We start from the raw sequence: 142,856 nt of genomic DNA on the forward strand, positions 1-142,856 counted from the left end.
CTAGGAAATAATGAAAACATGATGTGCAGTTCTAAGATAGCTCTTGGTAACACAGATGTTAAAACATGCATCTTAGGATTTTTGTGCATTCCTTTCCTTTTTTGAGGTAGACCCTGTGCGCGCTCTCTCTTTTTTTTTTTTTTTCGACTACGAAATCTCAGTACTTAAAAAAAGCAAGGCACACATAGTTTGAATATTTTTTCTGGAGATCACTTAGAGAGCCCTGCTTTCTGCCCTGAGACAAGCTGCCCATGTGAGTCACACATTTTTATCTTCAGGCTGGCTGAACATCTGCAAATCTGTTTAGTGATGTAGAGAAGTCGACTCAAGTGGAGTCATTGAGATCCCAGAGCATGGTCATTTCTAGAAAGGGTTTGGGTTTTTATCCCTGGTACCGTGCCGTGTGGAAAGAGTCCTCCTTGCATATGACTGCCCCTTAAAGTAGACCAGTGTTCTTGAGAATGTCACCATCTGAAACCTGGCATGCAGGGAAGTAAAAAGGAGGAAAGATTTCCTCACTGAGGGATTGACCCTTGGACCCAAATGAAGAAACTCAAACGCATGCACAGAACTACCTCCCCAGAGGAAGGCTAGTCCCTTTTCCTCCCCTCCCTTTCATCATGAACATAGTAGAAAGCAGCGAATTCTTATCAAATTTGATGAAGAACGCCGCCACATTTGAACTGAAATATGACTTTTCCTGCGAGCTCTACCGGATGTCCACGTTCTCCACCTTCCCGGCCGGTGTGCCTGTCTCGGAAAGGAGCCTGGCTCGCGCGGGCTTTTATTACACCGGTGCAATGGACAAGGTCAGATGCTTCTGCTGTGGCCTGATGCTAGATAATTGGAAACAAGGAGACAAACCTGTGGAAAAGCATCGGAAGCTGTACCCCAGCTGCAGCTTTATCCAGAATCTAAATTCCTCTCTCGTCCCTGGGGCCTCTGTTCATCCAACTTCTCCTTCGGAGCCCGAGTCCACACATTCCCTGCTCCCAAGTTGGGAAAACAGTGGCTATTTCAGTGACTCTTATTCAAGCTTTCCATCAAACCCGGTGAACTCCAGACCAAATCAGGACCTCTGCCCCCCAGGAATGGAGCCTTCCCCCTGTGCAATGGACACCGAGAAAGCCCGGCTGCTGACATTCGGGACGTGGCCCTTGTCCTTTCTGTCGCCTGAGGATCTGGCCAAAGCGGGCTTCTATTACATCGGGCCTGGAGACCGGGTGGCCTGCTTCGCCTGTGGTGTCAAACTGAGCAATTGGGAACCCAAGGATGACGCCATGTCAGAGCACCTGAGGCACTTCCCCAACTGCCCGTTTCTAAAAAAGCAGCTTCACGCCGCGGCACCCTATACAGTTTCCAACCTGAGCCTGCAAACCCATGCAGCCCGCCTCCGGACCTTCTGCCACTGGCCAGCCAGCATCCCTGTCTGTCCCGAGCAGCTCGCCAGCGCAGGTTTTTATTACGTGGGTAAGAAACATGATCCTGGGGCTGGAGTGATAGCACAGCGGGTAGGGCGTTTGCCTTGCACGCGGCCGACCGGGGTTCAATTCCCAGCATCCCATACAATTCCCAAGCGCGGCCAGGAGTAATTCCTGAGTGCATGAACCAGGAGTAACCCCTATGCATCGCTGGGTGTGACCCAAAAAAGAAAAAAAAAAAGAAACATGATTCGAGAAAATAGAAGGAAATGATCAGTGTGGTTCTATCATTATATCGGGCAAGTTCGATGTATTCTAAGTTCTGGTCCCCCATGAATTGTAGGTCGCAGTGATGATGTCAAATGCTTTTGCTGTGACGGTGGGCTGAGGTGCTGGGAGTCTGGAGATGACCCCTGGGTGGAACATGCCAAGTGGTTTCCCAGGTAATCGCTTTGAAATTCTCTTTGCAAATATCCATGGTGGCCCGCACCTGGGTTACGCTGACATTCCCCCCCCCCCCCCCCCGCCTAGACCCACAGGGGACCCTGAGAGCCCAGAGCACCATCTGAAGCCCCCGCTGTGTGTTTTTCTTATATCTAAGCACCTGTAACCAAGTGGTGGCCAAAGATTAGTGACAGGAACCTGGAATGAAGCAGAGCAGTTTTGACGATGGCAATCCGTCACCGCCCCTCGTGAGGGCAGGGCACTGGAGACACAGCATGTGAGGAAACTGCTCTCTGGGGTCTGTCTGCTGACCCTGAGCACTTCCTATATTCTTTGTTGCAAATCCACATTTTTGGGGTGGTCTATAATTAAAAAGCCCATTTGGTGTTTAGTACCACCCCCTCGGCTGGTGTCCATTTCCCTTCACTGCATCTCTGGACTCCAGCCCAGCCACCCCCCACCCCACTGCCCTTCATAAGTTTATTTCTGGAAACCAAGTTCTCAGGTTCTCTTTGATCATATGAATGCCTATTATTCAATAATAATAATTGGGGTTGGAGAGCTAGTTAAAGTGCTTGCCTTGCATGTGGCAGACCCCAGCTCAATCCCTGGCACCACATAGGCTCCCCCAAATGCCACCAGGAGTGACCCTGAGTGCAGAGCCAAAAGTGAGCCCCAAGCACCGATGGATATGACCCCCAAACAAAAATATATGCTCAGATATTGTTATAGTAAAAAAAATTGAGGAAAAATGTAAATAGAAATCTCACCACATAAATTAGATAAGCACAGTTAATAGATTACTGAATATAATGTACATTCATAGATCAACATACAGCTTTACATGCATTACATCATATTTGTACCATCCTGGGACTTTTTTAGTCACCATTATGTTTTGGACATATTTCTCTTTAATCAGTACTTAATATTAATTGGTCTCCCTTCCCCAGGTGCTCGTGCTTAAAATAGTAAATGAAACCAAGATCCAGAGAGTTACTGGATTACAGCAGGAGGCGGCGTATCATGAATGAGTCATAAATACGTAGCTGGGAAGTGCTAGCAGGGGTGTAATTGCCATACATGCATGTGAGGCCAGAGCCTTCCTCCACTGCTGCCTTTCCGGCCCTAACAAAGCATTTTCTAGGGGTGTCATTTTGTGACCACATACAGAGTGGTAAATTGGCTTTGGTGTCTTCATTCTATACTTGTGTGGCCATCAGTCTATCATCTAGGAGTTTCTAAGTAATGAATATTGGCTTGTTAATTCTTATTCCTCTTTATGTATTTTTGGCTTTATATGTACAAAGGTTCCCAGAGAGAGAGAGGGAGGGAGAGAGTAGAAGCTGGTTATCTTGCATGTGACCATGTGAGTTTGATTCCTAGTGCCCAATATGGTCCCCCATATGGGGATCTCAGAATAGTTGAGGGGAGCAGCCCAGAGCTGTGCTGGAGACCCTCTCTGCTCCCTGCTCACTCTGCACACCCAGTGCAGCCCTCCTCTGAGGTCCTCATCTCTGCTCGGCAGGGCTTCTCCCCATACCCCACACGCTCAAGCGTCAGGTGGCACACTCACTGGTGGTGTCTACGGTCCTCACCGGGCACCTAAGTGGTCCCCCCAAGTCCGACTGTGTTTGCACTCCAGGTGTGAGTACTTGGTACGGATTAAAGGACAAGAGTTCATCGGCCGGGTCCAAGCCAATTACCCTCACCTGCTTGAACAGGTAGGCCTGGTTCTTTGGTTGATTCAAATCAATCGTTAACACTAGAATTATTTTTTATAATCATGGAGAATAAATGTTTTGAGAAGTTGCTTTAAGAGTTTTTTATTTTTATTATGAGTGGCTTTAAAATTTTTTTTAATCTAACAATTTAGAAAGTTGTATTGGTTTGTCTTTTGTTTTGTGGGCTTACTCCTGGCTTTGCACTTGGGTCTTGCTCCTGGCAGGCTACAGTGCATCATTAGGGGTGCCAGGGGCTGAACCCGGGCTGACCGCATGCAAGGCAAGTACCCTATCCGCTGTTCTATTGCCCTGGCCCAGGAGTAGTGTTATTTGGATAACATAGACTGCGAGGCTGGGGAGTTGGTTCCGCAGACTGGAGCATGGGCTTTGCCCAAGGAGACCTGGGTTTGGTCCCTGGCACTGCAGGGTGCTCCCGAGCACCAAGCCAGGAGCAGCCCTAGCACCTGTCAGTGTGGTTCAGAGTCACAGATGTCTTGAATAAGATTTAAAATAGATTTTAAATTTTACTCAACAGAAAAAAATTTGAGCAGGGTAGTAATATAATAGTTTGATGGGTTTTATTTTCTTCTGGGGGGATTGTAGAAATTTATTCTAGAACTCTGGAATGTGTGCATATGTGCATAGTGAGTAAGTGCCTGCTGCTGAGAATATCACTGATCTCAAGTATAAATTTTTCTTCAAAAGTTTTGGGAAGGATGGTGGAGAGGTGCAGGGGTCAGGGATCGTGCCTGGGAAGAGGGAGCCCAGGGGCCAGTGCAGGGATCAGGAGGCATGCCTAAGGAGAGGGGGCAGGGGTCAATGCAGGGGTCATTACAAGGGTGAGGGGCTGTGCTCAGCAAAGGTCCAGCCTGAATTCTAGTCCCTGATGTGGCTGATTCAGGCCTGGAGATCCCTGAATATCTGGGTGTCCCTCAGGTCCCAGCACCCTTGGGTGACTCAGGTAGCCCTGACTCTGCAGAGCTGGGACATCCCTATGCCCTCAGACCCTCACATTGGCCACTTTCCTGATTGACCAAGAACCGCCAGCGAGCCTATGCACCCCACTTTGGCCCCAGCCTTCTGAGCTCTGTGTGGGAGGCTCCCGCCCCCCCACAACCCTCAGTATTTGAGAAATGGAATTTTATTGCTTGTCCTTATCTTCCCAGAAAAGCAACTAAGAATTTAGACAATAATTTGAGAGTTGTCACTTCTTAGTCATAGTTAATGGGCCCACCTGATTCCAGAGGGTGACTTGGGAAGTGGTGGGGAAGGAAGGAAAAAGAAAAAACTCAAAATCAAGATAAGGTTAGGTAAGACTTTGGGGAAGATGTCCCTGCCTTATGCGAGAGGATACACATGCTGTATGTTAGCAGATACATTTGGTACCAAATGTGTGAGCGTGTGGGCACTCTCCCAGTGGCCCTGAGTATTGCTGTTAAATGGCAGCAAAACATCCATGTGACTCTGACCTCTTGATACCAGCTGGTGCCTCCTAGCTGAGGCTAGTTCACACGAATTACATCGTGGGCTCCATGTGTTAAAACAGTTTGCTAGTGAGAAAGTCAGTTTTCAATACATTTAATAAATTGGGTGTCGACTATTTATTGCACCAGACAGGGTTAAAATTATATTGTAATCTATACACCTTTTTATTCTGTAGCTGTTATCTACTTCAGAAAATCCAGAAGATGAAATTGCAGAGTCTCCAAGTATGTATGATGATAATAACTCCTGCATTTAATTGGGACCATTTGATACTGTTAATGTTGAATGTTGATAATAATAATAATGTATACTTGTATTTTAAGTTATGACTTTTAGTGCATTTTCAAATACAATGAGTTGCATTTCTCAAACATCAGTGCACATTGTAATTGCCTGTGGAACTTTTAAAAACATTCTAGGGATTTCTATTTTGGGGCAGGAGGCCAGAAGGGTTTGGACCACATCTGACTGTGCTCAGGGCTTATTATTCCTGGCTCTGCGCTCAGGGATCACTCCTGGAGGTACTCAGGGGAGCTTATAGGGTACCGGGGATCAAACCCAGGCTGGCAGTGTGTAGGGTGAGTAAGTGCCCTACTTATTGTAAAAACAGTCCTTTGGGTTTTGAGTCTGCCAGTGAGCACGTAAAAGCAGGGTGTGAGTGTGACAGGTGAGCCAAAGTGAGTTGAGTGAGTTCCTGTGTACTGATACGATGCTGTGTTCTTATCTGAGAGCTGTGGAGTTATTGGGGGGATAAAGGGGAGTCTGACAGAGTTTATAAAAGTTGTCTAGAATGAACATCACAAAACTGACATAGTGTAGGGATAGAGGTGAGTGGTGGCAGGGGCCTCTCACACTATATGACAGACACGCTTGCTTCAGAAAGCTCATTTGTTCAGTCATCATGAGCAAAGCGTGTCTCCGTCTGGCAGCACATCCCTGTGGTCCTGTTTCCCTCTCTGGCTCCCAACCAAGCCAGATCATGCAGCCTTTGTGTTGAAATTCAGTAGTCTGTATTCTCAGTACCTGCATAAACATGATTTTTTTCTTTTTGGGTCACATCCGGCAATGCTCAAGGGTTACTCCTGACTTTGCACTCACGAATTACTCCTGGCAGTGCTTGAGAGACCATATGGGATGCTGGGAATTGAACCCAGGTTAACCATGTGCAAGGCAGACACACTACCTGCTGTACTATTGTCCAAGTCCTGCATAAGCATAATTTTAAGTGTGCTGAACATGTGTATCATTATTTTTTAAAACTTAGTAAATAGCTGTGCCCCTTGTTTTGGGGTATGTTATATCTTTGATTCCACGATGACTTCCAGTTTATAAAAACATACTGTCTGCTGTAATGTGTGTGTTGTATGGTTTCTTCCATATAGTCCTTCACTTTGGACCTGGAGATACGCCGTCGGAAGATGCAGTCATGATGAACACTCCTGTGGTCAAGGCGGCCTTAGAAATGGGCTTCAGTAGGAGGCTGGTCAGACAGACAGTGCAGAGTCAGATCCTCACATCTGGAGAGAACTATAAGACAGTTAGTGATCTCGTGGTAGATTTACTTAATGCACAAGATGAAATAAGGGAAGAGGAGAAAGAAAGAGCAACTGAAGAAAAAGAATCAGGTGCATCTATTTATTACTGTAATAACTATTTCTGCACAGACTTGGCATTCATGTATGCCAGCTCCTGAAAATATAGTCAGTTCAATCAGAACGCTTTTGGGGGTGGGGACTGGGGGCACACCAGTGATGCTCAGGGGTTACTCCTGACTCTGCACTCAGGAATCACTCCTGATGGTGTTCAGGAAACCATATGGGATGCCAGGGATCAAACTTAGGTCGGGTGTGTTCAAGGCAAATGCCCTTCCCATTGTAATAACACTTCAGCACCCCCAACCGCAAAGCTCTTTATGTTAAACATTCTAAATTAGAATCCTGAAAACTTTCTCATTTTGGTGAAGGTGTAAAAAGGAAGTTATGGGCAGCATTTTTTTCTTTTTGGGTCACACCTGGCGATGCACAGGGGTTACTCCTGGTTCTGCACTCAGGAATCACCCCTGGCGGTGCTCAGGGGATCATATGGGATGCTGGGAATCGAACCCGGGTCGACTGCGTGCAAGGCAAATGCCCTACCTGCTGTGCTATCACTCCAGTCCCGGGCAGCATTTTTTAAAATTATTTCTTTGTTTTCTTTTTATTAAAGATGATCTTTTATTAATCCGGAAGAATAGAATGGCACTTTTTCAGCATCTGACTTGCGTACTTCCGATCCTGGACAGTCTGCTGACTGCTAGAGCAATTACTGAACAAGAGCGTGATGTTATTAAGCAGAAAACACAGACCTCTTTACAGGCCAGAGAGCTGATTGACACTATTTTAGTGAAAGGAAATTCTGCAGCTGCTGTATTCAAAAGCGCGCTACAAGAAACGGACCTCACCTTATACAGGCATTTATTTGGTGAGTGCTGAATATTTTTTTTCTTTTTGGGTCACACCCGGTGATGCTCAGGGGTTACTCCTGGCTCTGCACTCAGGAATTACTCCTGGCGGTGTTCAGGGGACCATATGGGATGCTGGGAATCAAACCTGGGTCGGCCGTGTGCAAGGCAAACACCCTACCCACTGTGCTATTGCTCCAGCCCCAGTGCTGAATATTTTTTGAGGGGAACTTTTTAGGTCAGTTAGAAATAAGTTATTAATAGTTTGTGGTCACAGCTCAGAGAACAGCTTCTGGCGTCACATGTGAGACTCTGGGTTGAGCCCCTGGTACACAAAAATGCTGTCATAACTGACCATAATCCAGCCTCATTTATGCTATTGACTACATAAAGAAGATGAAAGACTTCTGTTATTTAGATGTCTGTCATAGTAGTTGTTTAGAGTATCTGGCCAGAGGATAAATTGTTAGACTAAAAGCATGTATTCTGAAAGGAAACTAATTTGTTACTGTAATGCCTTTCTCCCTAGTTCAACGGGACATGAAGTATATTCCCACAGAAGGTGTTTCAGGTAAAATTGTATTAATAATTTAAACCAGTGGATAACACTATTATTATTTTCTTGACTTTTGCTGAAGAAGCAACATATCGCATTCTTTATTAATGGGTTCCTTTTTTATTTACTTTTTTGGTTAGTGGGGTCATTTGACACACACCTGATAGTGCTTGCGGGCTGCCCCCAGCTCTGTGCTCATTTTGGTTTGCTTCTTGGAGGGCCTTATGGTGCCAGTTATAGAACCAGGGTCAGCCCTGAGTGACAGGCTCCTTAATCCCTGTGCCCTCTCTGGCCCAGCACATTGCCTTTAAAGAAAGAAAAAAGAACTTTTATTTATTTTTTTTAGATCTGCCAATGGAAGAACAACTGAGGCGACTTCAGGAGGAGCGCACATGCAAAGTGTGTATGGACAAAGAGGTGTCCATAGTGTTCATCCCCTGTGGCCACCTCGTCGTCTGTAAGGACTGTGCCCCTGCCCTAAGAAAGTGTCCTATTTGTAGAGGAATCATCAAAGGGACAGTTCGTACATTTCTTTCGTGAAGTTTTGCCCAAAACAAAAAATGAATGGATTAAATGTGCCATGATTTTAAGTTTCATGCCGATGTTTTCAGATTTTTCCATTCATTTACAATTTAGAAAACTTTATGTAACTCTGTACTGAAAAAATATGAACACATCTATTTTTGGTACTAAGAGGATAATAGACTTCTGTTTTTATCAACAGGAAGTAGGGATAGCGCTATGAGCCCTCTTTAAAGCCCTGAGCGCTATGACACTGTAAGTGAAGAGCCAAGGGTTCTGGGTGGATCTCTAAGAATGTTAATGTTTTGGAGTTGTTTTAACAGTCAGCCATTCAATGAAGTCTATGCTTTCACTGTATTTAGTGTGGACCAAGCTATTTTTTGAGCTACATTTTAGGGACATGGTGAGGGTAAAGAGTTCTCTGAGGATGGTTTGGCCCCTGAGCACTGCTTGGTGTAAATCTGGTGACCTCCAAATTCCCTGATAACTGCTTGGAGGCCTCAGTACTCTTCCCTCATAAAACTTCTGTGAGAATCATTTTGGTTTTTTGGAGGGGGGCATTGAGCCACTGCTTGGCTCTGTGCTCAGAGGTCACTCCTGGCCCTATGCTCAGGGGTCACTCTTGGTCATGCTCAGGGACATGTGGTGCTGTGGATTGAAATGGGGTTGACCACTTAGAAGGTAACTGCCTTATACACTGTACTCTCTGCCAGGCCCTGAGGACCATGCCAATAAAGCAATCCAAATACACTGTTGCTCTTAACCTTCACTGCTGTGATATTGGGTATTTTGACCACTATCACTTGGGCTCTTGGATTTAATAAAGTGCAGGGCAGACTCCTTCCCGGACGAACTTCTTCCTGCTTCTGTGAGCACAGGGCACACCATGCCTGTCTTGGCTCTGGAGGATTTGAGGAGCTATCTGAAAGGAAGTCAAGAATCCTCTCAGTCAGCGTTTGCATTCCTGTGTCTATTGACTCACTCAGCAGGTCTCAGGCCAGTTCTTGACTCTGGGAAAGGCCCCAGCTTGAGTTTCACCACTTTGGTATTATTTCTGGGACGGAGCAACCCTGCAATCACCAGCTTATTCTGGTAAATCCATCTCTTCTGTTCTGTCCTGCGAATGAGGCAAACTCTCTGCATTATTTCTGGGTACACAACATGCTCAACTCACACTTCTCTTAGTTTCCTTTATAGATATTAGAGTTTCACAGCCAGAAATCCAGCTTTCAGGGATAGTAATATGGGGAAAAGCAAAGACCGATGATCTAAACCAGTTCTGTCTGTATCGTGCCAATGAGAAAGATTTGGCAGAAGCCAGGGAAAAGAGCATCTGTCTCTTTATTCCGTTGTTAGAAGACTATTTGTTTGGGATGTAACCAGTCTTACTTTGTTAAATGGTTCTGCTGACTATCCATAGTGTAAGCTGAGATTCTAAGCTGAAATAATTATAATATTGCTTAGATGACATAACTATAGAAGAAATAGTTGTAAGTACCCTTATTGTAGCATCTATTTTTCATCTGGTTCTAATGGTTCTACATATAGTACTTGGTCATCTCCATTGTAAAAACTTTTTTCAGGGAGGGCACCAGGTAATGCTTAGGGGTTACTTCTGGCACAGTACTCAGGAATTACTCCTGATGGCACTCAGAGCATCATGTGAGTGCTGAGGATTCAACCCCCAGGTTGGCTTTGAGCAAGACAAGTGCCCCTCCCACTGTCTTATCACCCGGCTCCATCCATTGTGAAAATCTTGCTCATTTTTCATTCTAGTAATAATAGTTGACAACCAAAAATTTATTCAAATATCTGTTCTTTTCCTAAGGACTACATTAAAATTTTTGTTTTGGAAAAATTAAGTCACTACAGATAACAATGGCAGCACTACCTGTTTGACCATACATTGGCTGCTTTACAGGCATTCATTTATTCTCTCCATTCTCACCCCTCTCCAGTCTGTTCTTCATTCATTTCCCAGAGTTGGTTCCATCACATAAACCTCAATATTTAGGAGTTACAGGAAAAGTATAGTGGGTAAAGGTGCTTGCCTTGCTTGTAGCTTGATTCTTGGTGTTGCATATGGTCCCCTGAGCCCCACCAAGAGTGAATCCTGAGCACCTTCCGGTGTGGCCCTCAAACTGAAAAATCAGCCCTCAAAATATAACATTACATATAATTTTTACAGTGGCCTTAATTTCCACACTTAAACCCTGTGAAAGTTCATCCACTCTTATCTCCTTAGATTATCATTAACCATGAACTTTCTTCTGGTCACACAATGTGATTCAGCCATCTTCACCTCCTCGTGATGTCTGACACATCCCAGGGGACTGTGAAGATGATCACTCTGTCTACTAGTATCAGCGGATCAGTCTGACTGGCTGTTTCCGAGAAGAGGCCCTACTCCCTCCACTCTGGTTTTGAAGAGTTAATTATGGGAGGTCTGGTTTCCAGAGTGTAGACTGTGCAAATAATTGGTTCCTATTGTTGTTAACAATTGTATTAACAACAATTGTGCCTGCCCCTCATTTGATTTGGAGGAGTAGTACAATTTTAATTCTCGTTTTCTTCCCCTTTGCCAGCTACTGTGGCTGGCTTCAGCTTCTAAATATTTCAAACTCTTTCCCCTCATGGTTTTTGACTTGAATATCTCTTCATTCACCCTTGTCAAATTACTACTGTTCTTTAGGACTTAGAAGTCTCCCTTAGTCTTCCTAAGGGAGACTTCCTCTGACTGCTTCTTTTAAATGATACCTCTTAGAACTTCTATGAGATTTCCCTGACCTTTATAATACTGCCCACAAGTTCTCTTATACAGTTCCTTAGTGTCCCATCCTATTGTAAAACTTCCCCTGAGAATAAAAACCATGTATTCTGTTCAGTAGAATGTTTAGTATGTACCACAGAGCCTGGCTTGAGCATGTCCTTATTGGATAAATGAATGAATTTCTGTGAGGGGGTTGGGATATGAGAAGTATTTCTTTCCCCTTAGTTATCACTATTGATAAAGCACTAAGGCAAGATCATTGACACAGAATCATAGCTAGATTTTGGACTCTTTTAGATGACAAAAGGAATTTCTGTAAAGATCAACCTAGTTAGTGGTCAGGGATCACACCTGGTGGAGCTCAGGAGCCCGTAGGGGATGACAGGGGTTGAAACCAGGTTGGCCTCATGCAAGGCAAGCACACTACCTGCTATACTATTGCTTCAGCCAAGAGCAACCCAGTTAAAAGAAGGCTTAAGTAGATGTTTGGACTTGATGCAAACATTTCACTTTACTAAAGCGATTTAAAAATGATATGGGTATAGGGATGGGGTGTGGTGGTAGGTCACGTGCTTTGCAAACCTGAGGCCCTGGGCTTGGCCTCTAGTATGGGTGTACTCCTCTTCACCCCGCTATCCCCCCCCACACACACAAACTAGGCAATAGAATGTTACGACACACACACACACATACACACACAAACTGGGTAATATAATGTTACTAAGAGTGATAATAGACTGGCATTAATAGAACTGGCATGTACTAGTTGCACACATGACCTTATCTGAGAATTGCTGGAGTTTAAGAAAGGCAGCAGAGTACAGAGATTAAAAGTGCAGGCTTTGGAACCTGGGCCACACAGGCTGGGCTCCCTGCCATGGTCCTCTGAGCATTGTGCCGGGAGTATCCTCTGAACAATTTCCCCCAAGCAAAACCTCACAAAAAATGATGACTTCTGCTCAAATCCCATAGGAGTAACCTTAGGGAAGTGATTTAGCATCTCTGTGCCTGTGTGTATCTGCGTGTGGTCTGGGGACTAGGGGCATATCATAGAACTGTTGTTTTTGCTGCTCTTAGAGTAATGGTGGTGGGATTCAGCTGATACCAGTGAGCCCTGTATCTAGTCAGGTCAAAGTACAATCCACAGTCGACTAAGCACAATGCTGCCATACTGTGTCACAGGACCATATCCTATTGGGCATAATTAACTTTTGTGTGTTATCTGGCACTGTAGACCATCAAACCTGTGGCCCACAAATGCAAGACACCAAGCCACTTCCCCAGACCATAGTTAACTATTTTACAAGTGAAAAAAAGAATCATAACAATATTTTAATGATCAAAACAGGGCAGGGAGGGAGAATAAGGATTTTTCAGTCTAAAAGGAGTTATAGATGTGTTTATATGTTATATATATGATATAACATTTATATTTTATATATATGATATGTTATATATAGATATAATATATATAGATATGTTATACCACACGCAGATACACACACAGAGATGCTAAATCATTTCCCTAAGGTTACTCATATGGGATTTGAGCAGAAGTTGTCATTTTTTGTGAGATTTTGCTTGGGGGACATTGTTCAGGGGATACCCCCGGCACAGTGCTCAACATTCAATGAGGTTAAATAAAATTTTGAATTCCTGGATTTGTGCTTGAAGGACTCATGATTCATTTTATGAAAGAAATGACACAATATTAGTGGTCTCTGTCCATGGTTAGATGAACAATACAGTTCAATGGCAGCACCACTAACATTCAGATTATGATTTTTAAATACTCTCATCTGGGGCCTGAGAGAAAGTACAGGCAGTTACTTTCCCCTTAACCCCAGTTCAAGCACTGTTTACTCCTGAACACAGAGCCAGAAATAGTCCCTGAGCACTGGTGTGGCCCCAACAATAACTGAAAAATACGGTCTCCCATACACTTCGAAAAAAATGGCTCATCATGGGTAATGGTGTGAGAAATGTATGAAATCAATAAAAAACTTAGACATGTCAAAAGCACCCTGGAACCACTGTAATTTCCTTTTATCCTAAAATGATTTGAACACCCATAACTACTGTAGCACTGTCCTCCTGTTTTTTATCGATTTGCTGGAGCGGGCCCAGTAACGTCTCCATTGTGACACTTGTTGCTGTGTTTGGCAGATCGAATACATCACGGGGAGCTTGCCAGGCTTTGCTGTGTGGGCGAGGTACTTTCAGTAGCTCGCCGGCTCTCTGAGAGGGGCGTAGGAATCAAACCCGGGTCGGACAGGCCGACTGCGTGCAAGGCAAATACCCTAGCGTTGTGCTATTGCTCCAGCGCACCCATAACTACAATAATTGCAATGTGTCACAGCCTAAAATATGTCTAAATTCCTAGGCTCATGACAGCTATCAGCATGATAGTACATTTTTAGGGTTTGCAGGGGAGCAGTTAGGGCCATACCCAGTGGTGTTCAGGGATCACTCCTGGAGATACTGGGGGCCATATGCAGTGAGAGGAATTGAACTGGGGTCAGCTGCATGCAAAACCAAATACATTAACCCCCAGAGTTACCTGGTCGACAATGCTTTCAACTTACTTTTCCCCTCAAAATTGTTCTGGGTTCTATAAAAGAATCACTAGCAGAAATCTTCCCTGGAAATATGAGATATGAAATGAATGGGTAGCTAAATAATTCAAACACTAAACTGCAAAGTTGCAGAAGAGTAAAAGTTATTAAGTAGTATTTATTATACCTGGATGCTGTCTTATACCTCTTTTAAAAAAATACTTAAGGGGAGCCAGTGATAGCACAGCAGGTCAGGCGTTTGCCTTGCATGCTGCCCTTCTGGTGGATCTCCAGCACCCCATTTGATCCCCTAAGCACCGCCAGAAGTGATCCCAGAGCATAGAGTCAGGAGTAAACCCTGAGCACTGCCTGATGTGGCCCAAAATTAAAACAGAATGTGGGTTTAATTAAAAATTACTTAAGGTTTTGAGTTTTTGACACTTTTTTAAATTGTTCTAGTCCCTATTTTTATTTTTAAGCAATTTTTATTGCTCTATTTTATTAATTTTTTAGTTACAAAGCTTTCACATTTGATATTCAGCCATACAATGATCCATCACCCATTCCCTCCACCTTTTTGACACTTGAGTTTTTGACACTTGAATTTTCCCCTAAACTGAAGTGAATTCACTATCTTTTTGAAAGCAAGAAAAAGAAAGAGGAATAATCTTGACTTAAGAATGAACAATTACTTGCTATATATACTTTCGCATATATAAGAAGGAGTCTGTAACTTTCCGAGAAGTAGTGACTTGAACTAAACACTAGTAACCCAAATCGCACGTCCTTATTTGGAAGTGCTTAGTCATAGGGAGCCCTGACATTTCTTTTCTCTGCATCACGAGCGATTACAAATTCTTTCGTTTTGCGGATGAACTCGGGGCAGAAGCCCTCGGATGAAGGACTGCGGGTAGAAGTGATGGTGACGGGAAGTGGGAACCGGTTCAAGGCCTTGGAATTCCCCTGGCTGCCTCAAAGAGGCGGCTGGTTATCTGGAAGCTTTTGCAATGCTTGGCCCCTGGAGTTCCCCCGGTCAGAATCAAGGATCCGATTGCGTTCGCAGTCGGTGCCCGCTGCAGGCTGCAGCCGGCACCCCGGGCTTTGGTTCTTTTCCTGACCCCAGGGTGAAGAGGCCGGGGGTGGTGAAAAAAAACTCGGTGCGTGTGTGTGTGTGTGTGTGTGTGTGTGTGCGTGTGTGTGTGTGTGTGCAGACTGGTGTGTGTATAGACTGGTGTGTGTGGGGTGTGTGTGTGCGTAGACTGGTGTGTGTGTAGACTGGTATGTGTTTGTACAGATTGGTGTGTGTGGGCGTGTGTGTGTAAGCTAGTGAGTGTAGACTGGTGTGTGCGCGTGTGTGGCTCGTAGTTTCCCCGGCTTCCGCGAGGGGGCGCCCGCGGACAGCAGCCGACCCCGCCTCGGCCCCCACCTCCCCGTGACGTGCGGGCGCGCTGACGTCATCGCGCTGTGGGCGGGGCCGGGGCGCGTCGGGTTGTTGCTCGGGCGGCGTCGCGGCTGCTCCCGGGAGCCTGAGGAGGCGTCGGCTCCGCGGCTCCCGCGTCGGCCGTGAGGTGAGCGAGCGGAGCGGCGTCGGCGCGGGACGGGGCCGGCCTCGAGCAGCGTCTGCGGGGCGGGGCCGGCTCGGGCGCCGCCGTCGCCGGGTGCGTGCTCGCTGCGTGCGACGGCGTCGCTGCCCCGGCGGCCCCTGACGCCGCCTTCCTCTCTGACGCGTCTCCGCCCTTCCGGGCCTGCGGGGTCGCCTCAGCTGAGGGGGCGCGGCGGGCGCGGGGCTCCTCGGCTGAGGGGCGCCGAGAGGCCAAGCTGAGTGACCGCTCCCGCGTCCCCCTCGGAGCCCCGCGAGGCCGGCGGGGGGCGTGGGCGGGTTCCGCTGCCCGGCCGAGGGGGGCGGAGACAGTTGGGAGCTGAGGGCCGAGCGGGCGCTCCGGAGGCGGTGTGAAGACCTGAGGCGGTTGAGGAACTCCTGGCTGAGGCGTGCTCGCCATCTCCCCTGCCCCTGGAGGAGCAGGTCCCAGTGGGCGCCGTCCCCAGAGGTCTGTAGGCGTCACCCAAGAGCACATCAAAGGCTTGATAGAGGTATTTTGAAGTCGCGAATTTGGGAATCTTACGGACCTTTGACAGAAAAAGAGTCAGAATTAACGTTTTGTGTCAGCTCTTTTTTCAAGCCATTGAGTCTGTTTAATACGGTATTAGAAACTGAAGCAGCCAGTTACATAAGAGCGATGATAGAACCTGAAAGTGTACTTGGTATTTTAGGAGAGAGATTTAGCCCATCCGAGTAAGCTTCCGTACAAATGCAGTGAATTTGACCGAGTAGGAGGAGCCTGCCCCTTTTGTTTGTTTTATTGATACACAGTTTAATGTGGGTGAAAACCCTTCAGATTCATTGCCAAGTACAGCCACTCATGCACAAAACTACCTCCCAAAGACTTGTTCTAGGTCTTTCGTATAAAAAAATTAAGAATAAAATGGAAGATAGCACAATCTTATCAAATTGGACAGATGACAGCAAACAAAAAATGAAATATGACTTTTCCTGTGAGCTCTATCGCATGTCCACGTACTCCACCTTCCCGCCCGGCGTGCCTGTCTCGGAAAGGAGCCTGGCTCGCGCGGGCTTTTATTACACCGGTGTGATTGACAAGGTCAAATGCTTCTGCTGTGGCCTGATGCTGGACAACTGGAAACAAGGAGACAATCCTGTGGAAAAGCATAAGAAGTTGTACCCCAGCTGCAGCTTTATTCAGAATCTGGTTTCTGATGCTAATCTGGAATCCACCTCTAAGAGTGTTCCTTCTCCAGCGAGAAGTGGTTTCACACATTCCTTGTGTCCTGCTTCGGAGCCTGGTGACTCATTGACTGATTCTTTTTCCAACCTTTCATTCAACCCTGTTCATTCAAGAGCAGGTGAGGACTTCTCCCCAACGAGGACTAATCCCTACAGTTTTGCGATGAGTACCGAAGAAGCAAGATTTCTTACTTATCGCTTGTGGCCATTAACTTTTCTATCACCTTCAGAATTGGCAAGAGCTGGATTTTATTATATAGGACCTGGAGATAGAGTTGCCTGCTTTGCCTGTGGTGGAACACTCAGTAACTGGGAGCCGAAGGATGATGCTATGTCAGAGCACCGGAGACATTTTCCAGACTGTCCATTTTTGGAAAATTCTCTAGAAACGCTGAGGTTTAGCATTTCAAATCTGAGCATGCAGACATGTGCAGCTCGGCTGAGGACGTTTATGTGCTGGCCATCGAGTGTTCCCGTTCATCCAGAGCAGCTTGCAAGTGCTGGTTTCTACTGTGTGGGTAAGAGACACCCATGTGTGTGTGGCTGTACATTTTCCAGAGTTCATTTTAACTTACATGTGTGTACTTATTTTCTATCTTGTTTTTTTCTTTCAGGTCGCAATGATGATGTCAAATGCTTTTGTTGTGATGGTGGCTTAAGGTGTTGGGAATCTGGAGATGATCCGTGGGTGGAGCATGCCAAGTGGTTTCCCAGGTAATTATTTTGAAAGCCATTCTGCCTCAGCTCTGCCTGAGAAGTGGTACTGGGCTGGGGGAGTGGCTCTGTGGTAGAGCTCTCTCCTTGCATGTGTGAGTCCCTGGGTTCCATCCCTGGCCCTTCAGCATCAACATCAAAGGGGAAGAAAAGACAATGCTTGCATAACTCAGTTTATATTTTAATATAGCAGTTCCACATTCATACTGTGTTGAGGGGATCAGGTACACTTGGGGCTTCTGAGCTGTCTCCCCGGCCTGCCTTATGCTTCATGACTATATAGTTATTACTGTTTTGTTACCTTTCAATTTTCTTCTCCAGTACTGGGGATTGAACCCAGTTTTCACATGTAAGGCATGTTGCTCTGCCACTGAACCACATCCTTCCATACCCCTTTTTCTTTTTAATAAGACCTAGGGATTACAAAGACATGTGAAATGTAATAGAACAAGAATTAGAGGCAAGAAAGGCAAAGGAAAACAAGGGGAGTGACATAAAATGTATCTAGGAATAAGATAATTATAAAAGTATGTAATAAAATCTGGTAAAAATTAAATTGTTTTACACAAATTTATCTTGTGATATGCCAATTTTAGGCACAAAGTCTCTTAACACACTTTTTTTTTGACTAGTCTGAAACGAATTTAGAGACAGTGTTGTTACTGGGAATAGAATTTTGAATTCTGCCTTTGAGCCTCTTTACTCATAAGTAAAATGAGGGGTTCACTTAATCACGTAAGTGAAGCACTTAATCCCGTTATTCATCGATTTACTCGAGCGGGTGCCAGTAACGTCTCCATTCATCCCGGTTGCGTGCTAGTGTAGCCCAATGGTATCTGTTCATTCTAGGAACATGCAGAGCCTCAAACCGATCATTCAGGGTCTTGACGAAGAAGTCTGACCATCTTGTAGGTGGGCGTCCACGTGATCTTTTGACGTCCCGTGGAATGCAGTCAGTAATGGCTCTAGTCCAGTGGTTGTCTGTAAACCTCATTATGTGTCCAGCCCATCTGATTTTTGATGTCTTGGCAAATGAGACAGCGTCCCTGATTCTTGAGCGTTGATGAAGATCAGAACTCCGGATTCTATCTCTCATTTGAGTGAATCGTGATATTCCAAACATAGCTCTTTCGATTCCTCTTTGAGAGACCCGAATAGCATTCTCATCCTGTTTTCATAGGGCCCAGGTCTCTGAGGCATATGTTAATGCAGGAAGAACAGTGGAATCGAAGAGATGAGGGGTTAGTCTTTGTAATTTATTTGCTAAGTTTTGCATAGGGGTTGGGGCATACCTGGCTGTGCTCAAGGCTTACTCCTGGCTTTTTACTCAGAGATCACTCCTAGAAATGCTCAGGGGACCATATGCGTTGCCTGGGATTGAACCCAGGTCACCCACGTCCAAGGTAGGTGTCTTACTGGCTGTATTTTTTTTTTTTGGCTCCAGACTTTTGTTTACTTAATGTAGGAAAAATGATGGGCCTGAAGCATTGATGACAGGTACTTTGTCTTAACCCTGGCCCCTATTGTTGAAATTTTAAATGACTTAATTATATTTGGCTCTAATTACATGCATATAATTGAAATTTAATATTTTGCTGAAGAGAATAGAAGAATGCCACTTTCCATTTGCAGCCTTTGGGTTGTTAGATTTTGCCCTTTATTAAACAAAGCAAAACATAATCTTGGCTTATTTCAGGTTGTCTTTTGTCTCAGCTAAAGGGAAGAGGCTGGGGACAGCTTTTTGACAATATGCTGAAATAAATTTGAATTTTGTGTAATCAGTATCAGTAAATGAATAAATTATCACTGTGAGCACAGTTAATCTATTTGTTCAACAAATATTAGGTTGCTCACTAGTTTATTTATTTATTTTTGGCTTTATCAGTCACACCCCACGTTGCCTAGGGGTTACGCCTGGCTCATGCACTCAGGAATTACCCCTGGTGGTGCTCAGGGAACCATATGGGATGGCAGGAATCGAACCCGGGTTGCCACATGCAAGGCAAATGCCCTACCCACTGTGCTATCGCTCCAGCCCCATGCTCACTGGATATTTTTATAATAGGCATATACCAGTAGATAAATAAGTCATGAAATCTGTACTCTCCTAGTTTATCGGAGAAGGAGATGATGGGAGGCAAAGTTCATTATACTGTTTGGTTTGTTACCCATTTTTTGTGGTGTGCAGGTGCTCTCGGGTGCTCAGGAGGCCTGGGGCCCCTTTCCGTGATTCTTAGCAAGTGCTGAATATTAGCTACCCCAGCAATGCTCAGGATCTTCCAGGGCTTCATCCTTTAGTGCCCAGAGACCTCAGGGTACACCTGGCAGTGCTGGGGGGGGGGGGACCCCGGGTTGCTGGGAGTTGAGCCAGCAGTTGAATGCATGCATCTTAACCCCTGTGCTGTCTCTCTGTCCTGTACTTTACTTAAATCGTTATGAACATATGTCTCAAGAAAATTAAAGATTAAGAACAATAACTGAGTTGCCTAGATAAGAAATTTGAGTCTTTTACAGTTTATTTTCATTTATCAGTTGAAAGACATTTGGATTGTTTCCAGTATCCTGTATCACTGGTAATTGTATTAATGAAGGTAAATACAAGACATCCAAATGCATCAGTATATAGTTTGTATTGTCTTGTGAGAATTTTGCTTCTGTTAAATATATGTGTTCACTAGGTTGTGGTGTAAAAAATTTATAATGTGGACTACAAAAAGTTTGGAAACCACTTTTCTTTATATTTTATTTTCCTTATTTACTATAAAGCAGATTTCTTTTATGGTTTAGGTGTGAGTTCTTGATACGCATGAAAGGGCAGGAGTTTGTTGATGACGTTCAAGCTAGATATCCTCATCTTCTTGAACAGGTAAATCCATTTTATATTTGGAAATAGTGAATGCTCTGAAGTTACACAGTTTTATTGGAAGTGATCATTGACATCTGCTATGCTTTTTGGCTACATATTAATACAAAGGTTGTTGTAATTTTTATTTTTGTGACTACCTTGGTTAAGGCTTTTTCAACATTTTTGAAACAATTAACTAAACCTGAAGCTGTACTAATGTATGGTGGGGTTAGAGGAGAACCTTTAGGGTCCAGTCCATCTAGCCCATCCATGTTTTCAGAAAAACAGAAAATGTGAACTTGTCAGTAATTTGAAGCCCCTTGGTAGTAATGCAACTCAAGTAACACTTTCTGAATAGAATCAGAAATCATTAATACTGTTTCATACTCTCCTGAAGCTGACACAGTAACTTGAATTCTAATTTGGAAGTACGTGATATTTAGGCACATCTTAATGACTACTACAGCAGAACAAAGTAAAGTAGGTAGCTTCTCTCATTTTGCTAAGTGATTGTGTGTTACGTGAACACATGAACGTTGGTCTGTTGAGGATTTTCGAGGTTTCTGATCTCACACTCCTATTTTGTAGCTGTTGTCCACTTCAGACACTGCTGGAGAGGAAACTGCTGATCCACCAAGTATGTATGAAAACATTTCAAATATGAATGAAATTATTATGAGAATGTAAAGAATGAAAGTAGATAGGTTCTTGAAAGTGTTGATATTCCAACAAGGGAGATAAGAAACTTGCCAGAGAAAATGATAGCAGTTAGCTCAAAGAATACCAAACAAGAAATGCAATTTATGATCCTTCCAAAAAGGAAGGTGTTGATGAAGATGTCCAATCTCACACTTGCTGGTAGAAATGTAAATTGGGCATTTGTCATGGAGAGTTTAAGATTCCTCAAAAAAATGAAAATCAGGGCTGGAGAGACAATACAGAGGAGTGTGTATGTGCATGTGTGCGTGTGCACGTGCACGTGCACACATGTACATGTATGTAAATATGTATATGTACTTCTGTATATTAATTTGGGGGGGGGATGGTTTGGGCCAGCAGTGTGACATTTATAGATGTTTATAGTTATAGTTTATAATTGGGGTGACAGTGTGGATGTTCACAATCAAACCTAGGCACCCACATGCAGAGCATATGCTCCACCCCTTTGAGCTGTCTCCCTCGTACTGGTTTTGCTGTTCTTCACTTGGTTAAGGCTTGCCTTGAGGCCCAACAGTAAGGTCTGTTCTGATGAATTTCACAAAGGCATGTGTTTGACAAAGGCCTGTATCCTATTGCTAGTGAGACTGTTTGTCTGTTTGTATGTCTGTTGGGTTAGTTGGTTGTCTGTAGTAGTATTTAGCAGCTTTGTTTCCTGATATAAAGTCTGGTGATTCATCCAGGGGTATTGAAGGCCCTCTTCTTGTATTGGTCATGACTGCTTCCTTTATTCCTGGTAATAATTGCTTTGCCAGTGTTTGGTGCATATCAATTAATTGATTATCTTAATGAATCCCGTTACCACCAAATATTCACCTTCCTTGTTTCATATGACCTTCTTTGTCTTATATGAAGCTGTTTTATGTGCTCTACATGTAGACATGCCTTGTTAGTCTTGGTTACCATTTGCAATGATTTCCTTGTCCTATTTATTTCATTATCTGTAAAGCTAAAGTGAATCCCATAGTAGCATGTATATATTAAACTCTTCAGTAATTTTGTCTGAAGAATTTTGTCTGTTTACATTAATTGATAGATAAGAACTTTATTGTAATTTTTATTTACTTGGGATGGGGAATCCACTAATACTCAATTCAAAATTAGGGGCTGGTGGGCTGGAGCGATAGCACAGCGGGTAGGGCGTTTGCCTTGCACGCAGCCAACATGGCCGATACAGGTTAGATTCCCAGCATCTCATATGGTCCCCCGAACACCGCCAGGAGTGATTTCTGAGTGCATGAGCCAGGAGTAACCCCTGAGCATTGCTGGGTGTGACCCAAAAAGCAAAAATAAAAAAATAAATAAAAATTTAAAAAATTAGGGGCTGGAGCGATAGCACAGCTGGTAGGGCGTTTGCCTTGCACATGGCCGACTCCGGTTCGATCCCCGGCATCCCATATGGTCCCCCGAGCACTGCCAGGAATAATTCCTGAGTGCAGAGTCAGGAGTAACCCCTGAGCATCACTGGGTATGACCCAAAAAGCAAAAATAAATAAATTAACATGAAATAGATAAATCACACAAGTATACTATATAGTAAGAGTGAGGACAGGAGAATTAAGCAAAATTTAAGGGAAAAACCTGAATTGGCCTGTAAAAGTATAAATGTGTTTAATCATAAAAAGTGAAATTTGGTATATTTATAGTAGAATTGTATTGTTATATATATTCATAGTATATATGTTTATTTTTTATTTTGTTTTATTTTTTTGCTTTTTGGATCACACCCAACAATGCTCAGGGGTTACTCCTGGCTCTGCACTCAGGAATTACTCCTGGCGGTGCTTGGGGGACCATATGGGATGCTGGGAATCGAACCCGGGTCAGATGCGTGCAAGGCAAACGCCTTACCCGCTGTGCTATTGCTCCGGCCCCATAGTATATATGTTTAGAGTAGTATATTTACCATAGGCTTTAGAGTAGAAAAATATTAAAATTGTAATAAAATTTCTTTGCATGTAAAAAATATCACCTGAATAGGCATATTGGACATTCAGTATAACTGAAACATTGATTCATTATTGAAAAGTGAAAAATATTCTTAGCAAGCCAGGAATAAACAGATCTTCCTTAATCTATAGAGGGCTAACATAAGTGCCATGAATTTGTGGAGAAGTTTGTTTGGTCTTTGTTTGTTTTTGTTTTGAGATCACATCAGCAGTGCTCAGGGCTTACTTTTGGCTCTACACTCAGGTATCACTCCTGGCAGTTTTGGGGATCATATGGGGCCCTAGGGATAGAACTTACATTGGCCACAATGGCTGTGAATTCTCTATCTATTGCCTTTCCATGAAGTTCTGTATTGTTCCTTCAGATCTGAATGATGACCTTTCTGGATAGAACATTCTTGGTGGAGTGTTTATTTCAATGAGGTTTTTATTTTACAATGGGAGGACAGTGCAGTGCAGTGCTACTTCGTCCCACCATTCTCTTGTGGCTCATAGAGTCTCATTTGATAGATTTGCTATGAATCTTCTGGGCTTCCCTATGTATTTAAGTTCCTTTTATTATTTTTTTCCCCATACCCCTTCCTCTGAAAGTTCCTGTTTTTGATCTTGCTTTTAGTATTGTCTGTCTTTTGTCATTCTGATTATAATGTGTCTTGATTTATTTTTTCTATATGGGTCTACTTTTGCCATGCCCTTTAGACCTCTTTGAGTCCTGTTGTGTGTGGCGGCAATTGAAGTATGGAGTTGCTACCGGGGCTTTTGTTTGGATGGGTGGTGGGCTCCCTCTCCCCCCTCCAGGATGCCCTGGATATGCCTGGTGTAGGGGTCTGGAGGCCTCTCTCTCTGCCTAAGGGCCTCTTGGATCTCTGTGCCTGCACTCCTCAAATTGGGGAAATTCTTATCTGTGATCTCTTCAACTTCGTCCTCTTCATCAATTACCCTCCGGTTTTACAAAAACTCTGCTGATTATTATATTGTTCCTCTTAAACTTATCCCATGGTGTGTTAAATTTTTTCAGACTTTTTTCCACCTTTTGTTCTTTCCTAGAGGCTTCCTGTATCCCTTGTTGGAGTTCCTCTAGCTTTATTTCACCTGCTGTTACTCTGCCGCTCAGGCCTTCTGTTGAGTTTTTTGGTATCATCTATCATACTCTTCATTTCTGTTGCTTCTGATTGTAGTTTTCTCACATCCACTCTCATGCTTGTATTTTGCTGCCTACCTGTGCCATCATTTCTTCAAACTCATGAAACACCTTCAGTGTGGTATCACTAAAGTTATTCTCTGGGAGTTTACAAAGCTAATCTGTAATGATAGAGCCTTCATATTATTTTTACTCATTGAGCTTGGTAGCTTCTGTGTGTTTTCCTATTGTGTTGCTGTGTTCCTGCTGTGCTGAAGATGAATCTTTGTACTTACCTACCCTGGGGTCTCTGAGCTGTTCTTTCCCTTTACTGCATGGAAAGTTGGAGGAATAAGCAGAGGGTCTGCCATATGGAGGTAGGTGAATGTAGAGATTCATTTGATTCTTAATTGAATTCAGACTTTTTTGGAGCTAGAGTAATCAGGTCACATAGTTTATCTCTCAGCAGAATATACACATCATGAAGGTAAAGATTGTGTCATAGTTGTCATTTTTCCTCATAGTTGCATTTTTATGGAATCTAACATAGGTCTGTGTCTTTTCAATAGTTCTTCACTTTGGACCTGGAGAGACGCCGTCGGAAGATGCTGTCATGATGAACACACCTGTGGTCAAGGCAGCCTTAGAAATGGGCTTCAGTAGGAGGCTGGTCAGACAGACAGTGCAGAGTCAGATCCTCACAGCTGGAGAGAACTACAAGACAGTTAGTGATCTTGTGTCAGCACTTCTTAATGCTGAAGATGAAAACAGAATCGAGGAGAAGGAAAGACAAGCTGAAGAAATGGCTTCAGGTATTTTTGACTTAGTGTGCTAAGTGAACTTGTTAGTGGGCTAAAACATCTCTCAGCTCTCTTCCCTGACAGCTATTGTGTGTTTTCTGTATGTCTGTCATAAGACTCCCTGATGTCTGCTAATAAGAGGATGAAATGTTTCAGTATGAAATTGAATTTTCTTTCTCATACACGGTCACGGTCCTCCCGTTGTTCATCGATTTGCTCGAGTGGGCCCAGTAATGTCTCCATCACGAGACTTGTTGTTGCTGTGTTTGGCATATCAAATACGTCACAGGTAGCTTGCCAGGCTCTGCCGTGCAGGCGAGATACTCTCAGTAGCTTTGCTGGGCTCTCCGAGAGGGGCGGAGGAATCGAAGTCGGGTCGGCCATGTTGGCCGCTTGTAAGGCAAACACCCTACTGCTGTTCTATCGCTCCAGCCCTTCTTTCTCATATGTAATTTAAATTGTTTTGAATAAGCAAAATTGAGGACCAGAGTAATAGTACAGCAAGTAGCATGTTTGCTTTGCATGTGACTGACTTGGGTTTCGTCTCCAGCATCTCCTATAATGCACCGACCACTGCTGGGAGTGATTCCTGTGTGCAGAGCTAGGCATAGAGCACCTCCAGGTGGGCCCAAAAAACAAAAAGCAAAATTGAAAGTTTGAGGGAGATATCTATGTATGCTTTAAAATAAAATTCTCCAGATACTTTATTTTGTTTTTTGGGCCACATGCAGCAGTGCTTAGGGGCTATTACTGATTCTGCTCAGGAGCAACCTTTGGCAGTGCTTAGGATACTATGTGGAGTGGCAGAAATTGAACTGGGATCAGCCAAAGCAGTCACATACCTGGAAAATGCTTGACCTTCTTTACTTTCTCTCCAGTCCAATATTATTCTTAATATGGTGTTTTACATTAATTCTGGCTGAGTGATTACTTATGTAAAAATATAGAACTGATGCTGAAACCCTTGTACTTGATGAGATGCCCTGCCCAGCCCAAGGGTCAAAGGGAACTGAGAGTGTTGTTTGTCCAGACTGCTGTGTCTCAGACTCTCAAAACAAGTCTTTCGTGCCATTACTTCAAGAAATATTGAGCATGAACACCCATGGCTCTTGCTCTCTGGAGGTGCTTATAAACCAGTTTGTAAACCAGTTGTGTTGACACTATTGAGCTGGCGCTGAAGAGCTGGAGAGAGTTGCAGGTGCAGAGTTGACAATGTGGGAATGGGGGCATTTAGACTAGAGGGCACTTTCTTATCTAAGTGTAGAGGAATGGTCTAGGAAATCATTTGTGGCCACATAGCAGCTTGTTTAAAGTCTGACTTCTATACGGAGAAGGATTTTTATTTTAATCCTGCCTTTACAGTTATTTAAACAGAACTCAGGTTTTACCTGAAATGAGGGCATAGTGTGCAAATTACATTAAGTTGCTGTCATAGTTAAATGAGATATTGAAAATGAAAGTTTAGCACAATTCCTGGCACATCAGCATTTTTTTGGTTGAGTAAATTGGTTTGGGAAGTGGAGGTGCTTAGTGAGAGGAAGGGTCTGGGAGAAATGAGAAAGTTCTAAGGATTGTTAGATACAGTGAAATGCAGATGAGATGAAATCATCTCTAAATCCAGTTTGAGAAGTACAAAAATGATCTAGAATTAGGAATTTGAAATTTTATCTGATAAAAGTCAGATGAGAGTGGAAGAGGTTAGGGTACTGGTAACGAAAAAGAGACTGGAAGAAAAAAAAAAAGACTAGAAGGGAATGAGCAGAATTGGGCTGCACTCAGAACTTATTAATGCACCACTGCATGCGGAACTTGGGATATGCTTAGTGGTCAGCACTTGCTCTGAGTGCACACAGCCTTAGTCTAGCTCGAGTGCCAACAGAAAAGAAAAAACTTATATCAGTGAAATAAAATGTATGTGGTGCTGGGGATCGAATTCAGGTCAGCCCCATGCAACACTTTATTTCTGGATCTGAGATGAATTTTGGGGGTTGGGTGCTTCCCCGGTGATGGTGGGGCTCATTGAGGCCACACTCAGTGAGATCGTCTCTCGAGCCCTGTGTGTGGCAGCCTGCGTTGCAGTTCGTTGAGCTTTCCCTGACCCTGGGAATGAGTTACTAGGTTAGAAAGATAAATTGTGGTTAGAGAGAAGAATTGTCATAGTTTTGAAATGAATTGACATTTTTCACTTCTAGAAGTCAGATTTCTCTTTTTGTGACTTAAGTCTTATTAAACTTTTAAATATAGGAATTTTTTTTTGGTTTTGGGCCACACCCAGCAGGTGCTCAGGGCTTATTCCCAGCTGGCTCTGGGGACTGAATGTGTTGCTGGGGATTGAACAGGGCTTGGCCCCTTGCAAGACAAGTGCTCTACTCACTGTATTCTCTCTCCAGCCCTTCATTTTTTATTTTAAAGGCAACTAACTTTAAAGGTTAGAACATCAAAGTAAGGTATGTTTTTTGAAAACCATCTCAAGTATTGATACCCATGTTTTATAAATGTAGGAGGTTTAATTAAGGGTTTTGTGATTAAAAGAGAAAGCAACTGTTTCTAAAGAAGGCAGACTTGATTCAGTTTTCTAAACTGCAACTGAGATATTTAGAAAACAGCCATGGCAGCCACCATTGAGGGGTAGGGTGCTCAGGGTTTCTGAGGGAGCATGACTGTCAGGGCCTAGGCCTCCTGAGGTGTGTGTCTGTCCTGACTTAGGATTCTGGCACTGTTATGCCCATCCGTGGACCCTATGAGGGCACCCCGGTGCTGCTCAGCAGGGCCCTGAATCTGCAGCTTAGGCTTCCTGTAACCTTGAATATGTCATTCATCTTTTTGGTCTTTCACCTGTGGATGAGGAGCTATCAGCCTGCCCTGGTATCAACAGGGTCCTTGTATCTAATGACAGTTTGTGTGAAAGCGCTTAGAATAGTGAAGTGACAGACAGGAGAGAGCTCAAAGGCTGGAGTGGACCCAGTACTCTGAGCTCTGTCCTCGGCGTCTTTGAGCACCACTGGATGTGGCCTGGAGCCATTTATGGCCTTGAGGTCCCCGGGCACCCCTGGGTCCAAGCAGCACTTCATTGTGGGGCCCAGCATTAGATGAGTAGCCCTCTGAGTATCCTGGAAAGGACCCCTTACTCCCTACCCCTGTGTTGCTGGGGAGCCCCCTTCCAACTCCTCAAAAAAAAAGAAGTAAAGTGGTATTATTAGCAAATGATAGTGGTACTCAGGGAAAGTTCAGGGGTGGACAGTGATCACTGACCTCTAAAGTTCTCTGTCTACACTCTGCAGCAGGTAGGGGTTCAAACACTTGTCAATAAAAACTTTAAAAAGTGACCCAAAACTGTGTGTTCTATAATATCTAGAAATGCTCCCAAAAAAAGATGTTAAAGTGCAAATAAGTAATTTTGTTTTCAAATTAAAGTGCAAATAAGTAAATATTCCTGTTTATTTGGTGCTCAAATTGTAGATTGGTACTGACCATTCTGAGTAATGTTGGAGCTGCTTAATGGATAATCTTTCTCTTTCTTGTTTCCTAATGAAGACGATTTATCACTGATTCGGAGGAATAGAATGGCACTCTTTCAGCAGTTGACATGTGTGCTGCCTATCCTGGATAATCTTTTGAAGGCTAATGTCATTAATAAACAGGAACATGATATTATTAAACAAAAAACACAGGTGCCTTTACAAGCAAGAGAACTGATTGATACAGTATTAGTTAAAGGAAATGCTGCAGCCAACATCTTCAAAAACTGCCTGAAAGAAATTGATTCTACTATATATAAGAACTTATTTGGTGAGTTTGATAAAATTATTATAGAAAGTTTTGGGATTTAGTTCCTCATATGTTTGACAAACAAGTGGACTTAACAAACTTTAGTCTGGTTCTGTATTTGGGAGAGTAATGTTTTTGTGTTTTTCTTTCCTCAGTGGAAAAGAATATGAAGTATATTCCAACAGAAGATGTTTCAGGTTAGGCAAAATTGAAAACTAACCGGAACCTTATTTTTTTTTTTTTGTAAGTGGAAGAGAAATGGAATTTCACTAAAGGTTGTTTTTGTTTTTTTCAATACTATTAGGTCTGTCCTTGGAAGAGCAATTAAGGAGGTTGCAAGAAGAAAGAACTTGTAAAGTGTGTATGGACAAAGAGGTTTCTATTGTATTCATTCCTTGTGGTCATCTGGTAGTATGCCAGGAGTGTGCACCTTCTCTACGAAAATGCCCTATTTGCAGGGGCATAATTAAAGGAACTGTTCGTACATTTCTCTCATAAGGGAAAAATGGGCTATGCATTAGTTTATTATAAAGGGTTAAAAAATATTTAACAGACCATCTGAAATATAAAAAGAAATATTGAATCTTTTATTGGTAACATTTGTGTTCCTGATTTGGTATTAGTGATCTTGTTTTTTGTTTTTTTTTTAAAGCACTAATGCCATATTTATTCTTCATCTCTTTCTGTGAAGGGGAAGAGTTAGTTTGTTGAGCTGTATTAGTGTATCTGTTTAAGCTTAGACATTAAAGGGTTGTCACGAATTGGCTCAGGCTGGAGTGTGGGTCTGGCCTGCACGGGTTCCATCCTGGTTCCATCTCTGGCACCACATACTTAAAAACCAAACTAGTAGATGAAAGGCACAGTCCCAGTTCTTCTGTGTCATTTCAAGAGGGAACTAGATGGTGCCAGAGATCAGTCCCAGAACCTCATGATACATGAATGTTCAACCACTGGGCAACATACATCTGTGGCCTGATTTGGTGTTCTTTTGGAGGCTTAGGGTACTGCATTATAGTGAAATTTAAAGGAACAGGAAACCAGTAACTCTGTGGTTTATTAAAGTTATAGTGCCAAGTTGTCTTTGGAATTTTTTAGTTGTGTCATAAAATTAAAATTTTTCTCTTACTAGCAAATAAGATTTCCCCTAATTTGTGAGACATCTTAATAAAGATTTTTGAAAAAGATTACATCATTTAAATTTTTCTTTTAATTTAAAAGTAATTTCGATATGTGTTCATAGACTGGATTGGGCTGGACCAGTATATGTCTTCGATATGTGTTCATATGTGTTCATAGGCTGGACCAGTATAGCAGGAAAGGCACTTGAGGCCCTCTTCGGCCCCCCTTTCCAAATAGGAAGGTTAACTGACATACTTCATATACATCACACATTACATTGTAAGTGCTTAAATGCTGCCTATTAAGAACTTGAATTGATACACCCTGGTTTTTAATAGTAATGCTATTTATGAAAATTCTTTCAGATGACTGTAATTTGTGTATCTTTGATATAAACAGCATGTAAATTTGAATCCTATATAAATTCAAATGCCAACTTTTACACTGTAGGTATATTTATGTACACTATAAATATAAATGTGAATTAAAATCATTAGTCATTTTTAACAAGTGAAATTAGATCAATCTACATTGGGATTTTTAAGAAATGTCTCTGCGGCATGGGTGCTGGTGGGATGAGGAGGTGGGATATACGCCAGTAGTTAGTAGCAGCTTTTCAGGCCCAGTCAGACCTGACTTTTCCAGGTATGTGGGGGAGACTTCTGAAGACAGGTAAGGAAGTCTACTGGTGATTTTTTTTTCTTGTTAAGCTCTAGCTCCTGTGTAAGAACACTGTCCGTGGAGCATATGTGGAAAGTGTGAATTCTCCTGTCTCTTGTCTGCCTTGTTTCTGAGTGTCCCCCAAGGTCAGCTGCAGAGGGAGGTCTCCCAGCCTGGACAAGGGCTGCTGGTACAGAAGAGATACGTGGAAAGTCTCCCTCTGAAGTTCTGGTTTCCCCTTAAAAAGAGCAGCTCCGTTTAAGAGTCAGTCCAGCAGTTAAGGCACTTGTCTTGTACAAGGACAATCCAGGTGTTTATGCACCCCCCGCCCCCCATACACACACACACACACACACACACACACACACACACACACACACACACATCACCTCCAGGATTATTCCTGAGGAGAACCGGGTTTGGCCTCAAAACAAAATATTCTTTTGATTGTTGTATTTTTCTTAAAATTTTAGATTTTTCATTGTCGTCCATCCCCCTTCCCCAGTGCTATTTGCAAGGCTGCGGGAAATCCCATATGTTCTTATTTTCCTAAGTGTTTAAAGGATATTAAATATTGTGAAATAATTTTTTTCATCAGATTACTGCATGTTTCACACCTTTGTTCTTGTAACTTACTATGGCTATTGATTTTGTTACCTTGCATTCTTGAGATAAATCTGGCTCTGGTATGTAATCCTCTTCATATATTATTAGACTCAGTTTGCCAATATCTTGTTGAAGACTTGACTATTTCTCAGGGATATGGTTTATAATACCTTTATGGTGTTTTGGTATCACGTGATGCTAGTGTCAGAATGTTTTCAGTGATTTGATTTACATCCTTGGTTCAAGAGCATTTGAAGTATCCAAAAGTCTACTTTCTAATCTCACAGCAAAAACCTTTTGCCTCATGCCCTACTCTGAAGCAGCAGAAGTGACAGCAGCTCGGCAGGGTTGACATAGAAGAGGGTACCATTTAACTGGTAGGATCTTAGGGTGTTAGTAAGAAAAACAGCAAGGCCAGCAGTGAGAAATGTGCCCACCCGGAAGCAGAGCATTTCTTGTAGAGAGGAAAGGATGAGTGTGTAAGTACGTAACGTGAGATAGGGATGCAGCAGGAATGGGCAGGAGGACTTAACCTCAGATCTCCAACTAATTTTCTTCTTCGTTGTCAGCTATTTATATTGGAGAGGCCTGTCAAATTATATTATTCTCTCCACTACAAACTGATTCTACAGAAAAGTGGACGTCTGTTCTTTATCCAGTGCCCTTTATCTATTTTCATGGCAGTGTGCATTTTTGACAGTATGGAGGTTCCCAGTGTGCAGTGAAAGGCTGTGTGTTGCCCCGGTGTGCAGTAAAAGACTGTGTGTTAACCTTAGACCCCCACAATTTTTTAAAACTCTATGTTTAGGGGATGTGGTTGATTACTGTACAGTCCTGTCCATAGTGGTTGAAAGGATAAAGAAGTCATATTTCTTAAGATGCAGTTTTCAAAGGATTATGGCTTTTTTTTTTGAAAGACAATTTAAAAAAATTTATTTATTTTTGCTTCTTGTGTCATCCGGCAGTGCACAAGGCTTACTCCTGGCTCTGCACTCAGGAATCACTCCTGGCGGTGCTCAGGGGACCATATGGGATGCTGGGAATCGAACCCGGGACAGCCGCATGCAAGGCAAATGTGCTACCTGCTGTGCTATCGCTCCAGCCCAAGACCGTTTTTTAAAAACACGCCTAGGGAACCCTGAAGTGTTGGGGTTTAAATCCAGGCCTTCTGCATGCACTCTTACCTGTTGAGATAGTTGTCTATAGTAACTGCTAAAGACATCGATACTTTATGGGAAAAAACAAGTTGGTTTTTTTAAAAAATAGGTAAGATTTGGGTAGATAGGTACTTCACAAAAGCCTAGCCCAGTAGCAAGCGTTGGTGTGACAGTGACTTGAATTCAAGTTATGCTGGTAGGAAGTGAGCCTGGACAGAACCATTCAGCTTTAGTGCAATAATGCCCGTACACAGAACCTTTCCCTGCTTGGCTGTTTTCATAGGAGATCTGGATTGTTTTTACTGCTTTTGTAAGACTGGAATCTTGATAGAAATTTTACTTGTCTAGATTCCTTTTGGTACTGTTGACATCCTCTTCCACTGCTCGAAATCCTCCTGCTTTTGATTTCTTTCAGTGTGTGATTTTCAGCATAGATATCTTTTACTCTTTGCGAAAACCTTTTCCTGAGTATATTGTTTGGGTACTGCTGGCTTTGCTCTGTAGACAGCTCTACCTGTTGGATTCTGCTGCTGTCCTGGCTCTACAAAGCACAAACCAGTAGAGTGGCCAGAGCTGCTCATAGGACCACTCACCCATTCTTACAGCAGGAAGCTCCTCCCTTGTAGCAATGCACCACAGATTCCCTGGCCATAGGGCAAAGCTGGAAGTCCCACAAAGTACCACCTCAGACTTGGTTGCCTTCGGTCATCCCTTCCCTAAGGACTATGCTGGCCATCTTGGAAATGTGACACTTCAAAAAAAATAAGATTAAGACAAATTTAGAACAGTTTTTTGGCCAGATGATGTTTTAGGCCCATTCCCACAGAATGACAGCAACTAGCAGCAGACACTCATCTCAGGTGGTGGATTTGAGGTGTCTTCCTAAGGTCTACTCCTGCATCCACCCACAGCAGGGCTCACAAATGGGTATTTCTAACGCTTGCAGGGGACACTGCTTGTCCAGGCCTCACACACAAGGGAAGTTGGGCTTTTTCTGTTGAAAGAAAACCATAGAGCAGACTCTTAGCTGGTGAAAAAATTTTATTCTAAAAATAGATCTCAGTAACAATATCAAAAGCTGATCATTATAATGCAAAAAAAAGTAGGAACTTAATTTTATCTGTTTTTGAACTATGGATTATTCAAAGAAATTATCAAGTCATAGATTTTTTTTCCCTATTTCAACATCCATCTGGATTGTTTCTATCCTCAAATAAATTCTCAAGTAACTTAGTAAAACAAGCACATACTTGGAAGACATCTGCCGAAAAGAAATAAAGACTTGTATCTCACTGTTTACCTCAATTTTTGCAAAAAATACAAAAATTGCTGCAATGAATTTGTAGGTAAATACTATAACTAAGATATTTCAAACCCAAAGTATAGTAAGCTTTAAAGGCAAATGTTACTTTGAAAATGGTTTTATGTGTCTTAAAAGTATTCAAGAAAACTTTAGCTTGTCTACTAAGTTCTGAAATACCAGGAATGTAGCAGACAGATTTAAAAGGCCCTTTACTAAAAAAATACATCTTGCAAAGAATTAAAACACTGGCTGAAAGACCAGTTAGGTAAATTGTATATTACTAATGTGGCTCTTTAAGCCCACATCTCTTCCCAAGTAATTCAAATACAGTGCATCTGTGAACTAACTAGACCTAATGCACAGTGAGTGCATTCTATAAATTCTCTATAAATTCTCAATATATGGCATTCTACAAACCAAAAGGCTGGTCACAAAAGTTATGTGTTAAATGTGTTCATTAGGACACCTTTGGTCATTTTGGTGCAGTTTACTTTGACCAAGATAGACATATTTACCTTCAGTACTTGACCCTGAGTTTTGAGTATAAACTAAAAATACTTCAAAATATGTTGGCTTATATGGTGTTCTGCAATACTGTGCTTTCTCTCCACCATACCTGAAAGGGTCTCCTCAGTGGAATAGTCAAGAACACACTGCTGTTTAGTAGAGATGCTGTCTTGGAGTGAAATTACAGTGCACGAAAAATGTAGCCCCATAATCCCTGCCTTGAGACACTGCATTAGACATTTCTAGATAATGAAAGCAGCTCCACATAACAGAAATAATGTACTAAATAACAGCTACATATGAAATAAAGCAATTTCCAGTGGTGACAATATTCTTACAGCAGCATATAATCCAGTTCTTAATCTAGATACTATGTTAAACATTGCAATTTACTGACACTTCAAAAGAAAATACCAACCTCCATTGAAAACTCAAAATTCTTAAGAGTACATTTGTCTAAAGACTTTCTGTCAGGACTAAAATCCAGGCATGATAACAGGTTATATTTAATCGATGTTAGATGCGTACAATTTCTAAACCAAGCACTAAGCCTCATAAACAATATATTGATACTTTTAAGGAAGAATTAAAATTATGTGTACGACCTTGTTTACTCATGAAATTTCTGCTGTGACAAGCTCCTTATTTATGTTTAGCTGGCATTATCTTCCAGTTTCAGATCCAATGCCACAAAGAAATGGGACAGGCCTAATGTTAGTAAAAGTGAATATAACCTTTGAGCTAACCTTTCACAAAAATCCCCAAACCCTTGACCTGTATCAGGAGGACTCCTTACATGTTTATATACTATATCGTACGTTAATCTGCCTGGCTTGTGTGTGTAGTGTGTGTGTGTGTGTGTGTGTGTGTGTGTGTATGGTTTTTTTTAAGAACTGAGCATTACTTTAAACCACATTAATAGATAGGGCTGCATCACTCTTCTTCCCATTGGTCCACATTTATTTAGATGATGGCTTCATGTTCATCGCTGAAACAGAAAAGTCACAATCACCTTAAAAAAAACACCTGTTAGTCAAATGATGGTCTAGGTCATTTCTGGTAGGCAGGTTACTTCTCTGACCAGTTTTCTCTACCCCCCTATGTATGCAGTGGGCTGATTTATAAACAAGCAGTGACAATTGTCTTGAGCACTGTACACTCTGCATCCCTTTTACAGGAGCATGGGCAGCACCGTGAAGAAACAGGAAAAGAATATTTCAAAGTGTGCATTAATTACTTAGTGGAGATTTTACCTCCGAAAGTCTGTAAGAGGTAAACAGCTTTTCACCCTGATGAAATTGGGGGGAATGACAGTATCAGGAAATTTGTCATAGAGAGCAAAGGAGTAGCTGAGTGAGACCAGATAGTTGGGTCAACTGTTTGGGAATATCACAGATCTGAGTTACTCATCCCTGTCCTGGACACTAACTTGGGTCATTACACTGTCCACCCCCCTGTCATGAAGCTTAGATAAGAAACAATGGCCAAACTCACATGGTGCTATAGCGAATGCCTCTTCTTGAATAATACATTTTGCATCCAGCATAAAAGATTGTTAATACTCCCATTGTTAATACAATACCGCCAACAAAACTGCCAATGTCAAACTTGGATCCTTTCTTTTCTTTGGAATTAATAGTTGCTGTGACTGGAAGAAAACAGAGGCTTTCAGTGATTAAAAAAAACAACACTGAATATTAAAGCTTGCTCTCAAAAAAGAAAAAAAAGCCTTGCTCTCATGGCTAATAGCTCTGTCTGGGAAATAAATATATATATTGCATGCACATATATTTGTAAATATGAATCCTTAATACCATACAGGAATGAGCGCTGTAATCTTTGAAGTAGGTCCAGTGTTGTGAGCAAATTTCAGTTTCTAACTGAAACTTCCCTTTTTGAGTAAACTGCTTTGGTTTTGTGTTACATACGCTTTGGCTTATTTTCAGTACATTAAAACACCAAAGGGGCTGGAGGGATAGTACAGTGGGTAAGGTGCTTGCCTTACATATGGCTGACCCAGGTTTGATCCCCAGCACCTCTGGGTATGCCCCTTCTCCACACAAACCCCGAAATCACGAAGCCTATGTTCGAGTAACTGATCACTAGTTTTTAAACAAAACTCCAGCCATGGTTAACTTAGGATCTTTAGCGCCAAGATAATACGATCTGTGATTACTTAATAGATTACTATCTATTACCATTAGTATCTTTTTTTGGGGGGACAGGGAGTGAATCCAGGTCAGCCATGTGCAAGGCAAGCGCCATAACCCCTATACTATCTCTCCAGCCCTCATTAAAAAATATCTTTATGGTACAAATGAATTAAAACCCAGATTTACTATGATAACTGGTTTAGAAATCATGTGGCTGGGAGTCTCCCAATTTCTTTGTACTTCATTCTAGAACATGGATGACAAGTTTTCAGATCATTCAATAAAATCCCATTAGGATAAATTGCTCTCAGTTATTTCACATAACCAATAATAATTGGGGATATTTGTTTGGTTTTTGGGTCATACTCGATTGTGCTCAGGGGATCGAACCCCAGTTGGCTGCATGCAAGGTGAGTACCTTACCAGCTGTGTTAGCCAGTCCCAGGAATGAATTGTTTACCTAGAAACGCACATTTTTTACATGGTCAGATAACTCTTTCTGATCTCTACAACTAAGTTTTCCAATAGGTGATCACTGTCTACATCTCTGTGTTTCTGCAGAATAGGACTATCACCCGGACAAAATAAAAAAAAGGTCACTGTGAATACATACTTGTCACCGATGAAGTGTCTGTGCTGCTGTGAGCTGTGGAAGTTGACATCTGGGATGTGGTCTTCAAACTCATCGTTTGGGGTGTTGACTTTGTGGTCGTTGGTTTAACTGCTGGTACTGTAGACGTTGTTCCAGTTTTCAAGGTGGTGACATTGACAGTCACGGTGCTTGAGACTGGAGGGGCTGTTGGTTTTGTTCTGGGTTTCGAGGTGGTGGTGGTGGTGGTGGTGGTGGTGGTGGTGGTGGTGGTGGTGCTGGAGACTGTGGTTGTTGGCTTGGTAGTGGTGGTAGTCTGTGGAAGATTCACTGCAGGGGTGTTAGGAAACTTCGAAAGTGGAATAACAGATGGTCTCGTACAAGACCAATCGACAGCAGCATGAAAGAAATACGAAGACTTTGCATTTGGACAGTGCAGTGCCTCACTAGTAAAATACTCTAGCAATCGCCAACACTACTTTTATATTGAGTTTCTATTTTCTATTCCTGTTCCAAAGAACAAAATTCTTGTCTAGTCTGCAAAATTTTCAGTGTGAATAGTTGCAAACAAGATTCTCTTGGGGTGGGGGCTGCTCCTGGCTCTGCTTAGATGATCATGAGGTGACAAGGATCAGCCCTGCCACCCAAAGGTGCTCCACCCTTGGAGGTGGAGCCTTTCTGGCCTTTTTGGTTTCGGGTGTTCAGGAGCCGTCTGGTATCAGGTAGCTGCACGTGCGTCACAGTCCTCGGCATATGGGGCTGAGTGTGGCTCTTGTTCTGCCTTCAAGTCCTGCACTTGCCACAGCTCACTGGGTAACACACAGTAGGACCAAACTGAACACTGGCCAAATGAACACAACAAGGCGCTACCAGAGGCACAGAGCAGAGTTATTCCCAACTCCATTGCAGGTCTCAGGAGTGTGGAAGCTCTCAGACTAACTGCTGTCAGGACTCGGACTTCTCACCCTGGCAAAGGGCATCGTTCCAACAGCACATGCACCCACCTCACGGCACTGTCCCAAATGCTTTACATTGGATAATGCACAGAACCCTCGCGTGACCCTAGGAAATAACACCATGGGGAAACAGGCTGAATCTTTAGATCCTAAGTCCTTCCCCTTCTCATATTTTAAGGGGGAAAAGGTTAATGAAAACTGAGATAGGTCAACAGGGGACCTTTCAAAAAGTTAGGATGGCGAAAGGTAATTTTTATTTGGGGGCTACAGGGGATGGAACCTGGAAGACAAGACAAGCCCCCTACCCACTGTACTAATTTCTCCATCCCAGGAAAATTTATTTTTTATCGTGGAGTCCACCCAGGGTGTCTGCACCCCGCCCCTTGGTCCACCCTCAGAGGGAACTTATTGCATTGCAACACTTTCTGTCTGTCTGCTTTAGGGTTGCACTGCTCAGGGCTTTCTCCCGACTGCATTCAGGAATTACTCCTGACCATGGTTGCAACAAACCCTAGTGAGCCATGTGTAAAGCAAGTACCCTACCCACGTGCTATAGCTCTGGTCCCAGTAACACTAAGTTTTCGTAAATGTCCAGAAGCCCCTGTGTGCTGGAACCAGTTTTCTCTTCCATTCCCTGTGCACATTTTCACTCATCTGTATCAGATCCTCTGGTCTCCTGAAACAGTCCTAACTCCAAGGAAGCAGTAAAAGTCAGAACTCCCCCCATCGAAGTTCTGGTTTTCCAGGGTCATTCACTGTGCTCAGGGTTATCGCTGGTTCGGAAAGCATCAGATACTTAAAAATAAGAACTAGCAGGGCTGGTATGAGAGCACAGCGGGTAGGGCGTTTGCCTTGCACTCAGCCAACCTGGGTTTGATTCCTAGCATCCCGTATGGATTCCTAGCATCCCACACCACCAGGAGTAATTCTTGAGCGCAGAGCCAGGAGTAACTCCTGTGCATCGCCGGGTGTGAACCCCTCCTAGAATTCTTGGGTAGAGAAATTAAGTAGAATCAAGTTACTTAATTATTGACCACAAGCTAGAGACTACGCCCAAGTGGTGGAGCAAAGAGCTTTGCAAGTGGGCCAGGAGCTAACACCACCAACCCAAACACTGCTGCACGCAGCTGCCACAACAGAAAATCATCGAGGCGCAGGGAGCCTTGCACGGGCGCACCCACGGCACCCCATATGGCCCCCTGAGCCAGCCAGGAGTGACTGCTGAGTGCACAGTCAGGGGTAAGCCCTGAGTACAGCAGGTGTGGTCCCAAAGCGAAAAAAGAAAAAAAGATGAAGAAAGATCACGGGAAAAGCCGTCATTGGCGCTTGTGCGGAGATCTGACTTCGCAAGCCTGTGGCCTGGAATTCCCAACGTGGGGTCTCCCCCGCCATCAGCGCCCTCATGTGGTGGCTCAGGCGCACTGCGCTCTGGGGTCCTTGGCACCACAACCAAGTGTGAGCCCCAGTAAAAGCCACAAAAAAGGGAAAAAGAAGGAGTTTTTAAAAATTAAGTGTTTGTAGAGATTTTAGCCACCTCAGGAAAGTGATCCAAACTGCCTGGACTTTGCAAAGTTCATGAAACTCACAGCCAAAGCATGCAAACGCTTTTTGCTCACGACAGTGCAGAGCTGGGGAGGGAGCCCAGGGCACTGGCTTCTTGGGCAGACCCGGGTGAGACTTCCGGTGCCCGCATAGGAGCACAGAGCCAGGAGTGAGCCCTGAGCACAGCTGGGTGTGGCCCTAGTGTGGCAAAATAGTGAATGCTGATTTACTTGCTGGCATATGAAATTAAAGATTTCTTTTGGGACCAGGAGGATGAAGGGCTCTACACGCTGTAACCTGGGGCTCTATCTCTGGACGGCCCCCCCAGCCCCCACACCCAACCCCCACCTCTGGCCCTGATTGGTGCCAGATGTTGACCCAAAACCCCAAACGCGATTTACTAATGAGAATAGGGGCTTGTGGTTGAATCTGCTTCTTACAGCATTCACGGACCTGTAGACTTGAGTTTGGTTTTGTGACACGCTTAGTACATCAAGAGCGGAAGCATCTGTCCAGACAGAGTGAAATAATGGAGGAGCCGGGAGGAGCTGGTTCAGAATGGACACACCTGTCCAGAGGAGGCTGCAGAGAAGCTGGGCTGTTAGGGGAAGGAACCCCGGGATAAAGCTGCTTCTGAGTTCCTAAGCAACACCACCCTCCAGCCAGGGTGTTTATTCTGCAGGAGGGGCTGCCCAGGTGCTTCTTCCCCCTCCCCTTCATGCCTGCCCAGGTGCTTCTTCCCCAGATCACCCCCTGGGAAACCCCTGGAGCTGGTCTCTGGATTGTTCTGACTGGGGCTCTGCGATGTCCAGTATTGTCATTGGAGGTTTCCCATGCACGTGATTCTTCTCCCTCAAGGATCCCACCCCTCCCTCTCACACACTGCCCCTCTCCCCTCAAACTCAGCTAAGTGTACCAGTTCTCCCTGTATTACCACTGGTCCTCTGTGTCTCTTCAAGTCCCATGTGAGAGATCGTTCTGTGTCTGTCCCTTTCCATCCCAGGACCAGCCAGCACCACTGCAAGAGCTTATCCCAGCGCCCAGAAGTTCAGTGGCTATGGATTGAACCTAGGTGGGATGTACGTATCTGAGCAGCCCTGGGGGAGCTGCCAGGTGGAATACTACTCAGCAATTAAAAAGAGAACCCGCCTCTCAGCTCTTGCATGCCTGAGCATGCATACCCTTGAGCACACATATGCCTGAGCACATGCAAACCCAAGACGTGCATGCCTGAGCACACACATGCCCCTGAGTGCGCACACGCACGAACAACCTGGCTGATCACATTAGGTGGACTTGGCAGGAAGTAAAGGACAATTCCCGGATGGTTTCTCTCCCATTTTGGAATATAAATAACCAAAGCAAACAAACAAGGCAGATCAAAGTGAGTCTGGACTCCATGGGATAAAGGACGGCTGCCCTCGGGGTGGGAAGAAGGAGCAGCAGGAGACATGCCCCAGGGAGGAGTCAGACGCAACTCTGGCTGGCATTGTAACATGCGGCTGAGAAAACCTGAAGGAGGGGCTCACGGAGCCAGGAGTGGGCACATATTCCTCTTCCCTAGTGCTCTTTGAACCTTTCCATTTTACTTGGACATGTGTGACTTCTATTTCAGATGCTCATCACGAATATCTTGTAATGATGCTGGTACTTGAATCCCGTGTCTCACACATGCAAGGCAACGGCTGTCTTCCCTCTGTTCCCTGGACCCCCTACGAGAATTTATCATCAGAGTACACCCAGGGGGAATGAATGCCAGGGGCCTCTTCCTGGAACAGCATCCACTTCCCCGGCTGCATGCCCCAGGGGTCAGTTTCACTGTGTGTGGGAACAGGAGGCACCATCAGCTAGCAGACAGGACTCGGCTACCCAGTGCTGCTGGGGACCCAGTGACCATGGCCAGGCCCTGCAGGCTTCACCCAGATGGCAGTAACTACCCTCAGCTGTGGCTTTTTTGCAGTCTTTTCTGGGGGGGGGGCGGCGGTGAGGGTCGGGGAGCGGAGGGAGGAGGAACTGAGTTATCATCTAGACCATCTTTGTTTTTCCTCTCATTTCTGTTCTGTTTTTGCACTTCTCAGCACATGGGGGGGGTTTCTGCACTCTTGGGTCAGTCTTCTTTCAAAATCTGTCCTCACCCCATTCATCACACCCTCTTCTCCACCCACCCCATAAACACCATCTCCTGGGTTTCCCCAGGGTTTTTCCTTATCTCCAACCCCTCAGACTGAGACTTAGGATATTAGAGAGCCCTCTCAGGATTCTCGGGCCATCAGGGCAGCCGGTCCCAGTCGGAGGTCGGTGAGAGCGAGAGCGGTCAGCGCGCCATCACATGCCAGGTGTGATCGAGCTGTGATTAGCTGTGCCTCGGGAAATAACAGCAGCATGGCTCCAGTTCCCGACTGTATCTGGGGCTGCAAACCACCACAGCAGAAGGGCAGAGAAGTTGGTAACGTTCCCACAGACAAATTTCCCACTTTTCCCCAGCTAGGCGAGGCTGCTGGAACTCAGACCGAATTTCCGTTTTCTGCTTTCCCACACAGCTGCAGGGTGGCCCTGCCTGTGCACACACAACCACCTACGGCCACCACAAGACCACAACTCAGCTCATGCCCCACTTCCTACTTAGCTACTCACACAGTTTCTGTCCCTCCCTCCTGAGTCTCCACACCCGTGAGCAGAGGCCTGGGCATCGGGGAGGCCCCAGACCCATCTCCACGAACTGTACAATAAAAGTCAGCTTCCTAAGCATCTCAGTTTTGTTTAAAATCTTTCATACAATCCTCAAGAACCCAGAGCTAGGGAGAAATCCACTTTCAGGCTCACAGTTGGATCACTGCTGAGACCAGCCTGAACTACGTCACATTCCCCTATATCGGTGCACGGATATGTGGAAGAAAAAGTAACCTGGGAATTTGTTACTTTTTTGTTACATCTGTTACCATTTCCACACCTTTATAGAGACGCTTTTGCCAGACAAGGAATTTGGGACATGCTTCTCTCTGGAACTGCAAATGTATCAACCAGGTGAATGCCAGAAGCACGGTCATCCTGTGTAATGATTAGGGCATATGAAAAAAAAAAATAATTCAGCCGTGCAATTGGAAAGGAAGCACAGGCAGAGGTTAGATAAACAAAAATTGGCTGCAATAACAGGGAAGACTGGAGCAGGGCTAGTGACGTTTAGAAAATATCTATCATCAATGCTTTCATTAGTTCCAGAATTGGCATTGGTCTCACAAGTCCCCCAAATCCTCAGGGTCAGACAGTGTTAGGTGCCGAGAGGAAGAAGGGCCCAGATGCCATTAGGCACGTGGACGAGGCCAGGAAGCCCAGCAGAGGCAAGAGCCTGAACCCAGGAGACAGGCGAGACTGGGGACCTCTGGAGGCAGCGCTCCCCAACAATACACTTCTGGGATAAGAATTATCCGGGAGTCTGCCAAAGAAAAATGTTATTTTCCTTTTGGGATGGCTGCCAGATACAAAGTACCAAACAAATAGCTCTAGGTAAACTGGTAAAACAATAAGTGCAAACAACGTTTCAACAATTAGAAAGTTTCTTTGGTTGGGGGGTGAGGGGGTTGAACAGTCCCAAGGGTGCTCAGGGCTGACCTCTGGCTCTGCACTCAAGGGTCACTCCTGGCAGGGCTTGGGGGTTCATGGGGGATGCTCTAACCCAGGTCAGAAGCTCCGGTGGCAAAAGACCTCCCTGCTGTACTTGTTTTAAGTTACCATGGAAGAAAAGATCAATAGCTTGTAGAACATACAAGCTGTATAAAGCTTCCCAAGATTCAAAGAAGATATGGAGAATAACATTTTTTTTTTTTAAAAGAAGGGCTGGAGCAATAGCACAGCAGTCAGCAGTAGGGCATCTGCCTTGCGCACAGCCAGCCCGGCCGAGCCAGGTTTGATTCCTCCGCCCCTCTCGGAGAGCCCGGCAAGCTACTGAGAGTATCTCGCCTGTGGCAAAGCCTGGCAAGCTCCCTGTGACGTATTCAATATGCCAAACACAGTAACAACAAGTCTCAAAATGGAGACTTTCTGGGTCCGCTTGAGCAAATTGATGAACAACGGGAGGACAGTGTTTGTTTGTTAAAAAAAGAACTGTCTCATATGGAGTTCATGCCTGCTTCAGTCAGCTTAATCCATAGCTGAATAAATGGCGCTACTCTTACGTATAAATTATAAAGAACTGCCTCATTGGCCTCTTGAAGCGGTGTTTGCTTTTCTCCTCAATAAACATCCTTGTGCTGGGGGGACATTTGAACTCCCCTTCGTAAGCTCTCCTCTCAGCCTGTTGATCTCTAACGACCATTCACACTGACATCAGTGGTGTTATTTCTTCACCAAACAGCAGCTGTTAGCCGCATGTTTCAGGAAGTGGGTGCAGAGCTGCAGAGTGTAGAAAACATCCAGGACGGAGTTTTAAGTCCCGGGTGGTACCTCGGGCAAGTTCCTTTAGTTCTGAGTCTGGTGTGAAACCGAACCAACGCGCTAGCCGAGGGCCTGCGGCTGCTCTGAGAACAGCACCGCTAACTCGCCGACGGGCTTGAGAGTCCCCCTCCTCAGCTGAAGCAGTTTAAACTCCTCAGCACACAGGTCAAGCGTCTGACCTGCAAGAATGAGTCACCGAGCAGCCCCCCTTTCCCCAATACTGCCTGGTGCAATCCTGGAAGCCCTCAAGCACTGCTGGGGGCCTCAGATTTGAAAAAAATTCTGACATCTGCCCAACAGTCACTGTCCCCTTTGGGACACTCCTGGAACTAGCAAAGGATGCTTTGCTATGCAGCCAGGAACCGAGGTCGGGAGCGAGAATGATCAGGCAAGACCAGAAACTGAGCAGAGTCACGAGTGTAAAAGCTCCACAAAGCCCCGAAACACCAAACTATGGTTCACACCGTAAACAAAACACAGCCACGACACATCCCAGCTGCCCCCGGATCGGCAGCAGCTGCTGATGGACCTAAGGTAGGACGTGGATTCTCCTCTCTAGTTTTCTGATTGAAGACAGCGAGAAGATAAACAGTACTAGGTCCCTCCAGGTTTCCTGCAGACGTTCCGGCCTGGGCCGCTTCCTGTCCTTTTCCCTGTGGCAAGCCTGGGGTTCCGAGGAAGTAGCTGTTTGCTCCAGACTAAAGCACAAAGGGCTTCACCAGGAAAGAGACAGGGTGGGCCCAGGTCTGCAGGGGGAGCAGCGTGAATGGGGTCTCCTGGGAGTTCAGCAAGCACGATGGAGGCAGCTAAGTGTAGCTTACCAGCAAGTCCCGGGCCCTCGGTCCTCACATTTCACATCAGAGGCAGAGTGCAAACCTCCGGACTCAGTGTGGGCCACAGAACACATCCGCTTTTAGGATGAAGTCCCACCTTTGGGGAGCGGAGACTCTGCATCCCATCAAGGGTCATTCATTTTTTTTTTTTTTTTTTTTTTGCTTTTTGGGTCACACCTGGCGATGCACAGGGGTTACTCCTGGCTCTGCACTCAGGAATTACCCCTGGCAGTGCTCAGGGGACCATATGGGATGCTGGGAATCAAACCTGGGTCAGACGCATGCAAGGCAAACACCCTACCACTGTACTATGGCTCCAGCCCCAAGGGTCATTTCTTTGTGTTTCCCAAGTTCAGGCCTTCAGGTCCGGGGTTCCAGAATGAGGAACTTGGGACTAGAGACAGCTCAGGTGGGCTAAGGCTGACACATGTGGCCCACCCCAGTTGGATGCTAGGCACCTCTGGGATATGGCCTGGAGGTCCTGAAGTGCTGAGGGTAGAGGACCCGCATCCTGCCTGAACCCGCAGCCTCCTAAGCACAGCTTGGGGCGTGCCCCCCACCTCAAAAAAAAAAAACAAAAATAGAGAACTAAGTCAAGGTTAAGTGACCCTGCGTAGGCAGGTGTCTGCGCCTTTCCCCGGTAGGTCTGTGCTGGCAAGACAGAGGAAATTCATCTCTGGGTTTAAAAAACTCACCTGTTTGGTTAGCAGAGTTTCCTTGTAACGCAGTATTCTCTGAGCCTGATGACCCCCCTGCAAAAGGAAAGAGAAACTGAGGAAAGAATACTCCATGTGGAAAACAATATCCGGCCACATCTTCCTTCTATCCCTGGGCTGGGCTCGGGGAGCTTTCACAGGAAGCTGCATGTTTGTCCCTGTGGCCGGAAGGCTGGCCAAGACCCTGACTCCAGCCAGCCAGCCTGTCCTTTCCTCTTCCGGAAAATGCTATTTGTGAGAGGGAGAATGAAGGGCAGAGGACAGGAGGCCCCCCAGTAACCCCCAAATACGTGGCTTTTTTTAAATCTCGTATCTGGTTTGGGGGCCACACCCAGAAGTGTTCTGAGGTTGTTCCTAGCTGGGGGGATAAGTGGGTCAAAGTTGTGGCAGTCATAGTGAAGTCCCTGACCTGTACTCTCTCTCCAGTGTTCACGGTGCATTTTCTAGACAGAAAACAGTGACTGCGACAGTATTCCTGGAGGCCACTGTGCACTGTGCATTGCCCTGGTCTGACCCCTCCAAGAGAGGACAGTGGGAAGAAGCACCTCCAGATTGCATATGATCAACACCCCAAACTTCATACAATCGAGAGGTGATGAAGTAGGCAGGTCTACTATTTTGGGGGGAGCCACACTCCCAGGAGTGCTCAGTGCTCCCTTATTCCTAGTTCTGTACTCAGGGATCACTCCTGGCAGGCTCAAAGGATCAGATGGGATGCAAGACAAACGTCCAACCCACTGGCCTATCGCTCCAGTCCCAGGATTTTCATTTTGAATTGATGCCTTCATGGTAGGAGCTGGATAAAGCCTAAAGAATTCTATGCCCCAGCAGTTGGGCAACTTTTCAGAATGTTTAATTCAGGTTGGGCCTTTTTTATAAGTGAGCTATATAAGTACCCAGCGCATAGTGAGAGAGGAAGTAGTCTGCTTCCCACAAAGCTAGCACCTGCACCTCAAGGGAAAACCCCCAATACAAATCCCACAGGCTCCACTGTCACTGTGTTCGGGGTTCTTTCTGCATGGACCCACACTCCCTTCCATCCCCAAAAGCAAGGTTGGGACTCTCTACAGATGCGGCTGCTTGCTGAGAACCCAGTCACTGCCGGTGCTGTGGAGTTCCGAGCCTGGCCTTGTGAGGGGCACAGAATCTGCACAGAAGTTGGGAGAAGCCTTTCAGAAATCCCAAAAAGGGGGCAGCTGTTTGCAGTGAGTCACAATCGGATCTGGACCGGGCGGTGGGGAGGTTGACACGGAGCATCAGAATCGAAACGCTGATTTTCCCCAGGAAAAACTCTTCTTCCCTAGCTGCGGCACCACTGTTCAACCTCCAAATGAAAAGTTGCCCCTTTGATTCTCTCTCTTGATGCTGAAGTCTGATTCATCAGCAGTGATTTCAGTGCACCCTGAAAACAGGCCTAGAGCTCCTCCCCACACTTGCCTTTAACTCTTAGGGATCATTTCCTGCCCCCACCCCGCCTTTGAGGAAGAGTTTCCAGCTCTGAGATCTTTCTTCCTTTTTCCAGAATATACTTAGGAAGCACCTCCAGTGCTTTCAACTCTAAAAGACAATGTAGTGGGGATGGCCAGGTGTGTGTGCTACCCAGCAGGGAAGACAGAAAGACTGAGTAGGAAGATAACAAGGCACTAAATGGAGGAAAAGAAAGTTAAAGCTACTAAGTGGAATAGACTAAGTATTCATTTCAGCTTCGAAGTGATACTCCTTATGGTTCGCTTTTGCTTTGGGGTTACATCGGTGGTGCTCAGGGATCTCTCCAGGTGGTGTGTGAGGACCTTATGCATTGCCGGGTCTAATCAGGGTTAGCGGTGAGTAGCAGAACCCTTGCAATATATCTCTCTGGCCCTGGCAACTAGTTAAGCCTGGGGCTTGCTTTAGAAAGTTCCTGTTACTTGGACCCCCACCCCCATCCCTCTCCGAAAAGCTCCGGCAATTAGATTTTTCTGGTCAGTAATTCATTAAAAGAAAGGTTTACTTTCACAAAATAACGAAGTGGAGAACCCCCTACCCCCATAGATATAGATATAAAATTAGTATCAAGATACACAGGTTGGGCTCAGATTTTTCACTTTTACAATAAAACATCCTCCCAAAAGACTGAACACGGGATAAGCATGATTTCACGGATGGTTCCTTTCCTCAGTGAGCTCAGAATGAGGCATGCAGGGCCAGGGCATCGCACCTGCGACCCGGCAAACAACAGAATCCGGCAGAACAGAAACTGCCCATTGTCCAGCTGGCCCAGCTGGCGCGAGGGGGGTACCCGTGGAGCCCCCGCAAACGGTCGTCTTTGTCTTCCTGCTGGGGCGAAAGGCGCTTCGGGGCGACGCACGCAGTGCTCGGAGCGAATTTTAAACCGGGAGCCGCCGGGGATGGGTGGGGTGGGGGGTGGGCGCGGGGCCTGGGGTTCCCCCTGAGAACTTGGGTCTCTTTATCGGAGTTTTCCCAACTCGGGTCCCTTTCCCCGACTTCTCCGGGAGCTGGGACGGCTGACAAAGGGGAGCCCGCGTTTGCACGGAGCGCGCGAGCTCCGGGGTCGCGGTGGGCGCGAATTGGGCCGGGTCCCCGCAGAGGCCTGGGCGGGGGGGTGGGGGGGGTTCAGCAGCGCTGCGCACCGGCTGAGGTCCGGCAGGAGGGGGTGCCCCTGCCCGCTCCCTGCCCGCTGCCTCCGGACGCTGCGCAGAAATCGGGGTGCCCCGAAGCCCGAGACAGCGCCGGCCCCGGGACCCCCTCCCTCGCGCCCCGCGGTCACTCACCCGCTGAGTCCAGCCCGTCCACAGCCGCCTTGAGCAGCGCCATGACCAGCAACACCCCCAGGGCCAGCGCGGCCCAGGCCCCCCGCGCGCCCAGCCCCATTGTTCCCGCGGCCGCGTGCGCTCCCGCCAGGTGCCGGCGCCCCGACGCCCCTCGCGCCGCCCACGGGGCCGGGCCGGACCGGGCGGGGCGGGGCCGGGCAGGGCGGACCCGGCGGGCGGGAGCGGCGCGGACCCGGGACGCAGGGCGCGCGCGCGGGTTGCCCGTCGGGGTCGGTTCTGCCCTTCCGACGCCGAAACCAGAGCCGGTGCCGGAAAACCCCTCCAGCCCGTAGGGAATCCAAGCCGGGCAATTCCCCCCACCTGCCCGCTTCCCTCTGGCCCTGCCCTCGGAGGTCACTCCTGGCCGGACCAGATGGGGCCTGAGATGGAACCTCTATAGAGCCCTGCCTGCGGTACGCGCCCTTGGCCCCAGGGTGGGCCTTTCTCATCCCACCGGCCGGGAGCTCGGCCAGCCGGGTCACTGCCTCCTGGACACGCAGCAAACTGCACGTGGCCGGGGTGAGCCGCGTCTGGGCTGGGAAATCGTTGTCCTGCGAACTTCCCCGGACCATTGTGTCCCCATGTGTGAATCCGGGCTCAGTGGCTCCTGGTGCACCTGCACAGAGGTACTGGTTCTGAAAGGCCCCCTCCCGCTCCCTCCACATTCCCTGGACATCCGCATGTGCGAGCCTGGGGTGAAGTCACACATGCCACCAGGTGGGCACTGAGGAAACGTGGGGGATAAGATGACAATTGTCAGGTCCTGATTGCCTGAACTGCAGCCGACGCGCAGGTCTGCTCTGGTGTCTGATTTCCGCACCAGGACAACCTCCTCAGGTTGGCTCTGATCTGCCAATGAAACAGTCCATCAGCATACCAGCGGGCAAAGGAGATGAAACATTACTCAGTCATGAAAAGGAACAGAGACTCTGCTGTGCACCTGGATGAACCTTGAAAACATTATGGAAAGGAAATAAACCCGGACAAATATCATGCACTTCCATTTATGTGACATGCCTACAGCGAGCAGGTTCAGAGAGACCAAAAATAGGTTATTAGGTGCCAGGTGGCAGTTGTTTCATAGGTACAAAGAGTTCATGTTGGGGTGATGGAAAGGTTTTGGAAAGATTAGTAACAGTTGCACAGCATTGTAAGTTACTGCTGCTGTATATACATAAACTTGCTGCTGGGCCTCGGGAGATCATGCAGCTGAGTGACATCAGGGGACTGGAGTACTCACCCCACCCCTCACGGACCCCCAGGCTCTCAGACTGGCCCTGGTGACTGTGGGCACAGCCAGGCCCTGACACAACCATTGTAGCACTGCTGGCCCAGTGTCACCGGCAGAGGCATCTGGGTCCTCAGAACTGCCGGGAGCCCTAAATGGGCTAAAATTAGCAAGATTTCTATGTTTTACTGCAGTCAAAAAAGGATTTAATGAGTATTGGGGGGGTACAGGGGTGCTGGGAAGCTGTTCCTGGGAGGGATCCTGCCCAGGGCTGGGCCTTGTGCTCCAGCTCTTTAAGTCACTGATGAGACATTGCTCTAGTGTCTCTGTTCTGATGTGCCAGGGCAGGAGGATACTGGGGGGGCTGTGAAGGTTGTTTCTCCGGGACTCTGCAAAGACAGACCACCGCACCCAAGTGTTGCTGTGAGCCAGATCCAGTCACAAGGGTGTTTTGATCAATTTTTGAATTGTTGACCAATGAAGTTTTTAAGATTTAAAAAAAAAAAAAGAGTTGCTAACAATGGAAAAGCTAAAAAAATTCAGGTTTCTTATTCTTCTTGAAACACGGGAAACTTGGCCGCAACTTGTCCATCTCCTCCACTGGATGGCTGGTGAGTCAGCTCCAACGTTAGGGGTTAGGGTGTTCGTCCCAGAGGCCCTGCTTCCTGCCTCCTCCCAGCTGGCCTCATTAATCTCTTTCCCTGCATGCTGGGCCTGTGTCCCCACTGCGGAGCTACTCTGCCTGGAGATCCCCATGCTGGGTTGTCAGGCTCTTGAAAGAAAAGTGGCGATGGAAATTTCCCCCATTTAGTTTCTTTCGGGGGGTCGTTCTGGGCCACTGCGGCCTCTGAGTTCAGGTTCTGTGATTGACACCCATGGGGGTAACGGACTGTGCACTGGGGGTCATGAAAGATCCTTAAAGCTTGATGGCGATGTCCCAGAATATTCAGCTGTTTAAAAACTAGTTTTCAAGTCTCATTTTCCTGTTTTGTTTTTTGAAAAAACGTCAGAGGTATTTCATGCACGCCCGAAGGGGTTTCAACAATATGGAGAAGCACATAAAAGGCTGTTTCCTGTCAGCCCAGGCTGGTTCTGTCCCACCCTTTGTTTTCACTTGGAGTTGATGCTGTTTTTGTCTGAGCACATGTTAACGTTAGAATTGATGTGTACTTAACTGTTAGCTAATGCTTCTTTATCTCAACTTGGACAGATTTACCCTTGGTTTATAATTGTGCATACATTTATTTGATTGTTGAAACATGGACTAGGCTTCCCCCCTCACTTATACTACACTGTTTTTTTAAACTTTTATGAGATAAAAGCTCACTTTTTAATTTGATAACATTGTGATCAGTTTTTTCCTGCATATGTCCATCTAGTTATGCTTTATTCTGTGTAATATTTGCAATCCATTTAGAATATTGAAATAATTCACGGTAAAACTATGCTTTGAGCACACAGTAAGGGCATCTCTGATTTCTGCTCACATAGATGGCTGCCAGCTTTAATCTAGGGTCCAGCAGTGTGCTGAGAGTAATTCTGAGCAGCAGGTTCTCAGAAGTGAGATGGTTTAGTCGATGGCGGTATATTTATTTCTAAGCATTTGGCCAAAATTGTAAGTGCCCTTTGCAATGTAGATTCCCTCCTTGTTGGTGCCAGGCAAAAGTTCTGTTGGCTTTTGTCCGTGTGTAGGTAAATGAAAGTCTCATCTTTCTTGGTTTGGGTTCCCCCCCCCCTCTGCTGGGCGGCATGGGGGGAGGGTGGTTCCCGTGACTGTGCCCAGGAAGTGAAAATTCACATTTGCACTCAGGGCAGTCCGGTTTATTTCTACATTATTTTCTATAATTATTCCTTCAGTGGAAGAAGGAAGTTTTACTGAGGCTTGAAAAACCTTTTCTTGTTAACTAGCTGGGCCCCGCGACCCTTTGGCGTGACAAAAAGGCGGTGGCTTGAGATCCAACCTAGTAAATACTCATCACTGCTTCAGAGTACTTGTTCCAATTGCTCTTTTCTCTGGCCTAGCTTTCTTGCTCGCTGTAAATCATAAAACGCCAGTAACATGTGTCTGTCAGGAAAAACATCTTCAACTAGCTGAAAGTCTACATAAAGAAAACACTTTTTATCTGTTCATACTTAACTATTCAGAGGGTTTATTTACCTGGACTTACACATCCACCTTCAGGCTAGGAAGGTGTAGTGGGTTGATACTGTTGGTCAGTGCCATAAAGTTCAGCATTTGGGCTTTATTTCTGCCACTTCTAACCGTGGAGCAGAGGCCACAAGCTGACACTGGTCCCAGGGTCCTCACAGAATATGTGGGGAAGTTTGTTTGATAAAAGGATCTTAAACATCCCTCCCACTGCCCAAAGCAACAGGGACAGGGGCATAGCTGCCTGGCTGCCTGGGCATTGTGCCCCCCACATCCCCAGCTGGCCTTTGGTCTGTCCCCTCCTCTTTTGTCTACAAGCCGCAGCCAGTTCCTGAGCTTGTCTGGGTTCCCACAACCATCGAATTAGAATGATAAGTAGCACTGATGTCATGTGGTATTAGAGAGGAAACACGAGGCCGAGCATGGTCCAGCAGCAATGGATGCTGGGAACTCAGCCGTGTCAGCACAAGGCAAGAAAGGCAAAGTCAATCCAGGTGCCAACACAGAGACAGGGGAGGGAGAGAGGGGGGGGAGAGACAGAGACAGAGATATAGAGACACAGAGAGACAGAAAGAGGAGAGTCAGAGACAGAGAGAGGAAGGGAGGGAAGGAAAGAGAGAGGGAGGGAGAGAGAGACAGAAAGAGATAGAGAGAGGGAGAGAGAGACAAAGAGAGAGACAGAAACACAGAGAGAGGAGAGTCAGAGACAGAGGCAGGGAGAGGAGAGAGAGATGGAGAGAGACAGAGAGACAGAGAGATAGAGACATAGAGAGACAGAAAGAGGAGAGTCAGAGACAGACAGAGAGAGGGAGGGAGGGAAGTAAAGAGAGAGGGAGGGAGAGAGAGACAGAAAGAGATAGAGAGAGGGAGAGAGACAAAGAGAGAGACAGAAACACAGAGAGAGGAGAGTCAGAGACAGAGGCAGGGAGAGGAGAGAGAGATGGAGAGAGACAGAGAGACAGAGAGATAGAGACATAGAGAGACAGAAAGAGGAGAGTCAGAGACAGACAGAGAGAGGGAGGGGGGAAGGAAAGAGAGAGGGAGGGAGAGAGAGACAGAGAGAGATAGAGAGAGGGAGAGAGAGACAAAGAGAGAGACAGAAACAGAGAGAGGAGAGTCAGAGACAGAGGCAGGGAGAGGAGAGAGAGATGGAGATAGAGACACAGAGAGACAGAAAGAGGAGAGTCAGAGACAGACAGAGAGAGGAAGGGATGGAAGGAAAGAGAGAGGGAGGGAGAGAGAGACAGAAAGAGAGAGAGAGAGGGAGAGAGAGACAAAGAGAGAGACAGAAACAGAGAGAGGAGAGTCAGAGACAGAGGCAGGGAGAGGAGAGAGAGAGATGGAGAGAGACAGAGAGACAGAGAGATAGAGACATAGAGAGACAGAAAGAGGAGAGTCAGAGACAGACAGAGAGAGGGAGGGAGGGAAGGAAAGAGAGAGGGAGGGAGAGAGAGACAGAGAGAGATAGAGAGAGGGAGATAGAGAGAGGGAGATAGAGGGAGATAGAGAGAGGGAGATAGAGTCAAAGAGAGAGACAGGCAGAGAGAGAGAGGAGAGATGGAGAGAGACGGAGAGAGTGAGAGAGAGACTCTGCATTTTCCAGCATTAGAGGGAAAGTAAGGGAATGTAAAAATAACAACAGGAAGTGGGGCCGTCTCTTTGGGGTGCTGGGCTGCATGGCCAGCCCTGGAGGTCCCTGTGTAATCCGTACTGTTTCTGACGGCCCAGCACTGGCGGTCGGTCGCTGTATTCTCAGGCCCCCCCCCACTAAACGTTAACTGTGAAAGGAAAGATGGGCCCATTCACGGGAAATCCCCCGTTCTCAGAGGCAGCTCCAGGCAGTGCCAGGTCTGGAGGGCCCTAAGTGTGGCTGTTTATGTTTTTTTCACTGGGTTGTTTGTTTTGGGGGCTACACACAGCTGTGCTCAGGGCTCACTCCTGGTTCTGGCAGGGCTTGGGGGCCGTCTGCAGTGCCGGGAACTGGACCCTGGTTAGGGGCATGCACACTGGTCGTGGCCAGAGCCTCGATTCTCTTAAGGTCACTCCTGCCTGCCAGGACCTTGCTGCTCTTCCTCAAGGTCAGCTCAGAGGGACACTGCCCTTTCACTTTACTTATTGAGCATTTCATTCCTGCCCAGAGCCCGTGGAAGCCGTGCTGCAGTTTTGCGCATGTGTGTATGTGCATGTGCATGCGTGTGTGTGTGTGTGTGTGTGTGTGTGTGTGTGTGTGTGTGTGTGTGTGGTGTGTGTGGGGGACACAGATCCTGGCTAGAGACCAGTGCTGGCCCCCCCGGGAGAGAGCCAGGCAACTGCCACATGCTGTCTCTGTGCGCTCGGCTGTTTAATCTAGCTTTCATGTTGTTTGGGCCAGTGAATGTTAATTAATTGGGGGCTACTCCCAGCAGCCCTGGAGAACCATAGTGGGATCTGTACTCCCTCAGGTGCTCTCTCCCCAACCCCAGGAGCGCCCTGTCAGGTAGCAGACTCCCCAGCCTTCCAGTCCACCTGTAGGAGGAGCTGCCTGTCCGTCTCCAAACTGCAGACAAGGCACATGGAGGTTCAGTCCCAGTGACTTTCTCACACAATCACCCAGTGGAAAAACAAGAGCTCTCCCCGACTGTCGCTTTTCCTCTTTCTACCACAGCAGGTGACTTTCTGAAGATTTGTGTTAGTGGTAACTAATACAAGAGGCAGAAAATGTTGCGTGAGACAGAAAAGGAGCTTAAACTATCTTGAGGCAAAGAAGGAATTCACCAGGGAAAAGCGGGCTGGGTGCCAAGCCTCTTGGGGGCCAAGAGTCTCTCCCCTTCTCCGCCCCTCTCTCTTTCCCCCCTCTCTCCCTCCCTCTCTTTCTCCATCCCTCTTTATCTCTCTCTCCCCCTCTCCATGCCATGTCCCTCTCTCTCCCTCTCTTTCTCTCTCTCCCTCTCTCTTTCTCTCCCTCTCACTTTCTCTCTCTCTCCCTCTCCCTGTCTCTCTGTGTCTCCCTCCCTCTCTCTATCCCTCTCTCTCCTTCTCTGTCTCTGTCTCTCTGTCTCTCTCTCTCCCTCTCCCTCTCTCTCCTTCTCTGTCTCTGTCTCTGTCTCTCTCTCTCTCCCCCTCTCTGTCTCTGCCTAGACCCTCCTGCTTTTTTGTGGAGAAGGGTTGGGTGCAGGGTGCTACTATTTATTTAAACCCTCTCCTTGGGCCCTGCACACATCTAATAGTATATGTTAGTTTTCTTTCTATTTCTTTCTATTCAGCAGCAAAGCAAAGCAGATACTATTTGAAGCCAATAAAGTTGTTGGCGATACTGGAGAAAGAGACTAGCATATTGTAACGTATTAAAAGCAGAATGTAAAGACGATGCCGTGGTACCAGCGCTGCCAAGGGAGACAATTAGAGGAATCCTCTGGGATCGTGCTTCTCAAGCTATTTGTGATGAAAATCAGTTTCGGTTATTTGAAAAATAAACTATTGTTTCTATAATACAGGCTTGCATATCATCAGTATAAGTTTAAATAATACAGCATTTATGGCCCATGTCTGGTTTTTAGATTCAACAGACAGAACGATGCTTTTCTCAAGGGCTGTTTCCAGACCTAGCCGATGGCTTCTGTGCTGGTCCGGTACTGTGTGCCCAGGAGGGGCCCGTAATCCCCACTGGACGGGAGGGCGGGCACTGCCCTGCATCCCCACAGACACATGTGCTTAGGGCCATGCTGTGTTGTTGCTTGCTGTGGCCAGGAGCCGGTACACCTTGCCCACCCCCCCAACTCCTCTGTAAAACTCCCTAAAAGGACTGCGTGAGGGCACCTAAGGTGTGGCTTTTGCTCTGTGTCGCTCACTTGGGAAGCAGGGCAATCCCATGGTTGCCCTGACACACCTCATGGTGCAAAGGGAATGTAAAGAGCCTAAAGCTTTCTTTGGCAAAGAGGCAGAAGCCACCCATGTTTGCGGGGGCAGAGGATGGCTCGGTTATGCCTATGGTCAGGCATGCGTGTGTGTGTGTGTGTGTGTGTGTTCAGTGTTCACGGGGGCCCTGGTCTGATGAAGTTTTCTGAACTACCTGCTCCCAGACTGGGCTGTGATCACACTTGCTGCTAGAGGTCACAGATAACTCCCTTGTGTCCCCAGGAGGTGACACAAGCCTCAGGGAAGCTGGCGACAGGCAAAGGGACAGGCTGTGATGAGCTGCTGTTACAGCATGGGTCAGTCCCTTTGCCCTTCCCTGCTGCAGAACCGCCTGGCAGGCTGGTGGAGACACAGGCGGGTCCTCAACCCACGCTTTCTGGTCGTGAGGGTCTGGAAGTGGGATTCGGTGGATGCATTGTGACCAATTCCCACGAGACCTTGATGTAGCTCGATGTGGCTTTGAAAACTACTGGACCAGACAAGTCACTGAGGTGAGCCGATTACAGAGAAAGAAAGAACCGGCAGGAGCTCTGGGGAAAAGGCTGGAGCAGAACATTCTGAACACTCAGAACAATCATTTGCTCTTCAACTGTTCGGTTATTTTCGTTTGTTTGGGGGCCACACCAGCAGTCTCAGGGATCCAGGGACGGAGCCCAGGTTGGCGGCGTGCAAGGCAAGCGCCTGAGACACTGTACTCTCTCCCTAGCCCCCACCGTGTTTTCGAGTAGCAAAGCAGTTCCTCACACACCTGCATCCTCATGCACCTAGCACAGCCCTGATCCGTTTCGCTGCCTTATTATATTGGTTTCTTTTGTTATACCACACCTTCACTGAGGACAGAGACTTGGTCTAATGTGTCACTTTCAGTCACGCATGTAATGGCATGTAGCATGTGCTCAGGAAGTTGTGACAGACCCCACGGAGGCTGGTGTCCCTCTGCATCAGCAGATTCCCCCCTCAGAGGTTATATTTCAAGTGACTCTGTTCTCCTTGAAGCCTGGGATCCAGCCACCATCTGCAGTTTCCTCACATGCATCATTTTGTTGCTGGCCTTGGTGGCCTTGTGGTGGGGGAAGACCCACCCTGGTGAGGGATTGTCCTCACTGTTCAAAGCGATCTCCAGAAGTCTTTGTGGCCATCACCTCAGAGGCCTCTGTTTGATTTTGTTCTGCCTGGGTGCTCCCTTGTCCCCTTCTGATTTCTATTGCCAAGTTGGTCATCCTCAGCCCCAAACTTCACTGCCTGTCTCCACGCTTGGCAGGAAGAGGACCTTGATGGCAAGCTTAGGTTGGTCTGCTTTCTCCCCAAGTGGCTCCGAACTACAAAGCTGTTGTCTGTTTACTCTGAAGTGCTTTCTTCCCTGGATTGACCTTACTGCAGTGAGCTGAGGGAGTTTAATGAGGTATTAAGTCTGATCCGAATTTCAAATCCGTTCTTTAAAATTCCACAATTTTCCTATACAGAGTCCACCTGTGAACAATCTGGGTTTGAACTGCAAGGGCTCAGTTATGTATGGGTATTCCTGTAAACACACCAAAAACTTACGGTTTATGACCAACACAGTGCTCTGAATGTGTTTTCTCTTTTTTATGAGAATCATAATTCTAAAAATCTAGGCTATTTTATTCTAAGAAAATAGTATACAAATGCCAATTGATAGATTGGCATCATCGGCAAGGTCTCTGGTCTGTCAACAGTTGAATTTGGGGGCAGTCAAAGTGACTGTCAGGCTTCTCACTACATAGGCAGGGCGGGGACCTGGCACCCCCTTTCCTGTGTGACACAGGGCTCAGCTGTATTTCCTTGGTTTTGCCGTTTATTGGAGAGGAAGGGAGTTTGGGTTACACCTGGCAGTGTTCAGACTTCTGGATATGTGCATGGGGTTTCTTCTTGATGGTGTTCCGGGACCCCTGTGGGGCAGGGGATGGAACCCGGGTCAGCTGGGTGCAAGGCAAATGTCCTTGGCTCCCCCCCCCGCCGCTGCCCCCCCCCCCGCCGCTGCCCCCCCTCCCCGCCCCCCCCTCCCCCCCCCCCCCCACTTGTCCTGTGGTGAACAGGCTTTGATCAGTTGGTCTCTTGGGGCCTCTATGGTGGCTTCGTAAGAGGACAGGCGCCCCCGTGTGGCTGTTTTAAACATGACCGCAAATTCTTTTGTGGGTCGGGGGAGTGGGAGGGCAGGGAAGGGCACACCCGGAGGTGTTTAGGGGATGGCTCTCAGGTCTGCCAGGTGAGGTAGACACCCTACTCGCTGCACTATCGCTAAGGCCTCACTAGTATTTATTTTTCAAAGTAGTAGCAGTAAGACACAATCTGTCACTATTATTTCAATGATTTAACAAATACATTCCTAACAAAAGCTAGTAAAGAAATGGGGGGGGGGGCGGGGAGGCTGGAGAGATAGCACAGCGGGTAGGGCATTTGCTTTGCACGCGGCCAACCTGGGTTCAATTCCCAGCATCCCAGATGGTCCCCTGAGCACCGCCAGGAGTAACTCCTGAGTGCAGTGCCAGGAGTAACCCCTGTGCATCGCCAGGTATGACCCAAAGAGCAAAAAATAAAAAATAAATAAAAATTGGTAAATAAGTTAGAGAAGGGACTAAGATGACAATAGTCGCTGGAAATAATCACGCCTGACAAGAACTGAGTGTTGAATGTAGGTAAAGGGATATACCGGATAACCTATCAGTATCTGTATTGCAAACCACAATGCCCAAAAGGAGAGAGAGAAAGAGAGAGAGAGGGAGAAAGAGAGAGAGATGGACAGTGACAGAGACAGACAGAGAGACGAAGACAGAGACAGAGAGATAGAGACAGAGACAAAGGGACAGACAGAGAGACAGAGAGACAGAGCACTGCGGGTCAGGTTGCACGTGAGAAGTCCAGGTCCGATTATGGTCCCACATTCCAGGTGGTGCCGCCACATGGTTCCCTGAGCATCCCCAGGAGTGACCTCTTAGCACAGAGATGGGAGTAACTCCCAAGTGTTGCCTGGTGTGGCCCAACAACTCCCACTAAAACAAGAAAACCCTCAAAACATTTCTGTGCATCAGGCACGACCTCTGCTTGTGTCCCGAGTGCCAAGGAGGCTGAGAAGCTGCTTGATTCGGGGTGGCACGCATGCGCTCGTGGGGGCAAGACGCCCAGGGTCGTCCACTCGCCTGACCCAGACCTGCCTGACGCACAGGAGAGGCTTACTGGCCTCCCGGGGCCTCAGATGTGCAAGTGGTGGTTTCCTGTGTCTGCTTTGCACAGTTCTAGGGGAAAGAAGGGCGGTCCTTACTTCTGTAGGGAACGTTTCTGTTTCCGAGCCAGCTTTGCTTTCTCGGATGGGAATGATCATAGTCAACCTCTTTGCCTGGTTGGAGCCTGGCTCCTGTGGCGGCTGCTGAGAAATAGGCCGGGGCTGTGTGTGCAGGTGCCGGAAGAGCCTGGCACACGGCTGCCAGGGGCTGCCAATGGCTGCCAGGGGCTGCCAAAAGAAGCCAGAGTCCACCGGAAGCTAGAGCAATAGCTGTGGGGTCTGTGGGGAGCTGGGGTGGGAGCTTGCAGGCCAGTACCCAGGCAGCCTCAGAGGCATCTCTGCATGCAGGAAGGACACGCAGCATCCCCAGAGCTGCTGCCAGGATGGGTGGGCTCCAGGGTCCTCCATGACTGTGAACAAAGGGGAGGAGAGGCACCATCCCGGGAATAGGGTGAAGGGAGCAGGGCAGATTGAAACCGACGGGGAGCAACATCAGCTGCAGCCGGGAATGCAAATAGACCGCAAAAATGTTGGTTCTAATTCTTCTATAATTGCTGTCTTGCAGTCACCATCAAATTCTCATATTAATCATGGAAACATTTATGTTATCCACAAAATGAACTTGGGCTCAGTGACTTCTGACTTCTGGTTCATTCTAATATCATGGACTTACTCCTCTGTGCTTTTTTTGGCGTGCATGTGTGTGTGCGTGTGCACGTGCATGTGTGTATGTGTGTGTCTGTGTCTGTGTGTGTGTGTGTGGTGGGGCGGCAGGGCGTTGGCCCACATTGGCAATGCTCAGGGCTTTCTCTATGCTCAGGGTCACCCCTGCAAGGAGAGTGTCTGACCCCTACGTTCTCTCTGGGATCCCCTTATGTTTGAAAAGAGCCTTTGAACTCCAATTCTTTATATTTTGCCTAAATACACATTCCACCCTTCTTCCATCCCTGCACCTCTAACAAGATAGAAGGGTCAGGATATTATTCAATTTACTTCTGCTCAGTTGCACGATCCATGTGAGTGTGCAGTGTCAGGGCTGGCGAGACTCTCTAGAATGTTTGGAGCTTCCATTCTTAGCTCCAGTGAGTGAGGAGGTGCAGTGGACACACAACCCGATTCTGTGGATGTTTTGTTTACATTTTTGGTCTTGGTCTTTTGATCTCATTGCATATGTGTTTTCGGTGGACATAGAAATGGTGTTCTGAGACATCAATCATTTCACTGAGGAATACTTTCTTCATGTGCACATTTAACATTTATTGCTGCCTGTCATGTGCAAGTTGCCCAGGACAGTGGGATACACATGACAGAGGCGCCAGTGACTCTGCCTGGAGAGAGGAGTGTTTGGACCCCAGCTCGGATGAGATCAGAGGAGGGCAGGGCTGCCCCTTAGCTTTGGCTAGGTAACAGCAGTAACCCAGGATCCAAGGAATGAGAGTGCTTCTTCTAAAGCTCAAATTCTTTAGGATATTAGTTTCTTGTTCCTGTAGGGAGAGAGAACAGGGACATTCTGATACAACATGAAACAGAGAAAAGGATCTTACTTTAAAAATACAATTCCATTACTTTTTTAAGAATACGAAAAATGGCACAGTAGGGTTTCACCCAAACCTCAGAGGTGGCCTAAGCTTTGTGCTGTCTCTGGGGGTCCTAGTTGGGCTTCTTCGTGGCAGCAGTTCATGGTTCACCTCATCTTGCTTTCTGTGCCTAAGAATAATGTTCTAGAACCATGACTGGAGCTAAGAGGGCAGTCTCTGGGTGTCACTGGGCATCTCTGGGAGTCTGTCTCAGGGAATCTCTGGGAGTCTCTGGAAATCTCTGGGCTTCTCTGGTAGTCTCTGGGAGCCGTCTCTGGGTATCTCTGGGAGTCTCTGGGTGTTTTTGGAGGTCTCTGAGCGTCCCTGCCGTGTGGAGTCTGGACTCAATCCTTAGCTATCCCCCTGGCCCTCTAGTGCCGTGTGGCTTTGGATACTCCTACTGCAGCTCTCTCGATGTTATTATGAATCTGTAAACCAAGACACAGAATGGCTCAGCAGCTAGCCGGAAGAAATGAGGTCATGCACATGAAATCCTGGTTTACTGTAAGTCCTTGACCCTGAAATCTTAGCATCTTTCTCATTCGAAAAGAACATTGGGAATCTGTGTTCATGAAGCTAATAATTTTCTTTTTCTTTTTTTTCTTTTTTTTTTGTTGGTTCCAGGCATTGAATCCAGAACCTCACACATGCTTAATAATTCTCTTTTGTATTTGTATGATCTGTTCGTATAATTTCTTGTATTAATAAACTCATTTCAAGTTATTGCCTTTATAACCAAATTTTATTATCCTTAGTCTAGAAGTAGCCTGTTTCTTTTTGTCCTTTTCTTGTGGTTTTGGGGATTGAACCTAGGGTCTCACATGTGCAAGGCCATATGCCCAGCAGGGTTTCTCTTAGTCCAATTTAATGCACTTTTATTATCTTGGGTTATATTTTTTGATAGGAAACTCTCTACCAGTGCTCAGAGGGCTGGTGGTCACTCCCTGCAATTTCCGGCCAGCCAGGTGAGATGGTTGAGCCCTAAGGCTGAGGACCCCAGGGCACCCCAACTGTGCTTAGGGATGAGGGGCCTCTCTATTCCCTGAGCCTTGAGTGAGCCTAACCCTTGTACTATCTCTCTGGCCCTTTGTCAGTCTTTTTATGCTAATTCTGACCAGACTCAGAATCCTTTTCAGTTGCCTCCTCCATGTTTTAAGTTCTGAGAGAGTCCCGCTGCCATGGCCAGAGCAGAGCTCAGAGGGGAGGGCGGGCAGAAGCCTGCTAGCCTTCCAGAGTCTCTGTGAAGCCTGGGGCCTGGCTGTGGGTTTCTCGCAACTCCGCCTGCAGGAGCTGTGGGTGTCTCAGGAAAGGGGCTACACTGGAGTCTGTCAGGTTCTCCTTGACGCCCTATGCACTTGAGATGTGGTAGGAAGCGTTTGTTTCTGTTTTGGGGGTCAAACCTGATGGTTCTCAGGGCCATTCCCAGTTCTGAACACAGAAAGTGCTTCTTGAATTGGTTTCTACATCGAGTGTGTTCTCTCTTTCTTCCTCTCTTTCTCCCCACCTCTCTCTCTCTTCCTCTTTTTCTTTCCTTCTCTCTCCCTTCTCCCTCTCTCTGCCTCTCTTCCTCCCTTTTTTCTCTCCCCCTCTTCATTTTAAAAAGTATTATCCTATAGGACTTTCCACAAACCCCCATATTTTATCTTTTTGGGGGAGCTAATGGGCTGTTAGTGTTTCAGGGCTATTTTTGCCTCTTTGCTCAGGAATGGCCTCTGGTGGTGCTCGGGGACTGAGCTAGGGTTGGCTGCATGCGAAGCAAGTATCTTACCCCCTGTATTATCTCTCCAGCCCAAATCCTTATATTTCAGAGTATCAAGATAAACTTTCGGCTGAGGTCTCAACTTGCTCCCCTTAAGACATTTTTCAATATGATTTCCAGTATCTTTCCCAGCCCTCCTCACCCAAGCTCTGCAGAGACAAGGGGAAACCCTGATGATTACCATATAACTTCTGGATGCCGTCGATATCATCCTGAGAAAGTTTGAAATCCTTCGGGTCCCCGTTGCTATAGATCGGGTACATCACTGCGTTGGGGTCAGAAGAGTGCCCCAAACCCAAAGAATGGCCGAATTCGTGAGTGGCGGTGACCAGAAAGTTAATCCCTGTAGTCAAGAATGAGATGCAGTGACTGTAAAACAGTGAAGTTCTCACGTGGGGATAATAAGTACCTAAGAATTACCTGACTCTTCAACTCCTCTTTTTTGTTTTGTGGTCTTCACAGTAAAGAGAGACCAAGAGTAATTGGGCCTTAATGTTACTGTCTCTGCTTTACACGGGGGTGGGAGATGTGTGTGTGGCGTGGGGAGGTTGGGATGTGGGGAAGGGCACATGCCAGGCAGAATTTTGGTACCCTGGTGTCCTCTTGGCCCCCTGTTGGCTCATCAGCCGTGGTTTACATGTAAAATTTGGCTTCAATGAGGTTCAGAACTGGTTCCTGCCTGGCACTGATACATGCCTGCCAGGTGATATTTTGGTGACTCAGCTCCTCATCTGTTGAAGACCTGTCCCAATACTTAGGGCTTCCTACTATCTATAAATTAATGACTGTCCAATCCACAAACTGCTTTTGAATTTGGGGAAAGAGAACACTGACTTTGAGAAAGCCCAGACTGGAATGGGCTCAGAGCAATGCTTTTTTTTTTTTTATAATTAATTCATTAGTTTTGGGTTTGGGGCCACACCTAGCTGTGCTCCGGTATCTCTCCTCCTCCTGGTAGGTGTGGAGGACCCTGTGGGATGTCAGGGATCGATTCTGGGTTGAGCACATGCAAGGCTAGCTCCTCACCTGTGGTCTTTCCAGCTCCCAATACTGCGTTTTGTTTCTGATTTTTTAAAAATAGTTACATATTTTCTGATTTATTCAACTGAATCTCTCTCCTTCAGGCTCATCAAAGGCTTTGGAAGTAAATCGTTTTAAGGAGAGGCGCCTACCAACCTTGGTGCATTCCATGGAAGGAAGCTGCCATTAGTCTGCCTTTCATGGGAAGGAAGGAGAAGGGAAAAGGCAGACAAGATGCCAAAGGGGTCCTCGCCACGATGGATGAGGTTGGCTCTCCCCAGCAGCACTGCTGCATGGGGGAATTCCAAAGCTCTCTGTCTGCGCCAAGCCAGTAAGTAGTCCTTTTCTTTTAAATAATTTTTCTCTAATTAGGATTGTTTAGGCCAGGGTTTCAGTCCATTACTTTTTTGATGTGTTTATAATCTGCTTCATAAGGAAATGAATGCGGTGGGCTGGGCTATGCTGTGACTTCTTTCTGAACAATAGTGGATAATTCCAGAATTGCATGTGATTCCTAACTACCACAGTTGCAGCTTTTCTTTCTCATTCAGTTTAAAACCTTATTTGGGGAAGATACTTCAGGCTGCAATGTATTGGATTATGAGTGTGCGCCAAGCATTGTGCTGTTCCATTCAAACATCAATGCTGTGCAGTGGGACTTTTTATATCCCATTCACTGAGGAGGAGATGGAGACTCAATAGGTCACCTGGTCACAGCCATAGCGGGCAGCTGGCAGAGATGGAGCAGCTGGAAACTGACATTGACCTGAGATCCACAGTCTTTTATACAGTGGACTCTTGAGTAACAGCTGGGACCACTTAGATCAATATGAATAAATGTATTTTCACTTCTGTAGGATTTTCTTCTTTTTTTATTCTTTTTTAATAGTGACCTCCACAGCAGTAGGAGCCCAGGAGCGAGTCCCAGTGATTCTGGGTCAGGCAGTTTGGTATTGGGGGTTGAGGCTCATGGTTGTTGGTGCAGAGACCACCAGGGTCACCCCACATGATGCTTGGGAGTCCACAGACCCCAGGATTGAACTCAGGTCTCATATATGCAGGACACATGCACCACCCCTTAAGCTATTCCTGCCTCCATGTGACTTTAGTAACATTTTCTTTTTCTGGTTTACTTTACTGTAAAAACACAGTATATAATATAACCTATACACAGATTATGTGTTGGTTGACTCTTACCAAAAGACTTCAAGTTCAAGGCTGGCTGTTAGTCATTAGGTTTGGGGGTTGATGAAAGTCATATTCAGATTTCCCATTGCTGGAAAAGTATGGTGCCTGCCTCTGACTCCCAAATCAATCAACCATTCATTTAGAAGCTGGGGAGTTGTAGTGAAATGCAATTCAAGTGTAGTTTGGTGGCTGACCGGGACCAAGGGCTCCATGATTATTACTAACTAAGCAATAACCAAATTAAAGTCAGTCTAGGCCATTTGAGGCTTTTCCAAGGGCACCTGGTGGAAGAGATGGGGGCTGCTATACCTATATTGGCTGTGCTGTCCGTCCAGAACTCATCCTTGTCGAAGTGGGCGTCTCCTCCCAGGCCTGGCCCTGGGGCAAAGGCATGGGCCAGTGTGTTTCCTGGGCCATCAAAGGGATAGTTGTCTCTGTGATCTGGAAAAAAAAATAAGTTATTGCCCTTAGTGACAGAAGTTCTCTCCTCCTTATCGTTTCTTAAATATGGGTCATGCCAGTGAAGCCCCAGGGAAATAACATCACTGGAGTCACTCTAGGGGACACTCAGCCCATGTGGATGGAGGCCACCAGGGCTGAAACCAGTCGTGCCGTGGTGGGGACAGGGGGCAGGGGAGAAACTGAGGATCAGACTCAAGGCTGGTGTTTGACTACACGAGTAGTCGCCTCCCCTCTCCATTTGGTCTCTGAATTTATGGTCACTGAGGTAAGGAAGCTGAGCCCAGTAGTGACTGTGACCAGCTATACACACAGACATGTTCCCCCTCAGGAACCCACTGCTCTTCACTCACTGTTGCCCCATGTTGAAAGCTTGCTGCATGCGGGACCTTAAATAAGGTAGCTGTGGTTGTGTCAAAGCAATACCCATCTCTTTGCTTGGCCAGATTGTGGCAGGTTAGAAAGCAAGTGTGAGTCCTGCATTCACTAAGTTGCTTAAGATATCTGGCTGCTCTTTCTTTTTTGTTTTTGCAAGGCCTGTGCTTGACCACAGAATCATGTCCTAGGCCCCAGGCTGGCTTTTCATTCTTTGTGATAGAGAAGATGGTCTCTTGGAGAACAACGCTCAAACTATCTTACAGTGGATTTTGATGATGGCTTCATGTGTGATGCAGTGTTATTTGTTTTCAGATTGGTGTCAGGCTGTTCACACTTAATTCAGATATTAAAATACATGGAGTGACGCTATCAGTACTTTTCATAACAATTCTCAGCATCGTCAATATTGTAGTTGAAAATCAAATTTCAGCTATTCACAGCCCCTCTGGCAGTAAGAACAGACCAGTTGACCAATATTTTCCCTTAAATAGTTTATCATGGAAACACAATTAAAGCTACACAAGAATATGGGTTCACTTGATCACTTGACATCCTGTTACTCATTGATTTGCTCGAGCAGGCACCAGTAATGTCTCCATCCATCCCTGTCGCATGCTAGTGTAGCCCAATGGCGTCTGCTTGTTCTAGGAACACTAACAACCTCAAACCGATAATTCAGAGTCTGGATGAAGAAGTCTGACCATCTCATAGGTAGGCGGCCACGCGATCTTTTGATGTCTCGTGGAATCCAGTTGGTAATGGCTCTAGTCCAGCGGTCATCTCCAAATCTCATTACGTGTCCAGTCCATCTGATTTTTGACGCCTTGGCAGATGAGACAGCATCCCTGATTCTTGATTGTCGACAGAGGCTGAAACTCCAGATTCTTTCTCTCATTTGAGTGAAGCGTGGTACTCCAAGCATAGCTCTTTTGATTCCTCTTTGGGAGACCTGAATAGCGTTCTCATCCTGTTTTCGTAGGGTCCAGGTCTCTGAGGCATATGTTAATGCAGGAAGAACGGTGGAATCTAAGAGATGTGCCCAGAATCGGAGGTTCTTCATCCTCTTAGCTATTTCTTCGATGCTCTTGAAGGTGTTCCAAGCCACTCTCTTCCTTCTGCACAACTCAGGTGCCAGGTCATTCGTCATGTTGACTTCTCGACCTAGGTACACATAACTGTTGCATTCGGAGATGTTCATCCCGTTGAGAGAGAATGGAACATCAGGAACGAGACCGTTTCTCATAAACATTGTCTTCGTAAGATTCAGCTGTAGTCCGACCTTTCCACACTCACGGTCGAAGTCGGCAAGGATTTGTGTCACTTGACTAATGTTTGGTGTTATTAAAACAATGTCATCAGCAAAGCGGAGGTGGTGTAGTTGCTGACCATCTATCTTCACTCCTATTCCTTCTTATTACAGTTGTCACATGACGTTCTCGAGGGTGGCACTGAAGAGTTTTGGTGAAATAGTATCACCCTGCCGAACCCCTCTCTTGACATCAATGATCACCTCCCTGTAGAATGGTGAGATCCTGGTAGTGAATCCGCAATACAGCTCACGGAGGATCCTGATGTATTGAGTTTGAACTCCCTGTTTGGTTAGGGCTTCGATGACTGCTTCAGTCTGAACAGAATCAAAGGCCTTCTTTAAAGCAATGAACGTTAGACAGTGGCATCTTGGACTCCTGAGAAACCTCAGTGAGCTTGGTTATCGTGTGGATATGGTCAATTGTGCTGAATCCTTTTTGGAAACCTTTTCGGCTTGCTCGGATGGTTGTCCTTCATCTAGTGTTCTGCCTATCGTATTCAGGATGACTCCAGTGAACAGCTTGTAGACAACAGACAACAGGCAGATCAGGCGATAATTGCCAATGTCGTGGATGTTTCCCTTCTTGTACAGTAGTACAGTCCTGCTGGTTTTCCATTGGGATGGAACCTTGCATTCAGACAAGTAGTGTGTGAAGAGCCGAGCAAGTGTATTGATGAGTACTGACGGCAGGTTCTTCTGGTGTTTGGGTCTGACTTTGTCTGGGCTGGGTGCTGTTTGCTTCTTTACCGATGAAATGGCATGTTGGATTTCAGAAGGGAGAATGTTGGGAACAACATATCCATCCAGTGAAATTTGGTATGTGGGCAGGTGGACATGGCTATCGAAGAGATCTGAGTAGAAGTCATGGATAATCTTCTCCATTGCCCTTCTGGAAGATGTGATAGATCCATCAGGACATCGGAGGCCAGTCATCTTGGTCTTGTAGTTGGCGAAGGACAGGCGAGTGTTGTGAATGCTTTTCCCAGCTTCTGCCAGAACTGCTGCTCCTCTCTCTTTGAGGTCTTCCTTTATCGCTTCCTTCACTGCTTTGCGAACTCAGACATTCTCTTGCGGTTGCCTGAGGCTTGTGCCAAGAATATGGGTTATATCTCCTTAAGTCATATTTCCTCCCCCCTTAAGTCATTTAATATGAAAGTTTCCCATTTTATACTTTCTTTCTATAAGAAGAGTTTGGTTGTCCTCTTTTTTTTTTTTTAAGGAAAGAAGGTGTCCCATTTTTCAGAAACTACCTGATGCCTTAAATTATCTTTTATTTTTTGAGAGAGAGAGAGAGAGAGAGAGAGAGAGTGTGTGTGTGTGTGTGTGTGTGTGTGTGTGTGTGTATGTATGTGTGTTTTGGTTTTGGATCACACCCTGTGGTGTTCAGGGCTTACTCCTGACATAGGGATCACTCCTAGTGTGGGGGACATGTTGGGATGCTGAGGAAGCAAGGCAAAACCTTACTCCCTATACTATCTGTCTGGGCCTTGAAGTTTTAAGTTCTCTTAGTTTACCATTGATGTTAGATATATTTAAACAATCCCAGAATATAGTATTAGTCTGCAATAATCTTTATGTATCTATCTTCATGATTAATGGTATAACACAAGGTCTGGCAACCTTTTTCTATAAAGAGCCAGATACGAAGTAATTTAGGATTTGTAAGCTTCATTATTTCTATCAGTTACTAATTTTTGCCAGTGTAGCTTCAAAGCATTCATAGATTATAGGTATATGAAAGACGTTTACTATGTTCTAATAAATATTAATTTAGAAAGGCAGAGAGTGGGCTGAATTTGGCTCATGGACCATCGTTTTCCTCCACTATAAAAAGTGACTTTAGATTAACAGACTAGAAAACAGAGTAGCATGTGGCTCTGTGTAATACATCTCTATGTGTACAGACAGACAGAGAGACAGACACATGCTCATATATATTTGCAATTTTGAATGTTCTCCTGTGAGAAGGATAACACAGGGAAATAAAGGGCCCATTGGCTCACTTGTATGGTGCATTCCCCACTTACCTCCCCTGGCGAAGCCAATCATGATGTCAGCATTTCCCCGTCTGACTCTCTGGAAGCTCAGTGGGATCTCTTTGCTCCACATGTCCAAGGCCTTGGCCACTAACTGGTCCACCATGGCATGGGATAATTCTACAGTATAGGAGATGATCCTGGCAGCAAACAATAAACAATGCTTGGTTGCCTAGAAGGACAGTTTGCAGGTGTTGTGGATCCAGCTCAAGTGACCAAGCACAGGGCCAGGCCCTGACCTCATTCTTGGCATAGAAACCACAGCACTGAGTGGAGCCCAGTGGCCCTTGAGCATTTACCTGAGTGTCCACCCTCCATCACCAACATTTTTTTTGGTGGATTGTATATCTGGCCATGCTCAGGGACCACTCCTAGTGGTGCTCAGGGCCACACAGTGATGGGGATGGAACCAGACCCCCCCCCCCCCCCCCCCCAGCACACCCTCTGGTCCACTGAACTATCTCCTAACTCCCCACCTAATTTTTAAAAAAAATTTTTGGGTCATACCTGGCGATGCTCAGGGATTACTCTTGGTTCTGTATTCAGAAATTACTGGTGGTGCTTGGAGAACCATATGGGATGCGGGGATCAAATCCGGGGTCAGCCAGGTACAAGGCAAACATTACCCACTGTAATATCACTCTAGTCCCATCTACTTTTTTGAAGAAGAGGGTTCTATAGTTTTTGCTGAAACGAACCCAAACAAAACTAACCTGTAGGTCACCACTTTAGAACGCCATTTAGGTCTATCTGGGAACAACGAATATTCTGCAACATCTGGCACTCCACACCTGGGCTTCTGCATTATTTCTATGATGTGAGGATTTAGTATTCCAGTTATAGGCAGGCGAAAGAACTTTTGCATTATCTTGAGTCTCATTTCTAAACTGTTAACATCTTTTGATTTTGAGTTAGATGGGTAAAATCTCGCGATATAGTCCTGTTGGAAAAAGAGTGAATTGGTCTATAATTCTTTCTTTATTATCTTCTTTTCATCATAGGAGTTTGCACATCTTTGCTTTGTATGGCTGTGAGTTCAAACAGTGGTTTGAAGATAGGATAATCATATGGTCAGTGAACACAGCAAGAGATGGATTTATGAGAAAGTTTAGTCTTGACAAAGATGTACTGCCATTCCTTTCCATGAATGAGAATGCCTCCATTTCTCTGTTTATTATTATTATTATTTGCTTATTAGGTCCCACCCAGCGACACTCAGGGGTTTCTCCTGGCTCATGAACTCAGGAATAACTCCTGGCGGTCTCCGGGGACCGTATGGGATGCTGGTAATAAGACCCGGGTTGGCCGCATGCAAGGCAAATGCCCCACCTGCTGTGCTATCACTCCAGCCCCTCCATTTCTCTTTGATCTCATTAAATGTTGTGAGAACACCCTACAACCTTTATTTATTTATTTATTTATTTATTTATTATTCAATATGCCTAAAACAGTAACAATAACGGGTCTCATTCCCCTGACCCTGAAAGAACCTCTAATATGGCAGCATTGGGAAAGACAAGTAAGGAGAGGCTGCTAAAATCTCAGGGCTGGGACAAATGGAGATGTTACTAGTGTCCGTCCGCTCAAGTAAATTGACGGACAACAGGATGACAGTGATACAGTGATTATTATTATTATTATTTTAGCTATTTGGGTCATACCCAGTGATGCTCAGGTGTTACCCGGCTCTGCACTCAGGAATTACTCCTGGTGGTGCATGGGGGACCATATGGGATGCTGAGGAATTAAACCCAGGTTGACCACGTGCAAGGCAAATGCACTATAGCTCTGGCCCATCCTACAAACTTATATGAAAGAGATAGTCTGAAGAAACTGCTTAAGACTTGTGAAGGCAGCTTAAGAACAGTTGACACTCTCCTCTGGCACCAGAGGCTCTGTGGGCAGAGCAGAAGTCACCAGGTCCCTTTGAGATTTTCTGGAAATACGGTGCCAGTTGAGCTCAACCAGTTCTCAAAATTTTAGTTGTCAGGAAAAATATTGCAAAATCATTTAGTTTATTGTAACTTTTCTTCAGACAATGAAACCAAAATTCAAAGCAACAAACTGTTCTCTCTGGGACCACACAGAACATGGAAAGCAGAATTGGTCCTGAGTTTACTGATAGTCCTGTCACAGACTCGTGAACACCCTCCCTCCCCCACCCAAGTGTAGGGGTGGGTCTTCCAGGTCTATCCATGGGCAGTTGAGTCTCTGGAAATGTCTTTTTTTCATTTTATTTTCTTTCTTTCTTTCTTTTTTTTTTTCTTTTTGGCCTTTGGGTCACAACCGGCAATGCTCAGGGGTTGCTCCTGCCTCTGCACTAAGGAATTACTCCTGGCAGTGCTGAGGGAACAATATGGGATGCTCAGGATCAAGCCTGGGTTGGCCATATGCAAGGCCAACACCCTACCTGCTATAATGTTGCTCTAACCCTGCCTCTGGAATTTTATAAGAGGACCCAATTTTATAATTTTATAAGAGGACCCAAGTATCTGGATTTGAGATGGCAGTCCAGTAGGCAAAATTGGAGGAAAGAGAAAGTGCATAAAATCAGATGGCAGCAGCTTCCCAAGAGCATCTGTGAAACCCTTTCTAGAGGTGATGGGTGCTGTACTAGGAACTTGACTCACTCCACTTAACCCTTTCACAAATAGCAGCATCATTCCCATTTGCATAGCAAGAACCTAGGCGCAGGGAAGTACAATTACTGCTACCAGGTTACAGTGTGAGTAAGGGAAAGAGCTACGTTTCACGTTTCACTTAGGTTCTAATTCCAAAGCAGATTTCATTAGAACAGCATAGAGGGCCACACATGGGATGCAGGTCACAAGTTGGCTCTCTTCTCTGCAGGATGAGGCAGACTGGGTGGGACTGACCCCTAGCCTCAGAGTTCAGCCAAAGGTGCTTGTCCAGTGACCGGAGCATGGTTTTGCTCCCATCCTGGTACCAGAGACTCTTTCAAGACAGCAACTAGTCATTGCTCAAGGAATTCCAAATTTACACACAAATAATGGTCCCTTTCAGAGTTAAAACATTTCAAAGAATCCCCTTTGAGAGAAACTTGTCTGAGCCCTTGAGATGACATTTCCTGTACCTCCTCCCATCTGAGTTAGTTAAAGGGTTAAAGGACTAGTAAAGGGACACTATTCTTGCAAGTCCCTCCTCCTGGAGGAGATCCTACTAGCTGGGACCTGAGGAAATTGCTCTTTGGGAAGTTAAAAAAAAAACCAGCCCAAGACAAATAATTTCATATGATTCAATCTGACAGGCCAGTAGACTTTCAAAAAATTGAAGTTAATGTGAAATAAAATCTGTCTTTTCTTCTGCTTAACTTAAACTCAAAATTGAACTCTAAACATTCCGTTGTTTACACATAATCACTAACAATAGTGTATTAGAAAGAATGTTAGTTTTAAACCAGAAAAACTTGTCCTTGGCTCCGACCTCTATCATTTAGTAAGTCAATGAGCTAAAGTTTGGCTTCTATTTCAAGGATAGAACTAAGGATTCATTGACATTAGGTGTCTGAAGTATCTTCTAGTCTGTAATTGTGATAGTCCCGAGTTATTATTGTTGGCACTTCATTTATCCCTTAGAATGATTTGTGGGGCATAAAATACATTGGATTCTTATTTCTGTTGGCTGAATACAGAAGAAAACGAGTTTGCTGCCTTGTACATCTTCATCAGCTGGCATTTGGGAAACTGTAACCTTTTTTTTTTTGTGGTGGTCACAGGCTATGCTCAGGGGTGACTTCTTGCTCTACCCTCGGGAATTACTCCTGATGGTACTCAGGGGACCATATGGGATGCCAGGGATCAAACCCAGGTTGGAAATCATGCAAGGCAAACACCTTCCCTGCTGTCCTAAGGCTCCCAGCCTGGGAAACTATAATCTTGACTTTGTCTTTCTCATTATTTTTCTCCTTGCTCATTTCAAGTCCCTCCATTAGAAGACCTTCTCATTTTAAGAGGCTGACCTCTAACTTTTTTGAAAAAGATGGCTAGTTTCCATAAATAGTAGCAGTCAACACTTAAGTTTATGATGAACCAGTGTTACAGTAAGGCATTCAGTGCTGTAACAACACCAATGATAATGACGGATCCCAGATCCCATTATTATCTACAAGTTAGAAATGTGAAGCTCAGAGAAGGCAAAAATCATTCCGATGTTCACCTATGGTGAGTGGGGCAGGTTCTGATAGCTACGTGATTAACTCACGTGTGGCCTCTCTGAGTAGAGGGGTCCCGGTTGAGTAGGGTGGTGACGTACCTGGGCCAGTTCCTTCTGCTGCTCGCTCCTGCCTCCTGCATCATGGGTCTGTGGCAGAGGAAGGGCCAGGCGACCAGGGAACAGGCACAGGGCCCACAGCGTGGCCAGCTGTATCGCTGCCATCCAGAGGAGGTTGTCCGGACCTGGGGTCTGTCTAGTGTTCTCTGCCAGAAGCTCGAGACATTTATAGCACGTCTCAGCCCTGCGTGTGCAAATAGGTGACTCATTTGAATGTTTTCTTTCTCTTTAATATCTACAGAACCTTAAAAGTGCGTGTTATTTTTCATTAATGACAACGAGGAAGTATTATGTCCTTATTGGCAGGAAGCACATAATGTATTTGTCTTTCAAAAGATTCCACCCCTGTCCGCTGCACAGATCTAACCCAGAGAAAATATCTACTGGACAAAGTCAGATGGTTTCTCAGATATACTGTCTCAACTTAAAATCTGGAGGGGTGTCGTCAGTCAGGACACTGTGTATCGTGTCTGAAATGAGCTTTCAAATTTGAAAAGCATTGAAGAGTGCATAAAACAAACACAGTCAGACATTATGAAGCAAACGTTCTGTACCGGTCACCTAAGTCAGAGCTAGAGCACTGCCCACACCCTATAGCTCTATAGAGGGAAAAGAGGTGCCAGGTGGCCGGAACCACTGGGCTGGGCCGCATCCGTTGCCAGCATGAAGCTGGAGCCGGACTCCTCACCTCTCAGTCCTTTGCAGAGCCCAGAGAATTCCTCTCTTCAAGGCTTCTGTTAAACAGATGATTTCTTGGATTTGAGACATAGTATGGGGGTCAGGCACTTGTCTTGCTCACAGCCAACCCAGATTTGAGCCTCTGTACTACCTATGGTCCCCTGAGCATAGCCAGGAGTGATCCCTGAGCACAGAGCCAGGAGTAAGCCCTGAGTCAGCCAAGTGTAGCCAAAACACCAAAACAGAAACCCAGAGGATTTTTCTTAGTGGTCAGTACTGCTCCTCTTCTTACATTTCATGAAAAAACAAAACAAAACAAAACAAAACAAAAAAACCCTTCCAGCCTCGGCTTGATTATTCATCTAACCTAGTTATTATATTTCACTGACGTGTAGTAATAAATTTTCCCAGAACTACACCTCTGACTTGAAGCTCACGCCATCTAATCTTTCGGTTTCAATCACCCTGGCCAAGGCTGACCAGCCACGGGGAGTAGTGGTTTGGGCCACAGCACACGTAACTGGAATCTCAGACCCATAATCTGGAGGTTCTACTGCAATGACTCCATTCCTACCAAAGAGGAAACTGGAGCCCATATGACACATTGAACTGATTTCCTTAAAGTCACACAGTGTACTTTAATTGCCCAAGACCCACCTCAGTGCCTTCCCCACTATCACATCATACTGTTCGTTTATTTTGTTGTTACATTTCCTGGTGAGCATCGTGACTTTCAAATATTACGCATCGTGAGAAATATTTCAGATTAACGGGAGCTGAGCATTATAATCATTCTGCTATCTCCTAAACCATCTGGTGACAGGGGGCGTTTGTGTTATCAGACGTACAAAGCTTCAGAACGCTACTTACAAATTTTCTCTTCATAGCAGAGAAGCTTTTGAATTCTGTGTGATCACCGTCCAATATATTCGCGGTATCTTTAGTCATGTCTGGGGGACAACAAATATTTCAAGAATAAGTAAACCATTGTTTTAGTTAGTTTGGGAGCTATACCCAGGGTTGCTCAGGGCTTACTCCTGGCTCTGTGCTCAGGGATCAATCCTGGTGGGGCTTGGGGAGGCAGGGATAGAACCCAGGTTGGCAGCATGAAAGTTTGAAGAACTTGCTTTCATTTGGGGTATAAGTAAGGCTTCCCGAGTTTTTAATGTATTCTGTAGATGTGACTTGAGCAGCATGTCCTCGCCTGGTCATTTCACCCAGACAACTTCCCCAGCAGACTGAGATTTCCCTCAACGAAGCCAAAACCTGCCCATTTCCCGTCCTGGGTTCCTCCTCTCATTACGGAATTGCCCACACCCCAAGTCTGCCCCTCAGCATGGACTGGCCTGAATGGTGTCACATTTCCAGACATTGCAAACACAATAACAATACAGTCTTGTAAAATAGGACCCTAAGGTCCTTTTGTCCTCAGGGACCTGGGTTTGGTACATGTCATGAGCCGGACAGAGCATGTTGACCTGAGGAGTCAAAGGGAAGTTCCCTAAAGGCTGTCACTAGTGGGGCTGGGGGTGCGATGGGAGAGGTTTGGGTAGCCCCACGGTCCTACCACCCTTCTCAGCTCCTCTAGGGTGTGACCAAACCTGGCCCTGTTTGTGGCCAGGGAGTTGGCTCCTTGTTGCCCGGGCATGTGTCAGTACAAGGCAGTGGAGAGGGCACGGGATGGGGAGTTTGAATGTTGACTCAAAAGTAGTTTATCTCCTGGACAGCCCACTCAACTGCCTCCTGCCTGTCTCCTCACATTTGAAGCAGGTTCAGAGAGGGGTCCTACAAGTCTCTTGTTTCCAGTTCTCTGGGTCCCTCCACCCTCAAAGTACCCCTAATCTAGAAGAAAAGTCTGACAGTGCAACTAACTACCCTAAGGAATGCCGCAGGATCTAGCAACTCTGAACTCCCTGAGCGGCCAATGCAGTGTCCAGCCAGTGTGAGTGTTCCCCAGACCGTGAGCTGTCCAGTCAGGGAGTCCACACTTGCCGTCTGTCCCCATGCACAGATGGCACAAAGCTCAGGAAGGGCAGGCCGAGAAAATCCACCTGCTGCTAGTGAGGGAGCGTCCAGAGAGCTCTGAGGGGAAGGAGAGAAGGATCCCGAGCTTAGCGCAATATTCTTCGTTCACACGCGCGTGGGCCTGCATGTGTGAAGCCACAAGTTCAGTCCCTGGCACTATCTCTCCCTACCAGGGGGCATCCATACCCTGCTGGTTTGCTCCTTGGTGGAAGCGTGTGATCTGAAGCCACAGGTGTGTGAACCCAGGACACTTCAACAGGCACCTGCAGGAGGAGGCTGGAGCAAGAGGAGAGGAAACTGCTCCCTCTCACCTCTTGCACCCGCCCCTGCAGGGCAGATGCTTACCTGTGAGACCTTAGAGACGAGGGGGCGGGGTGCTTGCTGACGCAGGAAGGCTGGAACAGACGCTCTCCTTCTGAGAACACCATTCGCAGCCTCTGTGGTCTGAAAGCCCGGGCCAGGAAATGGGACGTGGAGGTGAGGGAAACGAAATTGATCTTTGAGACAAAAGATTAGGAACTTCCTATTTTTTTGTCTTTTTTTTGTCATCTCAGGAAGCATTAAAATCAAGTCTCAATTCAGAGCAGAGGTCAAGGGGAGGGTACCGACAAGTGAGGGAACAGGTGGCAGTGGGGTGAGAGACCTGGGCTGGGGGAAACGGCAGGGCCGGGAGGACGGGTTGGGAGTGGTGCCCATCCCGCAGCCACATGCAGAGGTTGCTTCCTCTTCTGGATCTGATGGGCCCCTTAGACCTGCCCGAGGGTGTGCCACCCCTGCTGTCACTGGGATGACCTGTGGAATGTCTGCACTGACGTGGACAGCAACTCTGCAAAGGCCACAAGGGAGAGTCCTGGTGAGGAAATGGGACTTCCTCTGCCAGCGACTTCTCTGATTGGAGTGGTGCTGTGGGGGCGGCTACCAGGACTGTGATCCAGCACTCAGGAAGAAGGTCCAGCTTCCCAGGGGAGTGCCCACCCAGGGAGCTCAAAGCCCAGCTGAGTCCCAGGAAGTGGCCAGCCAGGTTGCCCTCTGCTGGGGCCTCTGCTGAGAAACAGCCTGTGTGTGCTGTGTGAGGAGGGCAGGCGAGTCAGGGCTCTGTTCCAGAGGCTGCAGGTCTCCCAAGGAATTCCTGTCAGGGCCAGTCAGAGTGGGCATGAGCAGTCCCTGCGAAGGAGGAAACCATGAATACTCAGGGCAGAAACCTCAAACACAACCAGAACAAAGGCTATGGTTCCAGGAAGAGGGAGAGCCACCAACTTTCTCCCCTGGGAAGGATAAAAGCCCCTTCTTTAGTCAGAGTCCAGAGGTCAGTATTATTTTACTGAACTACAAAGAGCAATTTCTACACAGGAGACTATAAATACCAGCCAGCAGTGAAGGAGTCCCTGACAGCAAGTTGCCCTGTTCCCAGCTACTTGACCCCTCCATGCTCTCCTGCCAAATCTCTCAATCTCGCTCTAGTCCCATCTATTTCAGTCAGCCTTCAGGGACATCCCTAGACAGCTGACAGATGACTGATGAGCTGACACTGATTGATGAAGCTGACAGTGACTGAGGAAGCTGACAGCTGAGTGACAGAGCTGACAGTGACTGAGGGAGCTGAAGCTGATAGGGCTGACAGTGACTGACGGAGCTGACAGCTCTGGTGATACTCGCCCTGAGCTAACTGGTCATGAGCCTCACCCTGTCTCTGCTACTTTTCAGTTGTTTCAATTGGGGGAAACTCACTGAGCTGGAAAATAAAGAAAACTGAGCTGTGAATACTAAATCAAATGATGTGTATAAAGCACTCACACAATTCTAATCATATATGCTCAATAAAAACAACCGGTTTCCCATTTCCCCACTCTCCAAACAAACACATACACACACACACACATTGAGACACATTTTTGTCTGGAGCATCTGTCAGGACTATGCTTCTCAGGACACTTTGGTGTTATATATTAAAGCTGAATATATACCCAAATTATGACCCATTGACTCATCAGTTCCAATTCCCAGGTAAGTACTCCACCCCACTTTTAACAAAAGATCATCATCATGGGAAATATTTTCTGGGTCCTGAAAAAAACACCCACCAAAATTTTTGAAATGCCATCCAATGATAACTTTGGGATGGGCTAAACTATATTTTCTTAATAGTGATGTGGTTTAGGGCTTGTTCTTACTGAAATTCTTGAGTTTCACTCTGAAGTTGCTGGTACAACACGTGTTAGTCACACAGTTAGTTTTGGAATTTTGAGCTCTGTTATTAGAAGGGTGATCAGCCATGGGCATGCACTGACTGACTTCCCCAGACATAAAAAGACAATAGGCAGGTTCTTTTTTTCCCTTTTTTTTTTTTGAGGGAAGGGGTCACACCCAGCGATGCACAGGGGTTACTCCTGGCTTTGCACTCAGGAATTACTCCTGGTGGTGCTCAGGGGACCATATGGAATGCTGGGAATTGAACTCGGGTTGGTTGCATGCCCTACCCGCTGTACTATAACTCCAGCCCCATAATAGGCAGGTTCTTGGCATGATGGTGTTTAAGGAAACTGGCAGCTTTCACTGTTGAAGACATACTTACTAGAGCATGAGTAAAATCTTACTTGATATTCTCTCTCTCTTTTTTTTTGGAGGGGGGGGGAGGAAAGGTCCTATCTGGCTATGCTCGGATATCACCACTGACAAAACTTGGGGAACAATAGGTAGTATTGGGAATTCAACACTGATAGGCCCCAAATGCTCTCCCCACTATACTATTTGAATTCAACTTTCTCTTTTCTTCTGCTCAGTAGTATTTTTATACTTGGTTGCAACATGTTTATAAACAAGCCTTTACTAAAATGTTTTCTTTATGTAATTACAAAGTTATAGTCATATCAAATTTATAGAATTGTAAATTATCAGCCAATTCTATTTTTATCCCTTCTTTCATCCCCTCTTTTCATTATTACTATTATTTTTGGCTTTAGGCTCACACCCAGTATTGCTCAGAGTTTACTCCTAGTTCTGAGCTCAGCAATCACTCCTGGCAGGGCTCTGGGGAACAAATAAAGAACCAGGATAGAACCCAGGTAGACCATATGCAAGGCATGCACCTGTTCACTGGATTGTCCCTTCCATGCCTCTCTTCTTTCTTTATATTTCCATTGTGATATCTTTTCATAATCTACATGCATATGTAGTTACACATGTGACATATAAAAAACTGCATACATAAGATGCTTTACACATGATTTTCACTTACAGCATCCTCAGTTTAAAAACTGTTAACTAAGATCTAATCTGATAAAAAATTTGAATTTAGAGTACATTTTTTGAATGACTATGTGCTATGAACCTATGCTACCCTAAAGTTAAAACCTTACCAGGAAGAAAGTTTCTTGCCAGACATCCTCACAAGAACATTTTATTAAACACCTCAAAAGCATTCATAGACAGATTTCATCTTGTTGCAGAAGAGAGAAGTCTATACTTTTGACCTCATTTTATGAGACCACCATGGAATCAAGAAAATAAAACTTTATAAAATTTTTTAAAAGAAAATTTCAGATTAAGGTAACTCATGGACAGACATGCAAGTATTTTAAACAATATATTTGCAATACATAAAGATCGTAACACATTGTGACTGAGTTTTGTCCTAGGAATGAGAGTAGAGTCAATTTAAGAATCAAAAATCATTTGATTTAATTTACGGTTAAAAATAAACAAAAGAGTAAAAAATGAAAGACATCGAGTCATTTCAATATGCAGGTGTTTTTTCAATAAAACTCAGTGCTCATTTATAACAAAATTCAGTGCTAGTTTGTAGTAGTAGAAGAAAACTTTCCTCATTTGACAAAACATCTCTATGGAGAATGTGCAGCTGGTGCCATACTTACTGCTGAAGGATTAGTTACCTTCCCTCTGAGGAGAGCAAAGTGCCGGGGGGGATGTTGGTGGCACCTTTAGGTAGCATTGTTCTGGAGGGTCAGGCACAGAGACTGGACAGGAAAAAGTGAAATATCTTTACAACAACACAACTGCATAGAGAAGAAATGACTGGGACATTCATCCAGGTAGGAGTCTTCAGGTTGGAGTCATCCAGGGGGACAAAATTCTCTTAGCAGGGACATTTACAACAATGCCCCCTGACACCCTCTTCCAGAAAATAGGACATTGGCAATTCCCAGTTTCAATGACCTTGTAGATGCAAGCAAATTCCTGTGCATCTGCAGGCATCTCGCCAGGACAGCTGAAGGAATATCTAGCTAAGAGTATTTCTAAATATTTTTCTTTGTCCTCTATGAGCTAATCTGTAGAGCCCTTACTCTGACACAAACTGGTCACCCCCTTCCTTAGGGGCCTGGCAGGCTCATCTGCTCTGCATCCTTCACAACTATCCAAAGTGAAATCCTTAGAACTTACACTTTCCCTACTGTTTTTAACTGTTTACCTACTTGATCTCCTCTCTGTCTTATCAATCATGAAGCTCTCTCAACACAAATATTAAGACATTTAAAAAATAAAGCTAACTGAATAAGAAAATCTAGCAACATCACAGAATCCATAAAAATCAGTTGTTGTTTCTATGTAGGAGCAATAGAAAATTGGAAATTGAAAGAATGCTATTTGAAGCAGGATGTGTACTAGAAAGTACTTAGGGGTGAATATGATAGGATGAGTAAAGTCCTGAATTAACCCCTACACCGGGGGAAGGAAGCAGCTGGAGGACCCCAGGGGGGCTTTGGAACGGACCAGGCCCAGGTATCCTGGGGGCTCTGCAGTGGGGCCATTGACAGGGCCATGGCTTTGTCATCAGCATTGACAAGTAGCAGGTATCTCTAGAAGCTGATCTCTGGGAATTCATGGACAGACACAAATGACTCTCTCAAGTCTGCCAGGAATGGTTGCTTGGTGCCTGAGTAGGCTGGACTCCCCCCAGATAAGAAGTGTTCACGTGTCCATGGGGGAGGGTCTACCCCCTGCCGCGACCATGGGCTCTGAAACAGAGTTTACATGAGCAAAGGCCATAAAGTTAACCATGTCCTCTAGAACATGAAAATTTTCTAGAACCCATGCCTAGAATAGGAGATATTTTAATTATTGGTATTCTATAAGTGGGAAAACAAATATCCTCATTGAGCGAGTAAAGTAATCAATAAATGAATCATTTCCCACCTTCACCCCCCAGATTGATAAAGATAGCACAGCGGTAGGGCGTTTGCCTTGCACGCAGCCAACATGGCTGACCCGAGTTCGATTCCTCCACCCCTCTCGGAGAGCCCGGCGAGCTACCGAGAGTATCTCACCCACACCACAGAGCCTGGCAAGCTACCCGTGATGTATTCGATATGCCAAACACAGTAACAACAAAGTCTCCAATGGAGACATTACTGGGCCCGCTTGAGCAAATCGATGAACAACGGGAGGGCCTTTACCTTTACAGCTATGGTCTGGTGGGTTGAGGACAATGTGTAATAAACAGACATATCAACATATCCCCAAAGCAGAGCTGGATATTTTTGTACCTTATTTTTCAGCTCCCATCTGGGTAGGGCATTTGCCTTGCACACAGCCGACCAAAGTTAGATTCCTCCGTCCTTCTCAGAGAGCCTGGCAAGCTACTGAGAGTATCCCACTCGTATGGCAGAGCCTGGCAAGCTCCCCATGGCATATTAGATATGCCAAAAACAGTAACAACATGTCTCACAATGGAGATGTTACTGGTGCCTGCTCAAGCAAATCAATGAACAATAGGAGGACAGTGCTACAGTGCTACTTTTCAGCTCAATCTTTATTTCCTATAGTAGCTTGACGTCTATTCTTAATCTAGTGAACTTCCATGTGTGAAATTGCGTGAAATTATATATGTTTCAGGGTTCTAAGCTAAATTTGTTCTGAATTAACCCTTCTCAAAGTATTTTTGGTATCTTACCATTAGCAAAATGAGAGAGGATGAGTGAGAAAGGAAGAGGGGAGATCATGCAGTTGGGTTGTCTGAATGAAGAGGTGGAAGATCTGGCAGTTAAACCAACCATTTAAAGCATCAATGTTATGAAAATGACAGATAGGCAGCTGTGAACATTGACTCCCAACTCAAAGCTTCTATTATTTGTCATTGCAGTACAGGCCTAGGGTTCTCTGAGGATATACAAATGGCTATTTATACAGACATGCTTTCCGTCCAACTGTAGATGATCTAACGTGGATCTAAACATGACACTTCTCCACTTGTCTTCTGTAACAGTTCTCTCACTGTATCACTGTATCACTGTCATCCTATTGTTCATTGATTTCCTCGAGCAGGCACCAGTAACATCTCCTTTGTCCTAGCCCTGAGATTTTAGAAAGTGCCACATTCGAGGCTCTTTCAGGGATAGGGGAATGAGACCCATCATTGTTACTAGGTTTTGGCATATCAAATACGTCACGGGGAGTTTGCCAGACTCTGCCATGCGGGCAGGATACTCTCGGTAGCCTGCCGGGTTCTCCAAGAGTAAGAACTATATAATAAGATATTGGGAGCTGGGTTTTATAGTCTCTGGGTTTTGGCCGTTCATGGGATAACACCCACCAACTGCCCTCAGCACCGTGTTATGTTATCCCATCAACAGTTTTCTCATCATTGACTTTTCCCATCCTCCTCTCTTCTGCTCTCTCTCCTCACTCTTGTCAGAATAACATGCTGCACTGTGCAATACGGGTGTACTTTAACCCTAAGGATTAGGAAATATACATTGTATGTAAGGAATTTAAATGATATGTTGATATTGGATGCAGATAGACAACAAAGCCATTAAGTTGAGGACAGGTATGTTCAAGAGTTCTCTTTGGGATGCAAAGTCGTTCTCTAATTTTCACTAGTGAGTTATTTACCAGCAGATGTCCCAGTGCCTGTAAATGTTCCTATCTCAATTCCAGGAGTCTTGGTGGTGGGAACAAGGCAGAGATTAGGTATTTTGAGGCTTTCAGGATATACACTTTATTCTGTTCCCGTGATAAGTCATTTGGAATGCCAGGGGATCAAAGACAGTGTTGACAGACGAGAGATGATCAGAGGATACCACCTCTTCCTTTGACTGGATCTGTAAAGGAAAAAATGCAGGAAATCTTTGGACCTAAACTTTTCCATTATAGATTGAGAAACGGAAACTTGGTCAAATTACAACAAAGGTAAAGATATTTACTAGAACCTTATGGCTGCAGTCAAGAGGGCAGAGCCAAGGAGCTGGTGCATGGAGAGCTGGCTTGTCCAGACGGGGAGCATTACAGGCACGCAAAGGTGAGTTGGCTTGCCCACAGTTCCATCTGCACAAATGAGCTTCCAGTCTGAGGAACTCTGCCAAAAAGTTGGGCAAGAGGTGATTGGCTGAATTTCAATCCTGGGCAGTCTGTGTCATACTGGATTTTGCTTCAGTTCCCTTTCAGAGGTCCTGTATTCGTGCATGCCTGACTGTGGCTGGGAGTTGCTTCTCAGACGCCTCTCTATTCAGTTACAAAGATTCAAAAGGCTCCAACGATTTCTTCTTTCTTATCTTATCACTATTCTCCATTATTAAGAGTTAAGAATCCAATCTCTTGACCACAATTCTGCCTTTTCTGTTAAATGGCAGTCCATGGGTAATTTTAGTGATGAATGTCCAGAAAGAAAATTTAATATCATTGCATGTAGAAGGAAATGATTAAAAGAGGAACAAAGAGAATATCTGAATAATACATATATATGTCTCTATATGTGTGTATATGTGTATGTATGTGTGTGTTTGTGTGTATGTGTTGTGAAAGTACTTCAGGACTGTGACAATTAAATATGTAAAATTACTGCACTGTAGCACTGTCCTCCCATTGTTCATCGATTTGCTCAAAATTAAAAAAAACTATGTAGTTTATTGGGGAATAAAAGGCCCAATAATAATAATACTAAGCCCAAGTTATTTCCAAACAAACATTTGAAGAAAGAACAGAGAACCCAGCAGATGAAGTTGGGTCTGCCTTTTCGCACAACCTAAGGAAGAACATCTGGCTCAGCCTAGAAAAGGTGATGTGGGGCTGCTGGGAGGATGCCTGACGCTCTGTGTCCATTTATCCTCTCTTGGATTTTCTGGCGCTTCCTAAGGGCCACATATCATAAATCAAAGTTAGCAGGACAGGTCATCGAGGTCAGTGGAAAGCAAACTGACCAGTTTCCTTCAGACCCCAGAAAGGAGAGCTCGACCCACACTTTGTTTAGAGCCTCTATGTAACAGACCATTTTTGGCACTCAATTGTTATTCTGAAACCAAGTTGGCATCGTATATTAAACACTATTTGACCACAAAGTTCTGTTTCAAATGAGTATATGCCATGAATGTTCTGACTAGGTTCTGGCCACACAGTCCTACAGTTTGTCTCATCTCCTCATCTCATCTGAAGGAAGACACACAAATCCTGACAAATATATCAAAACAAAATGAATTCAGACTGCTTCAGAAACAGTTATAGCGTAGGTTCTGTTGTACATCTGGGACTCTTTTTATTCTAATTGTATAAAGGAGGAAACGGAGACATTGGGAAGTCTGACCAACATCACAGCTAAAAGCAGCACACTTGAAGCAGTCAGACCTCGGAACTCACATCCTTTTGCTTTAGCAACTTTGATGTCTTTGCTGAAGTGTCTACAGTTTGCGCACCTTGTGCCAGCACTCAGAAGAATGCTCGATTGCTCAGGTATACCAAGGCATCTGGGTCCTTCCCTAGTTGACCAAATTGCATGATTCTCACAGATCAGATTCCACTGGGATCTCTTTGTATATTACTTTTTAAAAAACATAAGTTTATTGAGAGAGAATTAATATACCATACAATTGATTCATTTCCCATTGATACACTTTAGTGGCTTTTTAAAATATTCACAGTCACACACCTGTCAGCATCGCCTCTTCTAGAAAACTATCATCACCCCCCAAAAGAGAGCCACATTCATTAGCTGTCACTTCCCATCCTTCTTCCTGCAGCTCCTGACAAGCGCAAGGCATCTGTCTCTATGGAGTTCCCTATCCTGAAAACCCTGTAGAAATAGATCACGCAAAATGTGGCGTCTTTCCGTGACTGCCTTCACTTAGTGTAAAGTTTTTTCCAAGTTTGTTTGTGCTGCAGCATTAATTTTCCCCAAGACCAAATAAAATCCTGTCTTATAAGTTTACCACATTTAATGTATAATATGTACTTTAAAAATGTTAAAACATTCATTCACCATTTGATGGGCATTTTCTACTTTAGGTCATTATGAATTATGCTACTCTTTCTAAACATCTGTGGGCGCGACTTTCCGTGGATCCTAGGGCTAGAATGCCTGGATCTAATGTGTAGCCCTACTGCAGACACACTATCCTGTTTCCCTGCCTTGCTAAATGCTAAGTTCTCTGCAATTGACTCTTTTGGCAAAGGTGACTTTCCTGCTCTAGGAAGCTGATGTTGGGGAGCAGGGTGACTTGATTTGTCTTAACACTCCAAGATTTAATATCTGGTTGGCTGTAGATAGCCACAGTCAGTAAAGGAAACCAAATTGAACACCCAGATGTTCTTGAACAATAACTTCACCTCTTCCTGATGCTCAGCTTATTCAGTGATTGTGTGAAACAAATGTAATAAGATTTATCGAATAATGGCAGCTACCATCAGTTGAACACTGGACATGTAGGCAGTCTAAGTAGTATTCTGAGTGTATTTAACGTCTAATTTTAGAAACACCAAATTATATTTTAAAAAAATCAAGGCAGACAGCTGTATTTTGTCTACATTGATGACTATGTCGAGAAAAACAAGCTAGCCTTAAGGAAAAACTCAGAAGAAAGAGGAACTTCCCTCAATGGAAAACTATTCGGAAAGACTCATTTAGATGAGCATAAAATATCCTGTGGCATTTTATTGCCAAGAAGCAGGAAACAGAGTGAGTTACTGTTGTCATTTCTGAGGTACGCAAAATTTGTTGCTAAGCAAAGTGTAAAATAAGCTAGCAAATATTAACTGAAAGAGAAATAAGGAATGTTCAAACACAACATTTTTTATTGGTGTTTGTTAAGCTCTTCTATTGCAAAATGCCCATCTCTTGCCTAGAATGAAGAGTCATTTGAATATTTTGCACACCATAACCTATTTCAAGGATGGCAAAAGCATGCAGAGTTAAACAAACCACTAGAAACAAACGTTACACAGCACTTTGCTTGTGACATGTTTAAACTTAAGAAAGCCAAATATATTAACCACAGCAAATATTGAGAACGCAAAAGCCACCACTTACAATGAATAATCATAACTTACATGGTAATGACATTGCCTATAAAAAGAATTCTAACGTATGTTACAAGTCATAAGTAAGTTTCTTCCTGGAAATAAAAAACCTAGCCTCGTTTTGGTTCAGTCTATTAGGTAGGAAAAAAAATAAAGGGGTATCTAACAAAAGAGCATGTTGTATTGATTCTGATTTTTGAGTAAAGTTGGTGAAATATGAATTCCCCATTTGGATTACAATTTCAATTCGGAATCCACAGCTATGTAAAAATGTAGAAGCATAACTAGTTTTCAGGGGACTCGGAATTGCCTTAGAAACAGAAGGCTGGGCAGCGCCCTCCCCTACTTGCTGCTCTCATCCTTCATAGCTGTTATCAGCTGTGTGCAGGCATCTTCAGTCCTGATGGGAGACTTGGCAGCTTCCTGTTTAGCAGCCAATCCAGGAGCTAGATTTCACCACGCTGACCACATCCTCCTTCTCCACATCATACTTGTATGCTTTGGGTCCAGAGAAGAAGTAAATGTAGCCTAAACGAGAAAAACGATGAAATTGTGGTTGTTAACATGACTTGCAAGTTTCTAAATGAGATCATTTGCTTTCTAGATGTGGCGCCAAGGAACACTGAGACTTTGCCAGGAGGTCGTGAGCTGGTCCACGTACAGCTCCTGCTGCAGCCTACTACTGCCCACCATCTCTCTCCGCTTCCTCTATTCCAGATGCTCCTTGGGGTCACTGACAGCACACGCCCCAGCCTGGTGCTTCTGCCCAGACTGATCGCATGTATAAATACCTCTTCCCCTCCCCTCTTCAACCCACAGACCACCTCTTCTATCACGAAGACTACCTGGTACCCAATTCAACACTCAATCATAGGTTCTCTTACTGTAGTGATTTCATCTGTGTGGGATGGAGGGGTCTACCTGGCAGTTATTAACCAGTCCACAAGAACAGAGACCATGTAGGAATGCAGGAACTATTTGCATTTCTGAGCAGCGCCCTGTTATACCCTCAGAGAAGACTGTGTTGGCTTACTACGTCATTCAGGAAATTCAATCCAACTTACTCAGTCTAATTTTATTCAATTCAATTTCCCCATATCTCCAGGAATTGGGTAATGAAGTAAGGACAGGCACCGGAAATGCTGAGAGAATGTGTATTCGAGTGTGTTTTTGAGGTAAACTTGGTCATTTTGATCTGGGTAGTTTTTTTTTTTATGTAAATAGACTGAAGCCATACAATTAAAGACATTCAATTTGCAAAAGGAGAATAACTATCTTTTTTCTAGAGGATAATCTAGCTCAACTATTAGGAATTCCAGAGCCGAACAGGACCATCAGGGACTCTTATTTGAAAGCCCATTTTTCTGTTTTATGGAAGTAGAGTCCAGACTTCTTATTACAGTTCCCATGTTAACATTTTCTTTTCTTTTTTTTTTTTTTTGTGTGTGAAAATACTCACCATTTAATTCCACAGCAGCATCTATTTGACCATTTACTCCTGAAAATTCCTCTTCAGTGTTCTTGGGATAATCTTTTTCCATTTTCCCTTTGCGTTCATCATAGCTGGAAGAAGTATTAACAGAAGGTTTCTTTTTAATTGTAGATGACACAGTGATGATGATGATAGGAATTCCCCCCCCCCACACACACACTCTATTCCTTCTCTCTTAGATCTTTCTTTTCTTTCTTTCTTTTTTTTTTTTTTTTTTTTTTTTTTTTTGCTTTTTGGGTCACACCAAACGATGCTCAGGGGGTTCTCCTGGCTTTTTTTGCACTCAGGAATTACTCCTGGCGGTGCTTAGGAGACCATATGGGATGCCGGGGATCGAACCTGGGTTGGCCATGTGCAAGGCAAACACCCTACCCACTGTCCTATTGCTCCAGCCCCATCTCTTTCTTAGATCTTTGAGGTTCAGGGGCTGCTCACTGGTTTAGAAGTCACAACTAAAATATCTCTTGTTATCGGAACCTTACCCCATGGCACTCCTAGTTGCATAGCTCAGGGCAAAGGCAGAGCTTAACTTGTGTATGTGAGGCATATGCCCCATCACTCGAGCTACATTCCGGTCCCTAAGGAATTTTTTTTTCCCTTTATCTCTTCCAGAATTTATATGTTGAAGAATCCTTCTCTCTTTCTGTCAAACCTGTATGTTCTCCTACTTGCCTTAGACACCCCTGTCTTTTGCTTTCCGAAGAGCATTAATCTTAATAAATGATTTCGAGGGACTGTTCTAAATACTGTAGTAGCCCCCAGGCCCTGTGAACACTGCTTAGGAGGCCTCTCCCTCCAGAAGTAAAATTAATAAAACAAAGTATTTGTGTGACACAGAAATCACCATTTTGGGATGTCTGATAGCATCATTAATAATTCATTTGGACCTTTTATATATAAAAGACAGAGCCTACATAACTAACAAAGGCTATATATATATTTTCATTTTACCAACTAAGACCATGAATATCAAATTCTATTTTAAAAAGACTATCACCTATTTTCAACCTATTTGTAAATTATCATTTAACGAAGAAAAGAAACTTGAGGGCGAGGGAGAGCTCCATGAACAAGCACAAGCTTTGCATGGAGGCACACAGGAGGCCTGGGTTCAATCATCAATACTCCAGGGAACTTGAGCACTACAAGGACTGACACCAAAGCCCTGAGCCAGAAATCTCCCCTAAGCATTACCAGGTATCAGAGAGAAAACAAAAACAAACAAATCAAAGGCTTTGGCATTAACATAAGCAGACAGGATATAACCTCAGGACAAGAAGTGGTTTTTGCCAATATTGACACAGACCTTATATTTATTTATTCTGTTGTGTTGTTCTTTTTTTTTTCTTTTTGGGTCATACCCGGCAAAGCACAGGGGTTACTCCTGGCTCTGCACTCAAGAATTACTCCTGGAGGTGCTCAGGGGACCATACGGGATGCTGAGAATCGAACCTGGGTCAGCTGCATGCAAGGCAATGCCCTACCCGCTGTGTTATCACTCCAGCCCCTTTGTGTTCTTACTGTGAAATAGTTTCATGAGACTGAGAGTCTTTGCTTTGAGAACAGATTTGGGGACTTTTGTAATAGAGCAATGAGCACAATCTGCAGAAAGTGCTGGGCTGGATCTTCATTATTCTCTGCTGACTGTGTAATCAGGGGAAAGCGCCTTGGTTCCAGAGGGCTCCTCATGGAGGTAGGAGAAAACTCAGGGAGCCTGGTGCAGGTGGACAGACACCCAGGGCAAGCAAGAGACACAGGACTTTTCAGTTTGTTTTAACACAGAGAATCATTAACTCTGACTAGGGTGCCTGAGGCGGAATGGACTTTGTAATTTTATCTGGGATCCTAACTCATCAAGGAATCTAATCTTTCCTAATCTTTAAACACTTCATCAGAATAACATTGTGTAGAAGGCGTGGGGAGGGTGGCAGGAGGGAAACCAGGGTCACTGGTGGCGGGAAATGTGCTCTAGAGAAGGGACAGGTGTTGGGACATTGTGTGACTGAAACCCAATCATGAACAACCTTGTAACTGTGTATCTCGCAGTGATTCAATTGAAAATAAACATTGTATAGGAGGAGGCAAAGTTGAGAAGGGTGAAGAAAGGAGGAAAAGAAAGTAGTGGAGGAAGTCCAGAGAACCAAGACAAATAAAGGAGTCAGATTTAGAAGATAGAGAGTTCAGTTACGGATTTTAATGAGGGTACATGAGAAATATTCTAACAGAATGATTCATGAATACTTTAACTGGAATCATGAACAAATAGTTCAGGAATGAAGAATGACCACTAGGTAACAGAGGGGGGAAAACTTCGGATTCTAGACTCAAAGGAGAGGAGCCAAAGGGGTAGTAGAGTGGGCAAGGAGCTTGTCTTGCAAACTACAGATTCTGGGTCGATCTCTGACACTATATGGTTTGCTGAACACCGCCAGGAATAATCCCTGAGCACAATCAATAGTAAGCCCCGAGCACTGTGGACAGCCCCTGCCCAAAGATTCAAATGACATATTCTGCAGCCTTAGAGGGAATTGTTTCTTTATCTTGTGACCTTGCTTTGGTCACTTAATCTTATATATATATATATAGTTTTGTAGTGCTTATGCTTCACTCTTGGCTCTGTGCTCAGGAGTCACTCAGATGGGCTTGGGGAACCTTATGTGGTGCTGGGAGTTAAACTGGGGTTGATACAATACAGAACAAGCATCTCAATCCCTTTACCCCCGTACTATTTCTCTAGCCCCAATAGAGCTGGTTTTGACATGCATTTTTCCACGTCTATGAATATTGTTTATTACAGTAGTCGATTTTCGGATGTGAAGTCAACCCTTCAGACCTTGGAAAGTCTCACTTAGTCATGATTTTCTATGTTGCTGGATTTGTTTGTAACTATTTGGGGAGGAGTTTGCACAGGGGTTACTCCTGGTTCTGTACAGGAATTACTCCTGGCAGTGCGCGGGGTCCCATATGGGATGCTGGGAATCGAACCTTGGTCAGATGCATGCAAGGCAAACGCCCTACCCTTTGTGCTGTCAATCCAGCCCCCTGGAGTCTCTTAAGGAATTCTCAGGGGGTGCCAAGGCCACTCCATGTAATACATGACCAATTGCGCCAGGTGGTGCACTGAGAGGTCCCAAGGATGCTGAGTTGCTTCCGTGGCTCTACCCAGAAGTGCTCCTGGAGGCCACGTGGGGCGGAGTCTGAACCAAAGTCCTGGAATGTGTGCATAGCACCCCGTCCTGACCACTCAACTATTTTCTTTCCCCTTTGGAAGCTTTGAGTGTTCATTTTAACAAAAATTATTGGTCTGAAGTTTTTATTTCCTTATGTCTTTAGTTGTATTTTTATTTATAAAATAAGCTATTCTTTTTAGGGAGTAGCACACACTCTGGGGCCCAGTGGCCACTCCGAGCACAGTGCCCAGCAGATCATGTAGTGCTGGGAGGATGCTGGGGATCCTGCATGTGAAGCATCACCTCCAGCCCCTAAATTATCCCCTTTCATTTCCGAGAACTGAGCTGCCAGAGCCAGGGAAAGCCCAGCAGGACCTGCACATATTGTGTTCTCTGCTCTTAAAAGAAGGTAAAGGCCCTCCCGTTGATCGTCGATTTGCTCGAGCGGGCCCAGTAACGTCTCCATTGGAGACTTTGTTGTTACTGTGTCTGGCATATCGAATACTCTCGGTAGCTTGCCGGGCTCTCCGAGAGGGGCGGAGGAATCGAACTCAGGTCGGCCATGTTGGCCGCTTGTAAGGCGAACACCCTACCCGCTGTGCTATCGCTCCAGCCCCGAGTCTGTTCACAGAGCAAAAGCTTTCCGGCCTGCCCGATAGGCACACAACATTTTGAATGTGTTTCCCTAAACCTCTATTTGTTTGTTTTTGTTTTGCAGTTACACCTTACCATGCTCAGGATTTAGTCCTGACTTTGCACTCAGAGATCACCCCTGGCAGAGCTCGGGGGGACGGGGGGGGGGGGGGGGGAGATCTGGGATGCTGGGGATTGACCAGGATCAACCACATGCAAGGCAAGCACCCTCCCTGCTGTGCTCTCACTTCGACTCTCCCCAATCCTTCTGACTTAACTGGTTCCGCTCATTTCCAGTCTGATCTCTAATTGTCACATTGCTCTCAGAGAGAGAGAGAGGACTACAACACAGACAGTTGGGGTTGCTATGTTACTTAAAGTATTTACTGACACTCACCTTTTCATGGAGTTAATCCTGATCTTTCTAGAAAGGCCCAGGTTGTCTCTGCCCTTCGGCCTACGTGATCCAGTTCAGGCTGAGTCACAGCAAGAGCTTCCTGCACCTGCCCACAGCATAGCTATTCCATGCACCAGCGCCAGGGCTGCATCCTGGCAGTCCCCTCCACCCTCTCAGGGTGACAGCCAGCCCGACTGCCCCTCACTGCAGCCCACACCTTTGCCAGCTCAGTGCTTTTCTTTGTTTTCACCCACTCGTGTGACTTCTAGCAGGGCACTTGGGTTGCTCTTAATTCTTTGTGTCTTTACAAGCCTCAGCCCTGCCTGGCTGGGATTTCTGGAGTGGGATAACAACCGGGTGGTAAACAGAGATGAGAAATAAGGGGGCAACATTCCTCCCCAGTGAGCGTTGACCTGTGAATGCACGCTTGACAAGGAGTGGAGAGACCGCATCACTCTTGGTGGTGCTCAGGGGGAACATATGGAATGCTGGGGATCAAACTCAGGTTGGCTCTGTGCAGGGCCAGTGCCCTCCCTGCTATACTATGGCTCCAGCCCCACTTTTTTCTCTTTTAAAAAGCTTTAACCAGGAAGCTCAGATAGAGAAGAGAGCACCAAATAAAGGGTGTTGGGAGGATCCTCCCAGGGTGGGAGAAGCATGCTGAAAGAAGACAATAGACCAAACATGATTGCCACTCAATGCCTCTCTTGCAAACCACAGGACCCAAAAGAAGAGAGAGAGAACAAGGGGGAATGCCCTGCCACAGAGACAGGGTGGACTGGGGGGGATGGGGGGTGGGAGGGATGCTGGGACCCGCGGTGGTGGAGGATGGGCGCTGGTGGAGGGATGGGTACTTGATCATTGTATAACTGAAACCCTAGCACAAAAATTTGCAAGTCTATAACTGTACCTCATGGTGTTTCACTAATAAAATAAATAAATAAAAAAAAAAAGCTTTAACCATTGAGATTCTGTGGTCTACAATGCTACTAATAGTGGTTTCTCATGACATAATTCCAATGCACACCCATCGTTCGCTTCTCTCTGTTGGAGCTTAGAAGAACAAATAATATCATTGTGAGAATGGGAATGTAGGGAGAGACGACCTGGCAGAAATTGGCCTCAAGGCATAGTTATTCCTTCATACAGTCAATTAAATATAGGAATGTATGCATGAGAGGGTTGAGCCAGGTGTAGTGGATAAAACTCTGCAAGAGAGGAATGATGTGACATATAGTCCACATGGGGTGGAACACCTTCATGTTCTACATCGAGGCACAGGACTTAATAACAAGGCCCTTTCCAGCTAGCAGAGCTTCCCTTCACCGAGTGTGTCCCTGCCCTTCTTCTACACAAAATCACCAGGATTCTGGAAGTGTCGGTATTCACTGGCCCTGGGGGTTCCCTCACACAACTATTGCCAATGGATAGTTCTGTGCTGTGTTGGGGGGGCTGCACCCGGCCACAGGGCAATCCAGTTACTGAGTGTGCACTGGAAGATAAGGGTGTTCTTTCGCCTGGGGACTAAGCAATGCAATTCTGGAATGAACACTTCACCTCTCGTTTGGAAGGTTCTAGATGCTGAAGATGGCTTCAGTGATCAGGGCCTGATACTCCCAGGAAGGGTCAGGGTACCTGTTGAATTTGCCTGCCGTTCTTTTTTTTGTGCTTCCCTTGGCATACACGTGTGCCACCAAGAGTAGAGGAGGCTGTACCTGTAATATTCATCTCCCACGAAGAAGAGGGTCTTCTGTGTGTCTGGGACATAGACAGCGGCGTCGATCCGTTGCACATATCTTGGGAACCCGAAATCATAGATGGTCCGAGGAGGACCCTGCATTTGGAATCCTCTTGTTATCCAATAATGGGGGCCTGAAAATAGAAACCAGAGTTTGTGAAAACTCTGTACCTTATGGTGATGCACTTCACTCAGAGTATGCTATGGAGGGCCCTAGGCAGGTTAAGGCTGTGTGATATCTGTCATGGTGATATCTGTCATGGTGATAGCCAACAGGAAGTATAAACTCCGAATCAGTTCAGTAAAAGACTTAAAACTTGTCCTGGAGGCAAAACAAAACATAACAAAGTCTTCATCATGCTTTAAGAAAGTAATACTATTGATATTTCTGTTCTTAAATTTAACACAGTATTATTTTTCATGATTCCTTTTACTTATAAACCTCAGTTTAGTCTCTAATCTATGACAAAAGGTTCAAGTATCATGAAAGTTCTATGATTCTGACTTAAATTAGTCCAAGCCTTTTGGGGAAGGCGAGGGCCACACCTGGCACTGCTCTGTGCTCTTACTCCTGCTCTGTGCTCAGTGATCCTTGGTAGGGCTTACAGGACCACATGAGGGTGCTGGGGATCGAACCCAGGTTGACTGTGTGTAAGGCGAGCAACTTAAGCACTGTGCTCTCTCTTCAGACCCTAGACCAACCTTTAATAAGCTGAAGTTTATCAGTCTATATAAGCTAAAACTGGCAATTAATACTGGCTATGTCCTGCCAGCTCACCATTCTCACATTTCAGGATTGATTGGTAGTACTAGAATCATTTTGCATAGGAACAAATGAAGGCCCAGAGCACTTAGATAACTTTCTAAAGTAGGTCAAGCAGCAACGGGTTGGAGCAGAGACTGAGAGTCCCCCTGCAGCCACAGGAGTCCCTCAGGAGCACTGCACAGCAGCAGCTGGACTCCAGGTTTGATGAAATGCATTTGAGCCTTTCAGAAGAGATGCTGTAGGACTCTGAGCATAAGCCCTGGCAGTCTGTGCCAGGTTTCCAAGCCCCTGGGCTCTGCACTTAGCAACAGACTTGTCTTAACATGGTAGGTGGCATTCCTACACGGCAGAAGGAGAGGAACATACACAGAGACCCAGGTCACTGAGCAGATATGGTCTGTGCCACGAGTCCTCATCACACCGGCATAGGCATGCGCCCACTGCCTATCCCAGGAGGGGTCAGCCAAGTACCTTTGAAGAAGTAGGCGGTGCCCCGTTCAGCCACTTCGTAAGCTGCATCCACATTGGACATAAGCTGGGGAAAGGAGCTCGTGATGGTGCTGGGCCGGATCCCTGAGGGCAAGTGAACCTGCCGACGCCAGAAAATCCTATCGGGCAAGTCCAAGAGAAATCAGTCAGGGGTTGATTTGGAGCTTAAACTCAACATGGATTGGAACGGGCTGGAAGCTCCTCTCTGGGGGGCCATTTTTGAATGCACCTTGCGCTTGGCTTGTTTTTAAAAAGAACATAGGTTTTTAGTTTTTGGTTTTGGTTTAAAGAAATAGCTTCTCCCCCCTCCCTCTTTGTCCTCATAACATCTATGCAATCCCATTTATTTAATGAAGGTCATTCAAAACATGAGGGGATAAAGCATGAAATTGTCAGTGACTTACACTTTTCATTTGAACCTCCCTAAGTGTCACTTCATACAGACCTTCCTTACATTCTGTTTTTTTTTTTTGTTTGTTTTTTGTTTTTGCCACACTTGGCAGTGCTCAGGGCTTACTCCTGGCTCTGTGCTCAGGGATCACTCCTCGCAGGGTTCAGGGAACCATATGTGGTGCTGGAGAGAAACCAAGCCAGCCACAAGCAAACTTCCCTAACTGCTCTACTATCTCTCCACCCCCCACTCTGATCTTTAAAAAAATTAAGATCTCATAGATAAGTATAATCTGGCTAAACATTATGAATATTGTAAAAATTAACTGTGGCTGGGAGATGTTAATTGTTCCTGTAAGAATAGCTAAAATGTTAACAATTATAATTCTCATGTGGCCATTCCTTTTCAATCACTAGTCTGCACACTAATGCTGGTCTGAGGTACAGAAAGATTGGTAACCACTGTCCTAGATATTCATCACTTGAAAGTATTTTTGTCCTTGAACCTGATGACTAATTAACAGAAATAGGGCATGCATAGTTAACTTGAGGCTTAGTATCTCATTTATCCAATCTTATTTTCATAAAATCACGGCCTTACACATGTACTGACGGAAAAATTGATGCAAATGTGGCCCACCTGAGTCATGTCTCTGATGAATCTCAGTTGGTATTCCAGCAGCCATCTGAACACTCAAAGTTGGGTCAATTTTCTTTCGTGTTAAACATCAACAAGTGACTCTAGGTAAAAATTAAACCCTACCTTTTATTTTTAACTTACAGGACATTGATGTTCTTTCTGATTTAGTATGAGAAGTGATAAAGTGTGGTGATTAGAGCCAGCCAAACTGAGCACAGACCACCTTTAAGGGGTCTGGGTTTGATTCCCAGCATCACAGGGTCTCTCGAGCATCAGCTGGAGTGGACTCCAGAGCTCGGATTAGCCACTGAGCAGTGCCTAGTGTGACTGCCACCCCCAACCCCCAAAGAAACAACCCCTAAACCAAAAAATTAAAAATGCACTTTTACAACTTCTTATATACATAGACTCTTAAATTCCTTAGGAATAAATGTGAATTTAGGATGCTGTGGATACTGTGAGGACTAGAGTGGTTGTTCTAAACCCATCATGCATTTGTGCCCTGTGGATTCTTAAACCTTTTCCCATTGGTGACTCCTTCCCATCCAAGAGAAATGCATCATGGGCTGGCACTGCTAGAAACACCTCAGATTCATTACATGATTGGTTTGAATTAATTACTGGTCATTTCACTTTCAGAAACTTTTACTGTTGCCAATTTTTTTTGTGACCTCCCCACTTGCAGCTATGTGGCCCCCGTGGGTTGTGAGTCACTGTTTAAGAAGTTAGGTCTTAGGGAATTTTGGCAATACTGGTGAGATTCTGACTGTTGCAATTGAGGGTGGGCAGGATTACTGAAGTCTGAAAAAACATTGTTTAACATCCCATAGTGCACAGGAAATGCCAATGCAATAAGGACTAATCTTGCTCAGAATATCAGCAGTGCCAAAATTCAGGAACTTAGTTAAATGCTGTGGTGGCTTCTATGGGATATATTAAATATTATATATAATATGTTATATTATATAATATACACATATTATATAATATATAATATATATTATAACGGGTCTCATTCCCCTAACCCTGAAAGCACCTCCAATATGACACCATTGGGAAGGACGAGTAAGGAGAGGTTGCTAAAATCTTGGGGCTGGGATGAATGGAGACATTACTGGCACCCACTTGAGCAAATGGATGAACAATGGGATGACAGTGATAGAGTGATACAGTGATAATATAATATATATTCTATATAATATTCTATATAATTATATATGATATATCTTATTATATATTGCAAATAAACATTACCCATCACTTAAATGGAGGATTGCTATTTCTAAAGTAATCATTGGAACATTCATACTACTCCAGAGAAGAAAAGTTATCTCGTATAATGAAGCAATAGGATATATGTATGGAGCGATAGCACAGCGGTAGGGCGTTTGCCTTGCACGCAGCCAACATGGCTGACCTGAGTTCGATTCCTCCACCCCTCTCGGAGAGCCCGGTAAGCTACCGAGAGTATCTCGCCCGCAAGGCAGAGCCTGGCAAGCTCCCTGTGACGTATTCGATATGCCAGACACAGTAACAACAAAGTCTCCAATGGAGACGTTACTGGGCCCGCTCGAGCAAATCGATGATCAACGGGAGGGCCTTTATATATATATATATATATATATAAATATATATATATTTCCAAAGGATTTTTAAATGTAGACTTTAGATTTTATGGTACCAAAAGGATTACAATTGACATGTAAGGTATAGCAGGAGACCTCCTAGTAAATCTATAAATGGATTTAAAATGAGTGAAGAGTCTAGAGGCTAAGGATACTTAAGCTCTCTCCAGCTCAGCATGGTACATGCCCAGCATGTGTGAGGCCTTGGATTCTGTCACTGGAACCGCACACCTCACCCCAGTACATCACAGAGTTGACCTTGGGACCATTGTCCCCAGTGCCACCATTTAAAATAGGTGGCCCCTATTTAAAAAAAAATCAATGAGCCTGTTAGAAAAGAATAAGTTTACAATGTATTTGGACCAGACAATGCAAGTAGATAAACCAGACAATAAAAGTAGATCTTGTATCAGTGCTTTGTAACAGGATCTTTGATAAAAGGTAAAGGTAAAGGCCCTCCCGTTGATCGTCGATTTGCTCGAGCGGCCCAGTAACGTCTCCATTGGAGACTTTGTTGTTACTGTGTCTGGGATCTTTGATAAGGAGAGGAAAATAAAGGAATATCCTGAGACTACAGCCCTGCAGTTAGGTAATTTACCTATAGGGTTTATCTTTGTGTGCCTGAACTCCCTTGTCTCTCAGAGTCTCAGAGTCAGGCAGGACCCCTTCTCCCTGCCAAATATATTTATGTCCCTCCTCCCACCATGTGAGTGACAGAGGATTGATTGAGCAGAACTTACTTGATCATTGATTTTCATAATCTCTGAAGTTTCCACTCCCTTTTATTGAAGAACAGGAAATGATTACGGAGTTTGCGATGGGGTCACTGTTAACCTCAGCAAGGCCTCTTGCGGCTCTCTGCCAGCCTCTTGGTGTGGGTTAGACCATTGGAGTTTGAACTCCAGGTTTAGTGACTTGGTCACTAAACCCAGGGGTGCCTAGGGACTTGGTCTCTTTTTGTAGAACCTTTGGTTTTTCTTCTGTCTTCCCCAGCTGTCTTCAGTGCCCTCCTGCCAAAGCTGACCTGGTCTTTTATTCTCAGTAACTGCTTTCCCGTCTGCTACTGAGACTCTCAAGGCACTTTAGTGTGAGTTGAATGAGCCCTTTCATTGTCCATCACCTCCCAGCCCTTACTCTCCTGGACTCTAAAAAGAGAGCCGCAAGAGGCCTTGCTGAGGTTAACAGTGACCCCATCGCTAAGGTCAGGTGGAAAGGCCTCTTTCTCTTTGATGCTCTCCATTGTCACTAATCTTCCCTGAGATGGAGCAATGTGGAATGGGAGAAGAGACTTGGCAAGCTTGAAGCCTGTTTTATCACTGAATAGGTGACCTTGTGTGAGTCATTTAATTTTTCTGAGGCTCAGTTTCCTTCTTTCAACTCAGAATGAGAACAGTAACATCTTGCAAGACTTCAAAGGACTTTCAATTGAGAGAACACATACAAAGTCATTTTATATACTCTGGAATATTTTTTTTTCTTCTTCTGAAGTGTTATTTGTAGACAGTTAAAAAAAGACAGACTATCTCTCTGACCCTATTTTGTTGTATTCATTTGGGGAGGGGGTCACACCTGGGATGCTCAGGACTTACTTCTGGCTCTTTGCTCAGGGATCACTACTGGTGGGGCTTGGGGCATAGTATGTGGTGCTTGGGATTGAATCTGGATGGGCTGCATGCAAGGCAGGTACTCTGCCCATGGTGATATGGCTCCACCTCCTATTGTTTCTTAAATTAAAGAAATTTTCCCATTGCATAGGTTTTCTACAGTGTCTGGACAAGAGTCTGTTGATGGGAAATCTGGACAAAGATACACAGACTGAGGGATCTAAACTTCAATCCCCAGATTTCCATTTTTGTTGTTGCTAGTGATAGACCCGGGGTCTCAAACATGCAGGCCAGGACTTTTACCACTGGGTCACAATTCGGGTCCTAGATTACTTATTTTCAAAATGAAGGACTTGGACATGACTGATCTCTATGCTTACTCCCTTTGTAAAATGCTATTATTTTTCTAAGTTCTATAACTGATTGTTATATTTTTTAATTTATCCTTAAATTTATAGTGTGTAAAACCCAGAGATATGCAAATAGAATTTTGGAATGAATGCAATTTCAGCTATTTCTTTCTCTCCCTTGAGTACCTAAGGAAATCTCAAGTCATCTTAATAGTTTGGATTTTATTTTTTGGTTTGTTCTTTGGTCACAACTGGCAGTGGTCATGGATTACTTTGGCTCTGCCCTTAGGGATCACTTTTGGTGGGGCTTGGGGGCCAGATGGGGTGCTGGGCATTGAACCCAGGTCGGCTGCATGCAAGGCAAGTGCCCTACCTGCTGTGTTATTGCTTCAACCCATATTTGGAATCTGTTATATGTGATTTGAATATTTATGAAAGTTTTGACTTTTAACTTAAGTTCATTTCTCTTCAAAGAGAACATCAGGCTGCACCAATAAACTTCATACACTAAGAAGAATAGGTGACCATGTCAAGGTGACTTATAAGAGTACTGCATTCCATTTTGCTTTGGAAACAAATCGTGTGGTTATGACATCTACAGCGTGAAACGTCTCATCAATAGGTCATTGTTAGTGATGGGGAATTCCAGGCTGGTGGGTGGCGGGGGACAGACAGGGAGCTCTTTCATAAAAACCCCCAGGTTGCCATGAGACTGAGTCTTAAAAGAACTCCTTTGTTTTTGGTTCAGGCTCCCCAGGCACATTGGGCCTTTGGTGACAGCCAGTAAGGGGAGAGAGAGAGAGAGAGAGAGAGAGAGAGAGAGAGAGAGAGAATTGTGAGATTGTAGCTCTGGGACACAGCAGGGCAGGTGTCCAGGGAGTGAGCAACAGACATCATCAGTGGTGTGACAGTGAGTCCTGGCTCTCCCATCTCTAGCATGTGTTCCTGAAAAAAGTGACAGCAGGGATGGTGCTTGCCTTGCACATGGCCAACCTGGTTTCAGCCCCTCCACCCGTGGTCCCCTGAACCCCTCTAGGAGTGACCCCTGAGTGCAGGCCTAGCAGTAAGCCCCAACTATTGCCAGGTGTGTGCCCCATCAAATGAGTCTTCACTCAATCACTCAACGAATCATTAAACTTTTTGAAAGAAGCCCCAAAGCAAAAACCCTAATATTAAAAAAAGTCAAACGTTGAGGTAACTTAAGGAGCTCTAGTTGTATTTAACTAGAATTATTCATCCCTCTTCCATCGTTCTCTGTGCTGTTGACAGCTGACAGGTAGGGAGTTATGATCCTTGAGAAAGAGTGGTTTGGGCAGAGAGGTGACTCAGGAATAATTCTCTCATCGATCTAATTATCCATATGACCATCAACCAGGCCAAATGACCAACCACCCCTCTGCCCAACAGGCTGTCTATTACACCTCATCACTGAACATTTGTTGAGCATATGCTACATCCTTTCACTAGGCGAATGGAACACAGCAGTAAACTGAACAGCCAGCAGAGAAATCTGGGCTGGAGTCATAACTCGGCCTCTCAATGAACCCCTTTTACCTCCTGAAAGTTACTTGTTCCCTTTCGGCTTCTTTCATCACTGTAAACTGGGGATTCTCTTCTCTACTTCCCAGTGGAAAGTGTTGGAAGAAACACAGTGAATGAGAGGGAAACGGCTCACTACCGGAACACAGTAGGCACTCCTGACCCTGGGCTCTGGAAGCTCCACATCTCTTCCCAGCTCCTCCCCCCTTCTCTCCAGCCCAGGACAATGTTTACTCATGGTCCCCATCAGGCAGCAGCAGGGACCTGGAACTTTTGGGCCTCCTAAATCAGAGCTGGTGGCCCGTTCTGGACTTACCGGTCCCTGAAGAATAGCAGCTCCTTTCCCAGCATTGTCACCGCATCGAAAGATGAGGTGGAATCACACAGGTCAGGGTGGTGAGGGGGTGTGTGCGGTGAGGTGGGTTTTCCCAGGAATGGTTTCCGAGGTCCTAGAAAGAGAAATGGTCAGGATAGAGCCTGAAGTCCAGAGCCACACCTGCACATCTCTGACTGTGGCAGGAAGGCAGACCTGTTTTTTTTTGTGTGTGTGTGTGTCTTTTGTATTTTTTTGTTTTTTTTGCTTTTGGGGTCATACCCAGCAATGCATAGGGGCTACTCCTGGCTACTCCTGGTGGTGCTCAGGGGACCAAATGGGATGCTAGGAATTAAACCTGGGTTGGCCGCGTGCAAGGCAAATGCCCTACCTTCTGTACTATTGCTCCAGCCCCAGACCTTGATTTTAATCTTTTTGCTCATCCACTGGTTTGTGTGATTAGAGCAAATGATTTGACCTCTTCAAGCCTCAGTTTTCCTAGAGTGGGGAGGAGCAATATTAACACCCTTCTTAGAAGTTTTTTTTTTTTATTAAATTACATCATTTCTGAAAAGCATTTAAATTACAATTACATTCAATTTGCCAGCTGCAGGTACTATAAATGCATTTAGAAGCCACAGGGATGCAATATGAACATAGATAATCCTACCACATTCAATATTTCAATGTTTCTCAGAGTAAATTTTAGCCCTGGGTGGAGAAAGAGAACAAAGGTTAAGCTGCTTGGCTCCTGGGTCTGTCCTCAACACTGTCTGGACCCTGCCTTGTCCTCAGCACTGCCCTCGGTTCCCTGAATACAGAACCAGGAGTCAGTCAGAGTAAGCTGGTGTGGCCCTCCAAACTAATCTCCCTCACAAGAAACCCCCCTCCCAAATTCCCCAACCATTTTTTGCCTCTGTCTGATCACACAATGGTAACTAGAATGATGATGATCAGTTTCCAATGTATAAATAGTATGAAGTAAGACATCATTATGTTGTACTGTAGCACTATAGCACTGTCCTGTTGTTCATCGATTTGCTCGAGCGGGCACCAGTAACGACTCACAACAAATTGTGAGACTTGTTGTTACTATTTTGGGCATATCAGATATGTCACGGGGAGCTTGCCAGGCTTTGCCTTGCGGGTCAGGTACTCTTGGTAGCTTTCCGGGCTCTCCGAGAGGGGCGGAGGAATCGAACCTAGGTTGGCCACATGTAAGGCAAATGCCCTACCTGCTGTGATATCGCTCTAGCTCATTATGTTGTATATCTAAACTAATAGGATGTTTCTATGTCAATTATAACCTAATTTTAATAGGTAAGAAAAGTGTTTCCACTTGTAAAGGTGTTGCTTTGTCCACTTGTAGGTGTTGCTTCTGAGCTGTGCCTCTCCTGGGGGCCCAGGAAAGCTCCTGAGACAGTATGGTCTTGACCATGTGCTGTGACAGTTGCCATTCTAAGGCATTTCCTGGCAGGGGATTCACTAGTGCTCAGGGCCTCTCCCCAGGATAGGTTGGAGTGTCTCATCTTCCTCTGCTCTGGGGACCATCCTCTAGCCACAGAGAGCAAGCAGTCTGCCCCGACAGGCCCCTACTCTTGATCAAGTCTTACACCCAGAGGTGAAGGTCAGAGAAGGGCTGCTGGGAGTGAGTGATGATGAGGAGTAAGGCCAGCAGTGGGTGAGGCTGGGTGGGGGGGAGAAATCAGAAATGGGAAAATGGGGGGGGGGGGAGAAATCAGAAATGGGAAAATGGCCACATCCCAGATGAATTTATAGTAGGTGCTGAGCACTCTGGGGCGGGCGGGGAATCAGGCCAGCCGGTGTGTGTGTGTGGGGGGTCTGTATGGCCCCTGGCAACAGGACATGTTTTTCTATTGCATTCATCTGCTCGAGAATGACCACAAGAGAATGAATGCTCCTGAGAGACCTGGGGTGTCAGTATGACAAGGCTCCTGGGCACGAGGCCTGGTCTGGGATGGTGTTGCTGGACTTGGGGCTTGATCCTTCTTGGCCCATGGGGATAGCTTTTCTCATGGGATCTGGGTCTCTGGACCCCATGAAGAAAGTGTTATAAACCAGACCCATTCCCAACATTTTCCTTATCCCTCACATAGGACGAGGACAGTGCCTTCCTGTTCTCTGAAGTGAAAGAGCTGCATGGATGCCATTCCTTTCCCACGTAACAGGAAATCTTACTGCAGAATTGTGCGCCCATTTCTGAGCAACTGATGGAGAGGCTGATACATGGAGGCAGGGGTGGTAGGACCACCCAGACTCCCTGGGTCCTTCTCTAGGCCGAGAGTATGGAGAGAAACTCTGGCAAGGATTGACTGAATAAGTAGGCTTTGAAATTTAAGAGGGACATCAGTTTTCCTTTTTTTCCATTAAAGAAAAAGCTCCAAGTTCTAAGGATGTTCTAAGATTTCTTCTGGTCAATAGTTCTGTTTTTCTGTTAAAAAGGTTAAAAACAGATTTCCTAAACATCTTTGATTATATTTGAGTGAATGCTAGTGCTTGAGATAATCTGGGATATCTTTCAATATGTAATTGAGCCTTGACATTTTTAGTCATTGAAAGAAGAAAACACTTCAAACATCAATAATGTTCTGTAAAGACTCATGTGAATGGCATTGTAAAGTGCATGCTGTGTAAAGGTCTGGGTGATGGAATTTTTTTTATCATCATCATCATTGTTTCTAAGAAGAGAGGGTAACTTACCTGCAAATGTGTAAGCATCATGTGTCTGGACTATAAACTGTATCTGTCCTCTTTCAATGGCTAAATAATGACTTCTATCTACTCAAAGAAATAACAAATGGTTCCCAGGGATCAATATGCCCTGGAGAAAAGATATGAATATACATCCTGTCATGGGAAGCAATATTTATATATTGCAAATATGATCTTCCCAAGGGGACCTGGTGGGGACTGTGTATCTCTGGCCTAACCATTACCTCCACAGGGATTTCTGGTAAAGAACATTTTCTCTAAGTTGCAGACTGAAACCTGTCCCTCCCCGTGCTATGGTCAGAGTAGCGTCTGTACCGTACAGGGCCTGAATTCCTTTCACGTCGTCCTTGGGGAGGTGGAACCCATAGGGCCGCTGATACTTATAAGTTGGGTACATCAGGGCTGATGGGTCCGAGGAATGGGCCAGTCCCAGCGCATGGCCAAATTCATGAGCAGCAACTGTGAATAAGTTGAAGCCTAAACAACATAAGAAAGAAAAAGACAGCATCAGTATGGAGTTCCGTTTTTAGCATCGTCTGTCTTCACTGGAGAATCTACATTCAAATCACAGCACTTTCTTTCGATGACTGGACAAGTGTGGTAGGTTATTCTGCCCTGACCCTGCAGACTTTGGTTTACTTCTTATCCCTTTGATCGGCAGGGGCTTGCTAATCGTTCTTTCTTGACTGATAATGAAGGGAGGGCTTGGACCTTGCAATGGTAGGGATACAGGTATGTAAGTCCACACAGCCTGCTCCTCAAGTCTAAATCTTCCACAAGGAAGATTTTCAAATATCCTGTGACATATGTCGGAATTTTAATTTCTATCCCCAGTCTACTTCCTTAGAGAGGATTGGTTCCTTTAGGTTATTTCTGCATGGAGCCTATTTTCAAGGATAAAACAACGAATACTATGTCATTGAAGAAAGAAAAAAGAGCTGTGTATTGAGGAGGAGATTGTGGCTCCTTGAGGCCACACAGTAGAAACAAGAAATAGTCAAGTGACAGAAAAACTGAGGGTAGCTCTTTCCCTAACGTGTTCCCTTTTGGAGTTTGAGCTTACTTGTTTGTCCTAGCCAGCCTCCCTAATTAAAGGGTGGCTTGGGATGTTGGACCTGAAGCTTCCATGAGGGAGGCCCAGAAGAAGGTACAAGAGTTTCCGGGTTATGGTGAATTGTGCATATATACCATTCGTTCCCATCGTCCACTTCTCAGCATTGTCGAAATGTGTATCTCCTCCCAGGCCTTCTCCAGGTGCAAAGGCATGGGCCAGAGTCCCTCGAGGCCCATCAAATGGGTAGGAATCCCCGTGATCTAAAAGAGTTGGAAAATGCCAAGGATTAAGTTCTTCTAGAAAAGTTTGAGTGTACCTGACAGTACATAACTACTCAGATAGTTTTATTTCTTAAAATTTCTTTGAAATTACAGAATCATACAAATATGAATAATCTTGAATTAAAATTAAAATGGTTATCAGTATTTAAGGGATATTCACTGTCACTGTCCTCCTGTTGTTCATCGATTTGCTCGAGCGGGCCCAGTAACATCTCCATTGTGACAATTGTTACTGTGTTTGGCATATTGAATATGTCACGGGTAGTTTGCCAGGCTTTGCCGTGTGGGCAAGATACTCTTGGTAGCTTGCCGGGCTCTCTGAGAGGGGCAGAGGAATCAAACTCGGGTCGGCCATGTTGGCCACTTGCAAGGCAAATGCCCTACCTGCTGTGCTATCGCTCCAACACAACAGATATTAAGTATTAAAAATAAAAGTTATTTTGGTACTATTATTTTGTTTTGTTTTGGGGCTATACTGTGCATGGCTAGGAGTTACTCTGAGTGATGTTCAGGGACCAAAGGGGATGTGGGGCTCAAACCTGGGTTGGCTATGTGCAAGGCAAGCGACCTACTTGCTGAACTATCTCTCCAAATCCCCTTTGCGATTATTCTTAATATGATGTCTATTAATTGACACATATTGTTGACTATGTCTTAGGCTACAAAAAGAGAAGGAACTGGTGCTCATTTGATAACAGTCTCATCCACTGATTGGGATGTAATGTGTTGGTGGAGTGTGGCTTATGAGTCAGCTATAAGATTCATAAAATAATGAACATGTATGTGCTTTCTGTTGCTACAGCATAATTCATTACAATTTAAGAACTGCAGCACTGTCACTGTAGCACTGTCGTCCCGTTGTTCATTGTTTTGCTTGAGCAGGTGCCAGTAATGCCTCCATTCTTCTCTGTCGTGTGCTAGTGTAGCCCAATGGCCTTTGCCTGCTCCAGGAACACGAAGTGAGGTTTGTTATTGTAATTTAAGGGACGTGCAAAAAAAATCTTATTCTCTAATTTCTGTGTGTGTGTATGTATACACTCATATACACATATGAGTGTGTGTAACTCATATACACATATGAGTGTGTGTATGTATAAGAGTCACGAGTCATAAAGATATCTGTAAGCCTATCATTCAAAAATTTACATTATTTTAGGGCCAGACAGATTGTATAGGGCTTAAAGCACTTGCCTGGCATGTAACTGACCCTAGTTCATTCTCCCACCCTGTGTATGGTCCTCTGAACCACAAGGAGAGATCCCTGAGAACAGAGCCAGAAATGAGCCCTGACTACCACTAGATGTGGCTCAAACACCAAAACCAAAATTTGACATTTTGGGGAGGCAGGATGTGTAGGTCACATCCAGGTGCTGTGCCCAGGGATCCCTGCAAGTGGTGCTCAGCGGACCATGTGGGACTAGGGATCAACCCAGGGCCAGCTGCCTGCAACAGGAGTGCCTTAATTCTTTCACTATTTCTCTGGCCCAAGATCTGCATGCTTCTGCTCTATTGGCTATATTTTACAGGCAGTGCATTACAAATAGAGTAGAGAAGGGGTAAGAGCAAATCAGGGCTATGACGGTAGCTCTGTTACTCAGCTTCTCACTGGCACACTGAACGCTAAGGACGTTCTGGGGACCATCTCCAAAGGCTTAGTGCAGAGCCCACCGGGTGGCACTTCTTGGCAATCTCTTGCCAGGGCAGCAGGAACCCAGCAGGAGCTGGATATGATCCGCTGGGTCCATTAGACAGCTGAGAAGAAGGATATGTGAATCTGGGGGACTCTTTAAAGCCAGCTAAAGATTATGACCTGGTTATGATCTTGGTCTCTGAATATCATACCACCAGGTAAAGGAGAGTTGTGCTAATAATGTGGATCAAATTCTCGTTGGTGACCGGAGTGATAGGACAGTGGACAGGGCGTTTGCCTTGCATGTAGCCATCCCAGGTTCGAGGTTCGATATCTAACCCCCCCCACCCCCAAGCACTTCTAGGAGTAATTTCTGAGTGTAGAACTACCTGCCATGCACCCCCCCCCCCGCCCCCAAAGCCAAAGAAAAAAATTCATTGTTGAAGAAAAATACTAAACATTTTCTCTTCTGGATTCATGGACAAAATCCAATAAATACCACAGTACCTCCAGTTTCGAATGATATCATGATATCTGCTTCTCCCGAGTTGACCCTGACGAAGCTCAGGGGCACGGCGCTGCTCCACGCCTGTAGGGCCATCTCCACAGCCTTGTCCACTTCAGCAGGTGTCATGGAGGATGTGTACTTGGCTATTCTGGGAAAACAAAAGCAACACATTGCCTTTTGGCAAATTCTCTGCAGGAAAGTAAGAACTATTGTATTGCGGCAGTAAAAGAATCTGAATATTGGATATAAATCTACAATTTAGAATAGATTTAGGTTATATTACAGTTATAATAGAATTTTCCCCCTCCAAGACAATAATTCTTCTTTACTCGTAGGCTGGTGGGGAAGGGGTATGGAGTCACCCCTGGAAATGCTCAGGGTGTAATCCTGGCTATGGAGTTGGTATCACTCCTCTGAGTGATCAACGGACCAAATGGGGTGTAGGGGATCTAACCCAGGCTGGCTGCATGCAAGGCAAGTGCCTTATCCACTATACTTAGTTCTGTCCTTCACCCCCACCAGAATTTTTTATTTTGTTGTTATATTTGAAAAATGACCTAAACATATTAAACAAAAAATCTGTAGGGAAGAAGTAAAAGAGTTGAGTCTTATTATTATCACTACATTTTTGGTTTGATTTTGGACCACTCCTGGCTATGCTCAGGGGTTACTCCTGGCTCAGCACTCCTGGTGATACTCAGGGATCACTCCCAGCAGACTCCAAGACCACATGTGGTCCCAGGGATGGAACCTGGGTTGGTCACATACAAGTCAAAGCCTTACCCACTGATCTATCACTCTGCCTCCATTGTCACTAGTTTTAAAGTATACAAGTAACAGGAAGTTGTGTTTTCCTAAAGTAGTTTTAGTTGAGGAATATCTTTCCCTCTAAAAAATAGACTGAAAACTTTCCACTGTGAAATGTAAATACACGAAGTTTTGAGGTTTTACAAATTTGTATTTAAAGGCTGTCAGGCTTTCCCCGGAGCTGTGGAAGAATGCTGTTTTTAAAATGTATTTATTCTTTTATTTATTTTTTAAAGTAAGATCCACACTAGGCAGTGCTGGGGACCCTGGGGCTATTCCAGGTGTTGTGTGATAAAATAATGTATTTCTCAAAGTGCAAGTTCTAATTTCACTTTTTATTTTTTAAATGTTAGGCGCTGTGGTTTACAGTACTGTTAATGGTAGCATTTCATGCATAGGCACCCCAGCAGAGTGCTGGCTTCCCGCATCCACTGTCCCAGTGTCCACTGACCAACTTGTCTTGTTTCCCGCTCTCCTACGGTTGTAAGCTTCCAACTGTCTTTGGGTGTTTGTTGCACCTCTACCTGTTTCTTTATATCCTTCTAGGTGAGAGATCGTTCTGTACCTGTTCCTCTCCTTTTGACTAGGAAGCTCTGACTTTTAAGCGTGCTCACTTTGATCGAGAAAGGCTTGAGTCCTACATCGAATCTTGATGTGACAAAGATATCTGAAGGCAAAAGAGTTTAATTTTTTTTTGACAAATAGTGGCTAGAGACAATTGGTATGTCCAGGCTCGGCTGTTTGGGACCTCAGGGGCACGTAGAGGAAGGGAGCAGGGATGCTGTTGCCTGAGCACTAGCATGAGAGTCCATGCCGGCGAGGAGCTAGCTCTGCGGGAGGCCTCTCAGAGCAGGGACCAGCCTACTGCCTCCAGTTCCCAGATCTTGCACACAGTATGTCCTTAGTCCATACCTGACAAATAAACAAACTCATGATAGGGGCTGTCCTTAGACCTTATTCGGATAGTCTCCGCTCTGGAACCAGCTCACCACTAAATATACAGGTATGAACCTGAAATATGCATTTAAACAAATAAATTAACTTGACACAAGTGATGCCATATTGACCATATTAACCATAAACAAAGGGCAGTGATCCTAGAAGCCCTGAAGGAAACAGCCATGTCCACCAGAAAGGAGGATCAACGTTAGCCCTTGGCACTGGGGAGGGACAGGTCTTCTATTCAGGGATGGAGGCATGTCAGAGTTGCAGTGCTGAAGGGGGAACAAACCCTCACTATTTTTTGGGTTTTGGGGCCACACTTTCCAGTGTTTAGAGGCCACTTTTGGCTCTGTGCTCAGAGGGTGCTTGGGAGGCCCACGCAAGGCTAGGATTATTCCAAGGTCAGCCGCATGCAGAACAAATACTTCAGTTCCTTTGCTATCTCTCTGGCCCAAGAAGAATCCTTAAGGGCCCCTTTAGTGCTTTCATAATATGTCCACAGCATGTGTATCTGAGATGAACCATGACTCTAGAAAAAATACCTTGAAGTCCCCTCACACAACTGGTCTAAGTTCACTGTGTAGGTGGTGATACCATGGGCAGAAGATGGTACTGGAGAAGAACATTGAGAAGAGTTCTCATCTCCTATCTCAGGGTTGATAAAACAATAGTAATATTTACATGCTTTGTGTACATACTGAGTGCAAGATACTGTCTGAAGGACTTTTATTATTTTCATTTGTCTGCTTGGTTTTTGGGTCGCACCTGGTGATGACCAGGGATACCCATTCCTTGCTTGGTGCTTGGGCATGTCACCCTTGTACTATGGGGACCATGATGCACTGGGATTGAACCCCAGCCTCTGGTACCAAGCATGCACCTTAGCCTATTGAACTATTTCTCTAGCCATTTCCTGAAGTGCTTTGAATGTGGCATGCCAAGGACTCATCACAGCAACACTTAGGCACAAATGAACATCTATATTTTATGATTGTTCTGGATTTGCTCGAGCGGGCCCAGTAACGTCTCCATTGGAGACTTTGGTGTTACTGGCATATCGAATACTCTCGGTAGCTTGCCAGGCTCTCTGACCCAGGTCTATCCAACTTCAAAGCTTATGTATAGAAACAGCAAGCTATATACATGTATGTATATATAATTATTTGGATGATGTTAGAAGTTGTTCTGAGATTCAGCTGCTAGAGAGAGAGTGTGCAGTGAGGTAATCTTAGGGCTGTTGTTTTTATTACATGAGGGGGGAGAGGAGAATTGTTCAAGAGCAAGAGTGAATCAGAAGTACAAGAATTCTGAGGGAGAATTGGGGACTTCCCTCAAATATTTATCACAAGAGTATTATAGTTCGCCAAGTTCCAAATGAACTTGATCAATTCCATCTTGTCTTTGTAATGCATGGTTGCAGATTAAAATTCTATGATATAGTCCAAAAAAATTAGAAAAACGTCTATGGGTTTATACAAAACTTTCCTATACAACTCTTAATTATCTCAGGATTGTTTGTGCCCTGTTCCTGGTGGGTGTTTCTTTTCCAAATGCTTTTTGTGCAATTCTTTTGCTTACGGGGACAAATAATGGTGTTTGAGCGCCTCCTTATGGACTTATGGTCATAGCCGTTAACTCAGGCGCTGGCTGTCCCTGGCGGTTAGCCCTCTTTTGAGCACTAGGACTCACACAAGTGTGCTGGTCTAGTTTAACAATTGGTCCATCTCTAAAAACCTTTCATTTGTAGCATATTCGACTTCCACATTGTAAATACTCTAACTTTGGCCAATTTCAAGATACCATGTGCTGGGGATCGACACAGGGTGAGACATGTGCAATGCAAAGGGCCTTACTGTCGTGTTATCTCTCTGGCCCGGTCATTTAATTTTTAGTAATGACTATCTAGTGACCAATTTACAAAATTTTTAAGGTACTTAACAAATGGCTCAGAATTTCAGATAATTCCCAGATGACTCCTGTGCTCTGGTAGGAACAATGCCAGTAAACCCTGCTTGCGCTATTCATTGTGCAGCCTTTCCCAGACTAATGCCCAGCAGATGTGTGCATCCAAACAGTGAAGGCTAATCTTGGCCTGGATAGCTCCCTGACACAATTTCAGAGTCCTTAGCTGCAAGTTCTAGCTGTCTTAAGGTCACCTCTTCACCCGAATTTGGGGCCTTTCTCCTCCTTGACCTGCTTCTCTGACTGCACACATTTTGCAGGGGCCTGGACTAGCCTTGGGCTCCTGGGGACAATTCTGAGGTGAGTCCCCAGAAAACTTCTGTGAGTTGGGTGGAGATTCTTATTGGACCTCCCTCTTTGTTCAGAACCTTTTTTCCATTTGGGGCAGGCAGAGACCAGAAAGAGTAGCTAAAGTGTAGGCAGGGGAGAGAGTAGGGGTTTGGGGAAACTGGGGATACAGCCCTTACTTTGGCTTTAAATCAGGCTCAGATATCACTTCCTGATCTCCAAACAAGCAGGAAGTTCCTCCTCAAGTTCCCAAAAGTTTCTGCTTCTATCCCTAGTTTCACACTTCTCACACAAAACTGTAAATGGCTGTTAGCTTGTGTGTCTCTCTCCAAGGACTATGGTCAGGGATGGTAATATATCCACTGTTATCTCCAGAATTAAATTCCTTTTACTAGGCACTTACCAAATCATCAATGACTGATTTCTTGAATTAATGAAAAGATGAATCTTTTTTAATATTTCTGATAGATATTAAAATAAACCAACTTGCTGGAGCCTGGAGCTATATATAGTACAGAGGGTAGAGCACTTGCCTTGAACGTGACCCACTCAGGTTCAATCCCCAGAATGCCATATGGTCTCCTGAACATCTCCAGGAGTAATTCCTGAGTGCAGTGCCAGGAGTAAGTCCTGAGCACTGCTGGGTGTGACTCAAAAACCAAACAACATTTTAAAAAATTGAAAAAAAAAGTTTGTACTATAGATTATCAATCCTACATTATTTTTATTTAAAGATATATGTGTTGTAATTAACTGGTTAAATTGTAATGTCAAAGATAGCTAGTGATTTTAATAATATTAAACAGATTTTCTAGTGAATTTTTCAATTGTCATTGCATAGAAGTTGGCCTTAAGTTCATATTCTTTTCTTATTGTTGTCCTGGGTTGTGCTTTTTATTGCGATCAGAAGGGAGATGCTTTTAAGAGAAAAAGGAGAGAGAGAATTTTCTCTCTGAATCTGGAAAGACTATCTCATTACCTGTATGTCAAAGTATTTTTTTTCCATTTGGGTTCACCTGGGAAGAGGCGATAATTCGCCACATCAGGAACTCCACAGCGAGGCCTCTTGATCACATCCATTGTGGACTTGTCTAATTTTCCAGTGACTTGGAGGTTGAAGAACGTTTGTAGTTCCTTAATCTTCTTGACCATGGAGTTGCCTCGTCTTGCTACCAGCTCACCAACCTGATGTCCACCTTCCTTTGTGTAATACTTGTCAAGATATGCCTAAAATGGAGAGGCAGGCTGACATGTCAATGGCAGTCTCTAGGGAAAACCATATTCAGGGAAAACAGGGAAGATACCTTTGATATGCTAAAATTGATGTGTATATTCCCATTTTTGAAAAAAATATAGATGTATTTCCAGAGATAAAACTTAGCCAGATATGTGTCAAATTATAATACTGTTTCTCTTTGGGTGGTAGGGATGTTAGATTTTTTAAAAGATAAAAATTTTAATCACTAGTATTTTACTTTTACAGTATGTTGTCATTCTAAGAGGACTAAAGACTGGGGGGAAAATGATGTGAGCCTTTCCCCCCATGGATCATTCATGTCACTGGAACAAGAGACAAAAAATACAATAATGAGAAAACAATCATTTGCAAATCAAAGAATGCCCGATTTCTTTGAGAAGCAGTTATTAGAATCACATTTTCACTATAAAATGAACATCAGTATGTTTTTTTTTTTAAGTCTCTGAGGCCTTAAATTTCATCTTGTCATCTTTTACAAAACAGAAGAAGTAGAGAAATTCGATTTACTGGTAAAGCATCTAATGAGATGTATTCATTTGCAGGGTTGAGTGTTTTTGAGGGGCAGGTCTTCTAGAACAGATTCTTTGACCTTGAAACAAATGAAATGAACTTTTACAGACTATGACTGGAGCGATAGCACAGCGGGTAAGGCGTTTGCCTTGCACGCGGCCGACATGGTCCACCCTAGTTCAATTCCTCAGCCCCTCTTGGAGAGCCTGGCAAGCTACTGAGAGTATCTCGCCCGCATGGCAAAGCCTGGCAAGCTACCCGTGACATATTTGATATGCCAAACACAGTAACAAGTATCACAATGGAGAAGCTACTGGGCCCGCTTGAGCAAATCGATGAACAACAGGAAGACAGGTACAGTGAGTGACAGTGACAGGTGTCCCACAGAACATAAATAATTAAAGCCTCCAACAGATTCTTGAGAACACTTTGCTGTGACTCTGGGTGAAGAAAGGTAGTCATATAAATGCAGATTTGGAGCTGTTGCTAGCCTAGGAATTTCACCTACCCACCTTATTTCAGGAAAATAAAGCTGCTAATAATGTGTGTGTATACACAGTATAAAATTTCTATTTTATCCAAGGCATTTAATTGTATTAGTTTTGTCATATTAGCTCTGTGCTCCACATACACTATGTATACTGTTTGTTTACAGTAGCATTTTTTGGGGGGGCTGTGCTCAGGGATCACTCCTGGCAGGGTCCGGGGACCATATGTGGTGCAGGGAATCGAGCCCGGGCCAGCCCTCTCCGCTGTACAGGTGCATCCTTAAACTTGCAGCTTCGGAAGCTGGGCTGGCCAGACAGATGGGGTTCAAGCGGTCCCTTTCGATGAAGTATAAACGTTAGCCACGGACACGAGAACGAGACCTGCCGCAGAGGGTGTGCGTCAAGTAGCCCCCCGCCCCACATTTCTGTTTCCATCCAGCAAGACCACAGGGCGCAGGGAAACCACTTGCAGACGCTCTCCCTTCGGAGACCCACGCGGCCCCGCTACCCGAAGGGCGTGTGGGCGTGGTTTGCGGCCGGGGGCGTGGTTTTCCTCAGGTGGGCGTGGTTTGCGGAGGTGACCCAGGCTTGCGGCAGGTGGGCGTGTACTTGCGGCAAGCAGGCTGGACTCGCGGCGGGTGGGCGTGACTCGAGGCGGGCGGGCGTGGCTTGCGGCGGGTGAGCGTGGCTTGCGGCAGTCGAAGCGGTTTGCAGCAGATGGGCGTGGCTTGCGGCAGGTGGGCGTGGCTCGCGACGGGGGGCGTGGCTGGGTGGGCGTGGTCTGTGGGGCAGGTGGGCGTGGCTCGCGACGGGAGGGCGTGGCTGGGGTGGGCGTGGTCTGTGGGGCAGGCGGGCGTGGCTCGCGGCAGGTGCGCGGTGCATCCTAGTTGCAGGGAGCCATCTAGGTCCATCAGTGGATGCTCGCTCAAGGTACGATGCTGGCTTCGCCTAAGACGGGGGCGTTGGTTCCGTGTCCTCCGGCGTAAGGGGGTGGTGGTCGGCCGGGTGGGAGCTCTCGGGATCCACTGTCCGTTTACACTCGCTCCCCACTCGTGGTGCTTGCCGCTCGCTGGACGGTTCCCGGAGGCAAACCCCAGGTTTCGGATCCTGAAACTTGATCGATTCCAGGCAGGTGTCGCCGGAGCGGGCCCGGCTGGGTTCTGTTGGGGCGACGGAACTTTCCCCCAGCTTTGTTGGGCCCACGCCTGGCCAGGGCGCCTCCGAGCTCACCCCGAGCCCCCCAGCTTAAACCCTGGTGGGTGAAGGCTGAAGGGCCCGGTGGTCCGTCCTGGGGCGCACTGACAAGTGGGACTCGAAATCCCCACCGGAGGGCGGTTCTGGACGTTTCCCCGACGTTTCTGTCCTGTCTGTCACAGCCACAGACCTGGCCCACGAGGACCCGTGTGAGGAACCTCCGTGCCACTCGTGAAGGCGCGGCCCTCCTTATTTGGGGTTCAGCTGCCTCTTGCTGCAGATCTTGGGCCCGTGCTCCACCTTAGCCCACCTGCAAGACCTGGGCCCTGATCTGGGCATGGCAGCGGGTCACGCTAGTGGAGGGCGAGGGGCCCATCTTGGGTCAAGACACTCCGTTTCACATGAGGAGAGACCCCCAGAACCCAAACATCAAAGCAAAAACCCAAACCCAGACGCCAGAACTGTAGCGATCTTCTTACTCATTAATCCCACTTCCAGAAAAGTCTACCGTGAAACACAGCCCTTTAGACTAGGTGGCCGTGCAGAGATTCTCGTACACACACTGCTCACCTGTGTTTGATGTGGTTGCTGTGCCCACGGAACCTTTGCTTCTTTATTTACACTTTGCTGCACTCAGCCCTGCTCAGGACCCGCACCTGAGCACACAGAATAGCCCTAGTCCTTTGCACCATCTCCCACAGGCCCAGAACGATCTTTAAAAATAAATGATAACTTTGAAATCCGTGACTTGTACTTTGGAATATTTGCTCGAGCAGGCCCAGTAACATCTCCATTGTGAGACTTCTTGTTACTGTGTTTGGCATATTGAATACTCTTGGTAGCTTGCCAGGATCTCCGAGAGGGGCAGAGGAATCAAACCTGCCTCGGCCAGGCTGGCTGTGCACAAGGCAAATGCCCTACCGCTGTGCTATCACTCCAGCCCTTGGAATATTTATAACTTCAAAATGTATTTGATAGGATAAATTTCCCCCTATTGCATAATGATGGGCACCAAAGAACCGAGGGCAGGGGTGGGCAGATAATGGCAGAAAGTGTGCAGGGAGAGTTTGGGTCCCAAGGTTAAGTGATAGTAGTTTACAATTTACCCAATTCTATTTTATTTTAAAATGAAATAATTTGTTTCCATGTCCCCAGTCTCTGGAGTATAGTATAGTATACATAAGTATAGACCTAGAGGCCCCCCGGAGAGTTGCCAGTTGGGGCTCTGGTGGTCCACAGAGCATAGCAGAACCACTTCGCCCTTCTGGGCAGAGAAGGCTCAGGGGCACATTAGTCAAATATTTCTTTAGTGGTCCCCATGCTCCCAATATGATACTGCTTAGGGGGCCTCTCCAAAAACAAGTTCTCTTCCCACTTCCAGGACTCAGAGCTTCCTATATGCTCTATTGCTGGTATGTCTTGACCTAAAAAGAAAATATTTGGACTAGAGAGATAGTAGAGTGGGTAGGGCATTTGTCTTGCACACGGCCGACCTGGGTTTGATCCTTGGCATCCTATACAGTCCCTCGAGCACTGTCAGGACTGATTTCTGAGTGCTCAGGGCCAGGTGGAACCCCTGAGCATGACCAGGTGTGGCCCCAGAACAGCAATAATGAAACGAGAAAATGTTCATAAGACATAATAGGGAAATAAGTAGGACCCAAGTATAATAACAATGAAAAAATATCTTTATGTGCAGAAATTAAAATGAAAGTAAAAATAGCACATGTGGGGTGGTGAATGAGCTTGTGTAGTAGAGCAGTGTCTAAGTGTGTGAAGGCCTGCTTTGGTCCCTGCCAACATATGGTCCCCTAAGTGCCAACCAGGTGTAGTTCTGGTGGTCTGTACCAAGGGTTGGGCATGGTGGACCCCTGAGCCAATGACAGTGGCCTGGCCCCTCCACCCCAGCACAGCTGAAGACTGTTGTTATGAAAGAAACAAAACAGCTCATCCTGGGTCTGGCCTCCATGCAGCTGACCCAGGTTTAATTCATTTTTGACATTACATATAGTCCCCTGAGCATAACCAGGAGTAATTCCTGAGTGTAGAGCCAGGAGTAACCCCTGACCATCAGTGGATGTGGCCCAAAATTTTTTTAAAAAAATTACCTGATTCAATGGTTTTTGTATTTGAAAGTATTTTTTGTCAGTTAATAATTATCTGGTAATGAAAATTTATATTATTTTATAGATAATTTAACAATTCACTTAAGTGTATTGCTATCATTTATGAAAAATGTAGAACTAAAATTTTTATTGAGGCTAAATAAATATTTTGTCATTCCGTCATTTAAAAAGTCTTCATGATAATTGATAAATCAGAATGTAAAGGATGAAACAAATCTACTAAAAAACATTCATTTTTTTTCTTGTGTATATTATTGCGTTCCTGGGCTCTTGAAGAGGCACATGATATTTGGAAACATTGTCTGCTGGGAGGTTTTAGGCTCAGGCACCCAGAGTCCCTCTCTAGGAAAAAAATGAGAAAGAAGAAAGCAGCATGTCAGGTACAAACCCAATCTGGGTTCCAATTCCCCGAGAGTTGTGACCTGACTGGTTCATGGGGCTTACACCTTCTTCCTGTGGCTCTCACCACTAGCTCCTCCAACCCCATGCTTTCATCCATGCTTTACCCTGGGCTGCTTCACTCACTCATTCCTATTCCTGACCTGCCATTCCCAGATCATTGCTCGTCTGGTGCTTGAACATGGCTCATCGCCAATGTCACCTCTTCTGAGAAGCCTTCAAGGACTGCTCAGTTGAACCCATCACTCTCTGTCATTCTAGTTAATGTTTTGCTATCTCTTAATCACTTTTGAAGTAACCCTGGGCCATGGTGAGTTGGCCTGCCTCCCAGCACCCACTCTGTGTCCAGTCATGCCCCTGAAAGAAAAGCTATAAGGATGGGTACTTTACCTGTTTTATTCACTGATGTTTCTCCAGTACTTATGCATTTATTTTGGGTGCTAGGTTCAAACCCATATATGCAAGGCATGTATGTGCTCAGCTGAGCCACACCCTCAGTCCCTTCAGTACTTAAAGCAGATCCTGGAACACAGCATGTAGTAAACATTCAGTAAATACTTGTTGAACGAGTGTTCTTAAAATAGTGATATCTGTGTTTCCATTTCTTTTTGTATTGTAAGATGACAATGTATAAAAAATGTCTATTCTTATAAACTCTAAGGTATGACATTAATTCTTTCTAGTAACTGGGATCCAGTTTGGAGGTTTGTGTGGTTTCCCAGAGAGGCTGGGTGTAACCAGGTGGAGCATTGCTGGGAGTGGCCCTTATAAAATAAATAAAAGTTCTAAAAGTAGAGGGGGAACAGGGAGAAGGGGATGAGGAATTGGAGAGATAGCTCAAAAGGCTTTGTATGCTTTACCTGTAGGAGGTCGGCTTTGATCATTGGCCTACCATAGTCCCGTGAGCACTGATGAGGGACCCCCAAGCACAGTTGTGGGAAAGTTCCTGAACAATGCTGGTCCAAAAATACAGAAAAAAGAAGGATGGGGCGGGAGTGATAGTACAGTGGGTAGTGCGTTTGCCTTGCATGCGTCCGCCCTGGGTTTGAAATCCAGCATCCCATATGGTCCCCCAAACACTGCTAGGAGTAATTTCTGAGTGCAGAGCCAGGAGTAACCCCTGAGCATCACTGGGTATTACCCCCCCCCAAAAAAAAGGGGGAAAAAAAGAACGATTGTTAATAATATCAGGCCATACTCTGCCATGGTGGTTCAGAGGCAGTAATAGATCCTGAGTGAGTAAATGGGCATGACTGGTTTTGGCCTAAATGTCACAGTCTATCAAAATCTGCACTAGGATCACAATCATAGGTCCCCTTGGATTAATTTTTGTCTCAATATAATCCACCTTTTTGAATTCATGAAGAATCAGAGTGGCATGAATTATGTGAGGGAACATGGTATTTGGAGAGAAAGGACCTAACGCAAAATGACTCCTGTGAAAGACAGGTTAAAACAGACCCCAGTGTTCTATATTATTTTTAAATTTGTTCACCTAAGACTAGGCCTGTGTCAAAGGAAGTTGAGCTCAACAGTTCTGGACTTGGTCTCTACCATGCTGTTGATCTGCTGTTGACATTCAGAGTATTTAATGACTGATGTGCATGGGTTGTGGGTGCAAGGTTTGTGTTGGAGGGACCAGCCTGAACGAATGAGTTGTATAGCAACTGGTGAGAATACATTTGTGAAAACCAGCTCCCAATGCAGCTGCAACGGAGAAAACTCTAAAGCAGGACTGGAAATCACAGATGTGCTGTCATGTTGACAGACTGTGAAAGAGTGGCTTTGGTGAAAAACATTCCATCTATACACATCTTGCTGTAGTGGGAAATTCCATGATAGAAAGACTCACATAAAGATGGTCACTTTCCTCTTAAATGCAAGATGCACTTGGAAGTACATATACATTGAATCACATTTTTTTTTTGTTCATTTATTGGGAGTATGTGTGGTGGGGGCTTGGCCAGACCTGGTGACGTTCAGGGCTTACTCCTAATTCTGAGCTCAGGGATCACTCCTGGCTGTGCTCAGCGGATCATATGGAATTCTGGAGATTGAACCAGAGTTGGCTACATGCAAGGCAAATGTCCTACCCACTGTACTATCGCTCCAGCCCCTGAATCACAAACTTTAGCATGAATGATTTGTATCAGGTCCAGTAGTTCAAAATACGAAGAGTCTAAGTAAATAAGGTAGTTGGGACATACACTGTGGAGGAAATACTCAAATAAGAAGTGGGTAGACACTCCCCTAAACTTGGCTTACTTTAGGTTTCAACCACATTTGCCTTGCATACAAGAGCCATTTTCTAAATTGTGAATACAGGAAATCTACCAGGTGAGTCTTAAACCTTGGTTTTTAATTTTTCTGCCCTTATTTCCCCTCCCACACCATTCTTCAGATATGGCTTTTGTGTTTTGTATTGCTTTCATTTTAGCAAGTAGCCGCAAACTGGAGCAAGAGGCCTAGATGGATGGTTATTCATTTATTTATTTATTTAGTCACACAGCTTGTGCTGCTGATGTGCACCAGACCTTAGTCTTTGGCTGTGTTGTCAAGTTTAACTCCTTCAAGGCACATATCAGCTGGTGTGAAAAATAGAGCAGAAGTTTTCTTATATTCTCTTTATCCACATTAGCATTCTCCTTGGAGCAAGAGGAAGAAAAGGGGAGTGGAAAGATTCACAAACCTGTGCGAGGTGATAGTTGTTCCGTGAGGTCCTTGGGGCGGCGGCGAGTAAGGAAGAGGTTGCAGTGGAAAACTTGAGAGTCGCAAAAAGGAGGACAGCAAAGCCAGATGCGGGGAGCACCTTCATCTCCTCAGTGCGGCTGGGTAATTAGAGCAGCCCAGGGACAGTTGACAGCGCGTTTGCACTTCGACCTTGAACTGCTTTTATAGAGTCAAGCAGGTCTGGGCCCTCTGAGCAAGGATGATTCATGTCTCGAAAGGTAATTATACAGTGCACTTCTCTCCCTGATGACGGGGTAAGGCCGTGATGCGCAGAGGCAGGAAGGCCTCCTTCTCTGCAGCTTAGCGGCTCAAAAAAAGAGAGAGAAAGTTCCTTTTAATGAAGTTCATACAAATTGGGCCAACTGGAGCGATTCGAACCTAATTTCATCAGAGCATCTGGTCAACCGCTGGGGGCCTTTTTCCGTTCTGATTGAAGAAAAAGCAAATGATTACAATGTGATGTAATTTGTTCTCCCAGTAATCCTGGGCTCCTACACACTCAGTTCAACCGTCTTTACCTTCTGCATCGAGTTTAACATTTCACTGTAACAAATGTGTTCATAATGATGGTTTTGGGACTCTTTAGATCCTGAATCATCAAGGAAACATTCTATTATACTGTGCTGACCTAGTGTAGAAAGAGAGCTAGGTGTTAGAAAGTTTGAGAATAAGTTAACACAAGAGATATATCTTATTAGCCAAGACATGAGGCAGGACCACTCAGGTACCCTCTGGGTATCTGGAGCTGTCTCCCCTCTGGCCCCAACTTTGATTTGGTTGGCTCGTGATCTAGTGAAAACTTGGAGAAATAGTGATTATGATGGAAAAAACACGTTGGCATCAGACAAACTGAGTTTAAATATTGCTTGAGATACTACCTATCTGTGTTCCTTTACAGAGCATTTAACCCATCTGCAGAACTTCTTCCTTAATACGCGGCAGACTGGCAGTAATTCTGTGTAAGAATCCTGTATCCTGTGTAAGAATCCTGTATCCTGTGTAAGAATCCAGTATCCTGTGTTTCAGCGATAGCACATGGAGTAGGACAGCATGTTCTGCTACCATCTGGCATCCAGTAGGACTAGGTTTGCATCCTTGCTCCTTCACCTGCCAATGCCTTCGAGTAAGTTACTTAGTATCATTCCGCTGAGATATTTGTTTTCTGTTTGTAAAATATAGGAAAAGATGCAACTTCCTGGGATTGACACAAAGAGGAAAACAAAGATATAACATAGTTAGAATGTGATTTAATTTGTTCTTACAGCATAACAGACTTTGTCAGAGTATTCAGTGACTTTTTTTTAGCTTTTATGAAACAATGCTCACTTTCTCTTTTTTACTTTGGTTCCAGGTACCGACTAGCTTTTCATATATATTTTAATTTTATTTTGGTTTGGTGATCACACCTGCCAGTGCTCATGGACTTACTCCTGGCTCTCTGCAGGGGTTATGCATATGCCAGAGGAACAGGAAATGCCTGGCATCCAATGCAGACCAGGTAGCCAAACACATTGAGCAATCTCTTCTGCCTGTTACTGATTTTTAAAGTTCCCCTTATCTTTTCCCTTTTGTTGGTCAATTGTCTTAATACCTTGAGGTCACACATGCTTGTTTTTTGTGATGTTGGGGATTGTGTTTAGCACGTGTGGGAAGTTCTGGGATTGAACTTAAAAAATCCTATGATTGAAAGAAAAGTGCTTTTATCACTAAACTATTGCCCGGCCTTAAGAATTGTTTTTAATGGACGAATAGATGACTTGGTTCATGATTTTCAAATACTAGTTGATGAGTACACAGTCGCTTGTTGAAGCCTGTTGGAAATGCAAATTTTCAGCCCCCACACAGATTTATTGAATCAGAAACTTGGGGGAACGGGGTCCATCATTTTCTGTTATTGTTTAAAAGATCCAGCATTTTAATTTTTAAAAAGTTAAAGTTTAACTTTTTATTACCTGTATTTAACAAGTTTCTAGGTAATACTGATGCAGACTAAAGTTGAAAAAAATTATCACTGGATTAGTTGGAAAGAAAATAGGACTGGATGGTCTGAGATGAAATTAGAAAATGTATGAAAAGTACAAAACCATCCTTGTCACAGAAAATATTAAACATTGTTAACTTTCGTTCAATTAATTCTATATTCCAAACACAACTCTTGCCATTCAGGACAATGTTTTATAGTGGTGACAATTATATTTAAAAGTCATTATTGGAATCTCTTTCAAATAATTTATTACTAATACTTGAGTCATGTGAACAATTTACTTTCATACTTAGACTTCATTGTTTCCAAAAGGTGTGATACCACACCTTGGGCTGGGGGTTCAGGAATGATTCAGAGGACAGTAGTTTCTGGGGTACAATTAGGGCGTTTTAGTTGTGTTCACTTAAATAATTCATTCTTTCCACTAGGGTACTGAGGGATTTCTTTTCTGAGAAGGAAGTGGCAGATCACAGAGTTTGGGAACCTCAGGCTAGATTCACATAATTCCTATCTGATTCATGCTCTCTCTCTGTTTATTTCTCTCTCTTTCTCTCTCTTCTTTCCTCCCTTTGTCCTTTCCTCCTTCCCTCCCTTCCTTTCTCTTCTCCTTCCTTCGTTTCCTCATGGGAAACAGGTGGTGTATTGGGTCTGGTAACTCCAGGTAGTTGATCATAGTTTGTTACAGAAGTGAATATCATCTCCATCATCCACTGTGAGATGTACAAAACAATTATTAGGAGAAAAAAAAAGAAATTACAAATTCAGTAGATTTATTCAACTAAATTCTATTTTAAGCTTCTTGAATACAGAATGATACAAAAGTCACTTAATCAAATTTGTTGTTGCTAAGAATAAAAAAATAAATGACAAACAAACCCACAAAATGTTCACTGCAATCCAAATACTCCTGAGGTATCTGCTCCTTTGTGAAGTGGAAAATGATACCTGACATTAAAAGGATGCTGAGAGGATAAAATAGCCGACAGATGCTTAGCACTTAGTCCTGTTCATAAATGGGACACTTCAGGATTTCTTTTCATTATGACTTGCAAAAATTTTCCAGAAATAACATCATGGATAATAAAAATGAACATCAGTGTCCTTATTTCTAAGCTACTAAGTTTTTATTGATGGTTATGGAGTTGACTATTGATTAAAATAACAGTTGTGTGGAAAAATAAAACATTACATGATTAGATGTGTAATTTGGCATTTCTATCCATTGTCTATGTGTTGATTGTCTGTATTTTACCACTAATATGTAAGTCCTATGGAGAATAAGGACTTTTTATATTCTGTTTGTATCATTACCCCTAGCACATAGATTAGTATTTGGAAAATACAGGTATTCAATAAGGAGATGAATGAAGAATTGATTGATTACAGAGAGAAATAAGAAAAGAAAGGTTGTCTTTAGAGGAACTAATTTGAAATTGATCCATCTGATGCATCAAATGAAAGTATCTGGTGACTGCAAGACACTGGAATCCTTATCATTACCCTGGAGTGTCGGAACTTTTATCAAACTCCTACTTTATACCTGCCATTCGGTCAAGCACCTTGTTTATTTTTCCACACAATTGTTAGATGATCCATCTTTTTTAAATTTAAATTTTATTGAATCACTATGAGATAGTTACAGGCTTTCATGTTTGGGTTACAATCACACAATGATCAAACACCCATCCCTCCACCAGTGCACATTCCCCACCACTAATATCCCCAGTATCTCCTCACTTTCTCCCCTCCCCCTGCCTCCATGGCAGACAATATTCCCCATACTCTCTCTCTACTTTTATATTCTGTCTCTACTTTTGGGCATTATGATTTGCAATACAGATACTGAAAGGTTATCATGTTTGGTCCATTATCTACTTTCAGCACACATCTCCCATCCCTACTGGTTCCTCCAGTCATCGTTTTCTTAGTGATCCCTTTTCTATTCCAGCTGCCTTCTCCCCTTCACTTGTGAGGCAGGCTTCTAGATATGGAGATGCTCCATTTCTTAGGTGAAGAAACTTGAGCTTTGGTAGAGTAAATAGTTTGCTCACATACATGCAAATACTAAGTGGTAGCTCCAAGATTTTAACTCAGATCTACTAGAATAAAGGTTATTGTTTTTTGAAAGTTGCAGCTTATACATAGAAGTTGCTGCCTGTGTGAACGTGTTCTAACAACACTGATCCTCAAGTCTATTACTTCATTGACTCATACTGCCAACCAACAATCCAGCACTTCTCTAAGTCCTGAATGGACTGAATCTAAAGGGGAAAAAAAAGTTCCCTTAAATTTAAAATTGGTAAGATCCTTCTAAAAAAGTAATACAGTACATACAGAGAACAATGAAAGGGTTTATAATTTTGGAGCCATTTATGTTTCTAAGAATTTTCACCCACACAATAATTTAAAAAATATGTTTATGCTTATTTATAAGATAGAAAAACTTGAGGGCTTAAGGACTAGTGAGGTAAGGCTTTGAGGAGAGATGGTGAGAGGAAGCAGGGAGAGAATGTTTTTAAGGCTTGAAGGGGCTATACCTGGTTATTCTCAGGGTGTATTCCTGGCTCTGTGCTGAGGGCTCATCCCTGATGGTACCCAGGGGCTCTATTGGTGGTGCTGGGGATGGAACCAAAATTGGCTGCTTGCAGGCTGGTGCCTTCCCTGCTTTCTCTCCCTCTTCAGCCCCAAGAATTCTAAGCTAAGGGGTTAGGAGACAAGATACATCAATAACATCTTATCTCAGCAAGCTGAAGGTATTTCTAGACACGAAGTGCTGGAGAAGGGTCTGAGAAGGGAAGCAGAGACCTGTCGTTAGGAATCCCCCCTCTCACCCATGGTTCCGATGGCTGTGCCAGGCACCAGAGGCCAGGGGTCATTGGCAGGAGTCGTGGCAATGGTGAGGCAAGCATAGTGCATTCTCACACCAGCTGCAGGTCCGAGGACAGGGCCGAGCGAGGCTCCAGGAGCAGCACCCACTTTGGGAGTGCAAAGGAGGAGGAGGTGAGCGGGAGAGTGTGGAGCAAGTCTGGCCACAGCAGGGGCCGGGACCTAGGCAGACTTGCTGAGGGTATTTAAAAGGGCCGGCAACGTCACAGGGGCCCGTGCTCCTGGTGAGGAAATCCAGACATTAATGGGCTGTGAAGAGAAATTACCGGAGAGCTTCTTCCTCAGATGATATGGTTGGGTATGCATTTACAGGAAAACCGCTTGGAGGGCAGCGGAGATGGAGTTGAGCTGTCACTTAAGGTCAGGCTGGAGGAGGCCTGGGTCAGAGGGCTAGTGTTGATGTTTGTCTTAAACCGTAAGAGACCAGCATGTCAGTCTAGTTAGTGTTTTGTTTATTCTGGTAAAATCTTAGGCCCATCATGCACGGTCACTGATGTGAGCTTTTGAGGTTGGGTAGGAAATGTGTTTACAGTTGCCGGGGTGGAGGGTGGGATGTCAAAAGTCCATTAGAGCACATTCCACTTGCCCAATTGTTGTAGTGAGTCAGTTTGCTAAATTATACACCCATTTCTATGTGCAAATCAGCAAATTCTGGAAACTGATTCTTTTTCCAACAGCTGAGAAAAAAAAAACCAACCCTCCATTGTTTCCTCTAGTCTGTCTGCTCATAAGATAAATTGAACCATCTTGAAAGGCTGCCATTTTTCCCACCACTTTCATCTCTCTTATTTTCTTCTATTTATGATCAAAGTGACTATTGAGTATTTTCTATGTGTCAGGCTCTGTTTGGCTTGCAGGGATAGAGAAGGGACAAGGTGGCATACAAGCAGAGGTCTACAGGAGTGGGTGGTTATGTCAACATGGAGGGGGAATTTTCCTGGCAGAGATACCAGTGACCAGAAAGTTACTGAGGTGGAATGGAGCCAGGTTCTTTTTATTTTTTAATTTAATTTTTATTAGTGAAACACCATGAGGTACAGTTGTATACTTACAGACTTTCGTGCTTGGGTTACAGTTTATACAATGATCAAGTTCTCATCCCTCCACCAGTGGCCATTCTCCACCACCAATGATCCCAGTAACCTTCCCACCCCCCCACCCCATCCCCCCCACCCTGCCCTGCCTGTGTGGCAGGGCATTCCCTTTTGCTCTTTCCTTTAGAGTGTTGTGGTTTGCAATAGAGGTATTGAGTGGCCATTGTGTTCGGTCTATAATCTACTTTCAGCACACATCTCCCATCCTGAGTGAATCCTCCAAATGCCAGGTTCTTTTTTATTTATTTATTTTTTTATTGCACCACAGAGAGCTACACTCACAAAGCTTTCATATTTGAGTTTCAGTCACACAATGATCGAACACACATCCCTCCAACAATGTACGTTTTCCACCACCAATGTCCCCAGTATTCCGTGCCCCCATCTCACCCCACCCCTTGCCTCTATGGCAGATAATTTCCTTCTTACTCTCTCTCTACTTTCAGGCATTTGGGTATGCAATACAGATACAGAGAGGCCATCATGCTTGGTCCTTTATCTACTTTCAGTCACATCTCCAATCCTGAGCGATTCCTCCAACCATCATTGACTTAGTGATCCCTTCTCTATCACAGCTGCCTTCTCCCCTGTTCATAAGGTAGGCTTCCAACAGTGTAGCAAAATTCCTGGCCCTTGTATCTACTGTCCTTGTATCTACTATATCTACTGTCCTTAATCTCATATTATGATATTTTATATTTCACAAATGAGTGCAATTATTCTATGTCTGTCACTTTCTGACTCATTTCACTTAGCATGATATTCTCCATGACCATGCATTTATAAGCAAATTTCATGACTTCGTCTTTCCTAACAGCTGCATAGTGTAGCTGCATTGTGTAGATGTACCAAAGTTTCTTTAAGCAGTTGTCTGTTCTTGGGAATTCAGGTTGTTTCCAGATTCTGACTATTGTGAACAGTGCTTCAATGAACACCCAGTTGCAGATGTAATTTCTGCTGTTCTCTTTTGCACCCTCGGGATATATTCCCAGAGTGGTATTGCTCTGTCATATGGAAGCTCAATTTCTAGTTTTTGAAGGAATGCCCATATCGTTTTCCAAAAAGGCTGGACCAGTTGGCATTCCCACCAACAATGAAAGAGAGTCCCTTTCTCCCCATATTCGCGCCAGCACTGATTGTTCTTGTTCACTTTGATGTGTGCCAGTCTGGAGTCAAGTTCTTGAGGTAGGAGTGAGCCTGGAGTGTGTGGGGTAAGAGCTCAGATTGTGGTGTGGGGATTGGTAGTGGGTGAACTGTGGCTGGCACTGAACCCCAGGTTGGACTCTGATGGGAAGGAAGCACTGCAAGATTGGGAGTAGATCTAGGATCCACCCTACCTAAATGAGTGACTCGGATTATTGTGGAAATGTGCAGGTGAAAGCAGGGATGCCAGTGGCTGGAGCCACTGCCTCAGTATTACTGAGGAAGTTGCCAATTCCTGGACTCCACAGAGCTTGCAACCATGGTCCGGGGGTCCAGCCCTACTGGGACGTGCTGACATAGGTGTAAGCACAAGGGCTACTGTCTGAGGTTAGGAGAAGCTGTGAGACTTGTGGTGTGTGAGAAGAATTGCTGAGCTTCCTGAGGAGTTGCTGCAAAGCAGGATATCTGCAAGGTTTTCTATTTGTGGCCCTTTTTACTCAAGAATTTTTTGTGACCCCAGATAGAAAGATATATAAAACAGGTGTTCACAAGAAACAATTAGTGATGCAAAATGTGAATTTGGGAATATGGGACCTCAAAAGTTTCCTCTTGATCTATGACTATGATGTCAGCCTGACATTCATGTGGTGGTTTTGAGTAAATAGAGGGCTGTAAATCAGGGGTTTGTTGAAAGATTGAGGTTGAAGACATAAAGTTGGGAGATAATAAGTGTAGGTGATATTAGGGTGATAAGACTAGATGACAGAGAGAAAGAAAATAGAGAAATCCAGAAGTTTTGAGGCCTTTTAAAAGATTTTTAAAAAGAACATGAAGCTTCTGGTAGAAGGAGATAAGGAAGTGTTTAGGAACAACTGGTGAGTCGGGGAGGGAAGACATGAGTTCGAGGGCCGTGAGAGCTGATGCAGCAGCCCCACTGCAGCTGGACCCTGAGCTCGAGGTCAGTGCTTCTGGAACCTGATCCTTTTTGGCCCAAGAAAGTTTTACATGGCCCAAGGTATAGGACATATAAAATAGGCACACAAATCAGAAAAAAGGGATGCTCGCCTTGCACACACAGCCAGACCTACTTTTTCTATCCCTTGCACTGCATATGGTCCTCTGAGCACCACCAGGAGAGATCCCTGAGCACAGAGCCTGAGACCTGCTGGGCGTGGCCCACTTTCCCCAAATAGATGGACAAACCAACCATTTACTGATAATAAATCATAAACACGTTTAAAAAATGTCACATTCAGTTTTTGTTTTATTTTTGGGGGTTACACTTAGTGGTACTTAGGGCTTACTCCTGGCTCTGTACTCAGGGGTCAGTCCTGGTGGGGGTCATATGTAGTTAACTTAACTTAACTTCCCGTTAGTCGTCGATTTGACTATATGTTCGATGGGACTATATGTGGTTCTGGGAATTGAACCCAGGTCAGCCATGTGCAAGCAATTACGTTGCCCGCTCTACTATTGCTTTGCTCCTATGGGCTTGTTTAAGAAACTAGACCCAAGATGGTTTAGATTCATTTAGCACTGAGTCTAATGATGCAGTAAGCACCTTTCTTAAGAATACTCTAGGATCCAGAATATGGAGTCTGGAACAAATCCAGGCTTTTAATCGAATTGAGGGAAGCTGAACAGCCAAATCCAAGTCTTTTCAGTTTGGCGTAGAAAAGACTGACCTATTCTTTCTCTGGGATAGCTGTGAAGTTGGAATGCAAGGAGTATCAGTCTACTGAAAGAAATTTGAGAAACAGATGTTTGAGAGGCAGAGGGTTGCTTTATTTGGTAGAGCCATTAGCCCTGATTTCTATGAAGGAGGACTGAGTAGCCTGTGTATTGAAATTTACAACATAAATGGAATTTAAGTACCTTTGATAATGACTTAAAAAATTTATTCTAGTCCTTTAGAGCCATTGCTTTTTTGGTGTCCATCATTCTATTTTGTCCAAAGTATGGAAATATTTTAAAGTGAAAAATACTGTTAGTGCTCACATTTAAAATATTCAGAGACAGATTTAAGATATCACGTAGCACTGTAGCACTGTCCTCCCATTGTTCATCGATTTGCTTGAGCGGGCCCAGTAACGTCTCCATTGTGAGACTTGTTACTGTGTTTGGCATATCGAATACGTCACGGGTAGCTTGCCAGGCTTTGCCGTACAGGCGAGATCCTTTCAGTAGCTTGCTGGGCTCTCTGAGAGGGGCAGAGGAATCGAACCTGGGCTGACTGGGTCAGCTGCGTGGAAGGCAAATGCCTTACCCCTTTAAATATTTGATTTTTAGATCACTTGATCACTTACTTAACTTCCCGTTAGTCGTCGATTTGCTCGAGCGGGTACCAGTAACGTCTCCATTCATCCCTGTCGCGTGCCAGTGTAGCCCAATGGCATCTGTTCACTCTGGGAACATGAAGAGGCTCAAACTGATCGTTCATGATCTTGATGAAGAAGTCTGACCATCTGGTGGTGGGCGGGTATGCGGTCTTTTGACATCCCATGGGATCCAGTCGGTAACAGCTCTAGTCCAGCGGTCGTCTTTAAATCTCAACGTGACCAGCCCATCTGATTTTCGACACCTTGGCAAATGAGACAGCGTCCCTGATTCTTGATCGTCGACGGATGTCAGAACTCCGGATTCTTTCTCTCATTTGAGTGAAACGTGATATTCCAAGCATAGCTCTTTCAATTCCTCTGTGGGAGACCCGAATAGCATTCTCATCCTGTTTACATAGGGCCCAGGTCTCTGAGGCATATGTTAATGCAGGAAGAATAGTGGAATCAAAGAGATGTGCCTGGAGCCGGAGGTTCTTCGTCCTCTTAACTATTTCTTTGGCGTTCTTGAAGGCGTTCCAAGCTGCTCTCTTCCTCCTGCGCAGCTCGGGTGCCAGGTCATTTGTCATGTTGACTTCTCGACCTAGGTACACATAGCTGTTGCATTCGGACATGGTCGTTCTGTTGAGAGTAAATGGGGCATCAGGAACGAGGCTGTTTCTCATAAACATTGTCTTCGTAAGATTCAGCTGTAGTCCTACCTTTCCACACTCACGGTCAAAGCTGGCCAGCATTTGTGCCGCTTCGCTGATGTTTGGTGTTATTAAAACAATGTCATCAGCAAAGCAGAGATGGTGTAGTTGCTGACCATCTATCTTCACTCCCATTCCTTCCCATTCCAGTCGTCGCATGATGTTCTCGAGGGTGGCACTGAAGAGTATCAGTGAAATGGTATCACCCTGCCGAACCCCTCTCTTGACATCAATGATTACTTCTTTGTAGAATGGTGAGATCCTGGTAGTGAATCCGCAATACAGCTCATGGAGGATCTTGATGTATTGGGCTTGAATGCCCTGATTGGCTAGGGCTTCAATGACCACTTCTGTCTCAACAGAATCAAAGGCCTTCTTTAAATCAATGAACGTTAAACAGAGCGGCATCTTGAACTCCCGAGAAACCTCAAGGAGCTTGGTTATCGTGTAGATATGGTCGATGGTGCTGAATTCTTTGCGGGACCCGGCTTGCTCGCGTGGTTGTCCTTCATCTAGTGTTCTGCCAGTCCTATTTAGGATGACTCGAGTGAACAACTTGTAGATGACAGACAATAGACAGATCAGGCGATAGTTGCCAATGTCATGGATGTCTCCCTTCTTGAACAGTAGTACGGTCCTGCTGGTTTTCCACTGGGACGGAACCTTGCATTCAGACAGGTAGCATGTGAAGAGCCGAGCCAGTGTATTGATGAGTACTGATGGCAGGTTCTTCAGGTGTTCAGGTCTGACCTTGTCTGGGCCGGGTGCTGTTTGTTTCTTTACTGACAAAATGGCGTGTCGGATTTCGGAAGGGAGAACGTTGGGAATGACATATCCATCCTGTGGAATTTGGTATGTCGGCAAGTGGACATGGCTATCGAAGAGATTTGAGTAGAAGTCATGGATAATCTTCTCCATTGCCGTTCTGGAGGATGTGATGGACCCATCAGGATATCAGAGGGCAGTCATCTTGGTCTTGTAATTGCGAAGGACAGGCGGGCATTACAAATACTTTTCCCGGCTTCTGCCGCATCTGCCAGCACTTCTGCTCTTCTCTCTTTGAGGTCTTCCTTGATTTTTAGATAAGGAAAGTTATGAATGAAGTAGTCATGATTTAAACCAAGTATATAAATGAAGGCTAGTTGTCCTAAGCCACATAATCATAGTATCTCATGTTCACACAATCAAATAACCACAAAGCTTCCTGTTCAGTGTTACCAACACTTTTAAATGTATTTTGGCAGTAAAGTGACAGAACACAGATGTTAAAAAATTTGTCATATTTATGTATTCAAATAATGAACTAGTAAAAATAGAAATAAGAACAATGAGCTGATTTATAAGAGCATCAAAAAGAATTAAATACCTTGAAATAAGTGTGATAAAAATTATATATCAAAACCATAAGATGTTGAAAGACAAAGAAGGCATAGAGAAATGGAAAGATGCTCCATCTCATGGATCAGAGCAAATAGCATCATTAAAATGGCTCTATTATTTGGCATGACTTGTAGATTGAGATGCCTATTAAAATCTCAATGGAATTCTTTTCTTTTAAACTTTTTTTTTATTTTGTAAAGTAGTTAACTTGATCACTTGACTTCCTGTTAATCGTCGATTTGCTCGAGTGGGTGGCAGTAACATCTCCATTTGTCCCTGTCGCGTGCTAGTGTAGCCCAATGGCATCTGTTCGCTCTAGGAACATGAAGAGCCTCAAACTGATTGTTCATGATCTTGATGAAGAAGTCTGACCACCTGGTAGGTGAGCGGGCATGCGGTCTTTTTTTTTTTTTTTTTAGCTGCTTATGAGGCAAGACTGTACTATCTCTCCAGTCTTCCCCCCTTTTTTCCCTTTATTTTATTTTATTTTTTTTTACAGTTGTAAATTTACAATTTTTTTGTGCTTTGGTTTCAATTATACAATGATCAGATACCCATCCCTCCACCAGTGCCCATTTTCCACCACCATGGATAATATCCCTCCCACCCCCATCCCCCCATCCCCCCTGTCTCTGTGGCAGGGCAATCCCCTGTGTTCTCTCTCTCCTTTTGGGTGTTGTGGTCTGCAAAAGAGGCATTGAGTGGCAAACATGTTCAGTCCATAGTCTACTTTCGACATGCATCTCCCCTCCTGGGAGGATCCTCCAAACATCCTTTATTTGGGGGCACGCGGTCTTTTGACATCCCATGGGATCCAGTCGGTAACAGCTCTAGTCCAGCGGTCGTCTTTAAATCTCATTACATGACCAGCCCATCTGATTTTTGACAGCTTGGCAAATGAGACAGCGTCCCTGATTCTTGATTGTTGATGGAGGTCGGAACTCCGGATTCTTTCTCTCATTTGAGTGAAACGTGATATTCCAAGCATAGCTCTTTCAATTCCTCTTTGGGAGACCCGAATAACGTTCTCATCCTGTTTGCGTAGGGCCCAGGTCTCTGAGGCATATGTTAATGCAGGAAGAACAGTGGAATCAAAGAGATGTGCCCGGAGCTGGAGGTTCTTCGTCCTCTTAGCTATTTCTTCAACACTCTTGAAGGCATTCCAAGCTGCTCTCTTCCTCCTGCGCAGCTCGGGTGCCAGGTCATTTGTTATGTTGACTTCTCGACCTAGGTACACATAGCTGTTGCATTCGGACATGGTCGTTCTGTGGAGAGCAAATGGGGCGTGAGGAACGAGGCTGTTTCTCATAAACATTGTCTTCGTAAGATTCAGCTGTAGTCTGACCTTTCCACACTCATGGTCGAAGTTGGCCAGCATTTATGCCACTTGGCTAATGTTTGGTGTTATTAAAACAATGTCATCAGCAAAGCGGAGGTGGTGTAGTTGCCGACCATCTATCATCACTCCCATTCCTTCCCATTCCAGTTGTCGCATGATGATCTCGAGGGTGGCACTGAAGAGTTTTGGTGAAATGGTATCACCCTGCCGAACCCCTCTCTTGACATCAGTAATTACTTCTTTGTAGAATGGTGCTATCCTGGTAGTGAATCCGTAATACAGCTCACGGAGGATCTTGATGTATTGAGCTTGAATGCCCTGATTGGCTAGGGCTTCAATGACCACTTCCATCTCAAAAGAATCAAAAGCCTTCTTTAAATCAATGAACGTTAGAAAGAGCGGCATCTTGAACTCCAGAGAAACCTCAAGGAGCTTGGTTATCGTGTGGATATGTTCGATGGTGCTGAATCTATAAAGAAGTCCACACCTTCTACAAGATCATTGTGGGTGATTTTTAATGCCAAGATAGGACCGAGAAGATCAGCCAAAGAACTTCACATTGGGACCCATGGCCTAGAATGGAACGAACAGGGTGAGAGACTGTGTGAGTTCATCATGTCGACCAAGACCATCCATGGTAACTCACAGTTCCAGAAGGCCGAATCTAAACGTTGGACATGGGAGTCTCCTGGTGGACGATTTTACAACGAAATAGACCAGATCATATTCAATCAATGGTTTTGCCTGACCAATGTCGCTTTTGTCCCAAAATTCCAAGCGGGATCGGACCACTGTCTCCTTTGTGCAAAATTCTACTTCACAGAGCGGGGAGAAAGGCTGCAAAGTTTAAAAAGAAAACTCCCAGAACGGCCACCAACTGGGAGATCTTTGGCACCATTGTGGCAACATGGGAAGATGCCATCGTTGACAACATTGATGAGGAATACGATCGACTGGTTCAGCACCTCCATGATTGTGCGAGGAATGCCAAGAGAGAGATAGCCACAAAAGAATGCCTGTCTTCGAAAACTCTTGAGCTTATTCACCAATGTGGTTTGGTGCATGCCTCAGGCAACTGCAAGTGAACGTCCGAGCTCACAAAGCAGTGCAGAGATGCGACCAAGGAAGACCTCAAAGAGAGAAGAGTAGAAGTGCTGGTAGATGCGGCAGAAGCTGGGAAAAGTATTCGTAATGCCCGCCTGTCCTTCGCAATTACAAGACCAAGATGACTGCCCTCCGACGTCCTGATGGGTCCATCACATCCTCCAGAACGGCAATGGAGAAGATTATCCATGATTTCTACTCAAATCTCTTCGATAGCCATGTCCACTTGCCGACATACCAAATTCCACAGGATGGATATGTCATTCCCAACGTTCTCCCTTCCGAAATCCGACACGCCATTTTGTCAGTAAAGAAACAAACAGCACCCGGCCCAGACAAGGTCAGACCTGAACACCTGAAGAACCTGCCATCAGTACTCATCAATCCGCTGGCTCGGCTCTTCACACGCTACCTGTCTGAATGCAAGGTTCCGTCCCAGTGGAAAACCAGCAGGACTGTACTACTGTTCAAGAAGGGAGACATCCATGACATTGGCAATTATCGCCCGATCTGCCTGTCTGTCATCTACAAGTTGTTCACTCGAGTCATCCTAAATAGGATTGGCAGAACACTAGATGAAGGACAACCACGTGAGCAAGCTGGGTTCCGCAAAGGATTCAGCACCATCGACCATATCCACATGATAACCAAAGTAGTTCACAATATTTGATTACATTTAATATTCAAACACCAATCCCACCACCTTTACACCTTCCCACCACCATATTTTGTATGTTTCCATCCCGAACCCCAACCCCTGCCCCAAAGCAAAACTGAAATAATATATTTTGTATTATTTATTATGAAAAGGGCTGGAGCTATAGCATAGTGGGTAGGGCATTTGCCTTGCACATGGCCGACCTGGGTTTGATTCCTCCATCTCTCAGAGAGCCCGGCAAGCTACCGGGAGTATCCCGCCCACACAGCAAAGCCTGGCAAGCTACCCATGATGTATTCTATATGCCAAAAACAGTAACACCAAGTCTCACACTGGAGACGTTACTGGTGCCCGCTGGAGCAAATCGATGATCAATGGGAGGACAGTGCTACAGTGCTATCAATATTATCATATAATTTCAATTATTGCTATGGTATAATGATCACTTGATCACTTGACATCCCGTTACTCATCGATTTGCTCGAGCGGGAGAGTGTCTCGTCTCCATTCGTCCCTGTCGCATGCTAGTAGTATGGACAGTCATTTTTTTTTCAGTGTTCCTCAACATTTTTATTATTACTCCCTAAGTCAGTCTTTTTAGACTGTGTTTAGTTATTTTAGACAGTGTTCTTCCCATGTAATTTTAATAACATTGATAAACTGTATATATGTTTATATCTTGTAGTCTGGGAGATTCATAAATTATTATATTAGATTTACCTTTTTTTTAGTGAGACACCATGAGGTACAGTTGTAGACTTACAAATTTTGTGCTTGGGTTTCAATTATACAATGATCAAATACCCATCCCTCCACCAGTGCCCTTTTCCCACCACCACGGATCCCAGTATCCCTCCCACCCCTCAATGGAATACTTCACAGAATCACTGTATCACTGTCATCCTGTTGTTCATAGGTTTACTCGAGGGAATGCCAGTAATGTCTCCATTCGTCCCAGCCTTGAGATTTTAGCAGCCTCTCCTTACTTGTCTTTACCAACGCTGCAGTATTGGAGGCTCTTTCAGGGTCAGGTGCATGAGACCCGTTGTTGTTACTGTTTTTGGCATATTGAATACTTCACGGGGAGCTTGCCAGGTTCTGCCGTGCAGGCAGGATACTCTCGGTAGCTTACTGGGCTGTCCAATATATATATATAATATAGATATATAGGTATATATCTATATATATCCCTCTATGATTTGTTACCTACTGTCTGAAGCTAATCAAATATGGTGTGGTAATTATGGAAAATGGGTAGGGAGTATCTTATGATGTGTCCAGGAATATGATCTCTCATATGTGTACTTCACAGAAGTGAAAGAAAAATCATAAGTGTTTATATGGAACTATAAGAGACCTGAAGTAGCAGGAACAATCCTTTGGGAAAAAAATGGAGGTACGAGGCTACTTGATGTCATGCTATGCAGCCATCCGACAGTGATGAGGCAGTGTGTTTCTGGAATGAAATAGACACATCGATTGGTGCAATAGAATTGAGAGCTCAGAAATAAACCAACACAAATATGGGCAACAAATCTCTGAAAAGAAGCCAAGAATATATAATGGATGAACAAAATTTCCTCAGTAAACAGTGTTAGGGAAACTGGACAGGTACATGCGAAATAAATATACCCTCTCACACTATACACCAAGTCCCTTATTTTAAAAATGGGCAGGGACTTATTTGTTCATTGCAGCACTCTTTACAATAGCCAGAATCTGAAAAAAAAAAAAACCCGAGTGCCCGAGAACAGATGACTGGTTAAAGAAACTTTGGTACATTTACACAATGGAGTACTATGTAGCTGTTAGAAAAGATGAAGTCATGAAATTTACATACAAGTGGTACTGCATGGAAAGTATCATGTTAAGTGAAATGAGTCAGAAAGAGGGATAGACATAGAAAGATTGCATTCATCTGGGGAACATAAAGTAACAAAATAGGAGACTAACACCCAAGAATGGCCGAGATTAGTACGAGGAATTTTGCTCCATGGCTTGGAGGCCAGCCACACATGCTAGGGGAAACGGGAGCTCAGATAAAGAAGGGAGCACCAAATAAAGGGTGTTGGGAGGATCCTCCCAGGATGGGAGAAGCATGCTGAAATTAGACTATAGACCAAACATGATTGTCACCCATTGCCTCTTTTGCAAACCACAACACCCAACAGGAGAGAGAGAACAGAGGGGAATGCCCTGCCACAGAGGCAGGGTGGGATGCGGGGGGATAGGGAGTGGGAGGGATACTGGGATCCGTGGTGGTGGGAAATGGGCACTGGTGGAGGGATGGGTATTTGATCATGGTATAATTGAAACCCAAGCACAAAATTTGTAAGTGTACAACCATACCTCATGGTGTCTCACTAATGAAAATTTTAAAAAAATGGGGAGGGGATGGAGCGATAGTACAGTGGGTTGGGCATTTGCCTTGCACGAGGCTGACGTGATTCCCAGAATCCCATACGGTCCCCTGATCACTGCCAGGAGTAATTCCTAAGTGCAAACCCAGGAATAACCCCTGTGCATCTTCAGGTTTGACCCAAAAAGCCAAAAAAAATGGGCAGAGGGTCTGAACTGACACTTGTCTTAATATTACATGCAAATGACCAGGAGGCACATGAGAAAATGCTCATAATCTCCGAGTTTTAGGGACCTGAACATCTAAGCAGCCTCATACCTGTGAGAATGGACAGCATTGTACAGACAAGGAACAGCAAATGTCGGGGAGGATGTGGAATGAAGGAATCTGGATACCGTTAGTGTGAATGGAAACTGGTATGGCTGTTAGAGAGAGCAGTGTGGAGGTTTCTCAAAAACAGAGATACTGTACAATTTAGTTATTTTGTTTTCTAAATTAGCTTCTTACAAAAACACTAGGCCTCATGTTCATTGCATCATTAATTAATAATAACCAAGATATGGGAAAAACTTAAATGCCAACAACAGGTATGACGTATGGATAGAAAATAAGATACCACTCAGCTATAAAAAAATCAAGATGAATAGAACTTAGAGGGTATTAGGATTAGTGGAAAAAGTCATATGGAAAAAGATACCATATGATTTCATATGACTTGTAAAGAAAGAAAATAAGCTAAATAAAACCCAAAAAACTCTTTAGAGTAAATGATGTATGTTTTGAATTTATCAAATCTCTCAAGCAATCTTATTTTACCTTTTATAAGTCTTGAGCTTGTGTATTTATTCTTTCTGTAATTCCAAAGTACCTATGTCAATTTTTTCAAGATTGAACAATGGTTAAATCATAAATCTTTAGTTGCTTTTGCTTTATAAGCTCTTTCCCTAACAATTTTTTGACAAATTCAAAGAGATGATCAGTAGTGATTATTCATTTACAATTAAGAAGAATGAAAATGAACATACATGTTGGGAAGGAATAATTGGTCTATCTGAGATGTGGGTGATGTTTTGTTATATGGCAATAGTTCTGGCAAGTTCTTTTAGGACACTTTGAACAGCATAGGGATGGAGAAGTTTTATTCATTCTCTTACTTATTTGGATATATGTAGGATAAGCAGGCTGTGTGATATCAGGCAAGTTAGTACCTTCTTATGCTTCAGTTTCTTTATTCATGAAGTGAAGATATTTAAATCTGTCATGTGAAGTTATGTGAATTAAACAAGGGCACTGTTCTGTTCTGTTCTCCCGTTGTTCATTGATTTGCTTGAGCGGGCCCAGTAACGTCTCCATTGTGAGATTTCTTGTTACTGTGTTTTTGGTATATCGAATACGTCACGGTTAGCTTGCCAGACTTTGCTGTTTGGGCGAGATACTCTCGGTAGCTGGCTGGCCTCTCCGAGAGGGGTGGAGGAATCGAACTCGGGTAGCGTGCAAGGCAAACATTGCAGCACTCTTTACAATACCTGCTGTGCTATCGCTCCAGTCCTAAACAAGGGCAGTATATGTAAATGTGTAACATGCCTGGAACTCAGAAATGCAAGATAAGTATTATCTAGCAGTCTATATTGTACATAACATATAGTTATAACTTAATATAATGTAATTATGTAATCACAAGCTGATTTATCTGCAAAGCCTCTCAATGTCACTCCATTTTGACTGGAATCCCCTTAGACATGCTAAGAACTGCTAAGGAAATGTGTGTAGCTTAATGAATGGCTGTAAGAGCACGCTCTGGTTTCTTCTCTTTCATACTTTCTCATCCCATTTTTTAAAACATATCCTAAATTTATCTCCCCTTTGTTGTTCAACTACTCCATAATTTTAAAAAGCATTCTCTTTGAGGATACAGGGATCACTGTGAACTCTTTTTGTTCCCCTTACTCCACAGTTTCTAGCATAGAACTCAGGAGTTTCTCCCAGAAAAAATGAAAAGAATAGCCGATTAACACTCATAAATATCCATCTCATTCACAACTGCATGCCCCAGTGAGTCTATATTTATATGACCAACCAGCATTGTTCTTTGACAGTGCACTCTCTGGTCCAGTAGAACAGAAGAGCAATTAGAAAACATCTCTCAAGGTTGGATAGAGGATGCTACTGTTTGGGGATTAGAGCGGAGTTCAAGGAAGCTCAGCAAGTGGGACAGTAGGAGATGGGCCTATTCATGAAGAGCAACGAGAGGTCAGTTTCCTGAAGCCCTAGAGTCAGCAGAGTTGCAGGACAGAAGGCTGAGCAGAAACTGACCTGGGTGCCCAGGGCTCAGGGCAGCTACTACATGCCAGGAGGTCACTGGCTTCTATCTGGCGGTGAGAGATCAATATCAGAAGTTTGGGCCCTGCTGGCACCTTCCACTTCTTGGCCTTAGAATATACTTATCTTCTCTTCACTTTGCTTTTTAGAATCTTGGGGCTTCAGAGTCACTGGACATGTGGCTCTTTGGGGAAAGAAGCATCTTTCCACAAGAATGTTTATCGATGTCAGTTATCCTTTTAAAATAAAACAGTAATTTAAAGAAATGGAATCTTGGCCGTTTCCAAAATGTATGTCCCTGAGACACTGGATTGTGTAGGAGCCGATGAGCCCACAGGACAGGAGAGTCCCGTGAGTCCTCGTGTCCCGTCAGCATCTGTAGGACCCAGTGTTGCTGCTTTCTGTGAGGTCATCAAGGTGTACTCTGTAAACTTTATTCCCCCCACGGGTGCTTGAGAGATTCTCATAGGGCTGGAGTATATTCTTTGCATGTGGTGAGCCCTGGCTTTGAACCCTTGCTCTGTGTAGACTCCTGAACTCTGGCTGAGTGAGTCTCAAGCACTGCCAGGTGTGCCCCTCCCCTGCAACCAGTTTTTGTTTCTTTGTTTATGTTATTTGTTAAACTAGATGTATTTCCTTGAAGCAATGAATTTTAAAAATTGTGATCAGTTGTCATTTGAAATCCAGTGTGCCCTCTTCCCCACTCTCAGATTTTATTAAAGAGGAGTAAGTGAAGAGTGAAATGCAAAAGGACCTCTTCAAAGATTTCTGTGTATTGTGATTTCACAATTCACTGTCATTCGCAGTTTACATTAGAAAAGCAAGCTCAAAAAAGTGTTTTCAGATGATAAATATCAAGTTTTTTTTCCAGAAAATATCAACCTAACATTATAAATCAAGAGATGTGGTTTCTACACCTGTACATAATAGCTCGGTTAGTTTTAGAGTCTTTGGGTAAGAGAAGCCAAGGTTGGGAGCATCCACAGACACTACCAAGTAAGGGTGTCCTTGTGTTATACCCCTCTCTGGATTGCTGATAGCGCTGAATATCACCCAGGATGCAGCTGGTGGAGCTAAATTATCTCAAGTATTTGCTTTGGTTTCTCCTCAGGAGAAAATCATTATCACCAAATCCAAGCCTTTCCCTGTTTCTCCTTGAAAAGTTGTCCTTTTATGATTTTTTCCACTCTTTGATGTTTATTTAACCTAATTTCACTTGATTGACATGTCAGCCTCAGTGATGAATTTGACTTCCCAAGAGCTGCCTCTTTCTGGGGGATTTTCAACCTTCTCTACCTGACTTCCGGAGTACTGAGGCCCCAGTACTTTCTGACTGATATTGCAAAATAATTTGATCTCCAGGTTAGTTAGTAACCTGTGGGGAGTTAATCATTCTACTTTTTGTCTAAAGTCTTATTTTTTCCTTTGATAGTCTCATCTGTTGTTGTAGCTTTGTTTGTCTTCACTGTCTCTCTTTCTCTTTCTCTGCTAAGAAGGATAACGGAATATAATACACAACCCCAGGGAATGTTAAAAAACATTCCCTGCTGCTAAAATTTGCTTGACACAATTAATAATATTTGCTAAACAGCTCTCTAAAGTTCTTACTAGACATTTCTAGTAAAAAACATTCCCTGGGGCTGTGTATTATATTCCGTTATCCTTACATAACATAACATTCCCAGGGAATGTATTTTTCTGTATTTTAAATAGAATTTCTTATGAATCACCATTTTCAGATAACTTTGTTTCAGAACTTACCTCACTTTTGGCAGTAATTTGTTGTACTTTTGCACTCTGAACAAAATTATGAGTTCTCTAAAGGCAGAAATTATATTTCACTTGTCTTTGAGTGCCATCCAAGAAATGTCTAGTAAGAACTTTAGAGAGCTGTTTAGCAAATATTATTAATTGTGTCAAGCAAATTTTAGCAGCAGCAAAAATAGCCTGGAACCAGAATTATGTCTTAAATTCAGAAGTATTTACTTTTTTTCCCCTTGAGAAACCAGGTTCTTTTTTTAAAATGCTAATTTGCAGTTTGAAGTTGTTTCAGCAAAAAATACAAGAAGCAGCAGCAAAAGAGACGAAGCAGGCACTTTGCGTATTGTAATTACACCTAAGGTTTGTTTTTATTATAGTTTTCAGGCTTAATCATGCTCTTGATTCCACGAAATGTCATAGAATCACAGGACTGAGGATGTCTCAAAAGGTCTTTTAGTTTCTATCTCTAAGGAGACATGAGTTTAAGCTTTCGCAAACATTTGCTTACCCTGTAGTTTTCTTTTAAAATATCCTGTAAATGAAGGACACGTAAAGGTCCAAACATTTTTGGAAAAAGTAATATTTTATTTAAGACCTTTTCAGTTATGGCTTAACCTCCTGGTTAATCTATCACCAGTTCTTTCCATTCTTCTTGATTCCAGGAAGTTTCTTCTAGGATCTCTTTCTCCCATATATATATATTTTTTATTTTTAGGTCACACCCATCGGTGCTCAGGGGTTACTCCTGGCTCTGCACTCAGGAATTATTCCTGGCAGTGCTCAGGGGACCATATGGGATGCTGGGAATCAAACCCGAGTTGGCTGCATCCACAACTGCAAGGCAAATGCCCTACCCACTGTGCTAGTGCTCCAGCCACAATCTTTCTCCTATTTTCAAAGAAAACTTGAATTTAGCACTTTCCTACTCTAGCTATCTTCTTATTTCTTGAGTCAATGCTTACTTGAGCTGTGCTATGCTTACCTTTGTCTAGAGGTGATAAATCAACATATTAGTCCTGAGACAAATACAGTGCTTACTCCGACAGGAATTCAGATGGACAGAACTTTCTTTACCTCAGTACATTTTCATGTATTCTTATTCTAAATAAATGGCTACATTTCTTCATTCTTTCAATATAGTGCTTCCTTAATAGAAATATAGTATACCCTCGCTTCCTCTTTCTTCTTTTTGTTCCTTTCCTCATATCATCATCCATCATCTTGGTTTAGATCTCATGTAGATTATAGGGTTCTAAAAAAGGCCAGACCACTCCAGATTGTAGCTTTCCGGGAGGTAGGTTGAAAGTGTCAGTTACTCGGTTCCTGGAACTTGCCAAATGGCACCTTTTTAATGCACACAATTACTTGTCATTATTATTGTTATTACCTTTATTATTTTTAAATCTTTGTTTTCCTTTAGACCTTTAGGTTCCCACATCATTCATTTAGTTTAACTTCCAGACTTAGAAGGCTCATTTCTGATTCTCCTTAAGATCACAGGCTTCAACCTTGGTATATTTGGTGGCTGTCTGACTTTTAAGGCATATAGTTGTACCTACCTGGATCACTGGGTTGCAGACGTCCGGGTCTGCTGCCTTAAGAAAGACTTTTGATAAACATGATGACAGAAGAACCATGCAGTGTTCTAAGGGACAAGTATTGGAGGGGAAATCAGGTGTGGGGAGTGAGGGAAGGCTCCCCTTGGATGGGATCTCTGGGGTCCTGAAGTCTGGAAAGGAGAAGGGAACTGAGTGGGAGGGGGGAGGAAATGACCCATCACTGGAGAGGCAGAAAGTTTAAATAGAATTTAGCTGTGCTCAGCAAATTTGTACACGTTCACCCACAGCTAGAGCATCAGACACAGGCTGGGCTAAGGGAAAGGAGGGAGCAAGGCGGAGACTTTCGTCACCCTCACTCTTTTTTTTTTTTAATTTTTATTAGTGAGACATCATGAGGTACAGTTGTAGATTTACAAATTTTTGTGCTTGGGTTTCAATTATACAATGATCAAATACCCATCCCTCCACCAGTGCCCATTTCCCACCACCACGGATCCCAGTATCCCTCCCACTCCCCATCCCCCCATCCCACACTTCCTCTGTGGCAGGGCATTCCCTTTTGTTCTCTCTCTCTTATTGGGTGTTGTGGTTTGCAAAAGAGGCAATGGGTGACAATCATGTTTGGTCTATAGTCTACTTTTAGCATGCTTCTCCCATCCTGGGAGGATCCTCCCAACACCCTTTATTTGGTGTTCCCT

The 142,856-nt window shown here is 44.8% G+C and overlaps 5 protein-coding genes across 6 annotated transcripts; 2 read left to right on the forward strand and 3 right to left on the reverse strand.

Moving 5' to 3' along the window:
* Positions 1–422: 422 nt before the first annotated feature.
* LOC130024372 (baculoviral IAP repeat-containing protein 3-like) lies at positions 423–8,802 on the forward strand. Of its 2 annotated transcripts, none has more exons than XM_056115097.1 (8): positions 423–1,470; positions 1,765–1,864; positions 3,511–3,589; positions 5,250–5,298; positions 6,457–6,699; positions 7,280–7,534; positions 8,044–8,085; positions 8,417–8,802. In XM_056115097.1, exons 1-8 carry the CDS (start codon positions 621–623, stop codon positions 8,608–8,610), a joined length of 1,812 nt encoding a protein of 603 aa, XP_055971072.1. In that variant the 5' UTR covers positions 423–620; the 3' UTR covers positions 8,611–8,802. The 2 variants fall into 2 exon arrangements, with proteins under 2 accessions (XP_055971072.1, XP_055971073.1); XM_056115098.1 differs by having other exon boundaries at positions 423–1,455.
* A 7,224-nt stretch (positions 8,803–16,026) lies between these two features.
* BIRC2 (baculoviral IAP repeat containing 2) lies at positions 16,027–29,277 on the forward strand. Its single transcript, XM_056114923.1, has 8 exons — positions 16,027–17,238; positions 17,335–17,434; positions 20,222–20,300; positions 20,868–20,916; positions 24,635–24,877; positions 28,400–28,654; positions 28,789–28,830; positions 28,938–29,277. Exons 1-8 carry the CDS (start codon positions 16,293–16,295, stop codon positions 29,129–29,131), a joined length of 1,908 nt encoding a protein of 635 aa, XP_055970898.1. The 5' UTR covers positions 16,027–16,292; the 3' UTR covers positions 29,132–29,277.
* A 3,933-nt stretch (positions 29,278–33,210) lies between these two features.
* Positions 33,211–48,105, reverse strand: TMEM123 (transmembrane protein 123). The gene is made up of 5 exons (XM_056115081.1): positions 47,977–48,105; positions 45,185–45,241; positions 36,752–37,057; positions 35,480–35,633; positions 33,211–34,973 (listed from the first exon to the last, which is right to left on the reverse strand). Exons 1-5 carry the CDS (start codon positions 48,074–48,076, stop codon positions 34,949–34,951), a joined length of 642 nt encoding a protein of 213 aa, XP_055971056.1. The 5' UTR covers positions 48,077–48,105; the 3' UTR covers positions 33,211–34,948.
* Positions 48,106–48,493: 388 nt separating this feature from the next.
* Positions 48,494–72,648, reverse strand: MMP7 (matrix metallopeptidase 7). The gene is made up of 6 exons (XM_056114816.1): positions 72,526–72,648; positions 68,967–69,193; positions 68,245–68,393; positions 64,381–64,512; positions 62,006–62,206; positions 48,494–48,864 (listed from the first exon to the last, which is right to left on the reverse strand). The coding sequence occupies exons 1-6, from the start codon at positions 72,646–72,648 to the stop codon at positions 48,494–48,496; spliced, it is 1,203 nt and encodes a 400-aa protein (XP_055970791.1).
* Positions 72,649–85,796: 13,148 nt separating this feature from the next.
* MMP20 (matrix metallopeptidase 20) lies at positions 85,797–119,635 on the reverse strand. Its single transcript, XM_056115166.1, has 10 exons — positions 119,504–119,635; positions 111,819–112,066; positions 106,840–106,988; positions 104,556–104,681; positions 103,683–103,844; positions 100,638–100,770; positions 94,156–94,292; positions 92,896–93,052; positions 86,948–87,051; positions 85,797–86,016 (listed from the first exon to the last, which is right to left on the reverse strand). The coding sequence occupies exons 1-10, from the start codon at positions 119,627–119,629 to the stop codon at positions 85,916–85,918; spliced, it is 1,443 nt and encodes a 480-aa protein (XP_055971141.1). The 5' UTR covers positions 119,630–119,635; the 3' UTR covers positions 85,797–85,915.
* Positions 119,636–142,856: the final 23,221 nt, after the last annotated feature.

This window comes from Sorex fumeus, unplaced genomic scaffold (assembly GCF_029834395.1).
Source record: "Sorex fumeus unplaced genomic scaffold, SorFum_2.1 ptg000028l, whole genome shotgun sequence".
Lineage (NCBI taxonomy): Eukaryota > Metazoa > Chordata > Mammalia > Eulipotyphla > Soricidae > Sorex > Sorex fumeus.

Bases quoted from the DNA above. Each gene is read 5' to 3' on its own strand.
- BIRC2 (XM_056114923.1), top strand. From the start codon at position 16,293: ATGTGGGTGAAAACCCTTCAGATTCATTGCCAAGTACAGCCACTCATG. The intron at 28,655-28,788 runs GTGAGTTTGATA...TTCTTTCCTCAG, and splicing joins TATATATAAGAACTTATTTG to TGGAAAAGAATATGAAGTAT. The intron at 28,831-28,937 runs GTTAGGCAAAAT...CAATACTATTAG, and splicing joins TCCAACAGAAGATGTTTCAG to GTCTGTCCTTGGAAGAGCAA.
- LOC130024372 (XM_056115097.1), top strand. From the start codon at position 621: ATGAACATAGTAGAAAGCAGCGAATTCTTATCAAATTTGATGAAGAAC. The intron at 5,299-6,456 runs GTATGTATGATG...TCTTCCATATAG, and splicing joins TGAAATTGCAGAGTCTCCAA to TCCTTCACTTTGGACCTGGA. The intron at 7,535-8,043 runs GTGAGTGCTGAA...CTTTCTCCCTAG, and splicing joins CTTATACAGGCATTTATTTG to TTCAACGGGACATGAAGTAT.
- TMEM123 (XM_056115081.1), bottom strand. From the start codon at position 48,076: ATGGGGCTGGGCGCGCGGGGGGCCTGGGCCGCGCTGGCCCTGGGGGTG. The intron at 45,242-47,976 runs GTGAGTGACCGC...TTCCTTTTGCAG, and splicing joins GGACGGGCTGGACTCAGCGG to GGGGGTCATCAGGCTCAGAG. The intron at 35,634-36,751 runs GTATGTATTCAC...GTTTTCTTCCAG, and splicing joins AGACACTTCATCGGTGACAA to TCACAGCAACTATTAATTCC.
- MMP7 (XM_056114816.1), bottom strand. From the start codon at position 72,648: ATGGCAGCGATACAGCTGGCCACGCTGTGGGCCCTGTGCCTGTTCCCT. The intron at 69,194-72,525 runs GTACGTCACCAC...TTTTTCCAACAG, and splicing joins AGCAGAAGGAACTGGCCCAG to GACTATATCGCGAGATTTTA. The intron at 48,865-62,005 runs GTGAGGAGGGCT...TTTCATTGGCAG, and splicing joins CTTGTCTCTGCAGAGCTTGG to ATCAGAGCCAACCTGAGGAG.
- MMP20 (XM_056115166.1), bottom strand. From the start codon at position 119,629: ATGAAGGTGCTCCCCGCATCTGGCTTTGCTGTCCTCCTTTTTGCGACT. The intron at 103,845-104,555 runs GTATATATGCAC...TATGTTGTTTAG, and splicing joins GTGGACGATGGGAACGAATG to GCTTCAACTTATTCACAGTT. The intron at 93,053-94,155 runs GTACTTGGCTGA...TTCTATTTTCAG, and splicing joins CACCGCCTACTTCTTCAAAG to GCCCCCATTATTGGATAACA.